This window comes from Podarcis muralis, chromosome 14, assembly GCF_964188315.1.
Source record: "Podarcis muralis chromosome 14, rPodMur119.hap1.1, whole genome shotgun sequence".
NCBI classification, from domain to species: Eukaryota; Metazoa; Chordata; class Lepidosauria; order Squamata; family Lacertidae; genus Podarcis; species Podarcis muralis.
Genome location: NC_135668.1, coordinates 17,413,977 through 17,555,651, shown reverse-complemented (window position 1 = coordinate 17,555,651; position 141,675 = coordinate 17,413,977). Strand labels below are relative to the sequence as shown.

General features: G+C 45.7%; 2 protein-coding genes across 5 annotated transcripts; one reads left to right on the top strand and one right to left on the bottom strand.

The window, feature by feature from the left end:
- Positions 1-33,279: 33,279 nt before the first annotated feature.
- HDGFL3 (HDGF like 3) lies at positions 33,280-85,971 on the top strand. The gene is made up of 6 exons (XM_028705879.2): positions 33,280-34,093; positions 76,297-76,373; positions 80,101-80,239; positions 81,880-82,038; positions 83,638-83,784; positions 85,883-85,971. Exons 1-6 carry the CDS (start codon positions 34,010-34,012, stop codon positions 85,886-85,888), a joined length of 612 nt encoding a protein of 203 aa, XP_028561712.1. The 5' UTR covers positions 33,280-34,009; the 3' UTR covers positions 85,889-85,971.
- An 8,937-nt stretch (positions 85,972-94,908) lies between these two features.
- TM6SF1 (transmembrane 6 superfamily member 1) lies at positions 94,909-120,545 on the bottom strand. Of its 4 annotated transcripts, XM_077918847.1 has the most exons (10): positions 120,122-120,536; positions 114,144-114,247; positions 112,260-112,357; positions 109,362-109,465; positions 108,810-108,892; positions 107,365-107,486; positions 103,254-103,358; positions 101,748-101,840; positions 100,472-100,591; positions 94,909-95,449 (listed from the first exon to the last, which is right to left on the bottom strand). In XM_077918847.1, the coding sequence occupies exons 1-10, from the start codon at positions 120,211-120,213 to the stop codon at positions 95,258-95,260; spliced, it is 1,113 nt and encodes a 370-aa protein (XP_077774973.1). In that variant the 5' UTR covers positions 120,214-120,536; the 3' UTR covers positions 94,909-95,257. The 4 variants fall into 4 exon arrangements, with proteins under 4 accessions (XP_077774973.1, XP_077774974.1, XP_077774975.1 ...); XM_077918848.1 differs by lacking the exon at positions 100,472-100,591 and having other exon boundaries at positions 120,122-120,540; XM_077918849.1 differs by lacking the exon at positions 114,144-114,247 and having other exon boundaries at positions 120,122-120,535.
- Between the last annotated feature and the right edge of the window lie 21,130 nt (positions 120,546-141,675).

Genomic DNA, 141,675 nt, shown 5'->3' with positions numbered 1-141,675 from the left:
AGATGATAGATAGATAGATGATAGATAGATAGATAGATAGATAGATAGATAGATAGAAAGATAGATAGATAGATAGATAGATAGATGATAGATAGATAGATAGATGATAGATAGATAGATAGATAGATGATAGATAGATATCTCACTCACCATATAAGCTTAGTGGGCATCGCCAACTTTTGAGATCAAGAATTCTAGAAGTTGCCTAGATGACAGTGTGGTAGAATCATGATCCCAGAAAAGAGCAGTAACTCAGTCAAAGACTTGAAGGCCAGTGGTGACAACAGAGATGTTTCTGGGCCTGAGCATCACTATTGATCCCTGGCAGGGTTTCCCAAACTTGGGTCTCCAGCTGTTTTTGGACTACAGCTCCCATCATCCCTGAGCACTGGTCCTGCAAGCAAGGGATGATGGGCGTTGTAGTTCAAAAACACTGTGATCCAGAGATTCCCGGAGCCCAAGATACCAAGGCTGGACTGCAGTGTTTGGTTTGGATATGGGAATCTTAGATTTATGTCTTCTCTCAGTCTCCATCTGCACCATACATTTAAAGTCCTGTTGTACCACTTCAACAGTCATGGCTTCCCCCAAAGAATCCTGGGAACTGTAGTTCATTAAAGCTGCTGAGAGTTGTTAGGAGATCTTGGATTTTCCTCCTGGAGCTGCAGTTCCTAGTGGTGAGGGACACGGGTTGCGCTGTGGTCTAAACCACTGAGCCTCTTGGGCTTGCCGATCGGAAGGTTGGCGGTTCGAATCCCCACGATGGAGTGAGCTCCCATTGCTCTGTCCCAGCTCCTGCCAACCTAGCAGTTCGAAAGCACACCAGTGTGAGTAGATAAAGAGGTACCTCTGTGGCAGGAAGGTAAACGGCGTTTCTGTGTGCTCTGACTTCCATCATGGTGTCACGTTTTGCCAGAAGCGGTTTAGTCCTGCTGGCCACATGACCCAGAAAGCTGTTTGCGGACAAACACCGGCTCCCTTGGCCTGAAGCGGGATGAGCGCCGCTCCCCATAGTCACCTTTGACTGGACTCAACCGTCCAGGGGTCCTTTACCTTTACCTTACCCTAGAGTGGTTTTGACAGTCAACCCCTCTTGCCAGGAGACTCTGGGAACTGTAGCTCTGTGAGGGGAATAGAGGCCTCTTAGCCACTCTCAGCACTCTTGTGGAAAGAGTTTAATAAAATTATTCAAGCTTTCGTTGCTTCTGCTGCAGCAGACCAATGCACCTCTAACCTCTGTAATTTAATAGCTGCTTCTCCTTCCAATCTTCCAAGCAGTGATCTGTTTGCTTATTTCTTTTACATAACCCCACACTCCCTAGCAATCATAATAGCTAACCCACAGGTATTTCACACATGGAAGTGAGAGGCTTAACTGATGCACAAAGAGAAGGGCCGCCCTGGTTTCTGCCTCCACATCAAAGGAAGAATCCCAAGGCAGACAGATAAAAGAGTTTAGCTCAAGATATGAAAAGTCTCTCCAAGTGAAGCTATGCCAAAAAGAGAGAAACTTTCCCATTTTTATTTGAAGACTGCCATTCTCTCAGGTGCTAGAATATGGAGCCTGGAGGGACCCAATAGAATCTGGAGGATCATCCATGCTGTTTTCCTTTCATTGTCCAATCTTATGGCATCTGATTATGAGGGAAGCTTCTTGAATTCAGCCTACTCACAGGTAGGATTTGGAGAATCTGTCAATTTAAGGTTCTCTTTGTTTATGATGTTTCCAATCTTAAATTCAGTTATCCCCATTTCTGCCTCAGTCTGAGAATTTTAAAGGAAAAATAATCCTAATGAAAATCTGCATTTCAGAGCTAATTTCTCCAAATATACAGACGTTTGTATGCAATTTTGCCTCATATACACATTTTTTTTGCAACACAATTTCCCCTTAATGAAATGCATTTTTAATGCTATTTTCAACGATGCATGCATTTTTACTCACATTTTACACCAGTATGTGTATTTTTGGACACATTGCTTTTCTGGAGATCTGCACTACAAAATTCTGAGAAGTGAATTTCAAAGGATGGCTTTGTTTCATTTTAATTATGGTTTCGAAAAGTGTAGGTTTGGTAAGTTTGCCTTTGAATGCAAACTGAATCAACTTGCTCCTTGAATCCTAATTATAAGAAAAGATTACTTTGTTGCAAAAGATAAACAAATATAGGCAGTTAATCAAGTTAAGCCAGGGGTTGCCAATCCATGAAGGCTTTCAGACTCGAGTTTTCATTTTATTTTATTTTAAAATGTAAGTCTCTAGCCCTCCAAGAAAAATGGTTATGGGCCAAAATGTATAAGTGCCTTCTAAGCGATTTATGTGAAATGGAGAGTGAGTGCGGGTTTTCCCTAGTACAGTCAAACCTAGGTTTACAAACACCTCCATTTTGGAATGTTTTGGCTCCCGAATGCCGAAAACCTGGAAGTGTTCTGGTTTTTGAACGTTTTTTGGAAGCCAAACATCCGACGCGGCTTCCACCTGAGCCAATCAGAAGCTCCTGCAGCCAATCAGAAGCTGCCCCTTGGTTGTCGAACATTTTGGAAGCCGAACAGGCTTCCAGAATGGATTACGTTTGACAACCGAGGTTTGACTGTACTGAGGAATGCTCTCTGTTGCTATTAGACAGCAACAGCATAAGTGTGTGTGTGTGTGTGTGTGTGTGTGTGTGTGTAAGCAATATTGTGCCATCTCCACAGTCAGAATCACCAGGACATAGCTGACTTCCCATGGCAAGTATAATGTGGTCTGGGTGGCTATCTCTTTCATTTTGTGTTATGCCACACACCCCACCCATAGCTGCTATTTTGTAACTCCCAAAATTCGTTGCGTGGCTCTCCCAGGGCTAGCGAAGCGCCGCGCTAATCCCGAAGCTTGGGGCGCGCGGAGCTCAGCGCGCCCCAAGCTTCTGGGTGCGGGCAAGGTCTCGCTAGCCCTGGGAGAGCCCCGCGACGTTGCGTGGCTCTCCCAGGGCTAGCGAAGCGCCGCGCTAATCCCGAAGCTTGGGGCTTCGGGATTAGCGCTCCGCTAGCCGTGTCTAGGCTGCGGATAGCAGCCTACTTCCCGGAGCGCCGGGCGCCCTGAAAGCAGAGCTCCAGGCGCTTCGGGAACACATCCGCAGCGTGGGGAGCCTTACAGGAATTCCCCACAGGGCTCCCCACGCTGCCGATAGCAGCCTGCTGCCTGGCGGGTGGGGCGCCCTGAAGCAGAGCGCCCCTCGCGCCAGGCAGACATCCGCAGAGTGGGGAGGCTTGCAGGAGTTCCCCACAGGGCTCCCCACGCTGCGGATAGCAGCCTGCTGCCTGGCGGGTGGGGCGCCCTGAAGCAGAGCGCCCCTCGCGCCAGGCATACATCTGCAGAGTGGGGAGGCTTGCAGGAGTTCCCCACAGGGCTCCCCACGCTGCCGATAGCAGCCTGCTGCCTGGCGGGTGGGGCGCCCTGAAGCAGAGCGCCCCTCGCGCCAGGCATACATCCGCAGAGTGGGGAGCCTTGCAGGAGTTCCCCACAAGGCTCCCCACGCTGCGGATAGCAGCCTGCTGCCTGGCGGGTGGGGCGCCCTGAAGCAGAGCGCCCCTCGCGCCAGGCATACATCCGCAGAGTGGGGAGGCTTGCAGGAGTTCCCCACAGGGCTCCCCACGCTGCGGATAGCAGCCTGCTGCCTGGCGGGTGGGGCGCCCTGAAGCAGAGCTCCCCGCCCGCCGGACAGACATCGGCCAGCCCCACAAGCTTGGGGGACAGCAGGGAGGCGCAGCGCCACTATCCCGCTGTTCCTCGACCTGGTTCGGTTTCCCTGACCTGCTTTTGGGGGGGAAATAAAGGGGAATTTTTTTCCCTTTATTTCCCCCCCAAAAAACTAGGTGCGTCCTATGGTCCGGTGCATCCAATCGTGCGAAAAATACGGTATACAGTGGTACCTCACAAGACGAATGCGGTTTTTGGTTTTTTGAGTTGCTTCGCAAGACGTATTTCCCTATGGGCTTGCTTCGCAAGACGAAAACGTCTTGCAAGTTTGTTTCCTTTTTCTTAAAACCGTTAATACAGTTGTGACTTGACTTTGAGGAGCAACTCATAGCACGCGGTGTGGTAGCCTATTTTGAGGTTTTTGAAGACTTTGGTATTTTTGAAGCTTTTCCAAAACTTTTCCGAAACCGTGCTTCGCAAGACGAAAAAATCGCAAGATGAAAAACTCGCGGAACGAATTAATTTCGTCTTGCGAGGCACCACTCTGTGTGTGTGTGTGTGTGTGTGTGTATCCAAGACCTTCAGAGGCAGCTGTAGCTCGGAAAAGATCGCACTGCACCCTGATTCATCCCCTGTGGGTCTGTGTCCCCCACCCCTCCTCCGAACCCTGAGTCACTTCAGCTGTCAGACTCAGATGGCTGGTCCACAGACTCCTCAGAGACTCAAGAGGGCCTTGAGGAGAGAGAAAGAGCCACACCTAGAAACCTCATTAACTCGAAGGAGCCAGCAGCTGCCAAAAAGCTGGCCAGGAGGCAGCACTCAGAGAATGGAGCCATGAGTCCCTGACAGCCTAGGCCTGCTACAATACTCAGCCATTTGCTCCTCACTGAGACAACTTTAATGCCTGGACTCAGGAGCAGAAGCGCTCTCCATGGTGCTGAACCCACACCTTGCTCTCCTTCTGAGGTGCTGGCTTTGTCTGGTCTGGCCACCTGGGGAACCAGAAACTACTGAGCCACCCTTCCTTGAGCCGTCCCCTCTCCCAGTGCTTGATGGGACCGGTAAAATGGAAAGGCCAGCAGTGGCAGAGCCAATGACAGGCAGTGCCCACTAATTCTAGTTTTGTCTTCCTTACAGGATGCTGACTGATTCCAGTTCAGATGCTTGGTCCACCTAGTTCAGTATTGTCTATATGGATTGACTCTTTAGTGTTTAGCAGGCATAGGCAAACTTGGCCCTCCAGCTGTTTTGGGACTACAACTCCCATCATCCCTAGCTAACAGGACCAGTGGTCAGGGATGATGGGAGTTGTAGTCCCAAAAACATCTGGAGGGCCGAGTTTGCCTATGCCTGGTTTAAGGCAGGGGACCACCCAATGCTGGGGCTTGAACCTGGGACCTCCTGAATGGAAAGCAGCTGCTCTACCACTGAGCTATGGCCCCGCCCCTCCTCAATGTCGAGTTCTACAAGGGCAATACCAAGACAAAGGAAGAAGGAACTGACCCTGACTCTAGATGGGTTGTAAGCAGAAATGCAGACAGGTGGAGGTTGGCTGAGGGTAGATTGAGGTTGGTGAGGCAGTGCTTCAAATGGACCAGCCTGCATTGTGAGCATTCCTATGCAACAAGACACAGCAGACAGTGGCTTTCAACCTCTCTGACTCTCAGTCACCTTGACTCATCAGGCAGGGAGATGCTGGCGCTGGCAGTAAGGTAAAGGGACCCCTGACCATTAGGTCCAGTTGTGACCGACTCTGGGGTTGCGGCACTCATCTCGATTTATTGGCTGAAGGAGCCAGTGTACAGCTTCCGGGTCATGTGGCCAGCATGACTAAGCGGCTTCTGGCAAACCAGAGCAGCACACAGAAACACTATTTACCTTCCCGCTGGAGTGGTACCTATTTATCTACTTGCACTTTGATGTGTTTTCGAACTGCTAGGTTGGCAGGAGCAGGGACCAAGCAACGGAAGCTCACCCCGTCACGGGGATTCAAACCGCCGACCTTCTGATCAGCAAGCCCTAGGTTCTGTGGTTTAACTCACAGTGCCACCCTTCGGTGCTGGCAGTAGGTCCAACCAAAATGCTACAGCGCAGCCAGGTGGTTGCATTTAGGCTCTCCTCCCTCTCCTCCACCTTCTCTCACGACAGGTCCACACGGAGCGTATGTGGGGAAACACCTTTATAAATGCCCATGGATTAACATGGGCCACAAACAAATGTTTTGGGGTTGTTTCGTTTTTGTTGTTTTCTTTTTTAAAAAAACCTACTATTAGACAAAATTGTTTACTAGATATCTTCTTTGTCCTAACACCACAACCTCTTCCCCAAAAGACACAGTACAAATGGGGAGATCTTTCCGGAAAAACCACGTAAGCAAAGCCTATGGAAGAAAAATGCAGATTGCCTGTTAGCATCACAAAGTCACGCATCAAATATTCAAGTTGTTCAGGACAAGCCATTTTTCTTCTTCTGTCTACCCCAGCTTTGGCTCAGGCTGCCCTCAAACATACATCTCACACATGAATTAAAGTTTCAAACCAGCCCGTCCACCTGTTTTTCTAATTGTAAGCCATAGTACCTACGACTTCCCCCTGATTTCTCATTAAAACAGCAAGATGCAGCTCAGCTGAAACACCCTTAACAAGGGCAATGACTGCGGCCATACGGTCATACCTTGGGTTACAGACGCTTCAGGTTGTGTTTTTTTGGGTTACGGACCGCCAAAACCCGGAAGTACTGGAACGGATTACTTCCGGGTTTCAGCAGTCGCACATGCGCAGAAGCGCTAAATCATGCTTTGCGCATGTGCAGAAGTGCCGAATCGCAACCCACGCGTGCGCAAACGTGCCGCTGCAGGTTGCAACTGCTGCGGGTTGCAAACATGCATCCCGCACGGGTCACGTTCGCAACCCAAGCGTCCACTGTATAATTCATCTTATGCATTTATTTGTTTTTATGCATAGTTCTAGCTTGTCTCCCACCCAGTGTTGCCAGACCAGCAACGAAGTGGCAATGCAATTTCCAGAGTGACAACACAATTCTTTCCCCTTAAAACACACTGCTGCTTCCCCCTTTTTATTTTCTTTCTTGAATGTATACAAGAGCAAGCCTTTAAGCCCTCTGCCTACACACTTTCCCGCGCACACAGAGAGCCAGTCATAGCGCATTCCTGGTGAAATTGCAACCCAGGTGTCTTGCTCCATGGATAGACATATGTGATATGGATTCTCCATGTGCATTCAGTAACCGTTCACTCAAGTTATGGTCTATTAAGCTATTCCTGCTGTCATGCTCATACCTCAGATTAACATGCAACCGAATGCTTAAGTGGGAACATTATTTCTCGTTCCTCCCCCACAACTGCTTGTCCATTTCAGTTTCAACAGGATGCTGCTAGATCAGAATGGGAGGGAGGGAAGGAGGGTTATGAGGAAGATTTATAGCACACTCCTTTGCCTGTTTACTCACAAGATGTCCCACTGTGTTCAGTGGTGCTTACTCCCAGGAAAGGGTGCATACGATTGCAGTCTTAAAACTAGTTTAATCACAAAACAGGGTTCGTCTAAGCATGGCAGGCAATTGCACCTAAGTGTTCTGCTTCACGGGGCTTGATTTGTAAGCGCATAAGGACATAAGAAGCACTCTGCTGGCATAGCTATCAACGTTTCCCATTTTTTAAGGGAAATTCCCTTATTCCGAATAGGATTCCTCGCAAGAAAAGGGAAAAGTTGACAGCTATGCCCTGCTGGATTGAGCCAAAGGTCCATCAAGCCCAGTATCTTGTTCACACAGTGACCACAGTGAAGCCCCAAAGCAAGACCAGCGCACAACCACACACTCCCCGCTTGTGGTTCCCAGGAACCATCATTCAGCGCCATACAGCCTCCGACAGTGGAAGGAGAGAGAATATGTTTGGAATTAAAATACTTGCAGCCCTCTCAGTCTATGTAGAATGTGCATTTTAACACAAACGACAAACAGCACAACAAAAATTCTATACTGTAATGAGATTCAGGAAATATTGCCGATGCAGTGTGAATGATTACAATAATATTAAAATTATTGCAGAAGTAAGATTATATATATAATATGCAGCAGAACTGTCTAGCTGTGCCATTTGACCTAGACATGAAATTGACAGTGACTGCTGGTGTATTGTGCCATCAAAACAAGTTGAAAACTATGAAATACACACCTGCAAGCTCCTGAATTAATCATACTCACGCTTTGTATAACAGCTTTGGGGTGGGAAGGTTAAAGGTTAGAGCAGGACTATGACAGGTGGGACGCACATGGACCCCGTACAAGCACTGAAAGAGTGGAAACGGCTCTCAAGTGCGTGACTCCATGAATGGAATTATTTCTCTCTTCCCCCCACCCCCTCTCCTTATGAAATGCTCCTTTCACAGCACATTTCAGCAAAACTCCTGTGGGAAAATTATACTTAGTAGCGTAAAATGTCATGTTGAAACATGATTGTAGCCTGTGTTCAAATATCTCTTCTTGACAAATAATAATAATAATAATAATAATAATAATAAATCCCCATGCCTTTAGTTTTTAATCAGCTGGCTACTGGGAATATATTCTAGCTATTGCTTCAGAGCCAATGAGTTCCTAAAATAAGATACCCACCCACCCTACTCCAGCAATGAACTATGATCCTAACCCTATGCACAAATCCATCTGTTTCAGTTTCTTAGTACTTTGCATTGTTGTAAACAAAATCTGCCCTTTTTCCCTTATGGGGTATCCAAGAGCCCATATAGAGTCCTTACGTAGGTTCCCTATTGGTAGGAGAAAATAACAGAGGCCAACCAGAGAATATTGAGAAGCAAAGCAGCTAGGAAGCCTGAGCTTTATTGATCTGTTGCAACAGGGTCCTCACTCACCACACGCAGGAGGGAGGAGGAACCCAGAACAATGGCATGCAAGGCCTTATATAGACTTTTGAAATTGCCACCCTGTAGATCAAGACCACCCCCAGATACATCATACCTACATCACAGAAAGGGCGGTTTACCGCAGAAATCTGAGTGGTTTGTTTACCTCCTGTCTGCCAGGTTACCTGTTTAATGGTCACTTGATTGGATTGCCTGGGGAGCCTGGCCAGTCTTTTGTAATGATAAATACTTAGTTCCTGAGCCAGGTCGCAGCCTCACACCCTATTCATATCTTAAATGTGCCCTTAAGACAGGATTTGTGAAGGAAAAGACAATGGGGAGGTGATTCCATTTTCCTTTGACCTTGCAGAGAAAACATTTGCTCAGTTTGGGAATCAAAATGGTTTCAGATCGGTCTTCCTGTGCTGATCTATGTACGTGCTTGGTTGGTACACTTATGAACATTTAACATATATCTAAGACCTCAAAATTCCTATCACAGCATTCCCCCCCCATCTTAGATTCAGTTTGCCACATTTCCACATGAGTTGGCTTCCCCCCTTATGATATTTTCCCTGTATTTCTCCCAATACACATCTTTCAAAGGCAACTTGTTGGCATCTGTCTGTCTCAAGAGACAATGGAGTGTGCCTTCAGGGGTGAAGTCAAACCTCTGCATTAGCAGCACTGAAGGCCCCACCTTGGGGCAAACCTGGGCAGCTTGTATCCTGGGCTGCCTCCCTTTCAGCCTCGCTGATGTGGTCCAAGGGAAAGCAGAACAAGACGTTTGGCTGCCGGAGCTGCTGGAAGGTGTACAAGCCATCACCCAACCATCTTAGCCTTGCTAATGTAAGTACAGTGGTACCTCAGGTTACATTCGTTTCAGGTTACATATGCTTCAGGTTACAGACTCCACTAACCCAGAAATAGTACCTCGGGTTAAGAACTTTGCTTCAGGATGAGAACAGAAATGGTGCAGCGGCAGCGCAGCAGCAGCGGGAGGCCCCATTAGCTAAAGTGGTGCTTCAGGTTAAGAACAGTTTCAGGTTAAGAACGGACCTCCAGAACGAATTAAGTACTTAACCCGAGGTACCACTGTAACTTCCCAAAATACAACATTTTGGGGGGAGGGGGGAGTTGCTAATGCAAAAGGGACACGGGTGGCGCTGTGGGTTAAACCTAGGGCTTGCCGATCAGAAGGTCGGCGGTTCGAATCCCCGCGACGGGGTGAGCTCCCATTGTTCTGTCCCTGCTCCTGCCAACCTAGCAGTTCAAAAGCACGTCAAAGTGCAAGTAGATAAATAGGTACTGCTCTGGCGGGAAGGTAAACGGCGTTTCTGTCTGCTGCTCTGGTTCGCCAGAAGCGGCTTAGTCATGCTAGCCACATGACCCGGAAGCTGTATGCCGGCTCCCTTGGCCAACAAAGCGAGATGAGCGCCGCAACCCCAGAGTGGGCCACGACTGGACCTAATGGTCAGGGGTCCCTTTACCTTTACCTTTACCACTGTAACTTCCCAAAATACAACATTGGGGGGTTGCTAATGCAAAAGCTTTAATGCACACTTTTCCCTAATACACTCATTCTTGTGCACTTTTGTTCTTGTTGGGTGGATGTAGAACTGCATCGACAAAAATCAAAAGTGCAAATTTCAGGGGGCAACTGTATTTCAGGAAGTGCAAGTTAACATTAAAATGTGAAGAGCACCAAATTTCTCCCCCCTCCCTGCTCTTCTAAAGCTTGGGGTGAACAAGGCAGACTATGTTGGTGCAGGTAGCTGAAAGCTGCAGAGTTTTCTTTATATTTCTGACGCTCTTATCTAACATATAGACAGACAGCTGGGTGCGAGCCTCTGTTTTACAACAGCTACCTTCGCTCCCAGGTGAGGGCTTTCCTTCTCACTCTGGAAACAAAGAAAGAGGCTTATCGTTCTCCTTTCAACAAAAGCAACTGTTTTGTCTTACACTCACAACCTCCGCAGATCCCAAAACAAGAAGCCCGCAGGAGCCCCAAAGAACCAGCGTGCTTCTATACACCTTTGCTGTGTTGTAAACACAACAGATGGAAACAGATAGGACTTTTTACATTCCCAGGCGTTGATTCAAGGATGCTGGAAAAAACATCCACGCATGCCGTAAACGAGGCACATCAACTACCACTTATGATCAGGGCTGCCAATGGGTTTGCATTTGCAGGAGATATGCATAGATCAGGCCCCACAGGCTTTTAGCTATACATTTTTCTTTAAAAGTAATCTATCGTTGAAAGGCAGGTATTAAATATTATAAATGGATAAATTCATGAGAATAAATTTTTAAAGGTGAAATGACATTTGATGTTTTATTATGTTTTCTATTCTGCTGGAAGCCGCCCAGAGGGGCTGGGGAAACCCAACCAGATGGGTGGAGTATAAATAAAGTTGTTGTTGTGGTGGTGGTGGTTGGGGTATAAATGATGATGTTGTTGTTGTTGTTGTTGTTGTTGTTGTTGTTGTTGTTGTTAGACAGTTCCTGACCACCAGGAAAGCAGGCCCAGCCTCAGCGGCTGGCATTCTCCACTGCAAGTTCCTGCCCCAGGTCACTTGCTTGTCCTGGGCATTTGCCTCAAGGTCCACATGGTGTTAGGACTGGGCTATGGTCTGCAATCAGAAGTGAGCTGAGAGTAGAGACAGGCAAATCTGACAATTTCAGAATCTCAATTTTCCATTTGTATGAGAAATCAGGTTAGCAAAAATGGAACTCCACAGTGCCATCTGGTGTCACAGTGTTAGAATGCATAAACAACACATATACAGTGGTACCTCGGGTTAAGTATTTAATTCGTTCCGGAGGTCCGTACTTAACCTGAAACTGTTCTTAACCTGAAGCACCACTTTAGCTAATGGGGCCTCCCGCTGCTGCCGCCGCACCACCAGAGCACGATTTCTGTTCTCATCCTGAAGCAAAGTTCTTAACCTGAAGCAGTATTTCTGGGTTAGCAGAGTCTGTAACCTGAAGCATATGTAACCTGAAGCATATGTAACCCGAGGTACCACCTTGGAAGTTGAATGGAATCCATTCCGGAAGTCTGTTCGACTTCCAAAACGTTCGGAAACCAAGGTGCGGCTTCTGATTGGCTGCAGGAAGTTCCCAATTTGCTCTTTACAGGTACATTGGGCAGAGTGAGGAGGCTGTTCCCCCTTCACTCCAGTGCCGTGCTAGGTGCTGTACAGAGTGTGCAGTACCTACATCAGGGCTCAGCAAACTTTTCAGCAAGGGGCCGGACCACTGTCCCTCAGACCTTGTGGGGGGCTGTACTATATTTTGATAAAAATATATGAACGAATTCCTATGCCCCACAAATAACCCAGAGGTGCATTTGAAATAAAAGCACACATTCTACTCGTGTAAAAACACCAGGCAGGCCCCACAAATAACCCAGAGATGCATTTTAAATAAAAGGACACATTCTACTCGTGTGAAAACACGCTGATTCTCGGGCCGTCTGCAGGCCGGATTGAGAAGGCGATTGGGCCGGATCCGACCCCGGGCCTTCGTTTGCCTACCCATGCTTTAGATCACGGGTGTCAAACACAAGGCCTGCGGGCCAAGTCCAGCCCGCCAGACCTCGTCATGTGGCCTGTGTAGCCGCCGCCGGCCGCCAGCCTTCACCTTTTATTCTCGCTTTTTTTTTTTTACACAAGAAAGCCGCCTCTTCAGCGCATGCGCGGCAGCCTACAAGCCAGAGAACGTCTGCCTTCTAGCGGCACCGGCCGTTCTACACAAGAAACCTCCACTTTACATGCATTCAGGAAACCTCCACTTGTTTTTATATTGAGCGCATGCCATCCTGTGATGTGACAGATCCAACGGCTGCCTGAACCCTTCTCTCCTGTACTGTAAGTCCTACAGATACAACCGGCCCTTTGAGGGTGACCAAACTGCTGATGCGGCCCCCGATGAATTTGAGTTAGACACCCCTGCTTTAGATAGAGGCATGGAATAGACTGAAGCAGAGATAAGGATCTGGACCTGGTAGGCAGGGCAGATTATTATCTCTCCCCATCCCCATTGGCCAGGACTATTTGTCAATCACCTGGCATCATGATGACATCAGGTGGCCCTTTTTTTGCCCACACAGTTTGAAATCAAACCGTATGGGCAAATGCACAACACACAAAGCACCTTCCAAACAGATTGTTGGGTCTTGTAGAGCGCACTGCGAGGTGTTTTACAACATCACAGGTCTTGCAGTGCCCTCTGCCCATCATTTTGGCTGAGCCAGGTCTTTACCTGTAGGATAGTTGCAGAGGTGCCTATTTGAATAAAATGTTGGGGAGGGCAGGCAACACCCACCCCCGCATAGTTGATCACATGATGCGGTGCATGCACACCATTTGAATGACAATGCCCATTGACTTGGGGGAGGCGTCCCCTTCAAATATTTTATTGCGGGGGCCGAAGACCCCTCAGCCCCTAGGAGCTGACTCCTATGGACAATTGGGCACTGTGTGTGACATCAGATGTAGCACAGGTGGGCATGTTTGATAGGACAGGTGAGAATTGTTTGGCACTAAGATGGGAGACAAGAGAAATGCTGTCTGTTCTTTGACAGTTTACTGTTAGGGTAAAGGTAAAGGGACCCCTGACCATTAGGTCCAGTTGTGGCCGACTCTGGGGTTGCGGCGCTCATCTCGCTTTACTGGCTGAGGGAGCTGGCGTACAGCTTCTGGGTCATGTGGTCAGCATGACTAAGCCGCTTCTGGCGAACCAGAGCAGCACATGGAAACGCTGTTTACCTTCCCGCCGGAGCGGTACCTATTTATCTACTTGCACTTTGATGTGCTTTCCAACTGCTAGGTTGGCAGGAGCTGGGACCGAGCAACAGAAGCTCACCCCGTCGCAGGGAATCAAACCGCTAACCTTCTGATCGGCAAGTCCTAGGCTCTGTGGTTTAACCCACAGCGCCACCCGCAGAAGCTTATCTCCAGGCTCAGCATTGTCCTGCTTAGCACTAAGTTCAGAGATAAGCTTCTGCCTTCTCTAACATCCAACTGTCAAAGACCAGGCAGCATTTCCCTTACATCCAATCTTAGCACAGTGGGACTATGGTGCGAAAGATCAGAGCTAAGTCTCTACTGTTGCTTTTTGCCAACAAAGACGAGGTGGAGTCTTATCTGCTTGCAGTATGGATCAGGCATAGGCAAACTCCGCCCTCCATATGTTTTGGAACTGCAACTCCCATCATCCCTAGCTAACAGGACTAGTGGTCAGGGATGATGGGAGTTGTAGTCCCAAAACATCTGGAGGGCCGAGTTTGCCTATGCCTGGTGTAGATGCTACACTGGCTGGCAGCTGCTTTCTGGGGTGTCAGAAAGAAGTGATTCCCAGCCCTCCTTCAGCAAGGCACATGTTAAACCTGGGATTTCTTGCATCTGAAGAAGCAGTTTGGGGACAAAGCCATGGTGGAATTTCCATCTTTGCTCTCCTGCCAAACCCTCATAGGGTGGAAATTGAAACAGTGGGCTAATTGTCATTAGAATACAACGAGGATTGCCACCTTGTAAATTTAAGAAAATCTGGTTAGCAAGCAGAGCCAGAGATGGTTCAGGAGGTGGAGTCAAGGGCAAATTTTGACCAGTCAGAGGACAGAACTTGGTGGGTTTTTGTAGCAACAAGGTGGAAACTGGAAGTTCAGTGGGGCGGGGTTGTCATTTTGGTGTGTCACGGTGCAGAGCTCTGTGGGTGAGGTGTGGGATTAATAGGGGATGATTTTACAATAAATTGCAAGGCGGGGGACAAAACAAATGAGCAGGTTAAATACATGTGCACTAGAAACTTGGGCAAGATGGGTACTCTAGATCTATATAAGCATTATCTTCACTATTCCCCAGGTTTCCCCCAAAAGGATCTGTAAAGAGTACACATTTATTAAGTTACACATTTTATTTCTCCCCTCCCCCCTTCGGGGCTTAAGTTAACCACTGCCAAAAGGAACTGGAAAAATGACCACTTGGCTTCCTAAGCTGCCATCTGCACAAATATGATGTAATTGTTGGTAGACAGAGTCCTCTGCTGGAAGCACCTGAGTATAACATGGGGGGGGGGGAGGATAAATTTTGCAACCCGCTAAATAATTTAAGTGGATCTTGAAAAAATCCTCTTGGGGGCTTAAGAGAAAGCTAATTGAGAAGCATGGTAGAAAGTCTTCACTTTCCCTTCTCGAACAGTCTGAAACGGATCCTGATTTTCTTCCCAAGTTGCCATGACCTAAAACATGTGGCTCCCCCCCCCCACACACTTTTCTGGCCGAAAGCAACTCAGCAACTACATCATCCCTAAGAGAAGAGAATAAGGAACGCAGGTGGCGCTGTGGGTTAAACCACAAAGCCTAGGACTTGCCGATCAGAAGGTCGGCGGTTCGAATCCCCGCGACGGAGTAAGCTCCCGTTGCTCGGTCCCTGCTCCTGCCAACATAGCAGTTCGAAAGCGTGTCAAAGTGCAAGTAGATAAATAGGTACCACTCCGGCGGGAAGGTAAACGGCATTTCCGTGCGCTGCTCTGGTTCACCAGAAGCGGCTTAGTCATGCTGGCCACATGACCCGGAAGCTGTACGCCGGCTCCCTCGTCCAATAAAGCGAGATGGGTACCGCAACCCCAGAGTCAGTCACAACTGGACCTAATGGTCAGGGGTCCCTTTACCTTTAAGAGAAGAGAGAAGCTTCATGCCCAGATGTGTGATGTGCAGAGTAAAATCAAAGGCCCATGTTTCACATACATACATTTGTACAGATGGAAGGGACCCTGAGGATCATTTAGTCCTGTGGGATGTAACATCAATGATGCAGTAAAATACAACATTTCCTGTGGCCTAGAGTGGACACACAGGGGAATGTTGCTCCAGTCAAGAGAACTTCCTGTCACACCTGGTCTGGCACATCCTCCCCCTGCATGTGACCAGGTGGATGGGTATGACCCTGGCAGACACTATAAAGGGGCTAGTCACACAGCCATCTTCCCTTTCCCCCTTTTCTCCTTTTGCTCACTTTTGCCATGGCTCATCCTTACAGAGGATGGAAGCCACATGGTAGAAAGACTTGAGGCCTAGCTCAGACTTCTTTTCTCTGCAAATGAAACTGTTATAGGAATTCTAAGGTCATATATATATATATATATATATATATATATATATATATATATGCTTTCGTAGATTTTCACGGGTACAGGAATGCAGGTTTTGGTGTCCTCGGGTGTCTTCCCGTGTAAAAGTTGGGGTGTCTAGGCGACGTTTCGACGAGGTCTCACTCGTCATCTTCAGGCTGGTGCTTTCGGCTTCTTGTTACTGGAACAGAGCAGGATCTCAGTGTTTGAGTTCCTATAAATACTGTTGAGGGGTATGTTCTGGGCAGAGAGGAAGTTCCCAGGCTAGTGTGCCTTTTCTTCTTTTGTTCCTTAATTGCTTGAGGGATATCTTGAGTGATTTCTTGAGTGATATCCTGAGTACCACTTAGGTGGGTCATTAGGTGTGGATTAGTTGCTAAAGCCTTTGTGTCTTGACCTCTTGAACTTTGTGAAGAGTTTTTCTGAGAAGATGGCTGTACTGCATTTAGTTGTGCTCTGGCTTGGCTTCGTGTATAGGGGCGAGCTGTGGTTTTGTGGCCTGTGCCAGCCAGATCTGTGTAGGGATTGCAGGGGGGTGCAGCATCCGGAGGTGCCACCATGGTTTGGCTACTGGATGGTGTCTGTAATTTATCTGTGGAGAGGGTCTGGGTTTGGGTCTGGTGTGGTTGATTGGTGATGGCGTTCTGTGTGCCTCTGGATCTGGTGTCAGTTTTTGTGGGGAGGGCTAATTTCCAGATGTCTGGCAAGCGGGATGTGTCGTCACGCTTGTTCATGTTGTGAGGGTGTTTCTCTATCTCGATGGCTTCCATGATTATTCTCTTGTGGTGATGTTCCATGTTAGAGAGCAATTTGGAATCTGCAAAATTAATTTCGTGCCCTGTTTCTTTCATGTGTTGGAAAAGAGAGGAAGTTTTTTCTTCTTTTTTGACGGCATTCTTGTGTTCTGCGATACGTGCATTTATTCGTCTGTTTGTTTGTCCAATGTACGTGGCTGGGCAGACTTTGCAGGGTATTTCATAGACCCCTTGGTTTTCCAACTGGATTTTATCCTTGGGGTTTCTGAGGATATTGGCTATTTTTTGGTTGGCGCAAAAGGCTGTTTTGATATTGTGTTTATGGAGGATTTTGCTAATTTTATCTGTAGTGCCCTTGATATAAGGAAGGAGGGCCATGCCATTGTTTTCTTCTGTGTCTTGGTTTTTGGGGGGTGTTTCTTTTTGGATTAGCTTCGTAACCCTGTTTTGCTGGTATCCATTGGCAATTAACACATTTGAGAGATTCTGTAACTCAGTTGTCAAGTGGTCTTTGTCAGCCAGGCGTTTGGTTCTGGAGATGAGGGTCTTGGCTACGGAGTTTATTTGTGCAGGGTGGTGGTGAGATTGTGCATGTAAGTAGCGGTTGGTGTGTGTTTTTTTCCGGTAGATAGTGTGTCCTAGGGAGCCATCAGGTTTTTTGTAGATTAGGACGTCAAGGAAGGGAAGTTGGTTGTTGGCTTCTATTTCCATAGTGAATTGTATTTTGGGGTGTAGGCTGTTGAGATGTGTGAGGAAGCTGTCCAGTTTTTCCTTCCCGTGTGGCCAAATTACAAAGGTGTCATCAACATATCTGAGCCAAAGTTTGGGTTTGTGTTCTGACTTGTCTAAAGCATTGGTTTCAAAGTGTTCCATGTACAGGTTTGCGATGACCGGTGAGAGGGGAGATCCCATAGGTGCTCCTTCTATCTGTTTGTATCTTTGTCCATTGTGGATGAAGTACGTGTTGGTTAGGCAGTGGTTGGTCAGGTCCAAGATGTATTCGGGGGGATTGTATTTGTTTTGAATGGCTGTCAAGGCTTCATTAATGGGCACTTGTGTGAAGAGAGATACAACATCGAAGCTCACAAGTAGGTCATTGGGATGTAGGTTTTGCTTCTTTATTGTTTCTATGAACTGGAAGGAGTTTGGAACGTGTGAAGAGATGGATTCTGCATAGGGCTGAAGTTGCTTGGCGAGAAATTTAGCGAGATTTTGTAGAGGTGAGCCTATGGAGCTGACTATAGGTCTGAGTGGTGTTCCTTCTTTGTGTATCTTGGGGAGGCCGTAGAGTTTGGGGCATCTGGATGATTTTTCTCTGGGGATGATTCTTAGCTGGATTTCTTCACTGATAGGAGAGGCTTTTATTTTGGATTTGGTGGTTTTTTCCAGATAGGTGGTGGGATCTGTTTTTATAGGTTGGTAGGTAGGATCTTGGAGTAGATTTGATAGTTTTGCTTGGTAGTCCGATGTGTTCATCACAACAGTGGCATTACCTTTGTCTGCTGGGAGAATGATTATGTTGTTGTCTTTCCTCAGGTTGGTGAGTGCTTTCTGTTCTTCTTTGTGTAAATTGCTTCTGGGTGGTTTGCTGGAGCAGAGGATGTTGGTGACTTCAAGTCTGATTTTATTGGCTTCATCTGGGTTGATTTTGGTTAGGCTAGCTTCGACTCCGCATATGATGTTTTCCGTGGGGATGCGTCTCGGGGCGACTGCAAAGTTGAAACCTTTGGAGAGTACTTTGGTTTCAGTTGAGGTGAGGATCCTGTCTGATATGTTATGTACTGTTTGTTTCATGGGTTGTTGTGGAGGGTGGCTGGGCTTCTGGCGTTTCTCTAGTTTGTGGAGTTTGTTGGTGTGTGTGTCTGTCTTATGTGAGGTCTCCGTTTCGGCTCTCCAGACGGCTAGTTGTTTGCATTTGTCCCAGAGTGCAGGGTGGATTTTGTTACAGAGTTTGAGGTGAAGAGTGAGCAGATCTTTGTTGGTTTGGTTTAGTAGGTATCTTTTCTTGTGTAGTTCGTTTCTGATTAGGGATAGTTCAGTTCGTTTCAGGATCCTTTCGGTAGCTGGGGTTTTAGAGTGGAATTTAAGTTGGAAGCATGTGGGAATTAAGTTGTTGTCTCGGCAGTTGCGTAGGAACAAGAGATCACATAAGATGGTGGCTCTTCGGATTTCTAGTTTCTCGTAGGTTCTTGTCAGCTGGAAGGTTTCCTCCCCGTAGAGGTGAGATATTTGCTTTCGTAGATTTTCACGGGTACAGGAATGCAGGTTTTGGTGTCCTCGGGTGTCTTCCCGTGTAAAAGTTGGGGTGTCTAGGCGACGTTTCGACGAGGTCTCACTCGTCATCTTCAGGCTGGTGCTTTCGGCTTCTTGTTACTGGAACAGAGCAGGATCTCAGTGTTTGAGTTCCTATAAATACTGTTGAGGGGTGTGTTCTGGGCAGAGAGGAAGTTCCCAGGCTAGTGTGCCTTTTCTTCTTTTGTTCCTTAATTGCTTGAGGGATATCTTGAGTGATTTCTTGAGTGATATCCTGAGTACCACTTAGGTGGGTCATTAGGTGTGGATTAGTTGCTAAAGCCTTTGTGTCTTGACCTCTTGAACTTTGTGAAGAGTTTTTCTGAGAAGATGGCTGTACTGCATTTAGTTGTGCTCTGGCTTGGCTTCGTGTATAGGGGCGAGCTGTGGTTTTGTGGCCTGTGCCAGCCAGATCTGTGTAGGGATTGCAGGGGGGTGCAGCATCCGGAGGTGCCACCATGGTTTGGCTACTGGATGGTGTCTGTAATTTATCTGTGGAGAGGGTCTGGGTTTGGGTCTGGTGTGGTTGATTGGTGATGGCGTTCTGTGTGCCTCTGGATCTGGTGTCAGTTTTTGTGGGGAGGGCTAATTTCCAGATGTCTGGCAAGCGGGATGTGTCGTCACGCTTGTTCATGTTGTGAGGGTGTTTCTCTATCTCGATGGCTTCCATGATTATTCTCTTGTGGTGATGTTCCATGTTAGAGAGCAATTTGGAATCTGCAAAATTAATTTCGTGCCCTGTTTCTTTCATGTGTTGGAAAAGAGAGGAAGTTTTTTCTTCTTTTTTGACGGCATTCTTGTGTTCTGCGATACGTGCATTTATTCGTCTGTTTGTTTGTCCAATGTACGTGGCTGGGCAGACTTTGCAGGGTATTTCATAGACCCCTTGGTTTTCCAACTGGATTTTATCCTTGGGGTTTCTGAGGATATTGGCTATTTTTTGGTTGGCGCAAAAGGCTGTTTTGATATTGTGTTTATGGAGGATTTTGCTAATTTTATCTGTAGTGCCCTTGATATAAGGAAGGAGGGCCATGCCATTGTTTTCTTCTGTGTCTTGGTTTTTGGGGGGTGTTTCTTTTTGGATTAGCTTCGTAACCCTGTTTTGCTGGTATCCATTGGCAATTAACACATTTGAGAGATTCTGTAACTCAGTTGTCAAGTGGTCTTTGTCAGCCAGGCGTTTGGTTCTGGAGATGAGGGTCTTGGCTACGGAGTTTATTTGTGCAGGGTGGTGGTGAGATTGTGCATGTAAGTAGCGGTTGGTGTGTGTTTTTTTCCGGTAGATAGTGTGTCCTAGGGAGCCATCAGGTTTTTTGTAGATTAGGATGTCAAGGAAGGGAAGTTGGTTGTTGGCTTCTATTTCCATAGTGAATTGTATTTTGGGGTGTAGGCTGTTGAGATGTGTGAGGAAGCTGTCCAGTTTTTCCTTCCCGTGTGGCCAAATTACAAAGGTGTCATCAACATATCTGAGCCAAAGTTTGGGTTTGTGTTCTGACTTGTCTAAAGCATTGGTTTCAAAGTGTTCCATGTACAGGTTTGCGATGACCGGTGAGAGGGGAGATCCCATAGGTGCTCCTTCTATCTGTTTGTATCTTTGTCCATTGTGGATGAAGTACGTGTTGGTTAGGCAGTGGTTGGTCAGGTCCAAGATGTATTCGGGGGGATTGTATTTGTTTTGAATGGCTGTCAAGGCTTCATTAATGGGCACTTGTGTGAAGAGAGATACAACATCGAAGCTCACAAGTAGGTCATTGGGATGTAGGTTTTGCTTCTTTATATATATATATATATATATATATATTAAATGTTCATAAATGTACAAGGCAAACACATACATTAGTATATAAACCACATGTCTGAAATAGCACAGTAGAACAGTCCTAAAGCCATTTTGACTCTTTCAGTGACCTCAAATATTCCTCTGCAGTTTGGATGGAAATGGGAAAAGCCTCCCCTCCTCCTCTGCTTAAAGACCTCCAAAGAAGGAGACTCCACCACACTCCTTGGCAGCAAATTCCACTGTCGAACAGCTCTTACTGTCAGGAAGTTCTTCCTAATGTTTAGGTGGAATCTTCTTTCTTGTAGTTTGGATCCATTGCTCCGTGTCCGCTTCTCTGGAGCAGCAGAAAACAACCTTTCTCCCTCCTCTATATGACATCCTTTTATATATTTGAACATCTTCTTCTTCTTCTTCAACTGAACAAAAAATAGGAGTGCCAAAATACTAGAAATTTCAAAATCTTACTAGGAGCCTGCTTAATTAGAAGAAGAAAGAATTCAACTTTCCCTAAGAGTATATCTGCAACAATCTGTAATGTTTATGTTGGATCCATTCATTCTTCCAAATTCAGTATTTCAAAATGCTCTGACTGGGAAGTCCACCCCTAGACTTGTAGGAAGAGGAAGGAAGAGCTGTAGGCACAGAAGGGACTCTGATAAATTAAAACTTATACATCAACAAAATGCAGTCTGAATCCAGATACTAATTTCTAAGAGTCCCCTGCCTCTGAATACAATACTCTGGTGTTGGCTGGTGTCGATTGGGACTGGAGGGGTGTAAGGCTGGAGGCCAACAGTAGGTGGAGCCAGAACCAATATCAACCAACTAATTCTAGTTTTGTCCCCATCTTACTCCTTGGACTCAGCTTTGTTGTTTAGTTGTTTAGTTGTGCCCGACTCTTCGTGACCCCATGGACCAGAGCACACCAGGCACTCCTGTCTTCCACTGCCTCCCAGAGTTTGGTCAAACTCATGTTGGTAGTTTCGAGAACACTGTCCAACCATCTCGTCCTCTGTTGTCCCCTTCTCCTTGTGCCCTCCATCTTTCCCAACATTAGGGTCTTTTTCCAGGGAGTCTTCTCTTCTCATGAGGTGGCCAAAGTATTGGAGCCTCAGCTTCAGAATCTGTCCTTCCAGTGAGCACTCAGGGCTGATTTCCTTCAGAATGGATAGGTTTGATCTTCTTGCAGTCCATGGGACTCTCAAGAGTCTCCTCCAGCACCATAATTCAAAAGCATCAATTCTTTGGCGATCAGCCTTCTTGATGGTCCAGCTCTCACTTCCATACATCACTACTGGGAAAACCATAGCTTTAACTATACGGACCTTTGTTGGCAAGGTGATGTCTCTGCTTTTTAAGATGCTGTCTAGGTTTTTCATCGCTTTTCTCCCAAGAAGCAGGCGTCTTTTAATTTAACTCTTTAAATTTAACCCATATATCCTAAAGATGCCACAGACTCCATTGACCTTCCTTCCAAGGAAGCTGGACCTTGGGAAGTGAAAATTTCCCTTGATTACTGCAATGGATTATTCGTAGGACTGCCTCTGAAGATGGTTCAGAAACTTCAGCTAGTGCAGAATTCAGCAGGCAGGTTGCTCACCAGAGCAAGACGGTTTGAGCATATTACACCGATCCTGGTCTGACTGCACTGGCTACCAATTAGTTTCCGGGCCCAATTCAAAGTGCTGGTTTTGACCAGTAAAGCCTTAAACGGCTCAGGACCGCAACACCTCAAGGACCGCCTCTTCCGATATGAAGAGGTCCGTGGGGTGGCAACACGAGAACGGGCCTTCTCTGCAGTGGCTCCCCATCTGTGGAATGCTCTCCCCAGGGAAGTTCACCTGGCGCCTTCATTATACACCTTTAGGCACCAGGCAAAAACTTTCCTTTTTAACCAGGCCTTTGGTTGACCTGATCAACATCCATACCCTTTTAAAATGTGGCTATTTTTGGAAGATATTATTGGGTTATTGCTTTTTTTAATTTTGTATACAGTGGTATCTCGGGTTACAGCTTCAGATTACAGACTCCGCTAACCCAGAAATATTACCTCGGGTTAAGAACTTTGCTTCAGGATGAGAACAGAAATTGTGCTCCGGCAGTGCAGCAGGAGGCCCCATTAGCTAAAGTGGTACCTCAGGTTAAGAACAGTTTCAGGTTAAGAACAGACCTCCAGAACGAATTACGTTCTTAACCCGAGGTACCACTGTACAGTGGTGCCTCACAAGACGAAATTAATCCGTTCCGCGAGTCTCTTCGTCTTGCGGTTTTTTCGTCTTGCGAAGCACAGCTATTAGCGGCTTAGCGGCTATTAGCGGCTATTAACGGCTTAGCGGCTTTAAGAAAAAGGAAACAAACTCGCAAGAACTCGCAAGACGTTTCGTCTTGCGAAGCAAGCCCATAGGGAAATTCGTCTTGCGGAACGACTAAAAAAACGGAAAACCCTTTCGTCTAGCGAGTTTTTCATCTTGCGAGGCATTCGTCTTGCGGGGCACCACTGTACTGTGATCTTTTTATGTGAACTGCCCTGAGACCTCCAGGTATAGCACAGTATATAAATTCAATAAAATATCATCATCACCATCATTATCATTATCATCACCATCATCTCTTAGCGCTTGGAAATTGGGGTAGCATGTAACACTCCCCCTCACCTTGGGAGGAAGGTAATCAAGCCTATTCCCCTTCAGTCTACCAGAGAAGCTCAATGTGTGAAAAAGAAATTACCGGTAGCTGGTTCCTTTTTTTGTTACCTATTTTTCTTCCTTATCACCAACAGAACCCAGCTGGATTTAAACATTGGTCAGGTCCACGAATTTATCTGGCCAAGTAAACTTTTAGTATTTGGGGGAATGGTAACATGTGACCTGGGCTCTCCTCATGCGGATATGTATCTCTATAGGCTTGATTCATGAAATTTTCCTCCCTTTGTTTCACTTTCCTTTTCATTTTTTAAAGGTGGAAATTAATTGAGCAATCAGCTGCTCCATATGTACAATCCCTATTTAATGGGGACAGTCCTGATTTTCTGGCATCTCACCCTGATGAATCACATTCATCTTTTGAGAAGATGCCTCGGCATTATTTCTGTTATTCCAGAAATGAAACAAGTAGGTGCCTTCTTCAGAGAATGGAACTCAGGTATGTTGGTGATGGCACCAGCACTGGCCAATATACCCCAACCAACTAGAGCCAGCTTTTCCTTAACAGGCTAGAAACTCAGATACTTAGTCTTCACAGAGCTTGCTCCAGAACATGAAAATGAATTCATTTTCAAGTCAGCAAAGGCAATTTCAAATCACCTACCTGTTTTGTCTGCAAATCCCCATGAGGCTGCAAATCCCCATTCTGAGATAAGTTTGAGCAGAGAAGAACAACAACAAAAAAGATACCGTCAGATTATATGTCCCATTGCCATCCAGCTTGGATGCTGGATCTAGAATATGCTTCTGTTTTGTTTTCAGATATCCAATACTAGTCAGTATATGTATATGTATATGTATATGTATATGTATATGTATATGTATATGTATATGTGTGTGTATACCATATATGTATATACCGTATATGTATATACCGTATATGTATATACCATATATGTATATACCGTATATGTATATACCGTATATGTATATGTATATGTATATGTATATGTATATGTATATATACAGCTCAGCTGCACAAGATACTTTGGATGCAACCGGTGGTGAATGGTGAAGATGAGTTATTTTTGTTGTGATAGCCCTGTAAACTGTGTTATGCAAGGTTGGCGCTATTCATTTTTGATAGGCTGGGATTTATCTGCTTAATTAAATTAGAAGCAAAGAAATAAACAAGTGAGTCACAGGTGAAGATGTGCTTTGTGAATACCAAGCAATAGTGCCCCACATTTTAAGATTAATAAATGGGGCAGATAGCCAGGTTGCACTATATAAAATGCTAAACAGATCTGGGGAAAATTAGGTGCTTTTTCACCAATTGATTGACTTCTGGTGTTTTTTTTCTGCAGGTACTCAAAGATACACATTACAGTGGTACCTCGGGTTACATACACTTCAGGTTACTGACTCCGCTAACCCAGAAAAAGTACCTCGGGTTAAGAACTTTGCTTCAGGATGAGAACAGAAATCGTGGGGGGGCATGGCAGCAGCGGGAGGCCCCATTAGCTAAAGTGGTACCTCAGGTTAAGAACAGTTTCAGGTTAAGAACGGACCTCCAGAACGAATTAAGTACTTAACCCGAGGTACCACTGTACCAGCACCTTCCCGCCCCCCGCCCCCAACATGTTAAAAGTGTGGCACTTACTGTTACAACGTCATGTTGAGTACTGGCACTTTTATCTTAAAAAATCCGAAAAACAAAAGCTGCTTCTGGGCATGATCCCTGCTTATTAATGGTGGTGGTGGTCGTCACTGAGTTATCACCTTCTAAATCACTGTCCCTGGGTGGTTTACGCATAAGCTAATTTAAAACAGTTAAAAACACAAAAGCAACAAATATATTTCAAACAAGACTAAAACCTAATAAGATGACACTCATGGTAAAGACCCATTTATCCAGCTTAAAAGGCCTGTTGGAACAAAAATGTTTCCAGTTGTTTCTGGAAAGTGTGAATAGTGAATGCTTGTTGTATCTCAACAGAAGGGGATGTGGGTGGCGCTGTGGTCTAAACCACTGAGCCTCTTGGGTTAGCAGTTCGAATCCCCACTCCGTTGCTCTATCCCAGCTCCTGTCAACCTAGCAGTTCGAAAGCACACCAGTGCAAGTAGATAAATAGGTACCACCGTGGTGGGAAAGCAAACAGTGTTTCTGTGCACTCTGGTTTCCGTCACAGTGTTCCATTGCACCAAAAGCGGTTTAGTCATGCTGGCCACATGGCCCGGAAAGCTGTCTGTGGACAAATGCTGGCTTCCTCAGCCTGAAAGCAAGAGGAGCGCCACAACACATAGTCGCCTTTGACTGGACTTAACCATCCAGGGGTCCTTTACTTTTAACTTTACTTTTATCTCAGCAGAAACACTATTCCACAGAACAGAGGCGGCAACACTAAAAGTCCTGCTCTGACTTACTGCAGAGCAGGCTTCTGAAAGCATAATTACATATGGCCTTTCCAATCATACTTTGAGGACAAAACACAGGAACAATGATGTTTGCCCCCCCCCCCACAAACTCAGCCACCTCTTTTCATGCAAAGAATGCCATAGATCTGTCTTCCAAAGCCCCAAATATTGTTCAGATACTCATCAACTGGGTTGTAACATTCAGGTGATAAATTGGTTAACTGGCTAGAAACCTTTTGTGTGGATTACAAGTTGCCCCTAATCAATGGCCTAACTGATTTAAAAATACACCAATATCCATGTTCCCACAATGGATGCTTTGCTCCTCAAACCTGGAGCCAGTCTGGACAGTCAATGTCCATTAGAACCTGAACGTTCTGCACGGAGACCCCTTTCAGAAGATTTCCCCTTCAGCCCCCCTGTGCCAGGATGGCAGTGTTAATGGAAGCTAATATCATCTACTATCTCCATCTCTTTGCACAGAAAACCAGCATCTCTAGGTTTGTTTATTTACTTATTTTATTTCTTGTCTGCTGTTTTGTATTTCCACAGAACTCTCTTAAAGCAGTTTACACACCTAAGCAAAAAGTCAATATGAATAATACAAGGCTCGCCAGAGTGGTGCATGCTCTAGTTATCTCCCAGTTGGACTACTGCAATGCGTTCTACGTGGGGCTACATTTGAAGGTGACCCAGAAACTACAACTAATCCAGAATGCGGCAGCTAGACTGGTGACTGGGAGCGGCCGCCGAGACCACATAACGCAGGTCCTGAAAGACCTACATTGGCTCCCAGTACGTTTCCGAGCACAATTCAAAGTGTTGATGCTGACCTTTAAAGCCCTAAATGACCTTGGCCCAGTATACTTGAAGTAGCGTCTCCACCCCTATTGTTCTGCCCGGACACTGAGGTCCAGCGCTGAGGGCCTTCTGGCGGTTCCCTCGCTGCGAGAAGCAAAGCTACAGGAAACCAGGCAGAGGGCCTTCTTGGTTGTGGCGCCCGCCCTGTGGAACGCCCTCCCATCAGATGTCAAAGACATAAACAACTACCTGACATTTAGAAGACATCTGAAGGCAGCCCTGTTTAGGAAAGTTTTTAATGTGTGATATTTCAATGTATCTAGGCAGCATCTTGAGAAGTAGAGACGTCACCTTGCCAACAAAGATCCGTATAGTTAAAGCCATGGTTTTCCCAGTAGTGATGTATGGAAGTGAGAGCTGGACCATAAAGAAGGCTGATCGCCGAAGAATTGATGCTTTTGAATTATGGTGCTGGAGAAGACTCTTGAGAGTCCCTTGGACTGCAAGAAGATCAAACGCATCCATTCTTAAGGAAATCAGCCCTGAGTGCTCACTGGAAGGACAGATCATGAAGCTGAGGCTCCAGTACTTTGGCCACCTCATGAGAAGAGAAGACTCCCTGGAGAAGACACTGATGCTGGGAAAGATGGAGGGCACAAGGAGAAGGGGGCGACAGAGGACGAGATGATTGGATAGTGTTTTTGAGGTTACCAGCATGAGTTTGACCAAACTGCGGGAGGTAGTGGAGGACAGAGGTGCCTGGCGTACTCTGGTCCATGGGGTCACGAAGAGTCGGACACGACTAAACAACAACAATTTCAATGTATTTTAAATCTTTGTTGGAAACCGCCCAGAGTGGCTGGAGAAACCCAGCCAGATGGGTGGGGTACAAATAAATTTATTATTATTATTATTATTATTATTATTATTATTATTATTATTAATTACCACAATCACTACAACTGCTAATAATAAGTAATAGACAATCCCCACACTTAAAGTAGCATAATTAAGCAACCATAAATCTTATTTCGACATATTTCAAGTCTATGCTTATGGCTTTCCTCCCATGGCAAAATATTCATAACATGCCACACCAGAAGCCACAGAGAAATGCTGGGAGAGCTGACAGGAAGGGACCGAAAAATCTGAGGTAGATTGATGACTTCTTCCCTGCCATGATTTTCTTTCATAAATTCTAGATTTCTGTCATATGCCCAGTGGTGCATCCATCAAAATGCCTTTTGAAATAGCATTTAATAAGGTCCAGCACGAGAGAGGACCAAATAGGAAACCTGATAGCTTCTTCCTTATCCAAGTTATAGGGTGCCTCTTATACGGCACCCCAGACGGCTTCAGTAGATAGGTGTGCCTTTTGTTAGCTTTGGCTGATATGGCAGCGATGACTATTCCCAAACATGGATAGCTTAGCCACATCCTGCGCCACATCTGCACTATACACTTAAAGCAGTATCATACCACTTTAAGAAGTCCTGGCTGATCCCTCCCCCAAAAAATTCTGGGTATTGTAGTTTGTTAAGGGTGCTGAGAGTTGTTAGGAGACCCTCATTCCCATCACAAAGCTCCATTTCCCAGAATTCCCTCGGAAGAGAGAGTGATTGTTCAGCCACCAAGATGTTAGTCCCTTAAGGTGGCGCCTGAGCATTCAGCTACATTAGTAAAGAAAAGGCGTTCTAAATGCGTTATAAGACTGTGACACCAGATGGCGCTGTCGAGTTCCATCTTTCGCCAACACAATATTCCATGATGAAGTTTACAGCACGTTTTCCAGAAACATTTTTTTTTTAATGTGTCTAGATCCAACCCTAGTTTCTCTATGATTGCCAAGTCCCAAAATTTGGTATGCCGGTTCTGAATTATGGCGGTGTACACCTGTTTAGTTTTTAGTGCCATTTTTGTTGTTGTATGCGACTAGAACGAGATGAAAAATAAACCATTAAGACAAGGAGTAGTAACTTTTGCTGATTACATTGTTAAATCCACTCAGAGGTGCAGGCAAGATCTGAGTGGCATTCAGCTAAGTTTTACTCAGAGCAGATCCACTGGCATTAATGAACACGACCAAGTTAGGTCCATCAATTTCAAGGGGTCCACATGAAGTAAATATCACTCTTAGATTAATTACAGAGAGGCAGTGTGGTGCAGTGGTTAGAGCAGTGATGGCCAAACTTGGCCCTCCAGCTGTTTTGGGACTACAGTTTCCATCATCCCTGACCACTGGTGCTGTTAGCGAGGAATAATGGGAGTTGTAGTCCAAAAACAGCTGGAGGGCCAAGTTTGGCCATCACTGGGTTAGAGTATCAGACTAGGGCATCAGGGTTCAAATCGCCACTCGACCACTGAGTGGCCTTGGACCAACCAGTGCCTCTCAGGGTTGTTGTGGGGATTAATTGAGAGAGGGGACTACATGGACCACCTTAGATATATGGTAAAGGTCTGTATAGTTAAAGCCATGGTTTTCCCAGTAGTGATGTATGGAAGTGAGAGCTGGACCATAAAGAAGGCTGATCGCCGAAGAATTGATGCTTTTGAATTATGGTGCTGGAGGAGACTCTTGAGAGTCCCATGGACTGCAAGAAGATCAAATGCATCCATTCTTAAGGAAATCAGCCCTGAGTGCTCACTGGAAGGACAGATCCTGAAGCTGAGGCTCCAGTACTTTGGCCACCTCATGAGAAGAGAAGACTCCCTGGAGAAGACACTGATGCTGGGAAAGATGGAGGACACAAGGAGAAGGGGGTGACAGAGGACGAGATGGTTGGATAGTGTTTTCGAGGTTACCAGCATGAGTTTGACCAAACTGCAGGAGGTAGTGGAGGACAGAGGTGCCTGGCGTGCTCTGGCCCATGGGGTCACGAAGAGTTGGACACGACTAAACGACTAAACAACAACAACAACAAAATGCAATAAATACAATTTATGCAATAAATTTTATTTATATTGATATTATATTAATATTTATTATATATATATACACACACATATATATATAATATTATAATTATTATATTATATATATTATATATTTATAAATATAATAAATAATATTTATAAAAAAATAAATATAATAAATGCAATAAATAATTAAAGAATAGTAAATAATCTATAATCCGAGATCTGGAGGATGCCCTCTTCTGTATCAAAGTCCACTTTTCGAGGCTGGGATTTGCATATCCTTTATTTTATTTTATTTGTCCTTAAAGTATCCTGAAGCCCCGAGCTGTTGAGGGCCTTGCAAATTAATACTAGGGAAAGAAATTGCACTTGTCTAGATTTCCTCGCCTTTCTCACTTTCTCTGCTGCTCTCAAGTCTGCTCTGCCTTGAGAGCCTTGAAGGGAACGAGGGATAGAAATGCAATTAATTGATTAATTAGTCTTGAAATCCTTCATATTTTGCATATGCTTTTAAGAAATGACTGGTTGTCTGATAAAACGTTTTAATAGGGAAAACGTCCGGGATTGCAAGTCTGAGAGCATGAAAGATAATCACAAGGCCACTTCATGCCAAAGGGTTGAAAGAAGAGAGACTTTCTTGCCTAGTATTGCAACATGCTTAGAAAAACACCTCTGAACCCTCATTGGCTGCATGTTTATCCTTGCACACAGCATTTTAACAGTAATGGCTTCCCCCCAGAGGATTATGGGAACAGTAGTTTGTTAGGGGGAACGGAGTGTGGTTAGGAGAACTATTTTCCATCCAAAAGCTACAGTTATCAGAGTTTCCAGTAAAGAAGGATTCTTACCCCCCTTTCTGGGAACTGTAGCTCTGGGAGAGGAATAGGGATCTCCTGACAACTTTCAGCACCCTTAAACAAACTACATTTCCCAGGATTATTTGCTGGAAGCCATGAAAGTGGTATGATACTGCTTTTAACATATAGTGCAGATGGAGCCTTAAAGCACATGACTTTTGTATTATTATTATTATTAGTGCTATTTTTCTAGAAAAAGAGGTGCCGGAACTCCCTGTATTTTTCGCTCTATAAGACGCACCAGACTACAAGACGCACCTAGTTTTTGGAGGAGGAAAACAAGAAAAAAAATATTCTGAATCTCAGAAGCCAGAACAGCAAGAGGGATCACTGAGCAGTGAAAGCAGCAATCCCTCCTCTGTTCTGGCTTCTGGGATAGCTGCGCAGCCTGCATTTGCTCCATAAGATGCACACACATTTCCCCTTACTTTTTAGGAGGGAAAAAGTGAGTCTTATAGAGCAAAAAATATGGTACCTCCTTTGTTCTCTTAGAAAGGCACTGGAGAAGTGCAGGAACCCACCTGAGAGGTGCCGGAACTGAAAAAAGCCATTATTATTATTATTATTATTACCCTGCCCAGCTGACTAGGTTGCCCCAGCCACTATGGGGAGTTTCCAACATATATTAAAGCATAATAAAACATCAACATTAAAAACTTCCCTATACAGGGCTGCCTTCAGGTGGCTTCTAAAAGTTGCGTAGTTCTTTATCTCCTTGACATCTGATGGGACTGTAATTTCACTTCTCACAGTGAGGGAACCGCCAGAAGGCGCTCGGAGCTGGACCTTGGTGTCCGGGCTGAATGACAGGGGTGGAGATGCTCCTTCAGGTATACAGGACCGAGGCCGTTGAAGGCTTCAAAGGTCAGCACCAACACTTTGTTGTTGTTTTTTATAATAATATTTTATTAAGTTTAACAGTAAAAAGGAAACAACCAAACATAGAACAGTAAAAACAAAGGAAAAATATAAAACACAACAATACAAGCTTTCACAATACATAAAATACAAACATTTAACCTAACAAGGGAAAAAGAAAAATCAATCAACACACAAAAACAAAATAGGAAAAAACACAAATCACTCTTTTCTAATTGTTCATCTTTGATTAACTTATTTTCCTGACTTCCTCACGCCTCCCTTTTTTGTATCCCTTTTTAACAGTTAGTTCAGCAAATTCGTATCCTACTACTTTGTCCTTATATATTTTACCTCCCAAATTTATAGTTTCAAATTTTTATCTCTTGTTACTAGAACCCCTTCATTTTATTTCAATGTCATCAGCATTCATACATTTTACAGTACTTCTGTAAATAAATTTTAAATTTCCTCCAATCTTCTTCCACCAACTCTTCTCCCTGATCTCGGATTCTGCCAGTCATCTCAGCCATTTCCATATAATCAATTACTTGCATCTGCCATTCTTCCAAGGTGGGTAATTCTTGTGTCTTCCAATGGTTTGCGATGAGTATTCTTGCTGCTGCTGTAGCATACATAAAGAAAGTTCTATCCTTCTTTGGCACCAATTGGCCAACTATGCCCAGGAGAAAGGCCTCTGGTTTCTTCACAAAGGTGTATTTAAGTACCTTTTTCATTTCATTATAAATCATCTCCCAGAAAGCCTTAATCCTCGGGCACGTCCACCAAAGGTGAAAGAATGTGCCTTCAATTTCTTTACATTTCCAACATTTATTATCGGGCAAGTGGTATATTTTTGCAAGCTTGACTGGGGTCATGTACCACCTATACATCATTTTCATAATATTCTCTCTTAGGGCATTACATGCCGTAAATTTAATCCCAGTGGTCCACAACTGCTCCCAGTCAGCAAACATGATATTGTGTCCTATATCTTGTGCCCATTTAATCATAGCAGATTTTACCGTTTCTTCCTCAGTACTCCATTTCAACAGCAAATTATACATTCTTGATAATATCTTAGCATTGGGTTCTAACAATTCTGTTTCCAACTTTGATTTTTTCCACCTGAAAACTAAATTTTTTGTCTTGATTACAAACCTCTTATTTGAAAATAATGTAACCAGTCTCGCACCTTCCCTTTAAGCTTCTCATAACTCTGCAATTTCAGCTTGTCACCTTCCTGTTCCAAAATTTCACAATACTTTGGCCATTTTGCCTCCATACAGCACCAACACTTTGAATTGTACTTGGAAATGTACTGGGAGCCAGTGCAGATCCTTCAGGACAGGTGTTATGTGGTCCCAGCAGCTGCTTCCAGAATCCTGGGAACAGTAATGAACCTTTTGCGGAGCTACAACTCCCAGCACCCTGAACTAGAGTTCCCAGGATTTTTCAGGGGAAGCCGTGACTGTTAAAGTGAGGGAGTGGAAGACGCGCTTTCAGTGTATGGTGCGCAAGTACCCACAATTGTGGAGAAAAGTGTGACCAACATCTTTTTGCTGGTAGGGTGTCTGTGTGACTTTTTATCAACTTTCTCCATCTAGGAGAACTCTGCCCAATACTTTCTCTTTTTCCTTTTTTGCATCACTCTTGTTCAGCAGCTGAGCAGGAGGGACAAAACCCTGTCCAGGCCTAAAAACAAAACACAACCAAACAAAACCCTGTCTGGTGTGTTTGTTGTGTGTTTCATTGACTTCTTCTCCTGCATCCTCAGTTCCACAAGGAGCAATTTTTTTATGGCTGTAGGAAATAATCACGAATTCCGTGTGCGGCCTGCCACTGATCACGCGTGCAAATTCTCCCATTTTGGAAGGAGACAATGACCAATTCCCTGCCAATATTCAGGCAGGCTTCAGTCTGTTTGTTCTGCGCCTCCAGAGCCCTGGTTTGTTTCTTTGTGTACCTAGGCATGAAACGGAGGCACCTCAGTCCGGTCTGCAAACAACAGCAAGAACGCTTCCTATAAAACGGAAGGATTCGACCAAGATCCCGTTTATTCATCTCTTTCTGCAACGTCCAAAGAAATAAAAGGCTCTCCCGCCCATTTCTCTCTCTGTGTGTTTGTGTGTCTCTTTTTCTCTGTGCGAGCTACAAACCTCCTCCTTCCGTGCGCCGTTTCTTGTTTTCATAGAAAACGATCCGTGTACCTAGAAAATAACAGGAAGGGAGAGAAGGCGGCGAGCGGGCGAGCGAGCCATTAGAGAAAGGAAGGAGGGGAGAAAAATCGTGTTTTCGGTCGCTGCCCGAGGAATAATTTTGCAGAAGGGTCCATATTTTTCTCTCTCTGCTGCACCGGCGAGCGATCGGGATGGGAAGCGCAATGTAGGCAGCTCGGCGGCGGCTACATTGCGCCCTTCCTTCCTGGCCACATTGTTCCCAAGCCAGGGCTTGGGGGAGGGGATCTCCGCCTCCCCCCCTGTGGCGCCCCCCCCCCCAGCACTCCTGCCCAGCCCCCGCCAGCTTTTCCTAGCGGAGGAGCCCCGCAAAGCTGCTGGATCCCTCGATTCTTGGGGGCTGGGGGTGCCGAGTCCAGGGCCTCCCCTCCCCCCTTTTGCACACACACACACGCACACGCACACACACCCCAGCCCCCCTCTCCTCCTTCTCCTGCTCCTCCACCGCCTCCTCCAGCCGCCGCTTCTCCTCTGCCCGGGGCCGATCCTTCGCTCTCCGGAAGCCTCCTTCGCTCGATCGGCGCGCAGCAGCCGTCGTGTCCCCATCACCGCCACCCTCCTTATTATTATTACCGATCGTATTGTTGTTGTTGTCAGGAAGGGGGAGCCGAGCGCCTCTTCCCCACCCCCCTCCTCCCCTCTCCCCGAGTTTGTGGAGGGTCAAGGGGGGGCCGCGCAGCTCCGGGAAGGCCTGGGAGCGGGGCTGGGGGTTGCTTCGGAGTTGGCGACGGGCAGGAGGGCAGGGCAGGACCCGATGGCTCGTCCGAGGCCCCGCGAATACAAAGCTGGAGATCTGGTCTTCGCCAAAATGAAAGGCTACCCGCACTGGCCGGCCAGGGTGAGTACGCAGGGATGGCGGGCGTGGAGGTGGGGGGGGGGGGCGTTTAACCGAGGGGTGTGTGCGGGGGAGGGAGAGGTGGCCGAGGACCCTAATCTTAGCCCCCCACTCACCCCCAGGGCCAAGCCTCCCCCGCGCATCCCCTTCTTTTCTCTCCCCCCACCCCGGTGCCGCAAAGGTTGGCCGCCGCCACCGCCGCTGCTTCTCCTTTCTCTTCCTTCTCCAGGGGCGTGATGGAGCCATTGCATTTGCGGAGAGGGAGGGGGGAACACACACACACAGAGCCCCACCTCCCCCCCCAGAACCTCCATCCTTCCATGCTCCACAATGGGATAATCGGTGGGAGGATGCGATTGGGGGGGGCGGGGGGCGCACGACAACCCCAAGATTTCTCCATCTCCATCTCCGGATCCTCGCCCCCTTTCATTATTCTCCGAGCTTCATTTTGATCAGACAACAACACCCTGCCCACCCCCTTTGGCAGCAGAAACGGAATCGGGGGAGGGCGGGGGGAGGTGGACGAGAAGGCGGCCGTACCTGAAGTATTGTTATTGAGGGGGGGGGCAAGGCAGCCTGTGCATGACAATGATGCTGGTTTATTCGACTGCCTCTCGCTGTCCCTTCTTCTTCCCGCCACCCCAAACTCACTACTCAAAGCAGCCACCATCACCCCGCCCCCTTGCTCCTTTGCAGGCGCCAGAAAGGGGGTGGGGGGGCCAGCGAAAGAGAAAGGTGGTTTTCCAATAAATCATATTGTTGGTAAAGAGGCAGAAAGGAGTGCGGGGGGGGGGGGTCGCATCCTGAGTCTCAGAACCTTGAGGATCGAAGTGGTGCAAATGGCCCAGGAAATGATTGCTTGCCACTGGGGCCTAAAGCTCCGAAATGTACCTGCCAGACCCAGGTACAGAGCAATGGATCAGGTGTGCAGGCAGAGGGCAGGATCCTGGCAGTGCTTGAACTGCGAGGGGGTGCAGAGCAGGCCTGGATGCCCTCTTTGCCTTTTGTAACGCCTCCCTGTTTAGAAGACTGCGAGGGGCATGGTTTGATTTGGGGAGGGGGCGGAATCAGGGAGTGGGTCTTTGTGCCGGTTTATTCAGCCTCCCTCTTCTCCCGCTTCCCTTCCCCTCATAACTAGGCCCTGCAATCATTTTCTTCTTCCAAGTTGGGTTTTTCATTAGGCATTTCAGGTTTGCTTCTCTCATGAAAGCAGCAAAGGGGGGTTGCCAACTTTTCCGCCGGGCCCTGTAGCTGTGCCATTTGCAGCCGCTCAACCTCCATGCTTCGGAGCTGATGGTGCTGAGGTTACAAGGGCAGCCTTGTGTGTTGTTTGTTTCCTGGTCAGTTGGCAACCATAGCAGAGACAGCTGAAAGGTGTACCTGCTTAGTCCCTATTTGTGAGAGAATACAAACCATGGCTGCCTATTCAGAATACAGAGTTCACCTTCATGGGGTCACTGTGCTATCGATGAAGACAAGCATGTATTCTACCCGCATACAAAAACCTGCAACTACAGGGAGCCCATATATTTGGGATACTTTTCTATTTCCCCCATACCTTCCCTTCTCCCAAAGTTCCTCTGGGCACAGGCACAACATATCAGCTCTCAGTTTCTGGGAACCTAGGGGGGGGGGCAGTTTCCCTTGCATAAGGAAGTCTGCTTGGTTCTGCCTGTGGAGTCCAGCAGGGGGCACTATCCCAGTTGTGGTTAATGCCCCCCAGAAGCCACCAGTGGAAAGGGTTGACTAACCTTTTTCAGCCTCAGAGCCAGTGGCGTGCAGTGAAATTTTTCGCAGGGGAACAATTAGGACCAGAGATGCCAGCTTGCAAGTGGGACGGGGGTGATGTTGCATGCAAGAGCATCGTGCCTCCCTCCCTAAGCTGGACAGAAGCTTCCCAGGTTTTAGAAAGAAGGCACTAGGCTTTAATACTTACCAGGAACATTTAGGGGGCTGGCCTAGTCCCCCAAGTCCACTGACCACATGCCACTGCTCAGAGCCACATTCAAACTGTCCAAAGGCTGTTCTCATGGTGCAAATGACCGCTTCATGCCCTCACATGCATGTACTGGATCACTACACATATACGTGTGTGCCACACGTGAAAGCACACACAAACTCACAGGATACACACTCTCACACCATGCACACATAGTGCTGGATGTGGTAAGGTAAAGGTAAAGGACGCAGGTGGCGCTGTGGGTTAAACCACAGAGCCTAGGACTTGCTGATCAGAAGGTTGACGGTTCAAATCCCCGCAACGGCGTGAGCTCCCGTTGTTCGGTCCCTGCTCCTGCCAACCTAGCAGTTCAAAAGCTGGATGTGGAGGAGTGCTTTAAACCTCTCTTCTCGGCCCAGTGCTGCAACAGGGTGATTCCCTCTTCACTCAGCCCAGAGTTGCAATGAGCTGGTTCCTCCCATCACAGCACTAGGGATAGGTAAACCTCTCAGTTCAGCACTGTGATGGAGAGGGCAGTTACTGCCTCCTGCTGCTCTGGGAGGGGAGGAACCCCATTTCCTGGTGGGGCCACAATAAAACTGCTAGCATGTTTGCAAAACTAAGCAGGGTCTGGTCTGGTTCCAAATTGGATGGGTGACTATGCGTTGAGATTCCTGCGTTGCAGAGGGGTTGGACTCAAAGACCCTTGGGATCCCTTCCAATTCTATGGTTCTATGATAAATCCAGCCCAGTGCTAAGATGAGGAGAGGGCTTCGTGGGCCTGATCTGTGCTGTAGATTCACCACCACCCAGCATTAAATGAAGAATCAAAACTGATGGTACACTATTCTCCTTAAAATAGGAGCATCATCTGTCTATTTATAAACACTTTTTATAAATAGTGCATGAGTGTTACAAAAAATTTAGAGAAACAACCATTTAAAGAGAGAGGGGCATCCCCTTCTTGGAAGACGCCCAGATCTTTCTTCTTGAGACCATCTTCCTGTTATCTCCAGCAATATTATCAGGAAATCTCATTCATTACATCTTTCTATATATTAGCTCTATTGTAGATCACATGCCCAAATGTCCCAGGTTCAGTCCCTGTTATCTCCAGCTTAAAAAATCAGCTTTCAAGTGATGAGAAAGACCTATTTCTGCCCGAATTCATGGAGAGTTTCTGCCGGTTAGAGTAGACAGTACCAGACTGCATGGACAAATTCTTTGACCTTGCAAGAAATGGCATCCTCAATAGGGGCTGGATTTTATTACATGCATACACACAAATTTCAGTTTCATGCAGCTTGGGATGATGAGTTGGAAATGACTCTTGGGAGCCTGAATCTGTAGCCAGTATCCATCCATCAAGCCTACTGGGAGATGCTTTCATTAGCCCATTGCTATCTATTCAATGTCTAGTATCTTAGTTCAAGCACAGGTAGGTAGCCCTGTTGGTCTGCCAAAGTCGAAACAAACAAAAAATTCCTTCCAGTAGCACCTTAGAAACCAACTAAGTTTGTTATTGGCTCATACCAATAACAAACTTAGTTGGTTTCTAAGGTGCTACTGGAAGGGGGGGGGGAATTATTTAGTTCAAGCACTCAGCTGAGCAGTCAACTTTTATGCCGTAGAGTGGGGGACCTGGGGCCCTCTTGTTAAGGATGAGGTCCAGGAGTTGGGGTCCAAGAATATCCGGAGGTTTATCACCCCTGCCAGGGAGGAAGAAGCAGGGTGAGCACATCTTGACTTGGGAGGATGGGCTTATTCCGATCCCAGCAGACCATTGTGGCTTAAACTCAACATACACTCATAGAATTCAAAATTTCTCATCAACATACAGTGTGGTGTAGTGGTTAGAGTGCCAGACTAAGACCTGGGGGGACCAGGGTTCAAATTCCCCACTTGGCCATGGTGATCACTGGGTGACTTTGGCCCAGTCACTGTTTTTCAGCCTAACTTCACAGGGATTTAGCAACATTTCTCTTCAGACCTACTAAGGTAAAATCCAGTTCACACTGGGGTCATTCATTTCAAGGGCAGAGGCAAGGATGTACAGTCAACAAAGAGCTCAACTGTGCATGGAATATGCCTTTAGTCCCCCAGTCGGCATACAGGGAATGCTCACAACCCAGGACAGACACACCTATGCCCACAGAGATAAATGGGATTATGATGGCATAGCCAATATAGAGTCTTCCAGATGCTGTGGACTACAATACCCATCCTCCCCAGCGAGCACAAGCTGATGATCAGGGATGATGGAAGCTATGATCCAAAACATCTGGAGGGCACATCCAGTGTATATAATGAAGTGTACATAAACTTTGGGCTTTACTAAAGCTGTTAAGTACAATTCTGAGAGCAATCTTTCCCAAACACGGAAGTGAAATTTTGCAAGCACCTCCCAGAAGTTTAGCGGTTGGATTGACAGTACTCAGCAACAGAAGCCAGCAGATACAACAGGGTTTTATTTCCAGATTAAGGGGTCACCAGGTTATCCCTGAGCATAGAAAATCATTTTCTTGCTGCATAGCCTTAGTTAAAAGGAAAGTTCAGAAGCCAGTGTTGTGGGGTTACTCGGCTCGGCAGCTCCACTGCAAATCATTCTGAGATCATCTCCAGCTCTGCATTCCATGCTGACAACCTTTCAATCTACATGCAGTCTGGTTCCTCTTGGGCTCTTCCAAAATTTATAATACTATCAGCCAATGAATCAGATGTATTTGTTTGTGACCAAAGGCCATCACAAAACAAGGCTTTGTTTAGCCCGTGCGGAACATATGTGTTGCATTAAAAAATACAAATCAAATGAATATAGCCGTTCTCTCCTAATACAACGAGCAAAGGGTCATTGTCTAGAACAGGAAGTGATTCTAAGATCCCGTTCTTACACGGCTGCTGAATATGGAAATGAGAGCCATGATAGCTATGTTCTCATAGGCATCTGGTTGGCCAATGTGAGAACATGGTGCTGGACTTGGTGGGCATTGGCTTGATCCAGCAGGGCTATTCTATTATTCTTAGCTCGGCAAACAAGCTTCAGATCTTCAAGCTGTACAGAGTTACACCAGAGTTGACTCTGATGAGATAAATTACAAGCGGTATGGAGTAAAAAAAATCAACTGAAAGCGGACATGTTGGTCAATGTGCAGCCCTGGAGCCAGTTCCACTGAAATTATAGAACATGACTAGGGATGCGGGTGGCGACCATCAGACACTGTGCCCACCTGAGAGGTGCAGGAGCCAATTTTATCTTGTATTTTGAGGCAACTTGCCTTTAACTTGAAAAACAGCTACTGCCTTGAGGCCATTCCTGGGGAAAGGCAGCTATTTAAGCAGGCTACATTTAGTGCTGGGTTGCTTTGCTTTCCTCACACCCTTTTTATGGGACGGCCACATAACAACATCATCCAGTCATTGGCATCCTGTATTTTTATTTTATTTTATTATTATTTTATTATTATTATTATTATTATTATTATTATTTTTCTACCCTGCTCATCTGGCTGGGTTTCCCCAGCCACTCTGGGGGGCTTCCAACAAAAGATTAAAAATACATTAAAACATCAGTCATTAAAAACTTCCCTAAACAGGGCTGCCTTCAGATGTCTTCTAAATGTCAGATAGTTGTTTATTTCTTTGACATCTGGTGGGAGGGCGTTCCACATGGCGGGCGCCACTACCGAGAAGGCCCTCTGCCTGGTTCCCTGTAACTTCGCTTCTCGCAGGGAGGGAACCGCCATTTTCTCTGCAGATCTTTCATCCTTTTCTCAGATCACAGAAAGTCCAACTCCCACACCCATTGTTAGAAACTTGGATATATAAGCTAGGCACCAAATAGCTCCTTGAAGCAAGGTTACAGTCGCCAAAACACAAAGTCTAGTTGCCATTTTGGGGCAAGATGGCAGTTTTCTGCTGCACATTTAAAAATAATAATGATGAGAGGGAGGTATCGTGCTAGAAAACTATAATACTATAGGATCTGGGGTCCCTTTGAACTCTACAATTCTATGATAGTCATATTATAGTATAGTAGCACAAATTAACATTATAACAGTAAGATGTCATAGTTCAATATCTCTCTCTTTCATTTATAAAGCTGACAGAAATATCATACCCTCCAGCATTTCTCCGATGAAAATAGGGACATCCTAAGGAAAAGCAGGACATTCAGGGATCAAATCAGAAACTGGGATGGCTTCTGTAATAAAGGACTGTCCCTGGAAAATAGGGACACTTGGAGGGTCTGAAATATGTTTTATTGATTATTGAAAGATTGTGGGAGGTTTTAAAGTGAAAGCAGTCATAAAATGGTATCCACCACAAGGATTATGAGCAGTGCTGTTTTTCTAGGAAAAGAGGTGCCAGAACTCGCCATGAACGCCACCCTTGCTCTCTTATAATGGCAATGGTGCCGACCTGAGAGGTGCCGGAATCGAGTTCCAGGGGGGGAAACCCCTGTTTAAAAGAATGTGTGCTAAACTTCAACTGGCCCCGCCCACAACAATTATGCCACGCCCCCTTATATGAACAGAACATAGCTGGATGTACATCTAGAAAAAGCAGAATACTCCTAATAGGGAGGAAAGGCAATTGCAATCCCACTTGTAGTTTACAGTGGAAGAGTAATGACTGGGTAGTTCTTGGAGCCTCCAATTTGGGAAGAAGCCCCGTGTTGGCATTCTTACCCATTTTATCCTCTCAACAATCCTGTGAGGTGGGCTAGGCCAAGATGTGATTAGCTCAAGGTCACCCAATGAATTTCATAGCTGAGTGGGGATTCGAGTCCTAATCCATCACTGAACCACTAGCCAGCATGGTGTAGTGGTTAGAGTGTCAGACTAGGAACTGGGAGGCCAGGAGTTTGAATCCCCTCTCAGCTGTGAAGCTCACAGGGTGACCTTGGGCTACCTCACAAGGCTGTTGTGAGAATAAAATGAGGAGAAGAGGACTAGGTGTGCACCTCCTTGGAGGAAACAGGAGTATATAAATGTCAGAAATGTAAAATGTAATTTAAAATGGCCTCACACACTACCTTTAGCTCAACTTTGCAAATAATTTCATGTAGATCACTAAGCGCACACAAGTTTTGCCAGCCCACCTTCCCAGATACACCTGTGTTTGCTGTTTTTGGCACACTTACAACCTGGGGGAAAGGGAATCATGCCTGGAATTTGGCATGTCTTCCCTGGGATGAATGCCTTTAAGCCTGGAATGAGAATGCTGTTAATGAATGACAGACAGGAGGCGATTCTTCAATTAAATTTTCACCCTAGCCAAAATGGGTTTTACTTTTCCATTGCAGACCTGTGCAGAAGGCAGGGGGGACGAGATGCGTAAAATAAAATAAATAAAATCAATTTAAATGTGACTTGTGAGTGCAGCCTTCCTCAATATATGGTGAAAATGATGCGCTGGCATTTCAGACTTCAAGAGGAACAGGAGATTTGAAATAGATTAGGTCACAGCTCTGAAAGGTACAGCTGTTAGCACATAAGATAAGATGGACTGGGAACCCTTACTTTTAATAATGCAGGCCTACTAGATTTCATGAAAGATGCTAACAGACTGTTGTTGTTGTTGCTGCTGCTGCTGCTGCTGCTGTTGTTGTTAGGGCTGGGCTACCAAAGAAGGACAAGAATCTGTGTCACTAAAGACATTATCTGTGCAAGCCTTAGGGAAAGGTTATAGCTCAGGGGCAGATCAGGCATTGCATGCAGAAGTTCCCTGTCTGAAATCCTGGAGAGCTACTGCCAGTTAATGTAGGCAATAGCTAGATGGACCAGTGAGCTGACAGAGCATTAGGCAGCTTCCTAAGCCCTTGAGACCAGTGTTCAAAATCAACCAGGTGCCCACTGATCAGAAGGTCTGCGGTTCGAATCCCCGCAATGGGGTGAGCTCCCGTTGCTCGGTCTCAGCTCCTGCCCACCTAGCAGTTCGAAAGCAAACCAGTTCAAGTAGATAAATAGGTACCACTCCAGCGGGAAGGTAAACGGCATTTCCTTGCACTGCTCTGGTTCACCAGAAGTGGCTTAGTCATGCTGGCCACATGACCCAGAAGCTGTCTGCGGACAAACACCAGTTCCCTCGGCCTATAGAACGAGATGAGCTCAACAACCCCAGAGTCGTCCGCAACTGGACCCAATGGTCAGGGGTACCCTTACCTTTTTATCAACCACTTGTGACCAAGTGAAGGTACCTGGGTGCCAGGACAGCAGCACCCGACATCTCCCCCATCTGGAGGTGCATGCCTGGGGATTACTGGATCTTGACTGTTTTTACACACACTAATACCACACCCTGTAGAATTCTATCGGTTATATTTTATCTGCACCATTGGAATGAATCTCGGGAACCAAAATGCTTTTTTTTTGTGCCGCCTGAGCAGGAGCAGTAAACAACATTATAGTTCATTGTTGTCGCTTGTCTTCACTTAACCCACCCCACTGCCTTGCTCACAGTTGTGAATAATATTCTTAGTTATGAATGGTCTGTGTCCCCATTCAGAAAAAGAGGTCGGAATAGGCCAGGACTCTTCCCTGGATCAAGTGACTCTTCTTCTTTCAGTTCTCAAAGTTCTTCACCCAGCTCAAGGTTGCCATCTGAACTAGCCAGATGTTTAACTGATGATCAATCACAGTCAGTCCATCATTTGAAAAATAAGACTTTAGAGCCCCAAAATGGCAACTATCTATTCTGTTTTGGTGACTGTAACCTTGGTTTAAGGAGCCCTTTGGTGCCTAGCTTATACAGTGGTACCTCGGGTTACATATGCTTCAGGTTACAGACGCTTCAGGTTACAGACTCCGCTAACCTAGAAATATTACCTCGGGCTAAGAACTTTGCTTCAGGATGAGAACAGAAATCGTGCTGTGGCGGTGCGGCGGCAGCAGGAGACCCCATAACTAAAGTGGTGCTTCAGGTTAAGAACAGTTCCAGGTTAAGAACGGACCTCCGGAACGAATTAAGTATGTAATCAGAGGTACCACTGTATATCTCTGAGTTTCTAACACTGCTTGAGACATAGTGTCATTAGCTAAAGTTATACATCTTGCCACAGTTAATAGTGAAATATCCCTCTGAATTTAGCAAAGCAGGCTTACCATGTGAAATAATGCACTTTAGCATCTGTAGACAGACAGACAGAGAGAGAGAGATTTTGAGAGACTGTATGAGTGTAAGGTCATGCAGTCCATAGTCTAAAATTACCTAAGGGCACCAATGTTCATTTTCTGTGTTTGAGCTTCCCTGAATGCCCAGCTATGGACCATTGGTGCAATCTAGTCCGGCTTTTCCTATGTTCTTAATATGTTAAAAGGTAAAGGGACCCCTGACCATTAGGTCCAGTCAGGGCCGACTCTGGGGTTGCGGCACTCATCTCGCTTTATTGGCCAAGGGAGCCGGCGTACAGCTTCCGGGTCATGTGGCCAGCATGACTAAGCCGCTTCTGGTGAACCAGAGCAGCACACGGAAATGCCGTTTACCTTCCTGCCAGAGCAGTACCTATTTATCTACTTGCGTTTTGAGGTGCTTTCGAACTGCTAGGTTGGCAGGAGCAGGGACCGAGCAATGGGAGCTCACCCCGTCACGGGATTCAAACCACTGATCTTCTGATCAGCAAGCCCTAGGCTCTGTGGTTTAACCCACAGCGCCACCCGCGTCCCTCTTAATATGTTATGAGCCACTAAATCCAGCTTCACATCTAAGCTCAGCCTGGAAATCACTCGGAGACCTTAGGGAAGCCACTGCCTCTCAACGTCGCCCCCATTTCACAATATCATTCTGACCTGCTCTTCCCCTGGAAAGGTTCCCAAAGTGGGTGACATCAGATCAATCACAGCTCCCCGCTTCCTGAGAGTTTCCAATCTAAAATAGAGGACACAAAAAGAACTCATCATCAATGCTTTATAGCACTGCAACACTTGAAAGAATGGCCGTAGCCCAGTGGTGTAGCACCTGTTCTTCATCCAGAACAGTGTTTCCCAAGCTTGGGGCTTTCCCAAGCTGTTTTTGGGACTACAACTCCCATCATCCCTAGCTAGCAGGACGAGAGGTCAGGGATGATGGGAATTGTAGTCCCCCCCCAAAAATGGCTGGAGACAGTGGCATAGCGTGGGGGTGCAGGGGGGGCCGGCCGCACCGGGCGCAACATCGGGGGGGGGGGCACGCTCGCACTCGCAGCTCTCTGCCCCCTGCTAAAATCCATGGGTTAGGGGGCGCAAATTACTTGCCTTGCTGACAACCCACGCTACGCCACTGGCTGGAGACCTAAGTTTGGGAAACACTGATCCAGGAGGACTCAGGTTCAATCTGGGGCATCCCTAGTTGGGACTGGGAAAGAATCCCCACCTGAAATCCTAGAGAGTAGCTGCCAGTCAGTGTAAGCAGTACTGAACTAGATAGGCAAATGGACACAGCATAAAGCAGCTTCCTGCCTGTGCTGCAATTTACTGGCGGTTACTAAAGGCCCTTGAAATCAATGTCTGTTAAGTCCACATAATTATGCGCTGCAATTGGGTCTTCCACTGCAGTCCTGGTTACTCGTAGATAGGGATAAAATATCTCTGTGGATGGAAGTGTTTTGAAAGTAGGGTTTGTTGTTTGTTTGTTTGTTCTCTACTGTAGCTGAACAGGCAAACTGCTTTTCCATTTGAAGGCAGCTTTACCTGTGAAGTCAGGTGATCAACTCCAGGAAAAGCTTTCAGAACAGTTTGGGTTGTGCGCACATGTGCCTTGCCCAACATTTAAAGAACCATACATGCAAAGCACATCATTCCTCCCAAAAATATTGGGAACTGTAGTTCCCCCCTTACAGGGCTTTGATTCTCAGCACCTTAACAAACCATAGTTCCCAGCATTCTGGGGTTTTTTTTTGGGGGGGGTGTTAGTTAGGATAGTGGTCCAAGTCTTTTTAACATCCCCATTGCTCCCTGAAATTCAAACCGTTTCCTATCCATTGGGTTTTAAAAGTGAGATTTGCTCCATTATACTGGTCATGATAATTCTGTACCCCACTTTGATGCCTGGGTACTTTACATGAGGTAGATTACATTTCACTGAAATGTCGTTTGAAGCCATAGTGTTTTTTAGGGTAACGTATGGTGGGTTTTTGTGTGGGCAAGCGTGGACCATATTTTCAAATGTTTGTGTGCAACTAGATTTTAAAAGTTGAAGCTTATTTTTATGTTTATTTTGAATGTATCAGGAAATAGCTGCTTTTAAAGAAAGCATTAGATATTTCCTGGCCTGAGTTATAATTATGAGCATTGGCAACTATGCCTTTGAAAATGGTGTCAGCCAGCTATGACTTTGAAAGGGATCCTGGGAGAATAGCAAGCCAATAAAGGTGCTATTGTCATATCCATATTCAATAAACCTGCAATAATGCAGAACAGAGTTCTGTTTTGTTTTCCATAGCAGATCTGATACGATTCTGCAGTCGCGTGTTTCTCTTAACCCTCTTGTGTGCTGAACTGTTCCATTTCTTGTTCTTGTTTAGTGCCATTAAAGCACATGGTTGCTGTGACAAAATAGGTAGGTCCCTGCTCCCAAGGAGCTTACAATCTAAGCTGGGATTTATTTATTTAAAGTTTGTCCCTTTGTTTTTACCCTTCAGCCAAAAAATGCATTTCAGAGCAGCTTACAAATATCAAGAATAAAAACAGTCCCGTCCCCTTGGGCTTACAATTTAAAAGCCACGACACAAAAGGAAACGAGGTTGGGAGGGAGGAGGGAGAAAAGCGAATAAGGAAAATATATTCATTATGTCTTCATAGTGAAGTTTCTCATTTTTCATGCTGGTAGATTAGATATATACCTGATGGTAATGTGGAGCTGTGGCTTCCACGCTGTGACACAAGGAAATTACTCTGCCCTTTTAAACTACTTAAGTGAGAGAGACACTGTGGCTCTTCTTAAGCTTCTGTTTTCTCTCCTCTCCCACCTGCCGTATAGAGTCATAGAATCAAAGAATTGTCAAGTTGGAAGGGTTCCTGAGGGTCATCTAGTCCAGCCCACTGCAAAGCAGGAATCTCAGCTAAAGCATCCATGACAGATGGCCACCCAACCTCTGCTTAAATACCTCCAGCAAAGGAGAGTCCACAACCTTCTCTTGACTGTCCGACTGTCAAACAGCTGTCAGAACATTACAGTGGTACCTCGGGTTACATACGCTTCAGGTTACATACGCTTCAGGTTCCACACTCCGCTAAGACAAAAATAGTGCTTCAGGTTAAGAACTTTGCTTCAGGGTGAGAACAGAAATTGTGCTCCAGCGGCGCGGCGGCAGCAGGAGGCCCCATTAGCTAAAGTGGTGCTTCAGGTTAAGAACAGTTTCAGGTTAAGAACGGACCTCCGGAACGAATTAAGTACTTAACCTGAGGTACCACTGTATTTCTGATGTTTCGTCAGAATCTCCTTTCTTGTAACTTGAATCCATTGGTTTGAGCCCCACCCTCCAGAGCAGGAGAAAACAGTCTTGCTCCCTCTTCCATGTGACAGCCCTTGAGATATGTGAAGATGGCTCTCATATGTCCTCTCAGTCTCCTCTTTCCCAGGCTAAACATACCCAACTCCCTCAACCGTTCCTCATAAGGCTTGGTTTCCCGACCCTTGATCATCTTGGTTGCCCTCCAAGTTCCAGATTGTCAATAGCATCCTTAAATTGTGGTGCCCAGAACTGGACTTCCAGCGTGCTGCACAGCAAGCAGGATGGGGTGGGGTGGGAGACCAAAGGACTGGCAAAGGAGCAGGCAGGCTGAGCTGCGGCCATTGACTCTCCTGCTAAACTGGTTGTTAAAAGTGGGTCTCTGGGTTGCATTCAGTCAGCGCTGGGTCACTATATTCAGTCGTTAAAAGGATAAGCTTTCTGCCAGATCACTTAGGCTTTCTACCTGCGCAAGATTTACATATAAGCTAAACAAGCTATAGCTTAGGGTCCCACTCTCTTGGGGGTTCCAAACAAATTTAAAGGGGGGCGGAACTGGATGCACATTTCCAAAATATGAGATAAAAAACAAATAAAATAAAACGTACATACAGCAACAGTGTTTTGTGTTGTGTAGGCTCCTATTTGTTGGGTGCAAATGGCTTTAGATAGCTATCAGGTCCATAAATTACTATATAACATATATTCAACACAAAAACAAATGTGACAGTTTGTTGTTAATGAAGAACAGTTGGACATATAAAGGGCCCCATTACCTTCAGTAGCTCAGGACCTCATCAAACCTAAATCCGACCCTGCTTTCTACCCTACTTGCAGTCACTAATCATCTACATATTTACTCAGAAGTAAGCCTTCTTGAAAGGGACGCGGGTGGCGCTGTGGGTTAAACCACAGAGCCTAGGACTTGCCGATCAGAAGGTCGGCGGTTCGAATCCCTGTGACGGGGTAAGCTCCCGTTGTTTGGTCCCTGCTCCTGCCAACCTAGCAGTTCGAAAGCACATCAAAGTGCAAGTAGATATACAGGTACCGCTCTGGCGGGAAGGTAAATGGCGTTTCCGTGCGCTGCTCTGGTTCGCCAGAAGTGGCTTAGTCGTGCTGGCCACATGACCCGGAAGCTGTACGCCGGTTCCCTTGGACAGTAAAGCAAGATGAGTGCCACAACCCCAGAGTCGGCCACGACTGGACCTGATGGTCAGGGGTCCCTTTACCTTTTATTTAATCAATAGAACAGATGCTTTCCCAGTGTTTGTTACACAGAGGACACGCCCCCTGTTTCCCCCTTCACAGGCTGGGGACCACCAGCAGGCCTGGAGGGGTTAGCACTGTGGTCAGGTGTACATCTGAGGCACAGATGTGCACCTTATGCATCAGACCAGGATGCCAAACAGGCAATAGCTGCCTTCTCCAACTGACAGCAGCCCTCCAGCAAAAGGACTCTTCCAGCACTGCACCTCTTCTTTTTTCTAGAGATACCGGAGCTTGAAACTGGGGTGTTATGCATGCAGAACATGTGCTCTGCCACTAAGCCGTGGCCTGACTTGTCAGATGCATGCATCAGAGCCTGCAAAAAAACTTGTGCGCCTAGGCTTTGATCATCTGTCTTGCTCCAATTTGATATCATGGCAAAATTCCGCCCTAAGTATTTCACCAAGGCTGCAATCCTATGCATGCTAAACTAGGGGGTGGGTCTAGTTGAATTCAGGGGGATATAATAATGTGCTTCTAAGCAGCCATGTCATGGGATGCCCTGTGAGTAAAACAGAGCCCTTAGTCCAATTCTGGTCCTGTCTGTGTGTGGCTAGCTACAGAATAACTGGCCAGATCCACACCATACATTTAAAGTACAGTGGTACCTCAGGTTACGTACGCTTCAGGTTACATACACTTCAGGTTACATACTCCGCTAACCCAGAAATATTACCTCAGGTTAAGAACTTTGCTTCAGGATGAGAACAGAAATCGCGCTCCGGCGGCACAGTGGCAGCAGGAGGCAGGTTAAGAACAGTTTCAGGTTAAGTACAGACCTCCAGAACGAATTAAGTACTTAACCTGAGGTACCACTTTACTATGTCACTTCAAATAGTCATGGAATTCTGGGTGCTGTAGTTTGTTATGGGAGTTGTCAGGAGACCCCTATTCCGCTCCCAACGCTACAGTTCCCAGAGTTCCCTGTGAAGTGGAATTGACTGATTAAACCACTCCAGGAATTGTAGCTCTGGGAGGGAATTCGGGGGCGTCCCAACAACACTCAGCACCCTTGACAATCTACAGCCCCCAGGATTGTTTGGGGGGAGCCGTGGCTGTTCAAAGTGCCATCATAGTGCTTCAAATATATCTTGTGAATGTGGCCAGTAGGCATGGCATTATATGCTGTTCTCTACTTTTGTCTAGTGATAGTTGGAATTGCACCTGCCTGGGCTGCTTAAATAAAAGCTATGGTTTTTGTTTACTTCAGTTTGTTATAATCCAGGAATTCAGTGCAACTGCTTAAACACGTAAAGTGAACCGTGTGATCTCGAAATGCCTTTCTGGACTGTGGCCCGGGAAGGCAGTGCTCTTTATAATAAGCAGCCAAACAGTCAATCCGCCAACGCAAATCTGGGGAAACCTCCTGCCGCCCTCCAGGAGTTCCTCTAAGGATATTAAAAGCAAGGCCCCCTCCACCTCTTGATATGGAAAGGAAGTTTCTATAGTCAGCATAATCCATCAGTAAGTTGTGTCGCTTCTGGACGATTTTGTACTTTCTCTCTTCCTCGCCCCACATTCAGATGATTGATATTCCGGAAAGTACCAAGTTGATGGTAAGCCGCGAGGTCTATGTGATAGGCCAGAGGAAAGTTGGATTCTTTTCTGTGGCATCTCTTCCTTGTCTTTGTGTTCCTGGTGAATTAGAAATGATTGCAGCATTTTCTCATAGTGTGTGTGTGTGTGTGTGTGTGTGTGTGTGTGTGTGTGTGTAATAAATTATGTGCATTGGGCAAAAACAACAACAACAATGGACAAGCTTCACTCTGTATCCAATTGGTAGTTTCCCAGCTTTGCATTGTAAGATTTCTAACCTGCCCTTCACCATAAAGCCTCAAAGTGGATTACAGCAATAGGAATAATAATTTATTATTATTATTATTATTATTATTTGTACCCCGCCCATCTGGCTGGGTTTCCCCAGCCACTCTGGGCGGCTTCCAACAAAGATTAAAAATACATCAAAATGTCACACATAAAAAACTTCCCTGAACAGGGCTGCCTTCAGATGTCTTCTAAATGTCAGGTAGTTGTTTATCTCTTTGACATCTGATGGGAGGGCGTTCCACAGGGCGGGTGCCACTACCGAGAAGGCCCTCTGCCTGGTTCCCTGTAACTTTGCTTCTCGCAGTGAGGGAACCACCAGAAGGCCCTCGTCGCTGGACCTCAGCGTCCAGGCAGAACAATGGGGGTGGGGATGCTCCTTCAGGTATACTGAGCCGAGTTATAAAATCAATTGCAATTATTAAAAACATGCAAAACATATAGAATAATGGCAACCCCAAAGCAGAGTAGGAGAGATGGAGCCCGCTAAACAAAATGCCTTAAAGAAGTGGGGTTTCAGATTATGGGGAGAGCTATGCAGCAAAGAGGCTGGGGAAATCTGTAAGGAGGGAGTCCCACACTTTTGAAGCTGGTATGCAAACATAGAAAGCTGCCTTTTACAGAGTCACACCTTTGGTCCGTGTGGCTCAGTGCTGACTGCGCTGACTGGCAGAGTTCCAGGCAGGGGACATTTCCCAGGGCTAAATGGCGATGACAGGGATTGAACCAGGCACATTTTGCATGCCAGGCAGACATTTTTGACCGTGAACAGCACAAGCTTTTATCTCTGCCCTCTGAAGTGATTGGAACCTTGCCTCACTCTAAAAGGAACCTCAGTTTTTTAAGGGGGATGAAGGAAAGGCATTTTTAGTAGCTCTACTCTTTCTGCCACTATAGCCTGTAACTGTCCAAGGAGCAGGGAGTTGCTTGTCACCATGATAGCTCAATAGGACCTTTAGGTTCAGAGGCTGTTGGAACGAGGGTGGTGGATCATAAGGGACTTGGACTTAATCCAATAAGGAAGGGAGAACTTCTTGCATCCTTGACATCCTTGTGTGAAGCCTTATTTACCTAGGGATCCATCAGCCACGCCATCCCCGGACCTTGGAGGGAACAAAAGTACCAGGAAAGCAAAATCTTCTTTGGAGAAAAAGTTTATTGAAATCTGTGTACAGAGACATTCTGTACACAGAGACAGCCAGCCAGATAGCTCCTGAAAATAAACTGGCTGTAAAGAAATACGCATCTACAGACTTCTTATACTCTTCTGAACACTCTCCCCCCTCCCATACCTTCTCAAATTATTCCCTTACATAGCACATCTATATTGCTTGCTAAACACATTTTATTGCTTGCTAAACATTCCTTTCTTTCTGCTAGCTAAGCATTTCCTCCCCTTTCCTTCGTACACGTGTCTTCATCTTTGCATTAGTAAGCATAAGGCAGGAAAAGGGGGCCTCTTTAAGCAGCTGGGTAGGAAATGAACTTTTGACCTGCCCGCCAAATTTAGTAGGTCTGGTTAGTTACTGCTAACAGCAGCAGTTTCTTGCTAGCTGACTAGGCAGGAAACGACCTTCTGACCTGTAGCTAACATCAGCAGTTTCAGATAGCTGGTTAGACAGGAAACGGCCTCCTGACCTGTCTGATTTAGACTTTGCAAATAACTGCTGTCTTTGCTAACTGTCTGGCCGAAATTTGCAGAAGTAAGATTAGCTCAGAGATTTACTTAGGAATTTACTTAGGTGCAGATAATATGGTGAACAACTCTTCTTAGGTACAAAGTACAAGGCACAGAAAATATTGAGAGAAACCTTTCCCATCTCCCTTTACTCCCTCCTCTTCTTTTGAACAATCTATTACTTAGATTCGTTCTGGGGTAGGGGTTTATAGTTTCTCATTACAGCAGTCACGTGAGGTCCCATCATGCGAGACATCATCTTTCCCATCATATTCTGCAAGCATTGCATCAAGCAGGGAATACAAAAGCAGAAAAGCAATAGAAGCATTATTGGGCCTATCACCATAGTAAATATCTTCCCCATCCATCCACCTGGGAAGATGCTATCCAACCAAGACATATCCCAGCCCTCCCAAGTTTGTACAGGGACATGTGCTACCTTTTCAATGCTTGCTGCCAGATCACGGATAGCCTCGCCATGGTCTGAAATGTTGAAGCAACATGCTCCATTTCAGCCATTTGTAACCACCTTTTTTAGGGGTTATGGGCACCCCACTCAGTCATCAAACGGGAAATGTCGGCAAGGGAAGTCGGGGGACTTTTACCTTCCTGTGCCAATACACATGTGGGCTCTCCAACTAAAAAAGAAAAGGAGAATCATCAAAGGTATAGATGGATTACGTTTCCTCCCACAAATACGGTACCGTTCATGCCAACAAAAATACAGGAGCATCCAAACAAGCAGGCCGGTACATATCACTCCTACCCACCATCCCCAATATCTCCATGGTTCCTCCCACCAATATTCAGTCATGGTGGGTATCGTGTCAGTCACTCAAGGGTATGTGTGTAACTACCTCTAAGGCCCACTGGGTGTATGGTACTTCGATGAGTGGGAGAAAGAGAAGCACCTCCTGGAGGGGGGTTTGGTGAGAAATAAAAAGCAACACACCCACAAGAATAGACTGCTGCTAAAACTCTAGCCTGGTGAGGAGTCAAATGCCCAATGGGGTGGTCCCCTTCCCAAATTATTGTAAGTCTCGCTCTGTCCCTATATTGTGGTAGGATATTCTCAGGTGGGTGAGTTCGTAGAACAGGTACGTTGGGAGCGCTGCCCGCGGGCGCCCCTCCCATCCAATTCTCCAGCTGTGCATAGAGATATCAGCTCCTGGTGTGATATCAGCAGAGCGGTCGTCAGCGGAGGGTCTGGAGATGGTCAGCCGAAGGGGTTAATCAGGATTTAACTGCACAGTCCAATCTGTAGTGGTCACTCTGGTGTGGTGGACCCAAGGGGTGATGCCGGCGAATTTCACGGCGGTGGGTGTGGAGAGCAGGACGATATAAGGTTCCAGCACGGTTGTAGCTGCGTCCGTGCCTAATCGTTTACCCACACTTCATCACCTGGCTCGAACTGATGCAGCCAACACACAGGGGTTGCGAGCCTGGGTCCACCTGTTGAGACAAAAGAAAACTTGGGAGAGTGACTGTACATAGTTATTCAATTGCACATCTTGGCTAGCATATGGAGTTAACATTCTAACATATGGAACTGGTCTTCCAAACAGAATTTCAAAAGGTGACAGGTGGGTTCGCTTTGACGGGAGACTGCGGACCCTGAGTAATGCCAGAGGTAACAGTGTCACCCAATTAGACCCGATCTCCTGTGTCAGCTTGGACAGCTGATTCTTTAGAGTCCTGTTCATTCTCTCTACCTTTCCAGAACTCTGGGGTCTATAAGCAGTATGCAGCTTCCAGTTGAGCTGGAGCGCTTTTGCCAGTCCCTGTAGGACTGCATGAACAAATGCTGGTCCATTGTCAGATCCTATGGACCTTGGCAATCCATAGCGAGGGATGATTTCCCTAAGCAGGCACCTGGTTACTTCAAATGCCTTTTCAGTCTTTGTTGGCCATGCTTCGGCCCTCCGGTGTAGGTGCACACTGCCACCAGCAGGTAGCGGTGTAGTCCACAACGGGGTAATTCAGTAAAGTCCACGACAAGATCTTCCATAGGTGCAGTTCCACTATGCTGAATCCCTGGGGGAGCCAGTGGTCTGGCTCTGGGATTATTCTTTTGACACAGCAGGCATTTCCTGGAAATCTGGGCTGCCGGTTGATAGAGGTGGGCTATATAGAAGCACTTCTCCAGCTGCTTGGTTGTAGCATCTGGCCCTATGTGGGTTGAATCATGGTATCTCTGAGTAATCTGCCGAGAAAGGACTCTGGAATCCATATCCTGTCATCAGGGGTAAGGTACCATCCTTCTTTGGACAATGTCAACTCCTGGGCATCTGCAGTGTCCTTTTCCTGCTTGGTATAAGCTGGCTTGTCAGCGGTGCTTAAAATCTCTTCTGGGACTAGTGCTCCGATAACCGAGGTGGGGGCTAGTTCCCGAGCTGCTTCTTTGGCCACTTTGTCTGCCAATCGATTTCCTCTGGCCACTTCCCCTGGTCCAGTTGTGTGTCCATAACAATGGATAACCGCTACCGCTTCAGGCTCCCATACAGCATCCAGAAGGTTCAATAAAGCTTGTGGGTGGGCCACCTGGTTTCCTCTGGAGGTAAGCAAACCTCTTTCTTTCCATAAGGCTCCATGGGCATGTAAAGTCAGGAATGCATACTTAGAATCTGTATAAATGTTTATCTTCTGTCCCTTTGCCAGGCTCAGGGCTCTGGTAAGCGCAGTTAGCTCTGCCAGCTGGGCCGATGTTACAGGCAGGAGTGACTTTGCTTCGATCACCTGGTCTTCCAGGGCTACCACTGCATAGCCTGCTTTCCGGTGTCCAACCTCAATGAAGCTGCTTCCATCCATAAACCATGATGGCCACTAGGGGTCTGCTTCATCTTTAAGGTCAGGTCTGCTAGAGTACACCTCATCCATTACTTCAATGCAGTCATGCGTGGGCTCCTCACCTACTCCTACCGGTAATAGGGCAGCTGGGTTGAGGGCTGTGGTAACCTGGAACTTCAAACGCGGGTGCAACAATAGCATCTGGCACTTTCTCATCGTTGCTTGGGAGAGGAAATAGGTACCCTTCATGTCAAGCAGAGCTGGGACTGCATGCGGGGTCACACAAACAGTGTCTTGGCCAAAGGTAAATTTGTCTGCTTTGTTCAGTAGGGTAGCTACTGCCACAACTGCTCTCATGCATGGCGGTGAACCTTGTTCTGTAGGCGTCAGGCGCTCAGATAGGTATGCCACGGGCTGCTGCCAGCTTCCCAATTTTTGGCATAGCACTCCCTTTGCTGTTCCCTGGTCTTCATCCACAAACAGGGAGAAAGGCTTCTCAGGATTTGGGATGCCCAGCGCTGGTGCTTGCTGCAATGCCTTTTTCAAATCCTTGAAGGCATGCTGTTGCTCTTTCCTAAGCGGCCTCGCCCTCCTCTTCTTCTCCTAACGGTGGACTTCCCGTCTTCAGGGCCATCAACTTCTCTGCCTGGTACTTCTCCTTTTTTCTTCTGGGTCTCTTTTTCTCTCTGATTATAAGTGGTTTGAGCCAGTTCTAACATCCACTCAAGGGTGTGGCCCATAAAAACCTTCATTTTTCTTGGTGGATATCGGGCGCCGCTTGGGCTACAAAGGCAGTTTTTATGATAGGGGCATTGGCAGCCTCATCTGGGTCCACAGGGATACACTGGCGGTAGGCTTCCTTCAGCCTCTTTAAGTAGGCTCCAGGGGCCTCCTCTGTCCCTTGTACTATTTCTCTGGCCTTCACAAAGTTGGTGGGTTTTCTGGCTGCCCTCCTCATGCCATTTAAGACATTCTGGCGATAAGTGGTGAGGGTATTTTGCCCTTCAGTGATCTGATAATCCCAATTCAGTGTAGTTTCAGGATATCCTGTTGCAACAGCTTGATCTCCTGCCCCCTGTGCTCTCATGTGTGCTCGGGGCTTCAGCATGAATTCGCCTAGCCTCTTCTGTAGTTAGCAGGGCATCCATCAAATATTGCACATCATAAAAAGTGGGGTTGTATGTTTTAAAAATTCCCTCAAACAGCTTAATTATTTTTGCTGGGTTTTCTTCAAATGAAGGGTTTTGGTTCTTCCAATTACAAACATCTGCACTAAAGAAGGGGACATGTTGAACTGTATGAGTTCTATTGGGCACCACCCCATCAGGTCCCGCGGGGGTCGGAGGGTCATACACTCTATGGAGAGGCATCACTCTGGCCGCGCCCTTCTCCTGTGCTTTATGTGCCCTATGGAGGGTCACTCTTTTCACTGCCTTTCCCCACTTTTTCTGCCACTTTCTTCTCTGTTCCCCTATACATCCCGCTGTTTTTAACATATGGGGACTAACATCCACTTCTCATAAAGTTCCACATACTTTTTCAAACGTTTTGCCTGTTCCTCTGTTCATATCTTTCCATCACTTGTCAACTTAATCAATCTTCCTACAAATGCCTCATCCTCATCATCCTCTTCTCGTTCCTCCCTTTCTCCATCTTCGCCCAGGTCTTAACAATGCATTGTCCACGGGATTGGGGCTGGGCCATCTGTTCCCTGTGGCGGGGGTGGTGCCAGGGCTGTTGCCAGGGCATAAGGCGGTGGGGCATCAAAACTTTATCTTCTTCCCTCTCTGAATCCTGGAGGACTGGGGGGTTGTCCTCCTGTTTTCCTGACTGAGCAGATACTGCTGCCTGAGACTTTTTGGCAGCATGACTTCAGCCAGGAGGGGGGGGGGGTTCTTTTCCACATTGGTCTTCCATGTGGAAATGTAGGGGATTTAATCAGAACGGACATTCAAAATGTTCTGATATAATGGATTAATGAGTTGCAAATCAAGGGTCCTGATGGACGGCCAATTTGTTATTTTGGGGTGGGCCAATCTAATTCACAATGTCCTCATCCTCCCCTCTCATCAGCTTGAATCTCCAAAAGCATTTCAAAGGGGTACTTTTACTTTGGCCAGAACCCATTTCTTCCAGATCCTTCGCTACTATTCACAGTAAAAATTCTCTCACACTTCACACACAACAGACCTACAATTGCTCGGCCAAGGGGACACTAAGCCCTGGCCCACACTTGACAATTCAGTCACTAGAGTATCTTGACATGCAACATACAACATACAAAACACACCAATATAATTTCAACATGTAACACACTAAACACACCAAAATAACTTCAGCATGCAATACACAAAACACACCAAAATAACTTCAGCATGCAATACTCAAAACACACCAAAATAACTTCAGCATGCAATACTCAAAACACACCAAAAAAATCACAATATATATATATCCCTCCCTCTTCTGTTCCAAATTTTTGCTGGTGGCACTCTCCTGCACAACCAGTCCCCTTTTTACCAAACCTTACTGGTGGCATAACACTGCCACGCCCTTTTTTCCCTTCCTGGTGGCCCTCTGCACAACCAGGTGAGGCTTGATCAGACCTCGCCCCCCTTTTCCTTGGGGGCCCACGCCCTTTCCCTTGGGCTTACCGTTTTCCGCTGCGGACCTGTCCCCTCGGCGCCGTCCTCTTTGTTTTTCTCCCTCAACAAGATGTCTCCACTGCAGGACAGTGTGGCCGGCTTCCCCCACAAAACAGGCGGGGTGCGCGCTGAAGCCTGCAAACGCTGCTGAGCTGTTCACCTTGGTTGAGCCTGGCCCTCCGGTCCGTATTGGGGAGAGGGCTGATCCCGGCACGAGCCCCCAAAGAAATGAAGCCTTATTTACCTAGGGATCCATCAGCCACGCCATCCCCGGACCTTGGAGGGAACAAAAGTACCAGGAAAGCAAAATCTTCTTTGGAGAAAAAGTTTATTGAAATCTGTGTACAGAGACATTCTGTACACAGAGACAGCCAGCCAGATAGCTCCTGAAAATAAACTGGCTGTAAAGAAATACGCATCTACAGACTTCTTATACTCTTCTGAACACTCTCCCCCCTCCCATACCTTCTCAAATTATTCCCTTACATAGCACATCTATATTGCTTGCTAAACACATTTTATTGCTTGCTAAACATTCCTTTCTTTCTGCTAGCTAAGCATTTCCTCCCCTTTCCTTCGTACACGTGTCTTCATCTTTGCATTAGTAAGCATAAGGCAGGAAAAGGGGGCCTCTTTAAGCAGCTGGGTAGGAAATGAACTTTTGACCTGCCCGCCAAATTTAGTAGGTCTGGTTAGTTACTGCTAACAGCAGCAGTTTCTTGCTAGCTGACTAGGCAGGAAACGACCTTCTGACCTGTAGCTAACATCAGCAGTTTCAGATAGCTGGTTAGACAGGAAACGGCCTCCTGACCTGTCTGATTTAGACTTTGCAAATAACTGCTGTCTTTGCTAACTGTCTGGCCGAAATTTGCAGAAGTAAGATTAGCTCAGAGATTTACTTAGGAATTTACTTAGGTGCAGATAATATGGTGAACAACTCTTCTTAGGTACAAAGTACAAGGCACAGAAAATATTGAGAGAAACCTTTCCCATCTCCCTTTATGTGGAGTTAGGGTTGAGCGAGGATTTCATTTGGTCTGTACGTTCTAGGCAAACTGACCTGATTTATGCTGACCTGGTTAAAATTGTTCTGATTCCTAGGCTAACGTATGGGTTGGAATGCAGTTCTGTTTTGCTTTTAAACCTCTCCAAATTTTGCAATAATGGGTTTTTAAAATATACTACTAAAATGCATGTTTAACTGAAAATGCGTACAATATGGATGTTTCAGGGTCGATTGCATTTAAAAAATGTGCATTTAGTGAAAAAAACATAGAAAAACTGAGTGAGTTTTCAATTGGTTTTTTAAAAATGCAGAACAGACAGAACAGACTCATGAATGAGCAGATGCAAAACAGACGCAGACCAGGAATAGAGGTTATGTTTCATTCTGTCCTACAAATGTTGATAGTGTGCTTTGTTTGTTTTTAAATATTCCCTTCTCTCTGGAATGGGAATGGCATGAAGACTCCAAAAAGAGAGCTTTACTCTCATTGTGGTATGGCTGTGCTAGCTGTCTGCACACATGGACTTGTTATTTGATTAGTTTTGTGTCTAACACAATGGGAAAGAGAGAGAGAGAAAGAGAAGATAGCTTTTCTGAAGACTTGAAGGCACCAGAAAAGCCAGGCGTGCAGATAATGCACAAGTAGGTGGCACGATGCCCTCCAGATGTTGTTGAACTACACCTCCCATCATCCCTGACGACTGGCCATGCTGACTGAGGCTGATGGGAGTTGGAGTCCAACAATATCTGAAAGACGCCATGTTGGCTACCCTTGAAATAATGAATCAAATCAAAACAGAAGGCAGGGGAAGGAGACTGCCAGTGTCTCTAGGTAGGGGACTTGTGGCCCTCCAGATGTTGTTGGACTCCATATCCCAGCAGTCCAAACCAGTATGGCCAGTGATCAGGGATGGTGGGAGTTGTAATCAGTAGTGTAGCAGCAAATTCAGAAGTGCCTAGTCCCTTTGTGATAGTCCCAGCTACACCCCCTCACAGCCAAATCCCCTTCTAAGATTATACAACCTTCTAAGGTTATGCGGTTATTTTTCGTGGGAGAAAAGCAATGACAAACCTAGACAGCATCTTAAAAAGCAGAGACATCACCTTGCCAACAAAGGTCCGTATAGTAAAAGCTATGGTTTTCCCAGTAGTGATGTATGGAAGTGAGAGCTGGACCATCAAGAAGGCTGATCGCTGAAGAATTGTTGCTTTTGAATTGTGGTGCTGGAGGAGACTCTTGAGAGTCCCATGGACTTCAAGAAGATCAAACCTCTCCATTCTGAAGGAAATTAGCCCTGAGTGCTCACTGGAAGGACAGATCCTGAAGCTGAGGCTCCAAGACTTTGGCCACCTCATGAGAAGAGAAGACTCCCTGGAAAAGACCCTGATGTTGGGAAAGATTGAGGGCACAAGGAGAAGGGGACAACAGAGGATGAGATGGTTGGACAGTGTTCTTGAAGCTACCAGCATGAGTTTGACCAAACTGCAGGAGGCAGTGGAAGACAGGAGTGCCTGACTGAGAAAGTGTGATCCTAGCCAGTCCTCCATGCAAACCTTTGCTTTCCTTGAGTCACGTTTACTATGCCAAAAGCTGTTTGTGATCCACTCTTGTTAATTTCATTGCTCAGGGGGGATGGGGAGAAATCGTTTTGAGCTCACTGCATCCTTTTCGCCTCCCAAGTCAAGAGCAGCAAGTCTCTCCTTGCTTCAGAAGTGCAAGATGTTGGCAGCACACATAACGAAGGAAATAAGGCATTTAGCAGTGCGCTCCAGAAAGTATCTACATCCGTACAGAAGACTCCAGGAGCTGAGCTAATACATCTTGGGAGCGGCTAGGATAAACATGGCTGAAAAGCACTTGGAGCAGTAGTAGCAAGAGGTCGATTACATAAAGAGGGGAGTGTAGTTGCAAACTTAGTTTGCTTGCAAGGTCTGCTTTCTGTGCTGCTGGATATGTTAAATTTTGAATGAGTCAGATCAGAGAGAAGCGGGAGATCTAGAAAATACTGGTTTCCAGTTTTGCAGCACTGTCAGTGCTACGCCATACATTTAAAGCACATTACTTCCCTCAATGAATCCTGGGAAATTTACTCTGTTCAGGGTTCTGGGAACTGCAGTTCTTTGGGGAAACTGCAGTGCCTGGGATTCTTTGCGGGAAGATGTGTGCTTTAAGTGTGAGCTTCGAATGTACGATGTGGATCTGCCCAAACTTCAGCGCTCTGTATGTGGTCAGAGATAGCTAGCCTAGTGACCTAAGGCTGAGAATCGTAGCTTTCAATTTTTTAAAGAAAGGTTAATATTATTACTTACATGAGTGCCAAAATCAGTTGGTCCCTTACCTTTCTCGCGCTGATCTGGCAACAGTGATCCATGCGATGGTCACCTCCAGGCTTGATTATTATAACTCGCTCTACTTGGGGCTGCCCTTGAAGCTAACCCAGAAACTCCAGCAGGTGCAGAATGCCGCGGTAAGGCTCCTTACGGGGTCCTTGCCACGAGGTCACATTCATCCAGTGCTTTACCAGCTGCACTGGCTCCTGTTGGAGTACAGGGTCAGGTTTAAGGTGCTGGTTTTGACCTTTAAAGCCCTATGTGGCCTAGGACCCTCGTACCTACGGGACCACCTCTCCTGGCAGAGGACCTTAAGCTCCACAAATAACAACACTTTGGAGGTCCCAAGCCGCAAGGTGGTTAGATTGGTCTCAACTAGGATCAGGGCCTTTTCAGCACTGGCCCCGACTTGGTGGAACACTCTGTCAAAAAGAGACTAGGGCCCTGCGGGACTTGACATTTTCCACAGGGCCTACAAGACAGAGCTGTTCCGCCTGGCTTTTGGTTTGGACTCAGTCTGACCCTTATGTTTCCCTCCCCTTATGGTTTTGATTTATGGGCTACTATTAAAATGAGGCTGCATTTTAAATTGTATTTTAACCTGTATTTTAATAAATAGGTTTTGTTTTTGTTTTATTGTAATTTTATTGGTGTTAGCCGCCCTGAGCCCGGCTCTGGCCAGGGAGTGAGGGGTATAAAATAAAAATTTGTTGTTGTTGTTGTTAAAATCAAATAGAATCTGGCATAGAAAAAGTGAATGAACGTTGTTCTCTAGAGTAAGTTAGGCTCGCCTCTTGTGTGCTAAAATGGGCATAGCTAAATGGAAGCTGCTCATGGGTAGTTTCCACCTGGCAATATGATTTAAGGCATGATTGCCCAGACAGTGAGCAGAGTAATAAGAGCCACCCAGATCAAAGGAAAGAGACAAGATAAAGTAAGCAAGGGAGAGCAATTTTAATGAACTCCCCCCACCCCTGGCTTCCGCCAATCCAAGTGGATGTCTGCCACCCTTCCAGGTTTAAGAAATTTCCCATCCATGTTATAAAATGCGCTTTAAGGTTTGCAAGGCGTACCTAGGCTCCCTTGTGACCTTCGTAATGAGATATATCAGCAGCCCCCCCCCCCCCCGTTCCTTGTCCCCTTGGCCAGGTGTGCCCAGAGGAGTCTGTGCACCTTGCCTGGTTGCTCAGAGCAGAGAAGGAGCAGGCCGGCCGTTGGGCCGGCTCCCAGCCACTCTGAGCTGGAGTGGAGAGGTGTAATTTTTGCAGCCCGCCCGCTGGGCCTGAGCCCGTGGCTGGACCGACCTAGCCAACCCCTAGGTACAAGCCTGAAGTCACCATCCCTGCCACCATTTCCCAACAAAAAAAGAAAAGGAAAAAATAGCACAGGGTGCAATTGTAATGCTGCTTATGTGGAAGAAAACAGGTGAGGGCCGGGGGGAAATGGAAAATTTCTTCTTCTTCTTTTTTACTTTTTTTTAAAATAATTTTTATTAATTTTAACATATAAATTATAATACATACCACAAAACTTCATCCTTTATACAATCTTTTTTGGACTTCCCTCAGCACCTCTGATGATCCACCGTTTTAACCACTTCTTATGCATTTCTTAAATTCTTATTACCTTTAATTGTCTTAACTAACCCTCCTCCCCCTTCTTTTTTTGCAATAATTCCAATAATATCCCTCACAAAACTTCTTGCAAACCTACAAACGTAGTCTGATCATCACAAATACTTTTCAAATAATCTGTAAATTTACTCCAGTCTTCTGTGAATTTCTGGTCCCGCCGATTTCGGATCTTTTCTGTTAGTTTATCCAGTTCTGCATAGTCCCATTAATTTCATCCTCCATTCTTATTTCGTCAGTAATTCTTCTTGCTTCCATTTTTGGGCCAATAACATTCTTGCTGCGGGAAATGGAAAATTTCATTCCCTCCCGCATTTCCTTACAAAAACTGAAAACAATTTTTTTCTATCCCCCCACCCCAGGTCTTCACCTGTTTAAGCCCCATTGCCTTCAGCAGAACTTACTTGTGAGTCACGGCCAGCCTGGAACTTTTTGCCACATGAGGCAAAACTCCTGGCATACAACCCGCAACTGGGCACTGGCTTCTGCCAGGCACCCACTGCCTAGTGCCTGCCTCTATCAGGAGCCGGTCAGCTATTTTTAAAACACAAGTGTCAGATAAGTTAACTGGTTCATGGAAACCAAAACAATGCAGTCTTAGTCATCGTGGCAACTCCTCCCGGTAGCTCTTGCCACAATGAGGCAGTTCTGAAGACTGAAGGTTCCTGCCTTCCCACTGCTCTCTAAGTCTCCTCCCACAGCAGCCTAAGGCTCCTTCGTCTTTCCTCTCATTGCTCCGACCTCTTCATTCCTCTGCAAGTTCTGGGAGACCGGGGGTGGTGGTGGAGGGGAGCTGGTCACACCAGGAGGGGGAGCTTCCCTGGCTTCTTCAAGAACTGGCCTCTGCTTCTGCCTCTGAGTCTGGACTGCTCTCCTGCACAGCCTCTTCCTGCTCACTAAACCCTGTTAACTCTTCAGCTTCCGATACCTCCTCCTCCCAGTCCGCTCCTTCTTCTCCCTCGGACCGCTCATGGTCATCCCTCCACCAATCCCCTGGCTCTGAACCTTCTTCCGCTGGGGGTTCCCTTGGGGGTTCCCCAGCTGGGGCCTCCCACCCCTCCTCTGCATACAGCCACTCACCTCAATATGTTACTCTGCTGCTGTGACCACACCTCTTCCCTGTGGCCAAGCCCTGGCAAGCCCTCTTGCCGCCAAGCCAGTGTGCTGGGGCTTCCCTGGGCTGCCTCCAGGCGGGGCAGGAGGCGCAGTGGCTGGCGAGCTGCGGCAGCAGGAAAGGCATGGCTGCAGGAGGCGCAGTCGCAGTGGTGGAGAAGCTGGAGGTGGCGGCATGCACCCGGCAGCGGTGGGCAACCAACACTAGTGATTGGAGGATGCCAGGTGCTGTAGAATCACCCCCAGGAGCCTGCCACCTTGAGGCAACCACTTCAGCTCCTGTTCTGAGTAGACAAGATTGTGATCATCGTGCTATAAATGGGAAAGCTTACAATCAGCAGTGTTCCTGCTGTTTCTGTTTATTCCATTCCAAAGATCTCCAGCTTGAGAATCAACCCAGAAGTTACCATTATCATTTACTGCTGTTTCTCTCTGCAAATACTGTGGTTTTTTAAAAAAATAGAGCATCACTTAGCTCTGGAAACGCTTACAGTAGTTAAGAGGGCAGCGGGTGGCACTGTGGTGTAAGCCACTGAGCCTCTTGGGCTTGCCGATCGGAAGGTCGGCGGTTCAAATCCCCGCGACGGAGTGAGCTCCCGTTGCTCTGTCCCAGCTCCTGCCAGCCTAGCAATTTGAAAGCACACCAGTGCAAGTAGATAAATAGGTACCGCTGTGGTGGGAAGGTAGATGGCATTTCCGTACGCTCTGGTTTCCGTCATGGTGGTGCCAGAAGCGGTTTAGTCATGCTGACCACATGACCCGGAAAACTGTCTGTGGACAAACACTAGTTCCCTTGGCCTGAAAAGCGAGATGAGCACCACAACCTCATAGTCACCTTTGACTGGTGACTTTAACCGTCCAGGGGTCCTTTACCTTTTACCTTTTACAGTAGTTAGTAAAAAATGGGCTGACATACACGAGAGCCCATTCCAGTTAACCAATGGGTTTTATGTTGGATTATATTGGATGTTACCCATTGTGTGTTATGTTGGACTTCTGAATGATTATCTCGTGTGAAGTGCTCCCTGCTGCCTTTTAAATTAAAGACAGGATTTGTTCTAGGCTCTATTCTTCCATAGGGTTGTTGCCAGTCTTTCACAATTGCCCTGGGTAGTTTAGCAATTGCATCACATTGGTCAGGAAACATTTGAACTAATTTGTGGGTGTTCAGCATCTACCATTGCTATGGATCATTAAGATAAGAAGTATGTATTCTTTTCCTAGGGATATCAATCAGCTATGGAATTTGTAATTGACTAAAGATGTGGTTTTTAAATCAGTTAAATTTCAATAAGAATCCACGCTGCTCAGTGCAGAAGGTACACTGAGAGGAGAGTAACTTGCAATTTAATAAACAAAAAATGATACTGTGCTTAAAAGAAAATGCCTTCTTTCTTTTTCCAAACCTTTATTAGGCATTGCAGATATAGGCCATCTTAAAACATCCATATACTAAATTTTAAAATATACACAAAGAGAAGTCCCAGCAAAGGAAGAATGGAAATAAAAACTTATGGAATATGCAGAAATGGCAAATCTTACTGGAGAATAATAAATCAAGAATACAAACTTTTTATATAAAAAATGGAAATGGTTTCCTGAATATTTACAGATAAATTATAAACAGAAAAGAACACATTGGCAGGATTATTGTAATAACCTGCAGTTTTATAAGAGTATATATTTAAAGGAGATGAATAATTGAGCAAATTGAGTTAATTTGGATATGCAGAAGATATTTAAAATAAATTTAACGAATCGCAGAAAGAGAGGGAAGGAAGTCAAATTTTGAAATGTTAAAATGATGGTAAAATCAGTGAAATGTATAAACCTGAAAGGCATAAATAAAATAGAATACATACAAAGAAACAGCCATATAAGATGTATAGCAACAGAAATGTAGGAAAGCATGTAGGATAACACTGCAGCTTGCTGCATCCTGGTTATAAAATAACATGCTTGAACCATGTAACACAACAGCTGGATAAGCACACTCCTAGAGAACATTAGAAGAGCTTGCTGGATCAGGCCCATGTCCCATCTAGTTCAGCATCCTTTTCTCGCAGTGGCCAACCAGATGCCCATGGGAAACCCGCAAAACACCCACGCACCCCCCACAGCTTTCTAAACATCCACATTTACTTGTATGTGGCAGAATTGGTTTAAGAAAGGGGTCCATGCCTCGGAAGGCAGGAAAGATCAACCTTCCTGGTGTAATTTTGCTGGCGAGTAGACAGGGAGGGAAAGCTAGCAGAATTAGGCACAGAACAGTTAGGAATAGGTTAGCCGAATTTTTTAGAGAGAGAGAGTTTCTTGGGAGTTTGCGTCTTGGTGCTATTTTTGGAGACGGTTCTGTTCAGTCTCCAGGGTGCCAGCTAGGAGGGTTCTGAAGGAATCTAGTGAAGGTTGCCATGATGCTTAAAGACCTGGATGTTTGCCAGGTCTGAAGCAATCCACCCTCTGCCCAGCTACTGTGCTTTGTGGCCTGGATTCTTAGACTGGCAAAAAAACAACAACCCCATCTTACTGTGGTTCTTATTATTTCCGTTCCCTGTTGAGTGCTCTTGAGTAGGGCTGGGACATATCTGGTTTTCAATATCGCGATACAGTGGTACCTCGGGTTAAGTACTTAATTCGTTCCGGAGGTCCGTTCTTAACCTGAAACTGTTCTTAACCTGAAGCACCACCTTAGCTAATGGAGCCTCCTGCTGTGGCGCCGCTGCATGATTTCTGTTCTCATCCTGAAGCAAAGTTCTTAACCTGAGGTACTATTTCTGGGTTAGCGGAGTCTGTAACCTAAAGCGTATGTAACCCGAGGTACCACTGTATATCACCAGCTAAATATAACGATGTCTCAGTATATCATGGTATATATCTGCGGCAGTGGAGGGCCTTAAAATGTAAGGAAGTAGTAGATTGAATTATTTTTATTTTTTAAAAAACAGCTTCTATATAATATATTTAATATATTTTCAACTTATTTATGAGTAGTTTAAGCAATTTTAAATGTAAGAAAGTAGTCGATTGAATTATTTTTATTTTTAAAAAACAGCTTCTATATATTTTCAACTTACTTACAAGTAGTTTAAGCGATTTACTAGTCAAGTTGCATCTGCTTCCCCACTCAGGGGTCTAAGTGGAATACTCTGGTTTCTCTTCAGATCGTATAAATCTTTCGCCTTTTACTAAGTGGAATCTATAAGCCCTGCTGACTTCAACTAAACTTACTTTTATTTTCCTGGGAGTAAGTTTCGTTGAATTCAGTAGGACTTGCTTGTGAGTAGCCACACATTTACTTGCACTGCTTACCAAAAAACACACTCCCCACCATTCTCACATAATACCCAACCTTCCATTTCAGCATATGGCAGCCAGCTAAATTTTCTTCCCCTCCCTACATACAGAAGGGCCCCCCCAAAAGCCAATCAATCATCCCACCAATTTCTCCCTTTTTATCAAAGGGAGGGAGGGAGGGCAAGCAAGCAAAAAGATAGTCTCTTTTAATTATTATTATTATTATTATTATTATTAACCCTTCATTTTTAATATGGAGGAAAGCTATTTAGGGGAAACCAACAACATAAACACCACCAGAAAATAAAAATTCTCCCCCTCTTTTTTCCCCACTGGTGGGAGTAAGTGTGAGGGAAGAAAGAAGAGCTTTTCAGTTCTTTGTTTATATTCTTTGTTTACTTTGCCATATCTGTTCAGCTGAGCTACCCCCTGGGAAGCTGTTAAGTCTCCACCTTTTGTTCACTGGTATATTGTCTTGTTGAAACACTTATCACAATGCTATTTCAACACCGGTATTCAAGGATATGGCGATTTATTCCACAGCCCTACTCTTGAGGATGCCTCAAAAGATGGGCATAGTGATTCCCCTGGGCATGAGGCTAGCTCAGGTGCCAGGATTCGAACCTGGAGCTACCAGCGGCAACTCTTAACATGCTGGTGGCTACACCAGAGTGCCTGCCTTCTTCATGGAGAATAATTTGTTTTATAGAGCAGCACTATCTCCATAGATCCTATCGCCGTTCAAATGATCAAATAAACTTTGTCGCAAATATATTCAGTTTGGAATGGGGCTTGGAGAGGTAAATAATGATCTGTTGAGATTTAGAGGGCCACTTATAGGCAGCTAATCAGCCTGGCACAGGTTGCTGTATGCAGAGAGGAGAACAGGATCTTCAAGTAGGAATCAATATGGTTAATAATAATAATAATAATAATAATAATAATAATAATAATATTTGTACCCCGCCCATCTGGCTGGGTTTCCCCAGCCACTCTGGGCAGCTTCCACAGAAACCAAAAATACACTAAAATATCACACATAAAAAGCTTCCCTGAATAGGGCTGCCTTAAGATGTCTTCTGAATGTCAGGTAGTTGTTTATCGCTTTGACATCTGATGGGAGGGCGTTCCACAGGGTGGGCGCCACTACCGAGAAGGCCCTCTGCCGGGTTCCCTGTAGCTTTGCTTCTTGCAATGAGGGAACCGCCAGAAGGCCCTCGGCGCTGGACCTCAGCGTTCGGGCAGAACGATGGGGGTGGAGATGCTCCTTCAGGTAACATGACCCAACAACCCTCCACACCAGGCATGGGCAAACTCGGCCCTCCAGATGTTTTGGGACTACAACTCCCATCACCCCTGTTAGCTAGGGATGATGGGAGGTGTAGTCCCAAAACATCTGGAAGGCCGAGTTTGCCTATGCCTGCTCCACACAGACACGCAAACAACTCACCGCAGTCATCTGAAGGCAACCAACCTCTCAATGCCAATGAAAATGAATAGATGAACAGAAAGAGAACCTACCCACGTGACGTTGACACAAAAACCTCGCCCGTACACTATATAAAAGAATGGGTTCAAATCCTGCCCCCAACAATAAAGCTGATGGGATAACCTTAGAGCAGTCAGCAGCATTTCTGAGCCTGACCCACCTCACAGGATCGGTTGTGACGAAGAAACTGGGCATGATGCAAAGAATGTACACCCAGTTTTGAAGGAAGGGCGGTTCATAAATCCAATTATTATTGGGTGGTCCACTGCCCAAAGTGCAGCCCTTACTCTCATCCCCCTTGAAAAGACTGCAGGCTTTTCAACTGTCTTAAAAAGCAGAAAGCAATGAACTAGTTCAAGCTTCCTCAGCCTTGGCCCCCCAGATGTTTTGAGACTACAATTCCCATCATCCCTGACCACTTGTCCTGCTAGCTAGGCATCATGGGAGTTGTGGGCCAAAAACATCTGGAGGGCCGAGGTTGAGGAAGCCTGAACTAGTTGCAGCAGCTATGCCTTAGGTGATGGCAGATGGGTAAATAAAGGTTTTAGCCCTAAGAGGTACAGTGGCAGGAAGAGAGAGGCTTTTCTTTGCTATTACTTGCCGCCTTTGGTGATTTTTCTGGTGATTTTCAAATGCACCACTTTTCCGCCTGTTCAAATCGGCCTTGTTTTCTTTTCTTTTTTTGCTGATTCCTCTTTCTTATAGAGAGATGCTCATATATATATATATATATATATTCATCTTTGAAGGCAGAATAATCCCATCTTCTTAAAGAGTGTTATATCTTCCCCGTACTTCTAAACTGAAGGAGCGAAAGAGAAAATGGGGACAACAGCATTCTTAACGGACAGGAACACACCTGAAGAAGCCCTGTGTGTTTCAGATGCAGAAAATAATAGTGCCATTCATATGGGTTTAGGCTAATGTGGGATATCGGGTGCAGTTTGCAGTGCCACGTTGCAAAAAATAAAAGTAACGTTTTAAAATAAAAGGGACGCGGGTGGCGCTGTGGGTAAAACCTCAGCACCTAGGACTTGCCGATCGTCAGGTCGGCGGTTCGAATCCCCGTGGCGGGGTGCGCTCCCGCTGCTCGGTCCCAGCGCCTGCCAACCTAGCAGTTCGAAAGCACCCCCGGGTGCAAGTAGATAAATAGGGACCGCTTACTGGCGGGAAGGTAAACGGCGTTTCCGTGTGCGGCTCTGGCTCGCCAGATGCAGCTTTGTCACGCTGGCCACGTGACCCGGAAGTGTCTGCGGACAGCGCTGGCTCCCGGCCTATAGAGTGAGATGAGCGCACAACCCTAGAGTCTGGCAAGACTGGCCCGTACGGGCAGGGGTACCTTTACCTTTACCTTTAACGTTTGGCCAGAAAAGGAAACACAACAATTAAGACGGAAGAAATGGGAAGTGGCTGAAGGAATGGGTACATTTTGCTCTAAAAAGAAGAATCCTTTTCCAGTGCAGGGAAAATTCAAGAGATGTGGTCAGCCAAACATTTAGCATTCCCTCCCTACGTATGAAGGTGGTCTGACAGTTTATGATTGCACAAAAGAACTCTGGTTTAACGTAGCTTTGTTTGGGTGCTAAGAATTCCAGGCTGCCCCTTCATAGAACTATCGAGGAGAGGGGCAAATTGATGGAATCGTAGAATCGTAAGGTTGGAAGGGACCACGAGAGTCATCTAGTCCAACACCCTGCAATGCAGGAATATTTTGCCCAGCATGGGGCTTGAACCCACAATCCTGAGATTAAGAGTCTCACGCTCCATGGTCAGCACTGTGCCAAGGAGACCCTTAAAGGTAAAGGGACCCCTGACCGTTAGGTCCAGTCGTGGCCGACTCTGGGGTTGCGGCACTCATCTCACTTTATTGGCTGAGGGAACTGGCGTACAGCTTCCGGGTCATGTGGCCAGCATGACTAAGCCGCTTCTGGTGAACCAAAGCAGCGCATGGAAATGCCGTTTACCTTCCCGCCGGAGCGGTACCTATTTATCTCCTTGCACTTTGACGTGCTTTCGAACTGCTAGGTTGGCAGGAGCAGGGACCGAGCAACAAGAGCTCGCCCTGTCGCGGGGATTCGAACCACCGACCTTCTGATCGGCAAGTCCTAGGCTCTGTGGTTTAACTCACAGCGCCACCTGCATCCCAAGGAGACCCTTAGGATAATCTTACTTAACCTTTTGGCAGCCTGCATAGACTCTCTGATGCAATTCCCTTCCTCCTTCTTTTCTTTGATTTTATTTTTCTGCCGTTCAGGGGTTGGGGGAACCGGTGTTCCTCCAGAAGTTGTCGAACTACAACTCCCATCATCCCTGGCCGTTGGCTCTGGTGGCAACAGCTCATGGGGGTTGGAGTCTGTAGTTTGTTAAGAGTACTGAGAGATGTTAGGAGACCCACCCTCCCAGAGCTACAATTCCTGGGGAGGTTTGATCAATCCCTCGTCCTGGGGAACTCCGGGAATTGTAGCTCTCTGAGGGCAATGTTAGGTGTAATAACTCTCAGCACCCTTAAACTATACTTCCCAGGAGTCTTTGGGGGGGGACTGTTAAGTTGTGGGTGAACATATCAGACGACACAGCGATTCTTCAGACAGCTCTTGTTTATTCACAGGCCAGAATAGAACTGGGCTGAAAGGTTCAGCCAGACTGCTTATATAGAGCTCAACTATAAGGCAACAGTAACAACTTTCTGTAACTATCCAATCACTGAACGTCACTTTCAATTCCTTATTTGCATATGTGGACCTGAGTGAAAACTATCTACAGTATTCCCCTGCTGGCCCAGGGTGAGAACTTTAGTACATAACAGAAACCATCGCTGTTTAAAGTGGCATGATGCTCCTTTAAATATAAAATGCAGATGGGGCCTTACACTACATTCTGGGTGGGTTCCTGGGACCTTTGATTCACTTCTGCTGACCCATTAACTGCACCAGAATTGTATAATACTTACAGACAATGCTATTGTCATCCCATTAATAACAACAACAACAACAATAATAATAATAATAATAATAATAATAATTATTATTATTATTATTATTATTATTATTATTTGAAACTTACCTGTGAGGTCGGGCATGCATGCATTTCTGTCCAAGGTCTTCTAGAAAGCCTTGTGGTAGCCACTTATCTCAGGTTGGTCTGACTGCCACTCAACCCATCTCACCAGGCTTCATGTAACTTCCACCAGGATTTGCATCCAAGATGGATTCTTGGGATTTAAACCAGCCAATCAGGGCAAAGCACCAGTGGTCTACATCTAGTGACCTTGGTTCATTCCGAAAAGACTATAAACGCGGTCGCCTCCATCCATTAAGTCTACTCATGAAGGTGGGGGAGGGCATGTCTACTGCATGAAGGCAATTTGAGTATATCGTTCTAATGTCTTCATAATCTGACTCTTGGACATTTTAGGTAGTGTGGTCATTTAATGTCAGAATTGGTGGCCTGCAGATTATACAAACAGATCCGACGACAACAAAAAATAGTCATTTAATTGCAAACCTTCCAGGAAGACCTACACAATTTTATGTTAGGTACCTATTGGAGGACAGGATTCCCAGCATATCTTTGGTAGCTGCCAAGTTTCTTTCTGAGGTGGTCAGAATCAGAGAGCACTTTGTATTAGCTAAAGGTCTGAAACTAACTTAGTTTAGTCCAATGTCCAAGTAGTATGTATGTTTTCTGTATTTTTATGTACTATAATCTACTTATGCGTCTTTGGACTTCAATAAAGAATTGATTGATTGATTGATTGATTGATTAAATCCAGAAGCAAGAGGGGGAGCCTCACTGTCAAGTTTTTATTGTTATGCACAGAATATGAAATTGAGATATGTACGCCATTATCATTAGGTACATGGGGAAGCATTAGTTAGATATCAGCCTATGTTAACATAGTTCTCAAAGTATTTTTTGTTCAAGATTATTTCCGAGATCTGGAACACCTTGGGTCATGAATGTTGTTGATTTGTGAATAATACGTTTTCACCTATCTTTTTAGTTTATCTGGTTTTGGTGGACCTTTGATCAGCTTTTGCCCTCTTAAAGTTTCCTGGCTGCTGTTCCTGCATTCCCAGGGTGCTCATAGGAAACCACCTTATACCATGTCCAACCCTTGATTCATCTAGCTCAGTAGTATCCACACTGGCAGGCAGCTGCTCTCCAGCATCTTTCTGAGCCCTGCCTGGAGACTCCAGGGATTGAATCTTGGCCATTTGCTCCTGAGCTGTAGCCCTTCCAGTGTACTAGTTTTGCGTTGCTGCTCTGCTGTTTTCTGTGCAGCTAAGGGGAAGTGAAAGGGGGGGGGGGGGAAATCTGATCTCTCATCTTGGTTGGGTTTTTCCCCCTCCTAAAAAGAGGAAAAGGGATGCGGGTGGCACTGTGGGTTAAACCACAGCGCCTAGGACTTGCCGATCAGAGGTTCGGCGGTTTGAATCCCCGCAACGGGGTAAGCTCCCGTTGCTCGGTCCCTGCTCCTGCCAACCTAGCAGTTCGAAAGCACGTCAAAGTGCAAGTAGATAAATAGGTACCACTCTGGCAGGAAGGTAAACGGCGTTTCCGTGCACTGCTCTGGTTTGCCAGAAGCGGCTTAGTCATGCTGGCCACATGACTCAGAAACTGTACGCCGGCTCCCTTGGCCAATAAAGCGAGATGAGTGCCGCAACCCCAGAGTCGGCCACGACTGGACCTAATGCTCAGGGGTCCCTTTACCTTTAAAAAGAGGAAACAGAAGCCAGCCAGGCAAAGTGAGGTGGACCACTTCAGGTAGAATAGCCTTGGATCTTTGGGTGAAGGGCGGTATGCAAATTAAATTAATTACAATTACAATAGTGCTATTTTTCTAGAAAAAGAGGTTCCCATAACCCACCAGGAACGCCTCCTTTGTTCTCTTATAATAGCAATGGCGCCCACCTGAGAGGTGCCGGAATTGAGTTCCATCGAGTTCCGGCTGCGGAGTGGGGAAGCCCTGGACACGACTAACTTAGGTGGATTAATTTCACGAGGTCTACTCTGAGTATAGCCAAAGTAGGATGCCACTCCCTGTATATATCAATATGGGGGAAGACATTGTTTGTATTTGTATTTGTATACAATGGTACCTTGGTTCTCAAACTTAATCCATTCTGGGAGTCTGTTTGACTCCCAAAACAGTTCAAAAACCAAGGCTCAGCTTCCGATTGCCTGCAGGAGCTTCCTGCGCTCAATCGGAAGCCATGTTGGACATTCAGCTTCTGAAAAACATTCGCAAACCAGAGCACTCATTTCCAGGTTTGCGGCGTTCGGGAGCCAATTTGTTCGGGAGCCAAGCCGTTTGAATACCAAGGTACCACTGTACTTTGGGCTTTCAAACAGCAGCAGGTAGGAGCTGAATTCTGACCCTACTGAGGATTCAAGGGGGATGGAGCATCTCCCTGCCCCCCTCCCTAAAAATCCCCACGGGTTCCTTTCTTCTCCAGCAATGAGGGAGGCTGCTGAACAGCTGTGTTCTGTTTCTGAAAAGCTTTCTGTATCTGGTTAGGCAGACCTGATGGAAATGGCCGCACGCTCTGCTGCCAGCATGGATCTTGTATTCTTGCACAGTGGGCAGGGGGAGCGAAAGGAGTCGATTTTGCTGCTTCAGACCAAACCTGCACTCTGGTTGTGGGTGGTGATTATTATAGCCGGCACTTCAGAATTTGCATTATTTCCCTCGGTGGAATGGGGGCCGCCTCTCCTGTCGACTTGACTAACAGAGGCTGCTGCTCTCATCTGCCTTTTGTTCTGTAGCTCCAAGCATTGAGGGGGTTTCTTTCTTTCTACACCCCCCCCTCACTATAGGGTCTCCGCCAACACTGCGAGAAGCAGCCAATCCTGCTCAGGGAAGGCGTTCGCCATAACAAAAGCTTTGGGGAGTGAACAGGGCTAGTCTGAGGGATGGAAGGAGGGGGAGTTTCTGCAATCATGGCTGCTGTCCTCCTCACTGTTCTCTGAGTAGGAAAATAGCAGCAGCTTTCCTCTGGCGCTGAGGCAATCCAGCTAGCGAAATGGCAGGGAGTTGTCGTAGCCAATGGGGACTGCATGTGTTACAGCACATTCTTGTGTGTGGGTGTTTTTTGGGGTTTGCCCCCCCCCCCAATTTTTAGCCGTATGGCTCTCTCAGGGAGAAAACAGACCGTAAGCATTCAAAGGCGGCATGTAGAGCCTTTTCAGACGTTCCCTCACAAAATTAATGATCATGTCTCACTGGTCCTGCGGTTGTGTCTCTGATGGCTCAGCTCCCCAAACCCCAATTTTTATATTGGGGGCACAGCCGTAGAGGGGATCCAGCTCTCGGCATTTAGGCTCCCCTCCTGTAGTTAACAACCCTGCCTGATCAAGCCCACCTCACAGGGTTGCTGTGTCTTGAGTTCCCTGGAGAAAGGCACAAATACAAATGTGAGCAATATTTTTAAGCACATATTTTTGGCTTGTAAATAATTGCCCACCTCATTTCCACTAAGGCGACCAGACAGGGAATTGTTTTTAACTTGGAAGAGATGAGTGCCTTTTCTTTTCCCTTGAAGGCCATCAATTGGCTAAAACTAACGTGCAAAAGAAAAAAATTGTAAAGAAGGGGATTTTAAGGACAGGGATCTAGAATTTGTGGGTGACCCTTGCTTGCCATGCCCAAAATTGTGGTCTCCACTTTCCTGCTCATCCCTTTCCCCCCATCTCATAGTTCTGAGGGGCCTTTCAAGGCATCTAGTCCACCTCCTTGCAGAATGAAGGGATCTTGGAACAAGATCGACCTTGACAGATTTTGCTTGTTCCCAATTTCCACAACATAGGAAGCTGTAGTTAACTAATAGCAGAAGTGAAAGTCTCAGAACTCTGTGCAGGAGAGGATGGAAGTATGTGTGATCCCTGGAGAGAGCTCATTCCCGTTGCACAAAACTATGATTTATTGCAGCATCCACATGCAGTCACTGCATTTGAGCCTTGTTTGCAAAAAGATATACCCCTAGATATTTATAGATGGCCACTTGATCAATTTTCTGACACTGGTAATGCTGTTTTATCTTAAATAAAACTGACTATTCATACTCAATTTATGCTGGACAGGGTTTTGTCCTAGTACAGGAATGTCCAACAGGTCTATCGCGATCTACTGGTCGATCCCTGCGAGGTTTTGGTCGATTGTGGTGGACCGCTGGCCCCCTTCCGGCCCCAGCCCCTCGACCCTCCATTGTTGGAGAACGGAAGCTGGAGTTTAGAAACTGAGGCTGTTTCCCCCCCAGCGATCCTTCAGCGAGTTTCTCTTTGACCCCAAAAGAATGTAAAAACATTGTGCCCCCCCCAAAAGCTAAGCGACTTATGCCTCCCGAACCCCCTAAAAACGGGGCTTTTCCCCTCCCTAAATAAAAATGGGGCTTTTCCCCTCCCTAAGAAAGCTCAACAACTTTGACCTGAACCCCCCAAAAACGGGGGTAGATCACTGTCAGTTTTTAATTCCACTAGTAGATCGCATTCTCTTGGAAGCTGGCCACCCCTGTCCTAGTACATTTCCACAGTCAGTTTCTCATGCGAGCAAATATTTGCAGATGTTCACATTTCCCCCTGAAATGAAAGCGGGGGTTCCACCAAGTGCCAGTCACATCGATGTGTGTTTGTACACAGCTACCCCATTTTAAGAACATGAGAAGAACCTGTTGGATCAGACCAAAGTCCCATCTAGTCCAATTCCCTGCTCCGGCCAACCTAGCAGTTCAAAAGCACGTCAAAGTGCAAGTAGATAAAAAGGTACCACTCTGGCGGGAAGGTAAACAGTGTTTCCGTGCGCTGCTCTGGTTCGCCAGAAGCGGCTTAGTCATGCTGGCCACATGACCCAGAAGCTGTACGCTGGCTCCCTCAGCCAATAAAGCGAGATGAGCGCCGCAACCCGAGTCGGTCACGACTGGACCTAATGGTCAGGGGTCCCTTTACCTTTACCTAGGTACCGTATTTTTCTGTGTATTAGACAATTTTTTAATATAAAAACGAAATGCTAAAAATTGGGGGTCGTCTTATACACAGATAGTGCGGGGGGGGGGCGGTCGATTGGTGGAAGCCGCGAGCAGCAGATTGTCAGCTGCGATTGGGTGGTTGATTGGTGGCTGCGGCAAGGCCGCTGCTGATTGGCTGCTGCTCCATCAATTGGATGTGTGATTGGCGGCTGCTTTTGACAATTTCCTTCTTCTGCAAGGCGTGTGATTGGCAGTGGCGGTCCTGCGGGTGAGCGATTGTCGGCAATACCCCCCCCAAAAAAGCTCAACAACTCTGTGCAATCCTTCCCAAATAAGCTCAACAACTCAGGGCAATCCCCCCCCCCCAAAAAAAAATAGGGGTCGTCTTATACACGGGGGAGTGTTATACACAGAAAAATATGGTACTTATCTCCTTGGCTCAGGGGATCACATAACTCATGGGTAGGCAAACTAAGGCCCAGAGGCCGGATCCAGCCCACAAGGTCTGAGGGACAGTGGACTGGCCCCTTGCTGAAAAAGTTTGCTGACCTCTGACATAACTCCATACTCTGATGAAAATAGGGACTTCCTCAGGGATCAAATCAGAAATCCAGGACTGTCCCTGGAAAATAGGGACACCTGGAGGGTCTGAACTGGCTCATGTACCAGCCATATGCATGTATAAGGAATCCCTGAATTGGTCAGCTGCATTGTCCATTATGCTGTGTTCTTTGAAATTTGCAGCCAGTCCTCCCTTACCATCCGACTCATTGGACATTTGCTAATGAGCCCACATCTGTTTCTTTCCAACAGATTGACGAACTCCCCGAGGGAGCCGTGAAGCCTCCTGCAAATAAGTACCCTATCTTCTTTTTCGGGACTCATGAAACGTAAGTGAACAAACGTACACGCTTTTAAAAATATGCTTTTAAACCATTTGAGCCCGGTGCTTCTCTTCAAATATGATCTTGCTTTGAAATTGGTAGGAGACTGAAGTTTTCTGTATTCATTGAGGCTGCAAACAGCCTGTATACTTCTAAAGCACATTCACAGCATGTTAGGTGCCTCAAAGAATTCTGGGCTCTGTAGTTTCTGGAAACTGTAACTCTGTGTGCGATAAACCACAGTGTCCAGAATTCTTTAAGGGAAAGAATGTGCTTTTATAGGGTAAACTCTGCCTAAGACTTTTCCCTCACTATGGCCTAGACCAGTGTTTCCCAACCTTGGGCCACTAGCTGTTTTTGGACTACAACTCCCATCATCCCTAGCTAGCAAGACCAGTGGTCAGGTATGATGGGAATTGTAGTTCAAAAACAGCTGGAGGCCCAAGGTTGGGAAACACTGGCTAGACTCAGCCTCGGCCCTCCAGATGTTTTGAGACTACAATTCCCATCATCCCTCACCACTGGTCCTGCTAGCTAGGGATCATGGGAGTTGTAGGCCAAAAACATCTGCAGGGCTGAGGTTGAGGAAGCCTGGCTTAGACTAATCCACTTAACAAGACAACAAATGTACTGTAATTTTATTTTATTTTTTAAAAATACATATGCAATGAGCAATTAAGTAGCAATTCATCACTATATAGAAACAATATTTTAATTGTATTTTTTTTTACTGCTTGGCTGTTGGCCACCTTATGTTTCTTGGGAGGGAGGGAGGGCATGACAGAAATGGAACAGATATATCTAAGGACCACAATACCTCAAGGTTTGAGCATTTATTGTTTCCAATCCTAACCCTGCAGAAAGCCATCTATAGCTTGCTTTGTGGGGAAAACCCTTTGGCAGCAAGAGCTGGCCAGACCCTGACTGAGCCAGTGTGGTGTAGTGGTTAAGAGCAGTGGACTTGTAATCAGGTGAACTGGGTTCGATTCCCTGCTCCTCCACATGCAGCTGCTGGGTGACCTTGGGCCAGTCACACTTCTCTGAAGTCTCTCAGCCCCACTCACCTCACAGAGTGTTTGTTGTGGGGGAGGAAGGGAAAGGAGAATGTTAGCTGCTTTGAGACTCCTTAGGGTAGTGATAAAGCGGGATAGCAAATCCAAACTCTTCTCTTCTTCATTTGCTATCTGTTGGCAGACCACAATAAAACCATTACAAAAACAGGTTGCCACCTTTGCAGCTCAAAAAGATGGCCATATTGCTCTAAAGATGTCTGTTGCGGCCTGCAAAGAGGACCATCCGCAATAGTATTTTGATGCTGTTGTTAATCTCGGTTTGTACTGATAATTATTAGTGCTATCTACCATCTATCTATTTATCATCTATCATCATCTATCTATCTATCTATCTATCTATCTATCTAATCTATCTATATATTGTTAGCGTTATTATGAATGCTGTGTTTTGCCCCTGCTCCCGTGGTGTTCGTTCAAGCAGGCGTTTAAATTTGCTACCAGTTTGTGACTGTAGGTGATTCCCTTACATTTGTTATCCCGAATCGCATTTTAGAAACAAGCTAAAAATATACGTCTTGATCTCGTTTGTTTGTGGGGCCACCATCCTGCGTACCAGAGAGGGAAATTTCTGCAACGGATTGTATTTTGCTCCCCACTAAGCAACCACAGGACGAGCTCAAAGGTCTTTCTGAATGCCAAGGAAATCGGCAACATTTATGTGGCTAAAAGATTTTATAAATGCTACCCCAATATGGACAGGCAGCAAATTGCAGGCAGCTGGAAGTGGCAATTTGTAGTTTCACCACAGGAGGGCAGGTTCACCTAACATTTAACTGCAATAGCACTGCAGAGTGTCCGAATCATAGAGTTAGGAAGCAGTGCAGAGTTAACATACACCCACTGGTATCGTTTGGCATCTCCATCCATTTCTGCTAGGGTGATAAGAGTACAATGTGTCTGCATGTGTAATGTGTTCCAGGTTTGCAGTAACATTGACACATCGTGTGTGTGTGTGTGTGTGAAATTAAATTTTCTGTTTTACCATTTAGAATACTCATTTAAACATCCTTAAAATATAAATGACTTCCCTTCTTCTCTTTCCAAGGTTCATTTTGCATATCATAAATCCCTGCATATTTTACATAAACTCAACCATTCAGTGTTCCATTATTGCATCCATCAAAACTTATTTACACTGTTGAATATATCTTGATGTTGCCAACTGTTTAGGGAAGTTCTTAATGTTTGATCTTTTATTGTGTTTTTAATATCCTGTTGGAAGCCGCCCAGAGTGGCTGGGGAGGCCCAGCCAGATGGGCGGGGTATTATTATTATTATTATTATTATTATTATTATTATTATTATTATTACGTTTTCAACTGTACACAATTTCCCCCTATATATTCAATAAACCAATACCACCAGTGGGAACACACTGGAGCCCGAGTAAATAATAATGTTGTACACAGCCATAGTGTTATGCCTGAGCATAACAGGGTTGTTTCTCTCCAGACCACGATCTGAAGCCAAGGTTTCTTCTTGGCTTACCAATACATACACAATGCATAAATACTATAATCAGCTCTGAGATCTTCAGATGTTGAGAGGGATAAAACTGGAGTCTGAAATAAGTGGCTAGATAATTTACTTAATCTTGGCTGATGGCCAGCATTCTGTCCAAATGTAACCACTGGGACTGGAACCAGGAAGCAGGATTATAAAGCAAAATAAAAAGTAGGAAGAACGAACCAACATTGTAAAGTGCCCTTATTTAGATTAGCCACGCTTAAACGCTATTGATATTAATGAGGCTGTGGTTATGCTCTATTGAGACATCAGGTCAAGCCATGGTTAAGGAAACTGCATGGTATGTTGTATGAATTGACAAACCCATATTTTCTCCTTGGTTACAAAAACAGAATCAGCAGTTTAAAGCGAGGCTCGCAAACCATAGTGTCAGGGAACTGACATCAGAGCGAGAGGCGAAGGGGAGGCTGCCAGATTCTGCTGGCGAAGGACCAAGCACCAGGGGGAGAAGCAGCTCGGTAGAGGGGGAAGGAAATCAGCGCAACACCAGGGATAAAGGGGGGCAGATGGGGGAAGCGGAGAGAGAGCTCCGGGACTCTTCACTGGACATCAGTGAGGAGAGCAAGAGCACAGGTCCCCCACTACCCACGTCCTCCCTGCGCAGAAGACTCCCGCGCAGTGAGAGGAGGAAGAGACTGGGAGTCAAACGGCTTTTATGCTGGAAGAGGTTTAAGAAACGCCCACAGACAGATTCTGCTAGCGACTGAGACAGCCAGCCGGAGCTGGGCTGTGCAGTCAAAACGGTTTAACAAGGCAATTTAGCCTAGAGAGGCGGCAGTTTACACACGAGTAACTCATACCCATTACACATAGTCTGTGCTAACTATGGTTTGTTGTGATGCCTGAATTGACAAACCATAGCAAAAGTTGCTGTTCCTCCTCCAGAGGCTGCAGCATCTGAAGACTACATTGCTGAGCAGACAGAAAACGGAAAGCAGGCATGCAGCTCCAAACTATGTTTTGTCTGACCGCAAGCCATGGTTTGGTATTGTGATCTCTGAACAAAGCCACAATCAGGACTAACTAGTTCCACTTTTCATGGGACCAATTTCTCCGTACAATGACTATCATATTACTGTACCTAATATAGCATATGGAACTACCATTTGACTGTCATTTTCATTAAACCACAGTGCATTTCTGGGGCCTAAAGATCTCTTCCCATACAAAGAATATAAAGACAAGTTTGGGAAATCGAACAAACGAAAAGGATTTAACGAAGGCCTGTGGGAAATCGAAAACAACCCCGGTGTCAAGTTTACTGGATACCAGGTAAGAATGGTTTCTTTTCTCTTTTAGCTTTTCTCAGCTAAGCCTCTCCCAGGGCACACTTACCAAAGTACAGACAATTTTGGGCCTCAGAGGTGTCTAGAGTTAGCAGGAAGCATCTTACAGCAACAGTGCCTCTGGGCATTGAGTTATAATATGCCAAGTCCATCATGATAATAAGACCAGGTCTTATTGAGAATCATCATGTTTTCTGTTTGGGGTTTAGAACTAGCAGTGTTGGCTCCAAATGTTTGTTTGTTTGTTTGTTTGTTTGTTTGTTTGTTTGTAAAGGCTGTACTTTCCTTTCTCCCTCTCTCTGGGCCCAGTCTGAGGAAAGACAAGTTAGAAATACAATAAATATTAAAAATGCCTCAAACCCATGAGAAAGGGGGCAAACCACAGGATTTGATAGTGAGCAGAGATCTCAAGTTCTGGAGAAGCAGAGCTTTCACTTCTGAATTTTTTTAAAAGGAAGAATAAGTGTCTGGCCCCTGTGGTTGAGAAGCTATGCCAGGAAGTGTGGCGGCAATTCCTGCTGAAATCTCAGATACCATTGAAGTGTGAAAATAAGATTGCAAATGGTTGGGGGCCCTTTTGGGTCCTTCTCATTGTCTTTCATCCCTCCGCCTGTCAGATCTAGTAAAAAGAGGTTAAATTTTGGAGCAGCAACAACAAAATGTCAGCGGCAGCTTCCACACTGCTTGGTTTAGTGACTTGTTACAAGACACCTGTACAATGCCATTAGCAAAATAGCCAGCCCTTCACATTTTCCCTGTTCATAACTCAGAAAATATTTCATTTCCCTTTTCCTTTTCCCCCCTTTCCCCTTTCTTTCTAATGGTACTTATAAAAAATACCCCTGGTGCAGATGAACATCTCATTGCTATTAGGGTCAGATTATGGCCTATATAGATTGGTCAGCCATTTTCTAGAATCTAGATTGTGGTCTAGCCACTGTCTCCTCTGTAATCTCTCTCTTCTAGGAACCAACTCTATCACTTTAACCTTCCCTTTCCCCAAAACAGCACCACCTTTTAATCTGTTTTAAGTACATGGAGGTTTCGCTATCTGAACACATGCGTTCTCAGGAAATCATTTGTTAGGTGAGCGTTTGCATAGCGAGTTGCTGATTTCCATTGATTCCTATGAAAACATTTCTAATGCGTTCCCAACCATGGAATTTTGACTCCCAAATTAAGAAGAAAAAAACCCAGGGAAATCCACTACAACTTTGCAAAAGACAAGGAAGGAAGGAATGCTCCCTTATTCATCCGATCTCTCCCACCAGAGTTTCTGGCAAAACGGCTGCCGTGGACCAGAAAAATACAAACAAATAATAAGGCTGCTTATTTTCACTACACGCAGCTCCAGCTGTTTGGTTATATGAATCTGTGGTGTGTATAGCAAAATTTGGGTACTAATTCATTGTGTTCAGATGAGTGGATTTTCTTAGAACGAGCATTTGGATAGTGTTAGCACTGAGTACGTGCCGCTCTGTTTAGAAGTAGGCAATCTGTACAGTAGGGCTGTTTCACATCTGGGTAGAATGGTAGAAAGTGCCCAATATCTCTAAATCAGTTTCTCCCTCATATGGGATGTTACAAAGGCCTAAACAAGCTGCAACAATCTGTCTCATTCCAAAGGCAATTCAGCAACAAAGTTCATCAGAAACTGAGGGGGAAGGAGGGAATACGGCAGACGCCAGCAGCGAGGAGGAAGGTGACCGGGTAGAAGAGGACGGGAAAGGCAAAAGAAAGAACGAAAAAGCGGGCTCAAAACGGAAAAAATCCTACACTTCGAAGGTAATTCATGAGGTTTCCTCTTGTTGCTGTTTCCCATATACAGTGCTTTTTTTCCAGCAGTATGGAATAATGACACTGATGATGATGATGATGATGATGATGATGATGCAATGTCACATTCCTGTTATGTATTCAGTGGTCTGTGTTTGCCTGAGCTTGAGTCTGGACCAAGGATTCTGAGCCCCGTGTTCTGATTCGATACATGACATCCAATCACAGAACATTTCAGGATTTGAGCCTCTGCCATTGGCCCTTAAACTCTGAGTCATGATTCGCAGCTTGGAAGTTTAGACAGCCAATCACGTTGGGAGCGGCCCAGGCCTTCATAAATGTATAAAAGTAGTTGCTTTGCCCCTGTTGTCCAGCTCTGTTAGTACAATAAAGGTTCTTGCTGTTATCACTCTGTCTTACCTCATGGGAACCCACTTCAGTTCCCATCTTAACAGGAGAACTTCCAGGGGCTTACTACAATAACCCCTCATCTTATGTGGGTTTGGTTCCAAGGGTTCAACTTACATACACAAAACTTGCATATACCCACCCCTTGGAGCTGCTCTATGGCTAGTGGGTGATCTGAGGAGAGAGGGCATCCTTAACACTCCCAGAGTTGGGGTGCCAAGTAGGCCTTGCAGACAAGGTGAAGAACTTCAAAGCTCTTCTCAATATGGGTCTGCTTGGGCTTGTTGTTGTTGTTTAGTCGTTTAGTTGTGTCCGACTCTTCGTGACCCCATGGACCAGAGCACGCCAGGCACTCCTGTCTTCTACTGCCTCCCGCAGTTTAGTCAAACTCATGCTGGTAGCTTCGAGAACACTATCCAACCATCTCGTCCTCTGTCATCCCCTTCTTCTTGTGCCCTCCACCTTTCCCAACATCAGGGTCTTTTCCAGGGAGTCTTCTCTTCATGAGGTGGCCAAAGTATTGGAGCCTCAGCTTCAGGATCTGTCCTACCAGTGAGCACTCAGGGCTGATTTCCTTAAGAATGGAGAGGTTTGATCTTCTTCTTACCCAGCACAAAAAGAGCATTTAAGCTCTCCATCAGCCTCAATGGATGACCTTAGGCCTGTCGCTACCTCTCAGCCTAAGTTACCACAAAAGGCCATAGTGAGAGTGGTGAGGAAATGGGGAGAATGGTGTTATGTACTGAAGTTCTCACCCTGGGCCAGCAGGGGGATACTGTAGATAGTTCAGGTTCACATATGCAAATAAGGGATCGAAAGTGACATTCAGTGATTGGATAGTTACAGAAAGTAGTTACAGTTACGTTGTACTCTATATAAGCAGGCTGGCTGAACCCTTCAGTTCAGTTCTGTTCTGACCTGTGAATAAACAAGAGCTGTTTGGAGAATCGCTGTGTCGTCTGATATGTTCACCCACAACTTAACAAATAATATCTGTCACCTTCAGCACCTTGGAGGAGAGTTGGGATATAAATGTAATTAACAATATTGCACCCGCTTCAGAACAACAGGGGACAAAAATGGAAATGAAACTGAACCCAGAAACTGCCCCGTCAGAATCTGCTATATTCTCACATCCAAGTAAACGATGCTTAAACACAGGCTGTCTTCTTTTCTTCCCCCCTTGATGGATATACTTAGAAATCTTCCAAGCAGTCACGGAAATCTCCTGCAGATGAAGATGACAAGGATTGCAAAGAGGAAGAAAATAAGAGCAGCTCCGATGCTGGGGAAGCGGGCAACGACACAAGAAACACCTCTTCAGACTCGCAGAAAACTAGTGAAGGGGTAAGGGTTACTTTAACGCAGGCCATGACACCTGAAGCATTCTAATGTCGCTTTCCGCAGCCACGACTTCTCCCAAAGAATGCTGGGAAGTGTGGTTCGTTAAGGGTGCTGAGAATTGTGATTCGCCCTCACAGAGCTGTAATTCCCAAAGTGGTTTAACAATAGGGTTGCCATGCGTCCGGAATTTTCCGGACATAGCTGGAATACGGCAGTCGGAAGCAGTGTCTGGGCGGAAATCGCTGAAATGTCCGGGGAAATCCGAATGTACAGCAACCCATGTCCTAAGGATAGTTTTTGGCGAATTTCCTTTGGGCAAAACTAAAAAATAGCTCAACAACTTTTGTGTCCGGATTTTCACTTTTTGAAATATGGCAACCCTGCTTAACAATCAATTCCTCTTTCCAGGGAACTCGTGAAAGTGTAGCTCTGTGAGGGGAAGTGGGGTCTTACAGCAGCTCTCAGTATGATTAACAAGCTACATTTCCCAGGATTCTTTGGGGGAAGCCAGGGCTCTTTAAAGTGGTATAAAAGTGCTTTAAATGTATTGTGTGGCCATAATCTGGTGTGACTAGATGCAAAGGGATGGTGCTGTATTAAAAGAATAAATAAACCAGCTAGCAGCGGTAGCATGGTCATTCCAGAACTACACATGTGTCACCCCCATGGCACAGAGAAGATGCATCATGATTCGTAATTATCAATGGCATGGGTTTCTTTTTAAAAGCAAATTGCAGGTGGGGGGGGGCCTTAATCTGGATTGTAGCATGTGGTGTAGGGGGCTTTCACCTTTCCTGCCCTTCTACTGTGGTCAGGCTGCATCTGCTATTGCCACTGGAATACAGTCAAACCTCGGTTGTCAAACGTAGTACCCCTAACTGTAGAAATTTAGTACAGTGGTACCTCTGGATACGAACGGGATCCGTTCCGGAGCCCTGTTCGCATCCTGAAGTAAACGTAAGATGCGACTGCACATCTGCACGTGCGCAGGTCGCCGCTTCCGCACATGCGCGTGACATCATTTTGAGCGACTGCGCGAGCGGCGAAACCCAGAAGTAACACGCTCCGTTACTTCCGGGTCACCGCGGAGCACAACCCGAAAATATTCATCCTGAAGCTACTTCAAACCGAGGTATGACTGTATATTGAAGAGAGGCCTAGTTTAAGATTCCTTCACCCTGCCCTTATAAGCTTTCAAGGATATTAATAATATATTATTATTTTATATAATACAGTGGTGCCCCGCAAGACGAATGCCTCGCAAGACGGAAAACCCGCTAGACGAAAGGGTTTTCCGTCGCGGAGGCGCTTCGCAAGACGAAGTTCCCTATGGGCTTGCTTCGCAAGACGAAAACGTCTTGCGAGTCTCGCCATATATTTTTTTTTGCTCCCCCCCCCTTTTTCAAAGCGGCTAAGCTGTTAATAGCCTTTTAACAGCTTAGCCACTAAGCCCGCTAAGCCGCTAATAGCGCTAAATCGCTAATAGCGCTAATCCGCTTAGCCGCTAATGGGGTTGCTTCGCAAGACGAAAAAACCGCTAGAAGAAAAGAATCGCGGAACGGATTCTTTTTGTCTTGCGAGGCACCACTGTATATTATTTATACCCCACCACTGGGCGACTCCCAACAGAATATTAAAAACACGATGATAAAACAACAAACATTAAAAACTTCCCTAAACAGGGCTGCCTTCAGATGTTTGCTAAAAGTCAGATAGTTGTTTATTTCCTTGACATCTGATGGGAGGGCGCCACCACTGAGAAGGCCCTCTGCCTGGTTCCGTGTAACCTCATTTCCTGCAGTAAGGGAACCGCTGGAAGGCCCTCGGAGCTGGACCTTAGTGAACGATGGGGATAGAGACACTCCTTCAGGATCCGGAAGAGGGTTTAGTTAGACATAAACTGCAGATGGAAATGTACATCTTTTTCTATGGCCTCCCAGATGTTCTGGCCGGTGGTCAGGGATGAAGCTCAACACCTGGAGGACCATGCCAAAGGCCTCGCTTTGAAAATGTTATATCCAATTGATAACATAATGCTGATTGAATTGTTTGCATGCGTATTTGTAAAGGCATTCATATATTCTTCCTGTTTCTCCCCCAGACTTAACCAACATATTGACTGCTGCATATTAAGGGAAGACACAAGAAGGTTACATGTTTGGTTGTCTAAAATTCTTGGATTTGATAGAAGTCAGCACATCTGTTCATCAGCAGCATATCTGTTCGTATGCACATTTAGGTCACATTCCTATCCACCCTGTTCTCAGAAACGACTTTCAACTTCATTGTTATCTCCCCAACCCCCAGGGGTTCCCTTTTCTGAACGTCATTTTATTTAATCGCACGCGAAACAATAAAAAATATACGCTCTTTTCCAGCAAATGTGACATGCAAGAACATTGCCAACGCGCCCATCATTGACACCTCCTCCCCCCCCAAAAAAAAACAAAGGGCCAAAACTCCAAACTTTAAACCGTTTTCTGAAATTTCCTTTTCTTTTTTTAAAAAAAGCAGTAACATTAAAAACGTTTGGAAATAAAGTGCCCTCTGGTAAAGAACCGCAAGAATCTTTATTCTGCTTACAAACCATGACTAAAAAAAAAAAAAATCTCTTTATCCATTCTTGGTGTATTATTACTTTTTTTTTACAATTGGTTTGAAAACAGGGGTGGCCAGCAGATGGCGCAGAAGCTAGATTTCGATCCTTAGGCAGTTTCCCGTGCTCCCCTCCCCCGCCAAATTGCAGTCAATATGGGGCAAAATATTTGCTCACAATTTCGTTTGTAAGGAAATTTAAAAGAAGAAGAAAAACTATTTTCAAGTTCTATGAAATAGGAGATATTTCCCCATCTCTCTTTTTTGGATTTTTTGTATGCGACATGTAAATGTACATATTTGTATGTAACGGTATGCCTGATCTCCGTAAAGCCCTTGAGTCGAGATGGCACCATCTTGAATAAGGATCCATGCCCATTCATTCATGAAACAATCAAATTTACCTGCAGAAAAATACCCACGCCCAAAATCACATGCTATATAGCCACTGTCTGGAGAGTAAAAGACTCCCCTCCTAGAAGACGTAAGAGGGCCATCTCTGTTTTAAAACCTGGCAAAATGTACTTGAGTTGCGTTCCTGCTCAAAAAGTCCATATTGTATGAAAATACCTTTCCTTATTAGACATACCTAGCTAGCTATACTCTTTTAATACTTCTCAAGGTCATGGTGTAACGTAAATTTCTCTGACTTAGTTCTTATATGTGGAGTTAGTGAAAGTCTTTTGTGTTTCTTTAGATGAATACAAGGAGCTTTTTTCCCCCAAAGCAAATTTGAGCTTTTTCGGATGCCTTCCATTTTTTTAAACAAAAATAATAATTACCCTATGGGAAAATAAACCAAAACATCAAACTGAAAAGCAGAACCCAACCTGAAAGGCTTAAAAAGGAAAAGAAAGAAAGAAAGAAAAGATCCTGCCATCATTTTTCTGTTTTTTCCCCCTACTTTCAAAACTAGATCTAGACTAGTAAGTAAGCATTCCAAAATCCATTATTCTGTGTACATTATTGTTGCTATTGTGAGAATAGAGAATTTTATTTATTTTTCAATGCCAGCTTTTATTGTGAAAACATATGGGTTTAGTCCAGTTTTTATCAATCCTTGTTATGCTTGTCCTTGGAACATCTTTCGCGTACTCAAGGTTTGTAGTTGAAAAGTTTACTGTACAAAAAAAAATAAAAAATCATGGGGAGGGGGGGGGACACAAGGAAAAAACCACAAAAAACTATTGTTTTTACAGAATAAATTTATTGGAATGTGTATCAGGAGTAAGGTTTGAGGTTGTAAGCAGCTAAGTTAGCGTCGTATTTGGCTTCATACGTGTAATAATGTGAGGTATTCATGTAACTCGAGTATTAAAGCAAAGCATTCTGTTATCGTTGAGTTCGTTCTAATAAGAGCACCAATACAGGGAAAGCTATCTTGTTTCTGTCCCTTTGCTTTTCTTACTTACGAGACTCCGTGTGCATCAAAAGCTCAGAGAATCACGTGCTGTACATATAAAAGAAGTCTCACCTGTCACATAATGGCGGTAGACCAGGGGTCTGCAACCCGCGGCTCCGGAGCCGCATGTGGCTCTTTTACACCTTTGCCGCAGCTCCGGGGCGGATACTAGCGAGGGGAGGAGGCGCATTGTGCGCCCCGACACTCCTCACTGTGGCGGGCGCTGTACTGGCTGTGACGTCGCATGGGGGCGGTGCGTGCGTTAGTCACGCACCGTCCTGATGTCACCTTCCCGCCTGCTGTCAGATCGCGGCTCCGGAGATATATTTGTTTTAAATGTCGCAATGGTTTTGCGGCTCCCAGTTGTTGTTTTTTCTTCAGAAACGGGTCCAAGTGGCTCTTTTTGTCTTAAAGGTTGCAGACCCCTGCGGTAGTCCAACGTTCTATGTCCGCCAGCGCAAAGGGAGAGTTTTAACATTGCACACCTGAGGAATCCAAACTTGTGCAACAGATTGCGCCCTTTGTTGTGCAGCGAAGTCGCCAGCAACCTCCTCCTATATTCCTTTGCACAAGCACACCCCACTAGCACAGAACATTTCTGCAACAGAACAGATAAACCACTACGTGACCTCAACTTAGCGCTTTATTGGATGCATCCCGTAATCCATGGGTAGGCAAACTAGGGGCCGGATCCGGCCCAATCGCCTTCTAAATCTGGCCCATGGACGGTCTGGGAATCAGCGTGTTTTTACATGAGTAGAATGTGTCCTTTTATTTAAAAATGCACCTCTGGGTTATTTGTGGGGCAGAGGAATTTGTTCATCCCCCCCCCAAATATAGTCTGGCCCCCCACAAGGTCTGAGGGACAGTGGACCAGCCCCCTGCTGAAAAAGTTTGCTGACCCCTGCCATAATCACTTGCATGCCTCAATATGCTAAGTGTGGTAAATGAGCAGTCCAGGGAATGGGGGCTAGTAAAAACTAAAGATGAAGGACCCCTGGACTGCTAAGTCCAGTCAAAGGCGACTATGGGGTTGTGGCACTCATCTCGCTTTCAGGCTGAGGGAGCCAGCGTTTGTCCACAGAAAGCTTTCCAGGTCATGTGGCCAGCATGACTAAACCCCTTCTGGCGCAATGGGACGCCTTGAGGGAAGCCATAGCGCACAGAAAGGCCGTTTACCTTCCTGCCAAAGCGGTACCTATTTATCTACTTGCACTGGTGTGCTTTCGAACTGCTAGGTTGGCAGGAGCTGGGAAAGAGCAACGGGAGCTCACCCCATCGTGGGGATTCAAACCGCCGACCTTCTGATCGGCAAGCCCAAGAGGCTCAGTGGTTTAGACCACAGCACCACCCGTTGTCCAGAGAATGGGAGCTAGTCCAGGTACAGGTACTCGCACACAGTTGATTTTAAAGTTTGATGCCTGGTGCCAGAGGATTCACGTTCTACCACAAGTGGAAAACCTGCACACTATGGCCATGTAGGAACCTGACATCGGGAACTGCAACTTCAGAAATAAAAGAACAACTTCTGGCAATCCCTCAGATAATGATGGAGAGAAAAGAGCATTAGCAAAGCCCTTCTAGAGCAGACCAGAGACCCCACAGCAGCCAACAAGAGACCTATGGAAAGCCCATAGGCAGGACAAGGCACCCCATTTCGACTCCCCAGCAACTGGCAATCAGAGCCATACAGCTTCTAATACAGTGGTACCTCGGGTTAAGTACTTAATTCGTTCCGGAGGTCCGTACTTAACCTGAAACTGTTCTTAACCTGAAGCACCATTTTAGCTAATGGGGCCTGCTGCTGCTGCGCCACCAGAGCCCGATTTCTGTTCTTATCCTAAAGCAAAGTTCTTAACCTGAAGCACTATTTCTGGTGTAGTGGAGTGTGTAACCTGAAGCGTATGTAACCCAAGGTACCACTGTACTGGAGGAGGTAGAACGTTGCCTTCATGCCTAGTAACCTTTCAAAGCCTGGTTACTTATCCTCCAACAATATGTCCGAGCCTCTCTTAAATGGTGTAACCTTTACTCGGGGATAAGTTTGCTTGCCCTTTTCTGAAGTTTTCCCAGCTCTATAGTATTCTTTTTGAGCTGCGGAAACCAGAGTTGAACCCAGTACTGTACTCCAGATATGGTCGCACCATAGATTTGTTCAATCTCGTTTCAGTCGCAACCCCTTTCCTAATGATCCTTGTTGTGGAATTTGCCTTAAACCTCCAAATGCAAAGTTGACATTTTCTTTGAGCTACTCACCATGACTCCAAGGTCCTTTTCGTGGTCAGTCACCGCCAGCTCAAACCTCATCAGTGTACATGCGAAATAAGGGTGGTTGGGGTTTTTTTTGCACCAATGTGCATCGCTTGCTTACGCAGAATGACATTTGCCATTTTATTGCCCGTTGTTCACCCAGTTTGGGCACATCCTTCTGAAACTATCCCTTTTCGTTTAAAGCGCCTTGAACAATCTGGCATCATCGGCCAACTTGGCCAACTCACTGCTTGCCTCAAATTCAATGTCATTCATAAATGACTTCCTAAATAACAAGGAGCCGGAAATGGTGGAAGGGAGCTGATGACGAGACTAAGGGAAAAGGAAACTGCAGTTCTGTAATACAATCTGGCTGGGGTGAAACTGAAGGCCTGCCACTATAAACCCTACAGAGTTTTTTCTTCCTGTGTAAGGTAATTTACAAACTTCACCAAAACAGGCATCTTCCTCAATCAGCGCTGGGCATGTAGCAGGATGGAATCATGGCATGGGGTGAGAGACGTACAGTGGTACCTCGGGTTAAGTACTTAATTCATTCCGGAGGTCCGTTCTTAACCTGAAACTGTTCTTAACCTGAAGCACCACTTTAGCCTATGGGGCCTCCTGCTGCCGCCGTGCCACCGGAGCACAATTTCTGTTCTCATCCTGAAGCAAAGTTCTTAACCTGAAGCAATATTTCTGGGTTAGCGGAGTCTGTAACCTGAAACGTCTGTAACCTGAAGCGTATGTAACCCAAGGTACCACTGTACTTAGTAGGAAAGGGCTCAAGACAGATGCTGCTTTCAACATAGGGATGGAGAAATCCAGTGCAGTTTAGATTTTAAGGGAAGCCCACTGAATTCTTGCTTTCCACATGTGAAGCGAAAAACACAGCTTATGCTTCAAAATTTGCACTTCTCCGAATTTTGTGATGCAGTTCTCCTGCCAAAAATGAGGAAAGTGTGTGTAAAAACACGCATGTTTCTGAAAACAACATACAAAATGAATTGCAATAGGAAAATTGTGAAAATCAGGCAAAATCAAATACAACAGTGTGTGTATATGTATCTGGAGAGACTTGCACTACCATGTTGGCGAATCTTAATGAAGACTTTTTAAAAAGCATGCGGAAAAGTGGTGATCTGAGCCCAAGTCTGAAAAAAATGATAAACGACAGAAACCAAAGGTTTGTCCATCCCTATTTCAGCAGCTGCTTGTGAGTGGCATAAGGTGTATCCTGGAAACAGCAACAAAGTGACAATTGAACACATAAAAACACACAGTCCGTTGCCTTCATTTCACTAAGTGCTGAGCTTACAATTCTGGAGGCGCAAGCAGAGGGATTCGTAGCTGATTTGTGAGCAGCAACTTTAAAGCTTTACACTGCCAGTCATTTCCTTGTTCCAGCAGTTCTTTAGCCCTCTGCAAGAACTGTCAAAACTTGTGCTTGCCAAATCCAGGGCTTATGAGGCCTTTGCAGCAACTCTTAGATCTGCTGCCCATTTGTAAGCGAGCCCTGCATTTACATAGTTGCAAGCACCTTATTAAGAACTGCAAAAGCTTGCAAAGAAGCGCTGCAGCTGAGAACTGAATGCATCCTCTGACTAAACCACGACTTGCTACTCTCTCTGTCCACTGCTCCCAACCCAGTTCTTTTGCTCCCTCATTTGCAAGTTGCATTCAGTGTCAGGTGCATTTGTTCAAGAACCACTGCCGTGCCGTCCCACTTCCATCATGCCGCTCAGTGCAGCACCTGTCGCTGCTCGTTTTATTATCCTTTCACATCGCGGCATCTTTTTTACACAGCGCTTTGTAGCGGCGCGTATCAACAACGAGGGGGGAAACAGGTCCCTGATCAGGTTGCAAATCTGTTTGTGACAGTGGAGAAGAAGAGAACAAAGGTAAGGAAGGAGCAACTTAAGGGAGCGAGTGGCGGCTATCAGCAGAGGCAGCCAAACACATATTCAGGTTTCATTTCAGCCAGCGGGGTGGACTGAGGTTTAAAGCAAACGTGATGGTATCTGCAAGAGTCCATGGATTGCTGGAAAACTCATGGGAAGGCTGGGGACATGTAGGACCATTTAAAGTGGGGAGATGACTTTGAGACGAGGGATCAAATGCAGGCCTCCAGGTCATACCCTCCTCTAATGCTTCTACCTGGCTGGAATATATCCTTGGAGAGACATGCGTATGTATAAAGCTAACCCATGTGTCGTGGACAAGCTGGACACAAAGGAACAGGGGAGGAACCAGCAAGGTAGCTCCCAAGGGAAGAAGGCTCAGAGCCCTGGGGTTGGTGGTGGGACCACAATGAGTGGTCAGAGGGAGAAGAGGGGGAAGAGGAGGTGTCAAAAGCTGAAGAGGTAACAGTGTTTAGTGGGCAAAAAGCAGAGATGAATCAGGCTGGTGAAGAGGCATGGGTGTCTCCCTGTCCTGCTGTCACAAGCTCCCTTCCCCACTGGTCTCCCAGAACCAGGAGAGGCATGAAGCAAGAGGAGCAAAGGCAGGCACGCCAGCATAGTCTCAGATTGCTCGGGGGCAACCCTGGAGAGGAGACTTAGGCAGCTGTGGGAAGGTGGGGACCTTCAGTCTCCACAACTGCCTCACAGGGGCAAGACCTACCAATTAGTTACTGTGTGTGATTTATTGCTGGCTCGCTCCTGGCACTATGGCACAAATGTGGCATTTACCGTATTTTTCGCCCTATAAGACGCACTTTTTCCCCTCCAAAAATGAAGGGGAAATGTGTGTGCGTCCTATGGGGCGAATGCAGGCTTTCGCTGAAGCCTGGAGAGCGAGGGGGATCGGTGCGCACCGACCCCTCTCGCTCTCCAGGATTCAGGAAGCTATCCGCTAGCCGTGGGAGACCCAGCTCTCCCACGGCTAGCGGAGAGCTTGCCTGCACCCAGAAGCTTGGGGCGCGCTGAGCTCCACACGCCCCAAGCTTCGGGATTAGCGCAGCGCAGCGCTCCGCTAGCCCTGGGAGAGCCGCGCAAAGTCGCGAGGCCCTCCCACGGCTAGCGGAGACCTTGCCAGCACCCAGAAGCTTGGGGCACGCTGAGCTCAGCACGCCCCAAGCTTCGGGCTTAGCGCAGCGCACCTGGGGGGGAAATACCCCCCCAAAAAAACCTAGGTGCGTCCTATGGGCCGGTGCATCCTATGGGGCGAAAAATACGGTAGATCCCTTTCCCTGCCTGCTTTTGCCTCTGTCCCCACCCGCACTGGAATGTGGCCCCTGGAAGGTTGCCCACAAGGGAATACAACCCTGAATCTGAAAAAGATTGCCCACCCCAATTTAAAGTTTGGCATGCTTCAACACCTATGCTTTGCTATTCTCCAAGGAGAATAGTTTTTCTCCCACCAGGAGAGGGGGAAAAAGTTTCTGAAGTAGAGGAAGGTTTAGTACCTTCTCCTAACCACCCAAAGCAGCCTCAGCTAGATGATGCATTTAATCGGACTGTAACAGTTTAAAGCCAAAGTTTTTGTGGGGGGTGGCAGGGTGGAGATGTGTTTTGAGGACTTTGAAAAAGCAGAGAGAGGCAATACCCTGCAGGCACTCTGAGAGAAGTCCAAAGAACCGGGACAGCAAAGAAAAACGGGTGTCGTGGTTTAATGGAGAAGACTAGGGCAGCCATCTGGAGGAATCCATGGCGATCTCTTCTGGGGACTGAATTGTAAACAAGTATTAAATAAAAGGGGGACACGGGTGGCGCTGTGGGTAAAAGCCTCAGCGCCTAGGGCTTGCCGATCGAAAGGTCGGCGGTTCGAATCCCCGCGGCGGGGTGCGCTCCCGTTGCTCGGTCCCAGCGCCTGCCAACCTAGCAGTTCGAAAGCACCCCTGGGTGCAAGTAGATAAATAGGGACCGCTTACTGGCGGGAAGGTAAACGGCGTTTCCGTGTGCTGCGCTGGCTCTCCAGATGCAGCTTTGTCATGCTGGCCACGTGACCCGGAAGTGTCTCCGGACAGCGCTGGCCCCTGGCCTCTTAAGTGAGATGGGCGCACAACCCTAGAGTCTGTCAAGACTGGCCCGTACGGGCAGGGGTACCTTTACCTTTACCTTTATTAAATAAAAGCCACTTTGGTCTTTTACAAGAGTGGAGGGCAACAGGCAACTATTAATATAGGATTTGTAGAATTTCTGGCAGCAGTTTTTTTTTACCTTCACTATACTGAAGCAGAGATATATGAACTTCTGCAACCTGGTACAATTTGCACTGCAACAATCAGCTCCAGCTCCACCATTGTGCAGAAGAGCCCGAGACGTGTTAAAAAGTTACCAAAGGGGCCAGAGATTTCCATGCCAAATAAGTTTCAGTTCCCCAATTACTCGTGTTAAATTGAACAGTGAATAAAAAAATGTCCAAGAACAGAAACGGAAGCAAAAATTGCCAACGTTTGCTCATGTATTCGTGTGCAAACTGGAAATCAGTCCAGCAAATGTGATCAGTAGTCACTGCTGTTGATGCTGCAAAACTATTCATAGTTGATTATCCCCCCCCCCCCCCCCGAAATAAAACCTGCACTGCGATTCCTTCACTTTGAAATGAATGGGGTGGAATAATGTAATGATGATATAACTTATGTCAGTTACATGACTTTGCCACAGTGGAAATCAAGACGAACAACAGAGCTGTTGGCATAAGATGAACTGCAGTGGAACAGAAACTGTGCTGCACAGGAGGATGAAACAGTGGAACTACAGACAATGCCTTCTTACATCCCTTGTGGTGAACTATCTTGATTTTAACTTCTAACTCCTATCCAGACAGTGTCCTTATGGTGTAAGCCGCTTTGAGAGAGTTCTGCTCTTAAAGGCAGCCTATAGATATTTGTAAATAAATAAAAATGCCATGAAAGCAAGCTTTCAAGAAGCGCTACGAAAGACAGAAGTAGTCTTTTATTTCCCGCAACAGTACACAACACCGAGCAGACGTGTCTTTGCAGACAAATATTGTAGAGTTGCAAAGGAGTAGCTGTATCCAGTCTTTTTGCACCAAAAACAGCGAAGAGTCGTGTGGCACCTTAAAGACTTCACAGATTTATTATGGCATAAGCTTTTGATGACTGCAGTCAACCTGGTCAGATGTAAAATGGACTACGGCTGAAATGGACTGTGGTCCATGAAAACCTCTACCTTAATAAATGTGTTAAGCCTTCCAGGTATTGCAAGACCCTTCCTTGTAACAGCAGTCCAGTTTCACAAAACTGAAGACGTCGCTCCAGTCTTCCTACTCAGTCTTGTCTTCTGGCTTGGCCTTTAAGAAAAATTCTGGACTGTGGACGCACCTATAAGCCAACAGCTGAGGAATGACTCCATATGTTACATTGAGTAGCAGAAACCACATATTTCCTTCTTCGGGGACTCTGTAGATGTAAGGTGTTCTAGCATGTAGAGAAGCCCCAATGTGTGAAAACTGAGCCTGTGGATATAGAGAGAAGAGTAAGGATGAGGCATAGCTTTGAATGGGCATATCAATGGTATTATCTTCAGAGTATTTAGAAGGCAACTGCTGGGAAGAGAGAAACCACAGAAAATTGCCTTCCTTTGCCCTTTAACAACAGACGTTTCTGCTTGATCAAAAGCCATTCTGTGACCAAATCGGCGTGCATTGGATTGTACCTCTATAAGCCAATTCCTGAAGAGCCAGTTCCTGTAAAATAAGCCAGTTCCTGTAAAAAGTCTGGCTTGCTTCCTTTTTCAGCTAACGCACACACAGCTTCCCCTATTAGAAGAGGGAAAGAGGGAACACCCCTTTCTAAGATGTAATTCCCCACCTATGGTTTTTGCATGTACAGTACAGTGGTACCTCGGGTTAAGAACTTAATTTGTTCCGGAAGTCTGTTCTTCACCTGAAACTGTTCTTAACCTGAAGCACCACTTTAGCTAATGGGGCCTCCCGCTGCCGCCGCGTGATTTCTGTTCTCATCCTGAAGTAAAGTTCTTAACCTGAGGTACTATTTCTGGGTTAGTGGAGTCTGTAGCCTGAAGCATCTGTAACCCGAGGTACCACTGTAGTACCTCACATTACATAACCCTCTGGTTACGTAAATTTCAGGATGCGAACGCAGCAAACCTGAAAGCATTTTTTTTGGGTTTCGCCATGCGCACATGCGCAGAAGCGCTCTACCGCACCGCGTGCATGCGCAGAACAAGCACCTCCAATAGCGAAAACCTCAGGATCCGACTGGAGCTCTGGAACGGATCCCATTCGCAACTGGAAATACCACTGTACTTGTATTAAGACTAATTAGAAACTTTTTAAAAATAGCTGCTGCACAGTTAATCACAGCTACTTTTTATTTGGTTAGTAAGGCTTCAAACTGATTCATCTGCCTGATTAACTGATTCAATATTGCAGCCGTAAATTGAACATCTTAGTTTCCCCCCCCCCAAACCTCTACTATCTCTACTTAGGGGGACGTGAACAGTTCCCCCACACTGGGTACCAAGCTGATGGGGGTGCCACAAGATGCCGTAGCTATGATGTAGCAGAACAGAAGGCGAGAGGTGGAGGGACACCAAATTTTGGTCTCGCACAGGGCACCGCTGAAATTTGAAAGACCGAAATCTGCCGCTGCTCCACTATTAAAGAATAGAGAATCCCCTAGTTTCTTCTGTCTTGTATACAACAGACTTGAGATTTAGAATAGGGTACTGAGAGATGATAAGGGACGCGGGTGGCGCTGCGGTTAAACCACAGAGCCTAGGACTTGCCAATCAGAAGGTCAGTGGTTCGAATCCCCGCGACAGAGTGAGCTCTCGTTGCTCGGTCCCTGCTCCTGCCAACCTAGCAGTTCGAAAGCACGTCAAAGTGCAAGTAGATAAATAGGTACCACTCCAGCGGGAAAGTAAATGGTGTTTCAGTGCGCTGCTCTGGTTCACCAGAAGCGGCTTAGTCATGCTGGCCACATGACCCGGAAGCTGTATGCTGCCTCCCTTGGCCAATAAAGCGAGATGAGCGCCGCAACCCCAGAGTCAGCCACGACTGGACCTAATGGTCAGGGGTCCCTTTACCTTTTTTACTGAGAGATTATAAAATAAATTTTAATGTCAAAGGTCAAGGCGCTACCTTGCCAGAGTATCTGACACAGGATAAAGTACTCAGTATTTTGACAACTCTCAATAACCACTTCCAAAAGGTTTCTAGTTCTCAAGAAAGGTATGCATGACTGGTGATTGGGTGTGTGTGTGTGTGTGTGTGTGTGTGTGTGTGTGTGTGCGGTATTCAACTAAAGTTTACCCAGAGTAGACCCATTGAAATATGGACCTAAGTTAGTCATGTTTCTTAATCTCTCCGAGTAGGGCTAGCATACAATCTAGAGAGAGGTCACATAAGGTTTACATAGGCAGGGGAAAAGGCTTTAGCATTACATAGCTTCCTGCTCAGCTTTCATCGCTAGCAGAAACAGAATGTTGCATGGATATGTAGATATGCACAAAATTGCTACTCTATTTAAGCCACAGAATTTGGCTTTTCTTCTTGTTTTTTGATTTAAAAAACAACAACACCAAACCACAGCCAAAATCAAGGTCTACGCACAATGGGCACTTGAAACGCCATTTGGGTAATCAGAAACTTGGAGACATTCCACTTTCCTGACTTTTCCCTTCCTGACTTAACAATTAGGGTTCACAGGCTTCCTGCTTTCAGCCTCAGCCCAAATCCTGTATAATGTCACCAGGATCTGGCCCACCCTACTTTAAATGTCAGGGCAGACAGGAAAAGAGTGGTTTGTTTTTCTTTTCTAGGGACTGAGCAGCAGGTTTTTGCTCCCTTGTCTGCATAGTAGGTGGGTGGGAGCTTTTGGGTAGACTCCCCTGGGACTGTTCTGGAGTGCAGAACAAATTTACATCTAAGGTTATGTACAGAGAAGAGATTGCTGAGCCAACGAATATTTTTAGCATAAACAAACATTTAAAGATAGAAGCAATAGTGGCGCACTCGGAATTGTGGCTTGTCTTTTGTCTCCCATCTGTTATCCCCTTTTGCAAGTGACAGCTCATTTGCGTTTTAAAAACCCCCATTGCCAAATTTATGAGCTTTTTGTTTTCTGCTTTTGCAAGAGGGAGAGAGATATGGGGTTCAGGCTGCACCAGAAGCTTAACATTTAAGGAAGAGATGAGCCAGTTCTGTTTACTGGGTGTTGCCAAGCATTGGTCTGTGTCGTGTGAAGTCATAGGGAGAAAGGTCAGAGGAGGACAGTGCAGCTGGGAAAGACGCTTAAACGCTCTGTACCTTTTGAGAAAATGTGTGTCTGCTGTCAATAACATGTGGCCTTCTGCAGCCTCCCTGCCTGTCTGGCCCTTCTACATCTGAAAAAGCCCCATGGGAAGACTTCTCTATTTATCTCCCCCTCGGCTTTTATTGAAAGGAAGGCTGTCCACCAAGCACCCAAGACCTGCATGCTACCGTATTTTTCGCTCCATAAGACGCACTTTTTTCCTCTTAAAATCTAAGGGGAAATATCTGTGCGTCTTATGGAGCAAATGTGTGGTCCCTGGGGCTGGGGGGGAACCCGGGCTTCCACCGCCAGCCCCGACAAGCTCTGGGAGCAGCAGGAAGGCTGTGCGCTGCCTTTCCTCTGCTCCCCGACCTGCTTTTTGGGGGTGGGGGTGGGGGAAAGCCGGGCTTCCCTCACCAGCCCCACAAGCCCTGGAGAGGCTCCGTGCAGCTATCCCTGGCTTTTGCGGGAGGTGGGGGAAGCGACAGAGCAAAGCTCTCTCACTTTACCCACCTCCCGCAAAAGCCCCCAAGAGCCTTTAAAGAGCTGCGCGGAGTGTGTGTGTAGCTCTTGGGGGCTTTTCCCCGAGGAGGGAGAAGGGCAGCCCATCACTCCTTGGGGAAAAGCCTGCAAGCGCCGCACATACGCTCCACGCGGCTCATGAAAGGGAGCGCTGAGCAGAGCCTGGGATGGATACAGGCTCTGCTCAGCGCTCCCTTTAAAGTATTTTTTTTTTCTTGAATACCCCCCCCAAAAAAAGTAGGTGCGCCTTATGGTCAAGTGCGCCTTATGGAGCGAAAAATACAGTAACTGTTTTCATTTTTAAGGGAAGTTCTTCTTCTTGCTTTTTTTTTTAAACCCTCACTCATCTATTAAGAGAGAATTTGAAAAAAAGGAAGCATTTAAGAACTGTCAGGAGCATGGGAGAAAGCTTGAGACCAACAGGCTGTTGCTATAAAACAGCTATATTTTAATTCCTTTGATTTTTTGGAGTCTTTTTCTAAATTATGTTTTAGAAAAACTGAAAAAAAGGAAAAGCCATGCTCAGGGTTATAGAACAAGGGATGTTTTCTTTTCTATTTACTTCAATGAATCAGCAGAGACTATGGGCCACAATGTCACCGAGCTCAGAACATAATGTCCTTTGCAACAAGTGCACGATGTAGAGGTTTTAATGTGCATAATACCGAGAGGAGAAATTAATATATTTGTGTGAACGATGATGGGAGGGGGAAAGTAAGCTTTGAAGTTCTAGTCGGAAAGGTTTGGGCAAAGTTCGCTGATCAAACAGGGATGAGCAACGTGATATTAATTTTGTGCTTCTGGCTATTATTCTGAGAATTCTGGTTTCCATTTTAAGAAGAAGAAAATTCTAGTCTTCCTGATGACTGCAGATTCGGTTTGAAAACAGGACTGCAAATATGGTGAAAATGATTGGAAGGAAGGGATTAGAAGTTCACATTCGGTATGGCTTTCCAACTCTCCAAAGCCTTCGGGGCAGCAATTGTCTGGCTGCGCAGTGGCTCTCAGAGTTGGTCATCCACTATATCAGGGGTCGGCAACCTAAGGCCCATAGGCCACAAGCAGCCCATGGGGGTTGTTTACCTGGCCCATGGATCCCCGCTGCCCACTTGGGGACTCCCACCACCGGCTCAGTCAGCTCCCGTGTGCAGCACTAAACCGGCGTGCAGTAGAGCAGGGACCGCCTTCTGCAATGCTGGCCAGCTTCCCATTGGCTGCAGGAAGCTCCTGCTGTCAATGGGAAGCTGCGCACACCTCCTCCATGCTGGAAGGAGCGCCGGAAATAGCGTTTGCGCATGCATGCGCACGCACTCCAGTCCACCGCGGCGTCTGCAGGACTGTGAACTGGCCCAAGCCACAAAACTGAGCCCTGCACTATATAATATTTAAATTCTGCTTTACAGAAGAAGAGTAGAAGAAGAGTTTGGATTTGATACCCCGCTTTATCACTACCCGAAGGAGTCTCAAAGCGGCTAACATTCTCCTTTCCCTTCCTCCCCCACAACAAACACTCTGAGGTGAGTGGGGCTGAGAGACTTCAGAGAAGTGTGACTAGCCCAAGGTCACCCAGCAGCTGCATGTGGAGGAGCGGGGAATCGAACCCGGTTCACCAGATTACGAGTCCACCGCTCTTAACCACTACACCACGCTGGCTCTCTACAGTAGTAATGAGAAATCCAGATCTGTAAGAAATATACCTGGGCTAGTCCTCCAGCATGTATAAGGGTTAAATCAGGCATCCAGGTACATCCAGGAACGAGCAAACCATACAGTGAGATTATATAGTATGGTACAGAGTAGAACAGGTATGCCAGCATCTGTGCATTAGAAGAAAAGGCAACAATAGTTCCATTTATTTAGCAAGATCTCTAAAGCTTACTGCTTAGTCATAAAACCCTAAACAGCGTACACAAGAAATGAACAACAAATCACCGTTAAAATCCACAAAAGGAATTAAAAAAGTAAGTGTATGTAAGAACACTTGAAACGGATAAAAATCTGTACAACTTTTAAAACAAACATAGATAACGACATTGCATGTCCAGGTAGGCTTGCCAAAATAAAAAAAGCTTTCAGCAGGCATCTAAAACATTATTACAATGATGATGAAGAAGAAGAATATCCCAATCTTCCTTCTCACAGGAGCCCAGGCTGACAGATGCACTTTTGTATGGTATTTTCATTTATATATATGCACTTTTGTATGGTATTTTCATTTATATATGCATTGTATACACGCTTTGTTCTGGTATATGCAATTGTTCTACACATTACTTGGCTGGAGAACTGCACTGCAAATTCAGAGAAGTGCAAATTTCGGGATTCGTGTGCTGTTTCAAAAAGTCCAGGTTTCGTAGCCTCACCTTAAACTGAATCAAAGTCTCCCCAATTCCTACATGCCCCCAAGTTATTATGAGAAAGTAAGAAAAACTTCACACCATGCATAATTTTACACCCATCTATCTTGTCTCCACTTATTCGCCTTCTCTCTAAACTGAAAAGTTCAGAAGTGAGGATTAGCTTCCACGGAGAGAGGCAGCCTGCCTCTTTGAGTACTAGATGCTGGAAACAAGAGGGGATGACTACTTCATCCTGTCTCATTTGTTAGCTTCTCTTATGTTGAAAACAGAAAGCTGGACTAGCCTGAGTCAGCAAAGTGGTTCTTAAGAACTTAAATCTCCTTCAGTTCAGCACTAACCAAAGGAAACAAGCAGGCCCAACCTCTGACTATAAGGGGCTAATCTCCCTGAAACCAGTAAAGACTTTTCAAAAGGGAAAAGGTCATAAATTTAACTAGAAAAATAAAGGTAGGTGCCAGAAAGTGAGTCTTAATTACAAGCACCTTCTCCCTCCCTCCCTCCCTCCCTCCCTCTCTCTCTCTCTCTCTCTCTCTCTCTCTCTCTCACACACACACACACACACACCAAGAGTGGCCCAGTCAGTGAGCATAGTTTCTTATTTTGGAATGTCTACCTGAAGTTTTGGATAGGCAACAGGATCCTTGATATATGGCTCATGAAGTTGGCTGTACAGTCGGCAAAGTTCGGCTGGGCAATCCAAGGCAACCTAAAGAGAAATCCCATTGACATTAGGTAAAAAAGGTAAAAGGTAAAGGACCCAGCGTGACTAAACCACTTCTGGTGCAATGGAACACCATGAGGGAAGCCAGAGTGCATAGAAACACCGTTTACCTTCCTGCCGCAGTGGTACCTATTTACATCATCATCATCATCATCATAATATAATACTGCCCTATACCCGGGGGTCTCAAGGCAGTTCACAGAATAAAATCAAGATATAAAATCACAAAATACCTAATAAAAATAAAAACAGCAACCCAATGCCCCTCCCCCAAAAAAACACATTTTAAAAGGGCATAGGCGTGCACTGGCGTGCTTTCGAACTGCTAAGTTGGCAGGAGCTGGGACAACAGAGTTACAGGAGCTCACCCCGTCGCAGGGATTTGAACAGCCGACCTTCTGATCAGCAAGCCCAAGAGGCTCAGTGGTTTAGACCACAGCGCTACCCGCAAAGTTAGGCCGGGCAATCCAAGGCAACCTAAAGAGAAATCCCACTGACATTACGCTAGTGCAGCTGAGTGGATAGAGAGACTTGGCTATGACTCATAGAAACATAAGGAAACCGCCTTACGTGAAGCCCCATCTAGCATACTGCTGACTGCACTGGTTGGCAGCGACTCTCCAGGGTTTCAGGCAAGTGTTGTACGTGGGCCGACCTGGAGATGCTGGGGACTGAACCAGGGACCTTCCAGATAGAAAGGAGGTGCTCTACCACTGAAATACAGCCCTTTCCCAAAACTGCTTGCAGGCCAAATCTAACCTCTGCCATGAACTCAGTAGGTGGCCTGAGGGTCAGCCTTGGTGCCTCCGTCTGCAACATGGAGGATGATGTGCAGGACCAAAATGTTGCACAATAATGAGCAAGCTTTTGAGTTCTCCAGGACCCTTCACTAGGCTGGGTGTTAAGCAAAGAAGGCAGGGCAGGCAGGGAGATGGATAGGTGGTGATGCCATAAAGTCAGCAATGGTATCAGTCCTAAGATTACTGTGTGAGAAGAGGGGAGAGACTTAACAGATCAGGCCAGGCGCTGCCAAGCTTTTTGAAACAATGGGCACATTTGCAAACTGAATAAACTGTTCTTGTGGGCACCACACACACAAAGCTATGTATACATTGAGGCATGCACAACCATACATGGGCACACAATCTCCCCCTCCACCATTAGGCTGGAAAAGGGGGTTTGGGGTTTTTCCCCAAGCCTAGTTACTGTGGGGTAGGGGACTTACCTTCCAGATTTTGAGGGTAAAGAAATGGGGTGGGGTGTAGACTCTCACTCCTTGGTTTCCATGACTGTATAGCATCCCCCTTTTCCATATTCTTTATATGTATATTTTCTAAACTAAACAGGTGACATCAAAAAGCTTTCTTTCACACACCCACACCAAACCAACCAACTTACCAGGCCCCTAAAAAGGCAAAATCCAGTTGCAAAGATGAAATATACAGCCAACAGGAAATCTAGAGGTCTTCTCAGAAGTCTCTTCTGCTGAACTTCCCGAATCACCTGCAATATGATTTCCAGAGGGGTCACTACAATTCTATGATTCTATGAAACAATATGCAAAAATTTTGAAGTCATATAAACTGGCCCGATAAACACCTTAAGACTTCTGTCCCGAGGTAAACAAGAGAACTACAAGGACAGAACTTGAAATTTCTAATTTAATCAGATGCAAGGTAAAGACACACACACACACACACACACACACACACACACACGAGGAACTGAGTAAACTGCCAATGGCCTTAGCCACAGTCCCCTCCCCACACATAGGGGGGTTTGTATCCAATATAGATACCAACTGGAATAATGGTGGTAGCATCACAATTTCTGGAGTGTTTCATTATGTATTTATTTATTTATTTAATCAATCAATCTTTTTTTATTATCTTGCCCTTCCTGCTGAAGGAGCTCAGAGCAGCAAACATCAAAGCGCTAAAGCAATAAAATTTAGAAAACAACTGCATATATTTAAAACTATTTAAAAATAATCTAACAACATCTAAAAACAACCACACACCCTCCCAAACAGCTACTAATCTCAAGCTTATTTTGGCCAGTATCTACCAAATGTCTGACTGTGGAACTGCAAGATTCCTCGTGCGATTCCCCAGATGAGTGGGGTATAAATAATAATATATTATTATTATTATTATTATTATTATTATTATTATTGGTCAGGGGGGTTGAGAGAGGAGAGACGAGGCTCTTTCGAAAGAAAAGTCATTTGAAAATGAGAGAAATGCAGCCTGGCAGGGACAATTATACCAGCAAAGACTGAGGAAAACCGTTTTCATGTTGAGCAGCATGTTGCTGTGTAAACAAAGAGTTTGCTTATAACTTGGCAGCAAGTTATCCAGGGCCCAATGAAAAAAAGCCCTCACTGAAATACGTTTGTAGCATAAACACAGAGGAAGAACGCAAGATTTATGAGGGGGGAAGTTGGCTACCGGTGACCAGTTCCTTATTTGCACAAAAGGGCTGAGAGACAACTCACATCTGAGAGCTGAAAAAAGAGCCGACCTTTGTATGTTACCAATCCCCAAAATGAGCTACGGTCTACCTCATTATCATCTATCTCCAAGGCCAGGGAACTGTTCCCTTCGAGATCCATAACAGGACCCTCGAATCCAAACCAAACCGCCATGTTCATGCAAAGCTCATAAATGCAGGAGCAAGGAAGCTTTTGCCATCAGCTCTCAGTTGGTCTGAGAGGAACACTGTCACTGCATTTTCCCGTATATCGTTCATTGGTTTAAGTATTTTAAAACTGCAAACCGCCTAGGGCGCCTTGACGGCATGGAAATGCAACCAAGAAATATGAACAAAACGTACCAGGTCCGCCATCCCTACTATGTGAAATCGGATAAGCTTGCCTAATTCCAGTCTTAGTTTCCCTGATTTGCACTGACAAAATTTATCTGGGGACTATGCATTGCTAGCACACTTCGGCTGATTTCACTTTCCTGGCAGTTTTAACAGCCGCTATCACTACTCTCTTGGCTATTCTTGTCTTGTACAGAAGTCATAATTCATAGCGATGAATAAAGCATTCGGCTTTCCCACAGGAAAAGCAATTTCACTGTTGGGTTAAAAAAAAGTTGCTCAGAATCAATGATGGGATTCTATATTTAGAGCCCTCCTGTGGACATGACTCTGAACTTTTGCTGATAATTGGCTAAAAAAGTTCAATTTAATGCAGAGCGAAAACACATCCATCAAATCTGTTGAGAGAGCACATCTAGCAAGCCAGCTTCCCAGGAGCAGTTTTAAAATCCACAATTCAGACCAGTGTCACTAGTCTTACTGTGGTGATGGAACAATGAAGGTATTCACAGAGTGTTTATCTGAGAGACAAGGAAATAAATGTGTGGTAGATTATGCTGCCTGATCGTGAGGCAATAGACAAGAGGGGACCTGCCTCACCACCCTGTTCCGTGTACAGGGCCAACCAAACAGAAAGATTATGGTGTATTCATTGCTTTCTACCAAAAAAAAATGTCTCCAACAGACTGATAAATATATAAAACTAGCAAACTCAAAGGAATTCTAAAACCCCCCACAAAATCTGTAGTTTTAAGCACAGTTTTGAAAGGTTCAGTCTGCCATCTTGATTCAAAATGGCATCTGATTGTATCCACAGAGACACAAACCTGCACATTTTAAGTGTGTTTTAAAGTGCATGAAGCACAAATACAAGATGGGGGACACCTGGCTTGAGAGCAGTACATGTGAAAAGGATCTAGGAGTCTTGGTTGACCACAAACTTGACATGAGCCAACAATGTGACGCGGCAGCTAAAAAAGCCAATGCAATTCTGGGCTGCATCAATAGGAGTATAGCATCTAGATCAAGGGAAGTAATAGTGCCACTGTATTCTGCTCTGGTCAGACCTCACCTGGAGTACTGTGTCCAGTTCTGGGCACCACAGTTCAAGAAGGACACTGACAAACTGGAACGTGTCCAGAGGAGGGCAACCAAAATGGCCAAAGGCCTGGAAACGATGCCTTATGAGGAACGGCTAAGGGAGCTGGGCATGTTTAGCCTGGAGAAGAGGAGGTTAAGGGGTGATATGATAGCCATGTTCAAATATATAAAAGATGTCACATAGAGGAGGGAGAAAGGTTGTTTTCTGCTGCTCCAGAGAAGCGGACACGGAGCAACGGATCCAAACTACAAGAAAGAAGATTCCACCTAAACATTAGGAAGAACTTCCTGACAATAAGAGCTGTTCGACAGTGGAATTTGCTGCCAAGGAGTGTGGTGGAGTCTCCGTCTTTGGAGGTCTTTAAGCAGAGGCTTGACAACCATATGTCAGGAGTGCTCTGATGGTGTTTCCTGCTTGGCAGGGGGTTGGACTCGATGGCCCTTGTGGTCTCTTCCAACTCTATGATTCTATGATTCTATGTGACACTAGATGGCGATGGTGAGTTATGGCAAACTCAATATATATATTTCAAACTTTTTTTAAAAAGCAATTTCACAACGTTTTTTATATGTGTCTAGATTCCACCCAAGTGACACCCTCTCCCTCCAAATATGGACCCCAAATGTGGTTCATTTGAGTGACGTCTGGCTGGTGCATGGTCAAATGGGACTCACCTGATGTCATTAAAAGAAGGATTTTCAGATGCAAAGGTTCACATGGCAAGGTTAAATTAAACCCTTCCTAGCCCTTAGGCCTCTACCCCAGCCGTGCCTCATCCCTAAAACAAGACCCATCAATAGCACTGTTCCTTGCCCCTTTCAAGTGCTCTGGCCTATATCTTGAGCTGTGATCATCAGTGGCATAGCGAGGGTTGCCAGCACCCAGGACGACGCAGAGAGCGGGTGGGAGGAAGAAAAACAGTTGGAGTATGTATGAGTATCGCAGCCGCAGAGATAATAAAAAAAAGAGTTATTCCATTGTCTGTAAGGTCACTTCCTGGTTTGCACAGAGAACCTGTTTTCAACAGAGCCCAGCAACAGAAGCGTGTAGCTGTATTGAGGCAGCACCGGATGTTGAAATTTTGTGACCCTAACAATTTTGTGCCTGGGGCAACTGCCCCTGTGCACACACCCCAACAATATGTCACTGGTGAAAATGCCTTTTGCTTGCCTGGAGAAATGCGTCTATAGAAACCCTTGATTTTTGCAGGGTTGGAGTGCGGCCTTCAGTACAATAGTGAAAAGTCACATCAGTAGTTTCCCCACTTTCTGCCTCTGGCCTGACCCTCTGACAGCACGTAGCCCCTGAAAAGTTGTATGTTGCCCTCAGGCTGGAAAAGGTTCCTCACCCTTGATTTTAAGTATAGTACAGGGGGAGGGATTCATCTTCACTCCAGGGCAAGTACAAAATATGGAACACAAAGGCCAGCGAAAGGGAGCCATGTCAAATATTGCTTTTGCAACCTAGGCGGGATAAACTGTTTGTCAGCCCTACGTCAGATATCATTTTGACATTCAGCAGATTTTGCCTCAGCATGTTCTTATCATTGAAACGACAAACACATTCATACATAAATATTACCTTGGCTGGACAGTCACCAATCACGGGAGGCTGATTATAGATTTTGAAACCAGCCCATATTGGGAGACAGATAAATGGGATACTTAATAAAGATGCAGGGCAGATTTTGGTTCCAAACTTGCCTGCAAGTAACAACACAAAAAACATTAAAAATTATGACCTTCAATAAAGCATTTTACACCATGAGCCTAGGCATGTCCACCAAGAAATATACCCCACATGTGCAATCCTGTGCACATGTACCTGGAGGTAAATCTCATTCAAGAACCTCTTGCACATTAGATGTTGTTGGGACTCCAAATCCCATCAACTCTAGCCAGCATGGCCAGTGGTCAGGAATGGTGGGAATTGGAGTTCAGCACCACAGCTTCCCATTACCCCGTTAAATCTCTTCCATGGAATGCTTGCACCAACGCAGACCAAACAAAGTGCCAAGCCTACAAGGCTTTCTTTCTGCACCTTGTTGACCTCTGAGCTTTGATCATAACAGACCAACGTTTTCTTCCATGCTCAATTAACATTGCACCTAATGCTTGATCGACCTGTTCGGCATGTAGCTCACGCCTTCGCTGAAGCACCTCATCATCTTTGCCTGCAAGTTTACACACATCTCTCTCGATACCATCTTCTACACTGCAGCATTTTCTGCTGTCACACATACAAATGACTTGCTGCTGGGAAACAGAGGTTATATCTTTAAATGATCTTGAGCAAGCATTACTTTTTCCCAGGAGCTGTGTTCCCAGGAGTGCAAAGGCTGCTCTGTGTAGAGCAGTTTGAAAACATCTGAACAACCCTAAGTGAATTTTGTTTCAAGGCTGAAGTGCTAATGGAAAAAGAAAGGTAAGATTCCCACCATGAATGCGCAAAATAAAATGCCAAGTGTTGTGTAAAAAAGGTAAAGGGACCCCTGACCATTAGGTCCAGTCGTGACCAACTATGGGGTTGCGGTGTTCATCTTGCTTTATTGGCCGAGGGAGCCAGCATACAGCTTCCGGGTCATGTGGCCAGCATGACTAAGCTGCTTCTGGAGAAACAGAGCAGTGCACGGAAACGCTGTTTACCTTCCCACCGGAGCGGTACCTATTTATCTACTTGCACTCTGACGTGCTTTCGAACTGCTAGGTGGGCAGGAGCAGGGAACGAGCAACGGGAGCTCACGCCGTTGTGGGGATTCAAACCGCCAACCTTCTGATTGGCAAGTCCTAGGCTCTGTGGTTTAACCCACAGCGCCACCCGTGTCCCTAAGGGTTGTAGGCACAAATAAATGGTATGGGTTTGAGTTTGGCTTCTGTTGACCGTGTCCAGTTTTCCAGTTATTGCAACAGTACAGATATTCAACCAGAGACATTTTGGCTCTTGCATCTATTGCAAGATCAAAATTCTGACAGCAGGCCAACTGTGGCTCTTCACAAAGCAAAATGGACTAAGTGACATGCCCTTACCCACAATGTTTCCAGGCACAAAGACAATGACGCTCATCATGATGGACCCCAGCCAATATAAGCCAATTGTCCGATAACTTTCCCTGCAACAGAAATACCCGGTTTTCATACACCATCTTCACAACTGGAGGCACACGTTATTGTGACAATATGGTGGAGTGGTTAGACAGTCAGACAAGGACAGGGTTCAAATCCCCACTCAGCCGTGAAGCTTCCTGGGTGACCTTGGGCCAGTCACACTCTCTCTCTCAGCCTAAACTACCTCACAGGGTCGTTGTGAAGATAAAATGGCAAGGGGAGACATATGTATGCCACCTTGAGCTCTTTGGAGGAAAAGTGGGATAGAAATTTAAAAATATATAAATAAACAGGTGCCAAGATTAGAATTTTCAGGTTAAGGTTAAACTACTGCTAAAAAAACCCCCAAAAAGGCAAGGTCATTTTATGCCCAGTTTGCAGGTAAAGCTAAGCATACTGTGAGGTGATTTTGAAAAGAGCCGTGAAAGGTAAATTGTGCCAATCCTGCTGCCCACAACCATTAAATCAACTTACTCCCATGCAATAGCTGCCACCATCAAGAGATACATCAGATAATGAACAGAGCCATCCCAATAGCAAATCACGTGGCCGTAGGCCGTGTTCAGATAAGGTTCACCCTAAGGAAAACAAAAACACAGTGACAAATAGGATTAGACAGCATTTCTGAGGCAGCACAAATAAAAAACAGCTTTGGAAAGGAACAAAGCTGGTAACATTAATCCAATCCTGATATGAGCATTCTTTCTAGAGGTCACATTTCAAGCGTCAGCGTAAGAAACCTGCTATCCAAGATCAACCATCACGAAAAATGTGCCGCGTGAGGATCAAATCCAAATATACCAGACCAATCTGCAGGAAATGCATTGCCCAACAGCACAATTCAAAGTACTGTATTTTTCCGTGTATAACACACCCTCGGGTATAAGATGCCCCCTTTTTGGGGGGACTCCAAATTGAGAAAATGGGGGGATACACTATATGTGTATAAGATGACCCCCAATTTTTAACATACCGTATTTTTTGCTCTATAAGACTCACTTTTTCCCTCCTAAAAAGTAAGGGGAAATGTGTGTGCGTCTTATGGAGCGAATGCAGGCTGCGCAGGTATCACAGAAGCCAGAACAGCAAGAGGGATTGCTGCTTTCACTGCGCAGCGATCCCTCTTGCTGTTCTGGCTTCTGAGATTCAGAATATATTTTTTTCTTGTTTTCCTCCTCCAAAAACTAGGTGCGTCTTGTGGTCTGGTGCGTCTTATAGAGTGAAAAATATGGTAACGTTTAAAGGAAAAATCCTAGTCTTATACACGGAAATTACGGTATATTTATTCTAAAGAGTTCTGCTAGTAATAAACCAGCAGGGTGTGATATGGGAAATCTACAACTGGAATCACCTGTGTGTGTTTAAGAAGTGAGGATTAGGGAGAGGCCAAGGTGACACTGGATGGGGGATTAACTATTCTCCCCCAACACCCCCATGCCATTTTTGTAATTACCGTATTTTTCGCTCTATAAGACGCAGCAGACCACAAGACGCACCTAGTTTTTGGAGGAGGAAAACAAGAAAAAAAATATTCTGAATCTCAGAAGCCAGAACAGCAAGAGGGATCGCTGCGCAGTGAAAGCAGCAATCCCTCTTGCTGTTCTGGCTTCTGTGATACCTGCGCAGCCTGCATTCGCTCCATAAGACGCACACACATTTCCCCTTACTTTTTAGGAGGGAAAAAGTGAGTCTTATAGAGCAAAAAATACGGTACTGTCCTGCCCAAAATAACCCTAGCCCAATTATACCACTAAGCTTTCTGCTGGAAGGCAAATAACTTTTGAGCAGAGGCAATCTCAATCAGGGAAAAGTGTCTCTGATCTTTGTGGGTGCGGCAAGTTTTGTTTTTCTAGAGTTTCATGCCTTTGTGTCATAATTTGTATTTAAATTGGTTTTTAGTTATTTATCATGGGCTGCCCAGAGAACTTTGTGTGGCAGCAAACAAATGCCACAAACAAATTAATAGCTGTAAATGGCATAAAGTGGTACAGAAAGGGAAATGGTTTGCCCATCCCGCATAGCGGTCGTGATACAAGTTCACACATTGTGTGTTTGCGTGTTTTTCTAAACTGCTGACACTCCTAAGCGTGGCTGCTCACACCACATCTCGCATGGCTCTAAGGCTGCAATCCTGAACCTGCTTCTGAGCCTGAAGTAGACGAGAAACAAGACAATTGTTTTAAAAAAATAAAAGTAGCCATGCTGATCCTTGAGGAAAACAAAACCCAGAAGCCAAAATAGGGCAATATCTCTAAAAGGACCGATGCAGCCGCGTTGTGGCAACATGAGGCCGGATTTTAGTGTGTTGTGATATAAATGATTCATTATTTGTACTTGCGGTTCACCGCCTCTGGAATCTGCTGAAGGGCAACCGGCAATTCTTTGAAATCCATAAATAAATATATCAGGATGAAGCTTCCTTCAGCAATCTGGAATAGGGGGCTAGGGGAGCCTTTTCAGGTCAAGGACCACATTCCCTTTGGTATAGCAGGGTACATTCCAGCCATGCGAAATAATCAAGACAAGCGAGAGATATTTTCTGCTTTTCATCATGCAATGGCTTTTTCCACCTGCCTTGCCCTATCCTCCAGCCTTTCCCAGACCATGATTTTTTTTTTAAAAAAATAATGTTATAAGTTGTGTGTCCTTGTTTCTCGATTTGATCCTTTTACATGGGTTTTTGTATGTCTTGCGGCAATTTATGCATTGTGACTTGCCGTTATTTTTATTGATTGACAGTTTAGTAATTCTTTGCGGTAATTTATATGTATAAGCTGTTTATTATTTGTTGATATTTAATTTTACTGTTTACTATTATATTCTAACGGGTGATTGAAAATTGCTTTATTTGATATAAGTTGTTTATTTTTAAGTTACTGCGGCTTTTTGTATCAGATCAGATTGTTACGTGGGTGATCTTTGCCATCTATTTTGGTGTGTACTGTAGTACAGAAAGGTGGTACACAAATTAAAAGTGAGATGAAATGGAATGGAAGGGGAAATTCTAGCCAAGCAGACGCACTTGAGGAGGGTGCAGAGCAGGAGCCAGGGAGGACTGTGGGCTGGGGAGATCCCTGAGGGCCAGACAGGGATGCCACATCTGGCCTGAGGTTCCCCACCTCTGCTCTGGAGCCTTGCAAGTAAAAAAAGAAAAGTCTTGGTTGTTGTGGAGGAACAGCACCCAAGCGCTGCCGAGAATAAAAATATCACAAAAGAAGAAGCAAGCTTTTAAGTTCTCCAGAACTCAGGGAGGATGTGGAGATTTTAGGAGGAACTAAAAGCGGCCTTTGTTGGCGTCCATAAAGGCTCATGCAGCCTTCACTATCCTCCAGTCATCCGCCAATCGGCTCCTACCTTGAGATCATCACCTACCTCTTTCAAGTAATGGGTCATGAATCCATCGATGATTCCGTCATGCTCAAGCCCAATGATCAAGTTCACAATGCTGGTGAAAGCAAACACGGCATAGACTGCGGCAGTTCAAGAGGAGGAGGAGGAATATAAACACATTAATAACTTGTAAGAGTGTCTTTTTCCTAATGTCAAGCTCAGCTAGACAGCCAGGGTGGCATAAGCCAGGCTGGCCTTCCCCACCGTGAGCCTAGGACCCATGCCCTAATAATAATAATAATAATAATAATAATAATAATAATAATAATAATAACAATAATAATAATAATAATAATAATTTATTTATACCCCACCCATCTGGCTGGGTTTCCCCAGCCACTCTGGGCAGCTTCCAACAAAACACTAAAATACAATAACCTTTTAAACATTAAAAGCTTCCCTAAACAGGGCTGCCTTCAGATGTCTTCTAAAAGTTTGGCAGTTATTTTTCTCTTTGACATCTGGTGGGAGGGCGTTCCACAGGGCGGGTGCCACTACCGAGAAGGCCCTCTGCCTGGTTCCCTGTAATTTGTAATAATAATAATAATAATAATAATAATAATAATTAATAATAATAATAATAATTTATTTATACCCCGCCCATCTGGCTGGGTTTCCCCAGCCACTCTTAAAGTCAGAGAAGCTTTTGATCTTAAACTAACCACAGTTCCCTGTGATCAGGACTCAGGGAATGTTTGTTTGTTTGTTTAAAGCACAGATGGAAAACCCGTGGTCTTCCCGATGTCGCAGACTACAGCTCTCATAATCCCTAACCACTGGCCATGTTGGCTGGGGCTGGTGGGAGTTGGAGTCCACCAAAAACATCTGAAGGGCCGCAAGTTCCCATCCTTGCAACTATCTAAACCAGAGGTTTTCAACCTTTTTGAGTCCACAAAACTACATTATTTCTGTGGCAGCCCTGTGGGGCTCAGGAGCCCAGTTATGTCACTCCTTGCCTGCAGAACTGGCGGCCCCCACCCCTTTTCAAACACCCTCCCTTGTGGAGGGTTCCCTCAGCCTCCCCTACCCTCTCCTTGGTAGTCCTCCCGGCAGCCGCCGCTGCCATGCCTGGTCTCTGAGCTGCCCCCCAAGCCCCAAAGAGAGGTGTCCGCTCACACTGCCCCACAGAGGCCTAGGACTTGTCTGTCCATTCCCAACAGCAAGCGTTGGTGGACTGGCTGGCTGGCTGGGCTCCCTCACCTACTTGCTTGCTTACTCCAAGGCTGCCTCAGTTCCTGGCAACCAACACCCCTGGCCAGCCCCAGAGGCACCATTCACCTGTGGAGCTTATAGCCATGGCACACTGGTTGAAAACCACTGATCTAAACAATCCAGGTCTTGAAACCACAGCCGGATTCTGCCTTAACCTCACATCACAATTCCCCAACTTCAGACATCACAGGCTAGTGTGGTTAGCTTTAAAATCAAAACCAGAAGTTTTCATTCTCCTTCTTGTGGGCACAAAAAGAGAATGGAAGGGAGCACATAACCCCAAGGCTCAAGGCAATTTGTTCTTACAGTGGGAAACCATAATTTCTCATTAAACCAGGGGTCAGCAACCTTTTTCAGCCGTGGGCCAGTCCACCATCCCTCAGACCATGTGGTGGGCTGGACTATATTTTGGGGAAAAAAATATGATCGAATTCCTATGCCCCACAAATAACCCAGAGGTGCATTTTAAATAAAAGCACACATTCTACTGATGTAAAAATACGCTGATTCCCAGACCATTGGCGGGACGGATTGAGAAGGCTAATGGGCCACATACGGCCCCCGGGCCTTAGGTTGCCTACCCCTGCATTAAACCTTAGTAAAAGCCACACTCTACCCTTAGAGATACGCCTGTTGCAGGGTACCGATACGTACCATAGAACAGTGGGTCTCGGGGCGGTTTTCGTTTCACCAGGAATCGGGCTGCTAGACCCACTAGGAACAGAATCAACAATCCAACTGCAACAGTGACCCAGGAGCTGCAGAGATTAAAACCAGGGGAGAAGTCTATCATCTCAATGGTTCCTCAACGATCTCTGAGCATCAACTACCGAAGCCAGATCATCCTTGTCTAAAAGGGGCATTGGTGGATGACTAGCTGGTCGAAGGCATTCCACCTGTGCCTCCCTATCCAGAACTGGTTTGGCACCATTTTTCCAGGCGGAGGAACCACCTACTAACAGTGTCTGTCTTCTCTGGGTTGAGTTTCAGTTTATTGGCCCTCATCCAGTCCAATACCATAAACAGGCAATAGCGAATAAACATCCCTGCAAGGCAGCTTAAGCATTGCTACTGATCTTCCCCAGCACAAAATGCAAACACAACGAGCCCATGTTTGTCTTTTAAGCCCTAGAAACGAGGGCATTCTCTCCATTGTCAAGATTCAATCATATTGCAGCTTTAACACGTAATAATAAAGTAAGAAACTGCTTGGAAGGTTTGCTTGATGTTGCATTCTTCCTTTCTGCAAATGCAGGTTAGCATTCTGTGGTTAAGAATTTCTCAGACCTCATTTGGAAATTCACTTTGTATCTCACTTCCTTTTTTTTTTTTAAATCACACAAGCAATCATGTCTTCAGAAAGGAGGGAGCAGGCTTATTCTGTTCGATTTAGTTGTTCCATTTCACTGGCTTGGTCAAAAGCAAACATTTTGCTACATAATTACATAAACTATAGTTTGTCAGCAGTGCACCAAACCATCATTAGAGCAAACCAAGCTCATCGCAAGAAGTCGTTTGCAAATGGCAGATCCTTATGTACAGAACACTGTTTCAAAAGCGGATAGTTACGCAAAAACAAAACCCTTTCCGCTTTGAAGGAACGCTTTGCACATATCAAGGAAATACGAGTATCTACCACAATCCGTCATAATAACAGTGTGTGAGCACTGCTACTTGACCCCATAGTCTTTAGCAAGAGAAACTATAACAACATCTGCCTTTGCTTACATTACTAGTCTTAGTCATGCGTCAAAGTTCAGCAAGGAGGTAAAGGTAAATGTTCCCCTGACCATTAGGTCCAGTCATGGCTGACTCTGGGGTTGCAGCGCTCATCTCGCTTTACTGGCCGAGGGAGCCGGTGTACAGCTTCCGGGTCATGTGGCCAGCATGACTAAGCCGCTTCTGGCGAACCAGAGCAGCACACGGAAACGCCGTTTACCTTCCTGCCGGAGCGGTACCTATTGATCTACTTGCACTTTGACATGCTTTCAAACTGCTAGGTTGGCAGGAACAGGGACCGAGCAACGGGAGCTCACCCCATCGTGGGGATTCGAACCGCCGACCTTCTGATCGGCAAAGTCCTAGGCTCTGTGGTTTAACCCACAGCGCCACCCGCATCCCATCCTCAACAAGGAGGGTGTCTGTCTAATCTCAGTTTGGGAGCGGGGTCCCACAGGCTCAGATCCACTACAATGAATGTGTGGCTTCTGGTAGTTACGAGCTGTACATCGGAAGGACAAATGACCACCTACAGAGACTCTCCCAAAGGTCTTGGTGATCAGGCAGGGATATAAAGGATTAGGCTGAGGTTATCTGAGGTTAAAGAACATAGGAAGCTGCCTTATGCCAAAAGCAGACCATTAGTCCACCCAGCTCAATACTGCCCACACTGGCTGGCAGCAGCTCTGCAAACTTTCAAGCAAGGGTCGGTCCTAGCCTTACCTGGCGATGCCAGGGATTAAACCTTGAACCTTTTGCATGCAAAGAATGGGCTCTGCCACTGAGCTGTTGTCCTTTTCTAAATATAAAGAAAGATTCACATTCTCGTGGCACGGAACATAGGGCTGATTTCAGTTAAATATTGGAACCTGCCTTATAGCATGTCAGACCATTGATTCCTCTAGCTCAGCATTGTCTACCCTGACCTGACTGGCAACGACTCTCCATATTTTTAGACAGAGGGCCTTTCACAGGCCTGCCTGGAGATGCCAGGATTTGAACCTGCGACCTCCTGCATGCGAAGCAGATTCTCTACCACTTAGCTACAGCCCTTCTCCCATAGCTTTCCAGCTCGGAAGGCCTTTGCCCTCAAAACATGCCATGGCACTGGCAGTTTTCTTTTGATAAATGAAACCCCTGGCTCTTCCTTTTGAGAAGGCAGCTGGTAGCTATTGTTGTTCCTCTCTCTCTACACACAATGTCCCTTGCAGGCAGCGGAGCGCAGCTTCTAAAAATACCAGCACAGATTATGCAAGCAGCCAATGGATCTCTCCGCCGCTTGCCCACTCGGCCCTCCTCTGACGGCTCCACTGAAACTGATGTCTCTAATGCAAATGAATCTGTAATATCTAGGAAGGCTGAAAACATACAGTCAAGATGTTTTCTCACAGAGAGGAAGCAGGCAAGAGGGATCAAATAGCTGGGCAGGAAAATAAACTGTGGAAGGAGGAAAAGGAGGGTTATTTTCCCCTAGAGGGTCTGAACACATTGCATGCCTTTATGCCACAACCCTATGCATATTTACTCAGCAGAGTTTAATGGGGCTCATTGCCAAGTAAGGCTGCAATATTTCACCCACTTTCCCGGGAATACTCCCCACTTATGATCCGCAGTAAGTGGTGGCAGAACTTAGACCCACTGAATTCAATAGGTGCTACTTCTGAGTGTGTGTGTTCAATAGATATGCACAGTGCTTTTTTTCTAAAATAAAAGTTATGGGGTACTCTCACTTTGGCTCAAGAAAATCACCACTTTATAGTTCAAATTGGGAAAAATACATACAGTAAATGGACAAAAGTACAAAGATTCACAAAATGATTAGGGGTATGCGTCCTGGATACACATGTCTCTATTTTATACATGTCTACTCAGAAGTAATTCCCACTGAATTCAGATGAACTTATTCCCAGGGAAGTGTATATAGAATTTCAGACTTGCAGCAGCATTCTAAACATATCTACTCAGAAGTAAGCCCTACACAATTTGATGAGACTCACTCCCAGGTAAGTGGGGTTAGGACTGCCGCCTCCGTCATAATTTTGAAGTGGGCCTACCAGAATTACACACCAGTAAGAAAGGATGTTTTCCAGCTGGCTACTGAGAAGATCAGCTTCAGCTTCTTCTTCTCTAGGTTCAGAGAAGATATTGCTTCCACATTTTAATTGTTAAAAAACATAATGCTCGAGAGCATTTCTCAATATGCGTGGGCAATAAAGGATATCCCTTTTTTTAAAACGCAGGCCTCGTGACATTAGCGCACATCTGAATTCCGTTAATGGGAGATCAAAAGCAGGAAAGTACTTTCAAACTTCCAACACAGGACTTTATGAGTTCACAGCCATTTCTACCAAAGACTATGGAGGGCCTTCAGTTAATGGCCAGGAATCATAGATTACCTATAGTAGCTGGTACGACAGCTACGAACACAGGCCTGTGCACATTCAGGCAGAAGTAGGTCTCATTCCATTCCATGGGGCCAACTCTTGGCTATGTTTGCAACAAAAGCCAAGGAAATCACTGGCTCAGGTTGCACATAGCGATAGTCCAAGTTATGCCACCATCACTCAGCCTCTCATCTGCAATACAGTGGAACCTCAGGTTGCGGACGTAATCCGTGACGGAGGCACGTCCGCAACCCGCAGTGTTCGTAACCTGCAGTGCTGTGTCTGTGCATGCGCGTGATGTGATTTGGCTCTTCTGCACATGCTCGAAGCGTGATTTAGCGCTTCTGCACATACGGCGAAACCCAGAAGTAACTCTTTCTGGTACTTCCGGGTTTCCCGTGGTCCGCAACCTGAAAACATGTAACCCGAAGCGTTTGTAACCCAACCCGAGGTACCACTGTATGGGGTAGTAATGAATGGCTTCCATTTTGCAGACAGGAGGTCCTGGTTTCAGACTCGCACATCTCCAGGCAGAGCTGTCTGAAACCCCAGAGAGCCATTGCCATTTAGCATGGAGATCTAGATGCACCAATGGTTTTGATTCCCTATGTTCTATGGCAATAATAATAATAATAATAATAATAATAATAATAATAATAATTTATTTTCCCCAGCCACTCTGGGCAGCTCCCAACAGAATATCAAAAACACGATAAAAGATCAAACATTAAAACTTCCCTAAACAGGGCTGCCTTCAGATGTCTTCTAAAAGTCAGATAGTTGTTTGTTTCCTTGACATCTGGTGGGAGGGCGTTTCACAGGGCGGGCGCCACTACTGAGAAGGCCCTCTGCCTGGTTCCCTGTAACCTCACTTCTCACGGGGAGGGAACTGCCAGAAGGCTCTCGGCGCTGGACCTCAGTGTCCAGGCTGGACGATGGGGGTGTAGATGCTCCTTCAGGTATACTGGGCTGAGGCCGTTTAGGGCTTTAAAGGTCAGCACCAACACATTGAATTGTGCTCGGAAACGTACTGGGAGCCAATATAGCTCTTTCAGGACTGGTGCTATGTGGTGTCCATTTGTTAGCTAAGCATGGAGGGCAATAGGTCAGCAGCGGAGCATCATCTTCTTTGCACATGGAAGGTCCTGGGTTCAATCTCTAGGTAGGGCTGGGAATGTCCTCTGGCTTAAGCCTTGGAGAGCTGTCAGTGAGGACAGTCCTGAGCTAGAGGGACCAGCAGTCTGATTCAGTATAAGGCAGCTTTCTCCCTTCCAACGGCTGTCCTCCCTTACAGCTTCATTAACATCCAAAAAGTTCTGAACACTCAAAAAGCAGGTTAGGTATGTGTAGGACTTCACTGGGAGAAGCTGTTAAGGCTGCAACACTCCAGTTAATGCAAAGTTCTGTGCACTTTCACCACACTGGTACAGACACCAGTATAATATAATAATAATAATAACAATAATAATAACAATAATAATAATAATAATAATAATAATAATAATAATAATAATAATAATAATAATAATAATATAATAATATAATAATAATAATGTGTTCCAAACTGCATTAAGTGCAAACAGCAAAAAAAGAACGAAAGGCATTTTACTGCGATACTCTCACGCACGTGGAATATGACCTCTTCACTCAATACATATATATTTTAGATGTACACACATAAGCTATTTTCGTGTACACCTAAACAGGTAAATGTGTGTACACCACACACATCGTATCATGCTGCTATGGTAATCAGGGAGCCAGGATTTGGCTGGTTCACAGTGCAACCCTAGCCACATCTGCTAAGCCCTACAGAATTCCATGGGACTTACTCCCAAGCCAAGGGAGTTGGAACTGCAGCCTTAATGACATTCTCAGTACGTCCTGCTTGTTGTGCAAATGGGGACCTTAAAGGCACCAGCGATTCCTCTGTCATGCCACTCAATCTCTGACTCATGAATACAATGGGTGCTCGAAAAAACCTCAACTTACAATTGAAGCTGATGGAAGTTCTACATTTAAGTTATACACTGATATAAGCTGGGCAAGCCCATTCAGCCCGATCCCCTGCACGCATTTACTCATAAGCAGGCGCTATCTGTTTGGGACAGAAAGCATGCAGCTGGATCGCTCAAGACATCCCAGCAAGTCACAATACAGTTTCTCTATAACAGGCAGAGGCCCTCAGCTTCCATTGCTTCTACAGATGGCAACTTGGGTGGGTCGAGAGGGGGAAATGCCCCCCCCCCCAAAAAAACAAGCAGTTTTCTCCCCCCCCCCCCTACCTCCCCCCACCACAATATATTCCTTTCTTTTCCGGAACTTTAGCCTGTGTGGAACAAAGTTCGCCTCCTCCCCCTGCCATGAATAGGCTTCACCGCCCCTGCTCTGCCCGCGCCCACCATTCCCGGAGCTCTCTCCCGCTCCTCTGCCTCCCAGACCGCGTTCACACGTGCACGCAAACCCGCCACCAGAACGCGGGCGGCGGCGCACGTGGGAACGCGACCCCCCCCCCCCGCTCTCGCTCACCCGCCACTGGCAGCCAAGGCGTTGAAGAGGTAAGTGACGGGAATGGCCGAGAGGGACAACACGAAGACGCCCGTGGCAGCCGAGGCGCTCATCCCGGGGCTGGCTCGCTCCTTTTCCTGCCTCTCCCGGGGCGCCGCGCGGGGGACTCAGCGAGGCTCCGCGCCCGGCATCGCGCCCTGCTTCGGTGGGCTCCTCCGCGGCGCGCCGGGAAGCGCCATATGCGCCGGAGAGCTGCTGCCCAGGCGAAGGCGGTGCCCGGCCAGCCGAGCCTAAGAGCGCCGCTGCTGCAGAAAAGGACTCCGCCCGCCGCGCAGCGCCGCCGAACGAGTGCCCAGCGAACCTGCCCTCCAGCCCGCTTGCGCGCCGCTCATTCTGCGCAGCCCGCCCGCCGCCTTGGCGCTCGCCTCTTGTACTGCGCCGGGGCTGGGCTGCCGTCGGAGGGATCAGCCCGCGGCCGCCGCTCCGCCTCCTCCTCCTCCCGCTCCTCTGCACGCTTCGGCGGAGGCAAAAGCGGATCGTCACTTGGCGCATGCATAGGAGCGGTGCCAGATTTACAGCTAAACAAGCTATAGCTTAGGGCCCCACTCTTTTGGGGGCCCCAAAAAAATTTAAAGGGGGGGGGACTGGATGTACATTTCCAATATTAATATACTTCTTAATTGTATTTCAGTTCAACAATTGCTTTGATAAAATACATAATTATTTATGTGCAAATGGCTTAAGATACCTATTAGGTCCATAAATTGCCATATAGCATATATTCAACACAAAAAATAGGGACGATTTGTTGTTGACAAAGGACAGCTGGACATATAAAGGGCCCCATTACCTACAGTAGCTTAGGGCCTCATCAAACCTAAATCCGGCCCTGCATAGGAGCCAACTCCTATCCCTTCTCCCAATGAAATGTTTGAAGAGATACCCCCCCCCCCCAGCTTCTTAAAAAGCAGAGACATCACCTTGCCAACCAAGGTCCGTATAGTTAAAACTATGGTTTTCCCAGTAGTGATGTATGGAAGTGAGAGCTGGACCATAAAGAAGGCTGATCGCCGAAGAATTGATGCTTTTGAATTATGGTGCTGGAGGAGACTCTTGAGAGTCCCATGGACTGCAAGAAGATCAAACCTCTCCATTCTTAAGGAAATCAGCCCTGAGTGCTCACTGGAAGGACAGATCGTGAAGCTGAGGCTCCAATACTTTGGCCACCTCAGGAGAAGAGAAGACTCCCTGGGAAAGACGTTGTTGGGATGATGTTGGGAAAGATGGAGGGCACAAGGAGAAGGGGACGACAGAGGACGAGATGGTTGGACAGTGTTCTCGAAGCTACCAGCATGAGTTTGACCAAACTGCGGGAGGCAGTGGAAGACAGGAGGGCCTGGCGTGCTCTGGTCCATGGGGTACGAAGAGTCGGACATGATTAAATGACTAAACAACAACAACAACAACACCACCCCAAAAGGTGATAAGGATCATGGGTGCCAACTTGAATAAAATATGGGGGGGCTGCATAATCAATCACATGATGCAGTGTTTGAATGGCAATGCCCATCAACATTGGGGGGGGGGGCTCAAATGTTTTATTGGGGGCTGAAGAGACCTCAGCCCCTAGGAGTTGGCTCCTATGATGGGCACTGCCATTCCAATGGTGTCTTGTGATCGATTATGCAGGGGCTGGTTTACCTGGCCTCCCCCAATATTTTATTCAAGTTTGCACCCAGTGGTGAAAGTGTGTGTTGGTGGCTTCTAGCTGGCTGCCTGTGACGCTGCCTTGCCCCATTCCGGGTCTCTAGGGGAGCACAGAATTTATTGTTGTTTTGCCTAGGGGCAACCAGATGCCTCTCCTGCCCCCCCCCCCAGGGGTGCCAACTTGAATAAAATAATTGATCGCAAGATGCAGCACGCACACCCCATCTGAATGGCAATGCCCAACAACTGGGGAGGAGCCCCCTCACATATTTTATTGGGGGGCTAAGGGACTTCGGCCCCTAGGCGTTGGCACCAATGTCCCCACCTGCAGTAGCACCTTGGAGACTAAAAGTTCTGCAGGGTCAAATCCTAAATGCCCGTCTTACTCAGAAGGAGGTCATTGCATGCAATGGGGCTTCTTCTCAGGTAGCAGGTGTCAGCAGGCAGGCACACTGCAAGAATAAATATAAGCCTGCAGCTCTAGAGGCTGCGTTGCTATTCTTGCGGTCAGAGGCAGTACAGTGGTACCTCGGGTTAAGAACTTAATTCATTCTGGAGGTCCGTTCTTAACCTGAAACTGTTCTTAACCTGAGGTACTACTTTAGCTAATGGGGCCTCCTGCTGCTGTTGCGCGACCGCCAAACGATTTCTGTTCTCATCCTGAAGCAAAGTTCTTAACCCAAGGTACTATTTCTGGGTTAGTGGAGTCTGTAACCTGAAGCGTCTGTAACATGAAGCGTCTGTAACCCGAGGTACCACTGTATACCAGTTTCTGGGAATCACAAGAGGGGAGAATCCTGTTGCACCCAGGTCCTGCTTGCAGGCTGGCCACTGTGCGAGCAGGATGCTTGACCAGATGGGCAACTGGCCTGATCCTGCCAGGGCACCTCTTACATTCATTTTTTTATATATCTATTTTTCCTTACTGTTACCACAATCTCCTGGTGACTTGATTTGGCTAAGTCAGGGGGTGGGGCTCATTTTACAATGGTCCGTCTAGTCCCCCCACCCCCTTTCTTTCTTTCTTTCTTTCTTTCTTTCTTTCTTTCTTTTCACCCCTATTATTTATGTACTGGTGTGTGTGTGATTCCCAGGCTGACTTCCCCCTTTGTGCTTCACCTGCTGTCATCTACACTTGTCGAGATTAATTTGCTTGTGTGACATGAGTCCAAATAGGATGTGGACTTAACTTGTATCCATGGCTGCTTATGCCACAGTGGACCAATTGCAGGACAATGCTGTGCGTTATTGACTCTGCATTCATGGAACTACTTCTGCAGAAAGTGCACAGGATTGCAAGCTCCATCGAACAGAGTAAAGCTGCAAGCCTGTACAATGAACTCTGTGTGGCTTTCTTCTGGGTATGCATATAGGATTGGACCATTGCAGTGCATTGCAGACCATTGCAGGGGATAAAAGGTAAAGGTAAAGGTACCCCTGCCCGTACGGGCCAGTCTTGACAGACTCTAGGGTTGTGCGCCCATCTCACTTAGGAGGCCGGGGGCCAGCGCTGTCCAGAGACACTTCCGGGTCACGTGGCCAGCGTGACAAAGCTGCATCTGGTGAGCCAGTGCAGCATACGGAAACGCCGTTTACCTTCCCGCCAGTAAGCGGTCCCTATTTGTCTACTTGCACTCGGGGGTGCTTTCGAACTGCTAGGTTGGCAGGCGCTGGGACCGAGCAACGGGAGCGCACCCCGCCGCGGGGATTCGAACCGCTGACCTTTCAATCGGCAAGCCCTAGGTGCTGAGGCTTTTACCCACAGCGCCACCCGCGTCCCTTAAAGGGGATGCGTACCCCTAAACATTTTTTGAATCTTTGTACTTTTGTCCATTTACTCTATTTATTTTTCCTGATGTGAACTATAGAATGGTGATTTTCTGGAGTCAAAATGAGAGTACCCCTAAACATTTTTAAAGAAAGAAAGAAAAGCACTGGACCATTGTTCTTGAATAAACATACAAACACATTGTTATAGGAGGATTTTTGGTTTGTTTGTTTTTTTGCTACCACACCGCCCTCTGCTGGTTTTGGTTAGACTAACCCAGCTACCGTTGTGGAATACAGTTTTGGTTAGGTAAGCTTGAGTTGAAACTTGATCCAAAAAATGGATGGGAGGCTTGTATGTACAGTATGATCGCAACCTACCCACCTGTAACATGTGCAATTTCAGCTTTATGCAAGCCGTTCAGTTGGAACAGCAGAAATTAAATGCATGGAAGGTGGAGAGCTTTAAAAGCTCAGGCTGGGATTGCTCTATTGGTAGAGTAAAGACTCTTAATCTCAAGGTCATGGGTTTGAGCGCCACATTGGGCCAAAGATTCCTGCATTGCAGCGGGTTGGACTAGACAGTCCTCAGGGTCCCTTCCCACCCAACAATTCTATGATTCTATGATTCAGTGTTTTTCCTGGCACAGAAAGAGCTTTTAGGCTCTCCCATCTTGTTTACGAGGTTCTGGGGTGCTCTCATGAGTTCTCATGGGAACTTGGGCAGCCATGATGGCCACTGCTGAGCAACCAATTTACCCACCGCAGCATTCTAGTCCCCAGCATTCTTTCGTTCCAGGAGAAGTCTAGAAAGCCATAGAAACAGGCAAGAAAGTGAACAGTGTGTCTATATGAGAGCTTGCCCTCTATAAAAGGTAAAGGTACCCCTGCCCGTACGGGCCAGTCTTGACAGACTCTGGGGTTGTGCACCCATCTCACTCAAGAGGCCGGGGGCCAGCGCTGTCCGGAGACACTTCCGGGTCACGTGGCCAGCGTGACATTGCTGCTCTGGCGAGCCAGCGCAGCACACGGAAACGCCGTTTACCTTCCCGCTAGTAAGCGGTCCCTATTTATCTACTTGCACCCGGGGGTGCTTTCGAACTGCTAGGTTGGCAGGCGCTGGGACCGAACAACGGGAGCGCACCCCTCCGTGGGGATTCGAACTGCCGACCTTTCGATCGGCAAGCCCTAGGCGCTGAGGCTTTTACCCACAGTGCCACCCGCGTCCCCTTTCCCTCTATAGGCATAGCTATAAGAAAGGGGGGCATACATTTGGCCAGAAAAATCTTTCTTACCGAATAAGCCTCTTTTCTGTCTCCTGCCCCTCGGCAGCACAAATTTACATTGAGGAAAATGGGTCTCTCATCAGAAGACTGTGTTCTAGCCTAGGCGATGCATGTGGTGCTACTTTGGTTTGGTCAGAACATCATCAGCAAAATCACCATCACATTTATCATCCACATTTCATCAGCTTGTCCCAGGGCAGGCTGCAACAATTTAAAATCCAAAATTAAAAACAGTTAAGACATATTACAGTCACAATAATACAGTGGGTCCTGAATACACATATCCCGGGTACCAAAGGCCCGGGTAAAGTGGTACATATTGGCAGAAACAACTTTCTCCAACAATGGATTGCATTATATGCTGCTTTTAAAAGCAAGGGAGGAACAGCCCAGGCATGTATTCCATACACCAGAGCTCTCCAGACTTTTCACATTGGTGACACACTTTTTAGACACGCATCATTTCGTGACACAGTAATTCAGTTTTACTAGCAAACTGGAGGTTAAACTAACCTCTTTCCAGCCGCAGGAGGAGCGTGGGGAGCGTTCACACGACACACCTACACACTGCAGCCGACACACTAACGTGTCGCGACACACAGTTTGGAAAGCCCTGCCATAAAAACACACTTCGCTGGTAACCCTGCAAAGAAGCAGCAGTAAAATTATGCTGCTCTTTGAAGATTATTTGCTGCTACAAGTGTCACCCAGGGGCTTCATGCAGCTCAGCCCTAAGCACCGTTACTCATAAGTAATTCCTGCTGAATTTACTGGGAACTTGTGCTGTGGGTTAAACCACAGAGCCTAGGACTTGCCAATCAGAAGGTCGGCGGTTTGAATCCCCGCGACGGGGTGAGCTCCCGTGGCTCGGTCCCTGCTCCTGCCCACCTAGCAATTCGAAAGCATGTCAAAGTGCAAGTAGATAAATAGGTACCGCTCCGGCGGGAAGATAAATGGCATTTCTGTGCACTGCTCTGGTTCGCCAGAAGCGGCTTAGTCATGCTGGCCACGTGACACCGGCTCCCTCAGCCAATAAAGCTAGATGAGCACCGCAACCCCAGAGTCGGCCACGACTGGACCTAATGGTCAGGGGTCCCTTTACCTTTACTGCCCTCAAGTTTTGTTATGGTTACTATTACATTCTCATCCTGCTTCCCCCCCGGAGCCAAAGGTGGCATACTTCTCAGACCCTCCAAGTGTCCCTATTTTTCAGGGATGTCTTTGATTTAGAGAAGCCATCCCAGTTTCTGATTTGATCCCGGAATGTCCCGCTTTTCCTTAGGATGCCCCTATATTTATTGGATAGTTGAAGGGTATGGGGTTATCCAATCCCCAAGGTGTCTGAAGGCAATCCTGTAAAGTTTAAAAAAAAATGTTTAATGTTTTATTATGTTTTTATATAGGTTGGAAGCTGCCCAGAGTGGCTGTGGCAACCCAGTAAGATGTGTGGGGTATAAATAGTAACATTATCATTATGGAACGGGACGTCCCTATTTTCATCGGAGAAATGTTGGAGGGTATGACTTCTCCTCCCCCAGTTTGTCATTACAACAACCCTATAAGGTAGGTTAGGCTGAGAAAAAGCGAAGGGCCCAGGGATACCGAGGTGCTTCATTCCTGAGGTTTGCCCTGCCAGCTTTATATCAGGAGTTTTCTTTTTTTTTTATGCATAATTTTTATTAATTTGCAACAAAACAAATAAAAATTGGACAATCCACATCTTGTATTCAACAAATTCGTTCTATAAGACTTCCTTCAGCCTCTCCCCAAATCCTCCGTTGTCTATCAACACATACTTTCGCATCTCCTACTATCTATTGACATTATTAAAATCCTTTCCACCCTTTTTCTTTAGACAATATTCTTACTAACATCACAGAGTTCTTTTAAACCCTACTAGCGTTATTTGTCCCTCACTTAGATTATCCAGATATTCCACGAATTTTCCCCATTCCTCTATAAACCTTTGATCTCTTAAATATCTGATTTTTCCCGTCAGTCTATCTAATTCCGCATAATCTAATAGTTTCTCTCTCCACTCCTCGATTGTCGGTATTTTCTTTATATCAGGAGTTTTCATGTTTGATGTTGTTTCTTGGCATATGAGTCTTTGTGCCAGCTGCTTCCGAGCCTTCGTTGTGTTTTATAATTGCTGCAGATGGGGCTTCAAGCCTACAGTACAATTGCTACTTACTCAGAAAGCAATTGATCGGGGAAAAGTGGTTTTGCCCAGAGGATCTAGTACTGTATATGTTTGGGAAAACAGAGATGATTTTCAATCACTCTCTGCTTCTCAGCCAAGAATTTAGTGCTGCTGCATATTTCAAGATGCATACTGCTCTTCATGCAGGGAAAAAACCCAGGAGAGAACACATGCACTAATACCATCTACTGGGGTAGAATATTTAGTGAGGGGAAAATAGAAATAGGTGCTAGCTGTGTGCTTTATGGCACTAATTTTGAGCCAAGGGAGAAAAGCATCATCATTTGTAAATCCCCTGAATATGAGAGTGAATCTATCACAGTCTTCTAGAGCAAACGCTTGTGGCACAATAGCTAAATGGGGAACCTTTATTTTCAGAAATACTATACCTCTGCGTACTAGATGCTGGGAAGCAGCAGCGCAGGAAGACTATTGGTTTCAATCAATCAATCTCTTTATGACGGTCAATGGCCAGTATTAAACAACAACAACACTTGTACAAATATATAAAGTAGTACCAAACAAAACACAAAACCATAAAAAATAAAATTACTAACAACTGTATAGTACTGTTATTAGTTTGGGTGCCAGAGTTTGTGGGTGCAGGGAACCCATAATTCCTAGATTTGGTAAGTGTTAGAAATTAATCAATGCTTGGAGTATTAAAATAGGCTGACGGACGCTGGATTTAGTAAGTACAGGTCAGACCAGCTTCCTGTGCCAGATAATTGCTTGGGGAGATGGACCATTAAAAGAGGACAAAGGGAAGGGGCAGAGCTATTAAGGAAGCAATTGACAAAGCAAAGACTCTCTGCCCACTGGCGGTTGGGTGGAGCTGTTGTCGGCATGCAGAGGGCCGGTAGGCCAGCTGGCTAGCCCCGGCTGGGCCGTTCCCTTCCAGCCACCCCGTTGCGAAAACCATCACTTCTGCTCCGACGTAAATCAGCGCCCTGGGCTTACTCAGCCAGGGCACACTATCAGCAGATTGAACTGCGCACACAGAATAGGCGTGAGGCTTGTGGAAGCATACTACAACTACAGATTTATTAATCATAAATCAGGACAAAGAAACATCTCATCTCTCTCTCATGTCGTCTCAGAGAGAACAGCTAAAAGCAAAAGCTATACACACAACGGAAGTTCCCAGCATAATGTGCTGGAATGTAAACAGACATGTGACACGCAACAATTCCACACGTCTGCTCCTTAAGGTGGAACTGGATTCTCAACAGGAGCCCCACCCTGAGCTCTGACACAGTGAGTCTGAAGACAATGCCAGTGTATTTTTTAGGAGGAAGTTTTAGGATTTCAGTGGGCTGTGGTGTGATCAAGGGGGAAAGGTGTCAGTCTGTTAAATGCAATTAGCTGTAGAAGGAGGCCAAAGCACAATGCGGGCTGCCTGTTTGAATGGAATGCTGCAGCAATGGGAGAGACTCTTGAAGTGTAATGCTTTGAACCCCTCAATCATAGGCCCAGGTTGTATATATGTGTAAATAAACCATACATCATAAAGACACCACAGTCTCTGCTGTGCCTCATTTCCAAAGGAAACATGAACGCCAGGTAAGTGGCCAGAACCCCTGGAGTCTCACACTACTTGGACATTGGTGTGGCATGTAAAAGTACTATAAAATGCCAAGCATAGAAAACAGTGTCATCAACCAGGTAAATTCAGTCCCTGGTGAGTTGTACATGCAGCAACACAACAGTTTGCCCCCTTGGAATAGAGAGATGTCTCAAAAAACCGAAAATGGCTGAAATGCATTCAATTGTCCTAGTTTTTTTTAAAAAAGAGTTGAATAAAAATCTTACATATATCACAAGAAAATGTGCAACACATAAGAACATGAGTTATCAATTCTACATCTCCAGATTCACAGGGACAGTAGGCGATTTTTTGGAACCTCCCCTCCAGAACTTTTGATGGAAGAACATTTACTAGAGTAAAAGCTCTGTGGTGTTTTAGAACAGGGAACATGCAAAGGTAGTTTGCTGGGTTTATAGGACAGTAGTCCTCCATCAATTTGCATGTTATTTGAGGCTAAGCCTCAATCATATTGGCGTTAAATTTCAGCAGCATGTTGACCAAGTGTTGCTCTGTCCAGTTTGTATCCCATAGGGATAAGGTAACCTATGAAAAGCCCATAACATTGCAGCTTTGCAATCAAATATTTTTTCCAGGCTGACAGAAAATCATTGTGCAAGGTTAAAGGGGCCAGACCCACTAGGAAGAACACTGGCTTCAGACAGAAACTAAAAATAGCAAGCCAAACCCTAGTTTCAATCCTAGTGTCAACCTTCTAAACTCCCTGCGCTCACGCCACCCAATTTCTCTCTCTCTTTTCCCTCTTGATTTGGATTTTCTTCTTCTCCCCCCCCCCACCTATTGTCATTTTTTTTTGTTTTCTTTAGTTCCTTTACCACTCTTTTCTTCTTTCACTCTCTTCCAGATTGTGCAAAGTTTCCTCTTTCCTTCTTTCCTGTGGTATGTCACAAATGGGACCTGCAACCAAATGTTGCAGTGCGTTCTGCTGCTTCTGTTTAGAGTTCCAGCCAGCTCTTCCCTCCAAGTGCATTAAACACAAACACACACACACACACAGCGGGTCGCCCCATTCCATAATGATAATTTTATTCTTTATACCCCACGCAACGGACTGGGTTGCCCCAGCCACGCTGGGCGGCATCCATCATGTGTAAAAACATAATAAAACACTAGACGTTTTAAACAAAACCCTTCACTGTACAGGATTGCCTTCAGACGGCTCGGGAGTCGGAGAACTCCATACCCCCCAACATTTCTCCATTGAACATAGGGACACCCTAAGGAAAAGAGATTAACAGTAATCCTTCAAGTGGGTTGATTGGATTGCCTAGATGTTAGTTCATGGGTTAATTGGTGAGCTATGAGGTGAAGGGGAGGGACAGATGCCTTGTCAATCAAAGAATGCCTTGTTAACCAACCAGAGGCAGCTTTGTAAATCCCAGCAGCCTTGTCAACCAATCAGAGGCAGCTTTCTCAATCCCAGCAGCAGGTATAAAACCAGCAGGCCATGGGCCTGCGCTCTGGCCATGGGCCTGCGCTCTCTCTCTTTTCCCTCTTGATTTAGATTTTCTTCTTCTCCCCCCCCCCCACCTATTGTCATTTTTTTTTGTTTTCTTTAGTTCCTTTACCACTCTTTTCTTTCACTCTCTACCAGATTGTGCAAAGTTTCCTCTTTCCTTCCCGCTCCTTTTGTCTCATGCTTTTACACCTGTGAGTCCTAAAGGAGTGGGGGGGATTTCTATATGGTAAATGCTTCAAAGTAGGGACTTCATCTGTGGTATGTCACAAATGGGACCTGCAACCAAATGTTGCAGTGCGTTCTGCTGCTTCTGTTTAGAGTTCCAGCCAGCTCTTCCCTCCAAGTGCATTAAACACCAACACACACACACACACAGCGGGTCGCCCCATTCCATAATGATAATTTTATTCTTTATACCCCACGCAACGGACTGGGTTGCCCCAGCCACGCTGGGCGGCATCCAACATGTATAGAAACATAATAAAACACTAGACGTTTTAAACAAAACCCTTCACTGTACAGGATTGCCTTCAGACGGCTCGGGAGTCGGAGAACTCCATACCCCCCAACATTTCTCCATTGAACATAGGGACACCCTAAGGAAAAGAGATTAGCAGTAATCCTTCAAGTGGGTTGATTGGTTTGCCTAGATGTTAGTTCATGGGTTAATTGGTGAGCTATGAGGTGAAGGGGAGGGACAGATGCCTTGTCAATCAAAGAATGCCTTGTTAACCAACCAGAGGCAGCTTTGTAAATCCCAGCAGCCTTGTCAACCAATCAGAGGCAGCTTTCTCAATCCCAGCAGCAGGTATAAAACCAGCAGGCCATTGGCCTGCGCTCAGGCCACCCAATTTCTCTCTCTCTTTTCCCTCTTGATTTGGATTTTCTTCTTCTCCCCCCCCACCTATTGTCATTTTCTTTTCTTTTTTTTTGCAAAGGCTCCCCTGAAAGCTTTGGCAATGGAAACAGAAGGCTTTTTATCACAGGACAAGAAATCAGCCCTCGAAAACCTAACCGGCGGAAAATATTTTTTTGAAAAAATCCCTAAGCCCCGGGGTCACAATTTCAGCAAAAATCTGACTTTTGGCAATTCACTCAAAAATGGTGCCAGCACGTTGCAAATGCTCCCCTGAAAGGTTTGGCAGTCGAAACAGAAGGCTTTTTATCACAGGACAAGAAATCAGCACTCAACAACTTAACCGGCGGAAAATATTTTTTTGAAAAAATCCCTAAGCCCCGGGGTCACAATTTCAGCAAAAATCTGACTTTTGGCAATTCACTCAAAAATTGTGCCAGCAGGTTGCAAAGGCTCCCCTGAAAGCTTTGGCGATGGAAACAGAAGGCTTTTTATCACAGGACAAGAAATCAGCCCTCGAACACCTAACCTGCGGAAAATATTTTTTTGAAAAAATCCCTAAGCCCCGGGGTCACAATTTCAGCAAAAATCTGACTTTTGGCAATTCACTCAAAAATGGTGCCAGCACGTTGCAAATGCTCCCCTGAAAGGTTTGGCAGTCGAAACAGAAGGCTTTTTATCACAGGACAAGAAATCAGCCCTCAACAACTTAACCGGCGGAAAATATTTTTTTGAAAAAATCCCTAAGCCCCGGGGTCACAATTTCAGCAAAAATCTGACTTTTGGCAATTCATTCAAAAATGGTGCCAGCAGGTTGCAAAGGCTCCCCTGAAAGCTTTGGCGATGGAAACAGAAGGCTTTTTATCACAGGACAAGAAATCAGCCCGCGAAAACCTAACCTGCGGAAAATATTTTTTTGAAAAAATCCCTAAGCCCCGGGGTCACAATTTCAGCAAAAATCTGACTTTTGGCAATTCACTCAAAAATGGTGCCAGCACGTTGCAAATGCTCCCCTGAAAGGTTTAGCAGTCGAAACAGAAGGCTTTTTATCACAGGACAAGAAATCAGCCCTCAACAACTTAACCGGCGGAAAATATTTTTTTGAAAAAATCCCTAAGCCCCGGGGTCACAATTTCAGCAAAAATCTGACTTTTGGCAATTCATTCAAAAATGGTGCCAGCAGGTTGCAAAGGCTCCCCTGAAAGCTTTGGCGATGGAAACAGAAGGCTTTTTATCACAGGACAAGAAATCAGCCCTCGAAAACCTAACCTGCGGAAAATATTTTTTTGAAAAAATCCCTAAGCCCCGGGGTCACAATTTCAGCAAAAATCTGACTTTTGGCAATTCACTCAAAAATGGTGCTAGCAGGTTGCAAATGCTCCCCTGAAAGCTTTCGCGATGGAAACAGAAGGCTTTTTATCACAGGACAAGAAATCAGCCCTCAACAACTTAACCGGCGGAAAATATTTTTTTGAAAAAATCCCTAAGCCCCGGGGTCACAATTTCAGCAAAAATCTGACTTTTGGCAATTCACTCAAAAATGGTGCCAACCAGTTGCTAATGCTCCCCTGAAAGCTTTGGTGATGGAAACAGAAGGCTTTTTATCACAGGACAAGAATTCAACCCTCAACAACTTAACCGGCGGAAAATATTTTTTTGAAAAAATCCCCAAGCGGGGTTCACAATTTCAGCAAAAATCTGACTTTTGGCAATTCACTCAAAAATGGTGCCAGCACGTTGGAAATGCTCCCCTGAAAGGTTTGGCAGTCGAAACAGAAGGCTTTTTATCACAGGACAAGAAATCAGCCCTCAACAACTTAACCGGCGGAAAATATTATTTTGAAAAAATCCCTAAGCCCCGGGGTCACAATTTCAGCAAAAATCTGACTTTTGGCAATTCATTCAAAAATGGTGCCAACCGGTTGCAAAGGCTCCCCTGAAAGCTTTGGCGATGGAAACAGAAGGCTTTTTATCACAGGACAAGAAATCAGCCCTCGAAAACCTAACCTGCGGAAAATATTTTTTTGAAAAAATCCCTAAGCACAATTTCAGCAAAAATCTGACTTTTGGCAATTCACTCAAAAATGGTGCCAGCACGTTGCAAATGCTCCTCTGAAAGGTTTGGCGATGGAAACAGAAGGCTTTTTATTACAGGACAAGAAATCAGCCCTCAACAACTTAACCGGCGGAAAATATTTTTTTGAAAAAATCCCTAAGCCCCGGGGTCACAATTTCAGCAAAAATCTGACTTTTGGCAATTCACTCAAAAATGGTGGTAGCAGGTTGCAAAGGCTCCCCTGAAAGCTTTGGCGATGGAAACAGAAGGCTTTTTATCACAGGACAAGAAATCCGCCCTCGAAAACCTAACCTGCGGAAAGTATTTTTTTGAAAAAATCCCTAAGCCCCGGGGTCACAATTTCAGCAAAAATCTGACTTTTGGCAATTCACTCAAAAATGGTGCCAGCACGTTGCAAATGCTCCCCTGAAAGGTTTGGCAGTCGAAACAGAAGGCTTTTTATCACAGGACAAGAAATCAGCCCTCAACAACTTAACCGGCGGAAAATATTTTTTTGAAAAAATCCCTAAGCCCCGGGGTCACAATTTCAGCAAAAATCTGACTTTTGGCAATTCATTCAAAAATGGTGCCAGCAGGTTGCAAAGGCTCCCCTGAAAGCTTTGGCGATGGAAACAGAAGGCTTTTTATCACAGGACAAGAAATCAGCCCGCGAAAACCTAACCTGCGGAAAATATTTTTTTGAAAAAATCCCTAAGCCCCGGGGTCACAATTTCAGCAAAAATCTGACTTTTGGCAATTCACTCAAAAATGGTGCTAGCAGGTTGCAAAGGCTCCCCTGAAAGCTTTGGCGATGGAAACAGAAGGCTTTTTATCATAGGACAAGAAATCCGCCCTCGGAAACCTAACCTGCGGAAAATATTTTTTTGAAAACATCCCTAAGCCCCGGGGTCACAATTTCAGCAAAAATCTGACTTTTGGCAATTCACTCAAAAATGGTGCCAGCACGTTGCAAATGCTCCCCTGAAAGGTTTGGCAGTCGAAACAGAAGGCTTTTTATCACAGGACAAGAAATCAGCCCTCAACAACTTAACCGGCGGAAAATATTTTTTTGAAAAAATCCCTAAGCCCCGGGGTCACAATTTCAGCAAAAATCTGACTTTTGGCAATTCACTCAAAAATTGTGCCAGCAGGTTGCAAAGGCTCCCCTGAAAGCTTTGGCGATGGAAACAGAAGGCTTTTTATCACAGGACAAGAAATCCGCCCTCGAAAACCTAACCTGCGGAAAATATTTTTTTGAAAAAATCCCTAAGCCCCGGGGTCACAATTTCAGCAAAAATCTGACTTTTGGCAATTCACTCAAAAATGGTGCCAGCACGTTGCAAATGCTCCCCTGAAAGGTTTGGCAGTCGAAACAGAAGGCTTTTTATCACAGGACAAGAAATCAGCCCTCAACAACTTAACCGGCGGAAAATATTTTTTTGAAAAAATCCCTAAGCCCCGGGGTCACAATTTCAGCAAAAATCTGACTTTTGGCAATTCACTCAAAAATGGTGCCAACCAGTTGCAAATGCTCCCCTGAAAGCTTTGGCGATGGAAACAGAAGGCTTTTTATTACAGGACAAGAAATCAGCCCTCAAAAACTTAACCGGCGGAAAATATTTTTTTGAAAAAATCCTTAAGCCCCGGGGTCACAATTTCAGCAAAAATCTGACTTTTGGCAATTCACTCAAAAATGGTGCCAACCGGTTGCAAATGCTCCTCTGAAAGGTTTGGCGATGGAAACAGAAGGCTTTTTATTACAGGACAAGAAATCAGCCCTCAACAACTTAACCGGCGGAAAATATTTTTTTGAAAAAATCCCTAAGCCCCGGGGTCACAATTTCAGCAAAAATCTGACTTTTGGCAATTCACTCAAAAATTGTGCCAGCAGGTTGCAAAGGCTCCCCTGAAAGCTTTGGCGATGGAAACAGAAGGCTTTTTATCACAGGACAAGAAATCAGCCCTCGAAAACCTAACCTGCGGAAAATATTTTTTTGAAAAAATCCCTAAGCACAATTTCAGCAAAAATCTGACTTTTGGCAATTCACTCAAAAATGGTGCCAGCACGTTGCAAATGCTCCCCTGAAAGGTTTGGCAGTCGAAACAGAAGGCTTTTTATCACAGGACCAGAAATCAGCCCTCAACAACTTAACCGGCGGAAAATATTTTTTTGAAAAAATCCCTAAGCCCCGGGGTCACAATTTCAGGAAAAATCTGACTTTTTGCAATTCACTCAAAAATGGTGCTAGCAGGTTGCAAATGCTCCCCTGAAAGGTTTGGCGATGGAAACAGAAGGCTTTTTATCACAGGACAAGAAATCAGCCCTCAACAACTTAACCGGCGGAAAATATTTTTTTGAAAAAATCCCTAAGCCCCGGGGTCACAATTTCAGCAAAAATCTGACTTTTGGCAATTCACTCAAAAATGGTGCCAGCACGTTGGAAATGCTCCCCTGAAAGGTTTGGCAGTCGAAACAGAAGGCTTTTTATCACAGGACAAGAAATCAGCCCTCAACAACTTAACCGGCGGAAAATATTTTTTTGAAAAAATCCCCAAGCCCCGGGGTCACAATTTCAGCAAAAATCTGACTTTTGGCAATTCATTCAAAAATGGTGCCAACCGGTTGCAAAGGCTCCCCTGAAAGCTTTGGCGATGGAAACAGAAGGCTTTTTATCACAGGACAAGAAATCAGCCCTCGAAAACCTAACCTGCGGAAAATATTTTTTTGAAAAAATCCCTAAGCCCCGGGGTCACAATTTCAGCAAAAATCTGACTTTTGGCAATTCACTCAAAAATGGTGCCAGCACGTTGCAAATGCTCCCCTGAATGGTTTGGCAGTCGAAACAGAAGGCTTTTTATCACAGGACAAGAAATCAGCCCTCAACAACTTAACCGGCGGAAAATATTTTTTTGAAAAAATCCCTAAGCCCCGGGGTCACAATTTCAGCAAAAATCTGACTTTTGGCAATTCACTCAAAAATTGTGCCAGCAGGTTGCAAAGGCTCCCCTGAAAGCTTTGGCGATGGAAACAGAAGGCTTTTTATCATAGGACAAGAAATCAGCCCTCGAAAACCTAACCTGCGGAAAATATTTTTTTGAAAAAATCCCTAAGCCCCGGGGTCACAATTTCAGCAAAAATCTGACTTTTGGCAATTCACTCAAAAATGGTGCCAGCACGTTGCAAATGCTCCCCTGAAAGGTTTGGCGATGGAAACAGAAGGCTTTTTATCACAGGACAAGAAATCAGCCCTCAACAACTTAACCGGCGGAAAATATTTTTTTGAAAAAATCCCTAAGCCCCGGGGTCACAATTTCAGGAAAAATCTGACTTTTGGCAATTCACTCAAAAATGGTGCTAGCAGGTTGCAAATGCTCCCCTGAAAGGTTTGGCGATGGAAACAGAAGGCTTTTTATCACAGGACAAGAAATCAGCCCTCAACAACTTAACCGGCGGAAAATATTTTTTTGAAAAAATCCCTAAGCCCCGGGGTCACAATTTCAGCAAAAATCTGACTTTTGGCAATTCACTCAAAAATGGTGCCAACCAGTTGCAAATGCTCCCCTGAAAGCTTTGGCGATGGAAACAGAAGGCTTTTTATTACAGGACAAGAAATCAGCCCTCAAAAACTTAACCGGCGGAAAATATTTTTTTGAAAAAATCCTTAAGCCCCGGGGTCACAATTTCAGCAAAAATCTGACTTTTGGCAATTCACTCAAAAATGGTGCCAACCGGTTGCAAATGCTCCTCTGAAAGGTTTGGCGATGGAAACAGAAGGCTTTTTATTACAGGACAAGAAATCAGCCCTCAACAACTTAACCGGCGGAAAATATTTTTTTGAAAAAATCCCTAAGCCCCGGGGTCACAATTTCAGCAAAAATCTGACTTTTGGCAATTCACTCAAAAATTGTGCCAGCAGGTTGCAAAGGCTCCCCTGAAAACTTTGGCGATGGAAACAGAAGGCTTTTTATCACAGGACAAGAAATCAGCCCTCGAAAACCTAACCTGCGGAAAATATTTTTTTGAAAAAATCCCTAAGCACAATTTCAGCAAAAATCTGACTTTTGGCAATTCACTCAAAAATGGTGCCAGCACGTTGCAAATGCTCCCCTTAAAGGTTTGGCAGTCGAAACAGAAGGCTTTTTATCACAGGACAAGAAATCAGCCCTCAACAACTTAACCGGCGGAAAATATTTTTTTGAAAAAATCCCTAAGCCCCGGGGTCACAATTTCAGCAAAAATCTGACTTTTGGCAATTCACTCAAAAATGGTGGTAGCAGGTTGCAAAGGCTCCCCTGAAAGCTTTGGCGATGGAAACAGAAGGCTTTTTATCATAGGACAAGAAATCCGCCCTCGAAAACCTAACCTGCGGAAAATATTTTTTTGAAAACATCCCTAAGCCCCGGGGTCACAATTTCAGCAAAAATCTTACTTTTGGCAATTCACTCAAAAATGGTGATAGCAGGTTGCAAAGGCTCCCCTGAAAGCTTTGGCGATGGAAACAGAAGGCTTTTTATCACAGGATAAGAAATCAGCCCTCGAAAACCTAACCTGCGGAAAATATTTTTTTGAAAAAATCCCTAAGCCCCGGGGTCACAATTTCAGCAAAAATCTGACTTTTGGCAATTCACTCAAAAATGGTGCCAACAAGTTGCAAATGCTCACCTGAAACCTTTGGCGATGGAAACAGAAGGCTTTTTATCACAGGACAAGAAATCAGCCCTCGAAAACCTAAGCTGCAGAAAATATTTTTTTGAAAAAATCACAATTTCAGCAAAAATCTGACTTTTGGCAATTCACTCAAAAATGGTGCCAACCGGTTGCAAATGCTCCCCTGAAAGCTTTGACGATGGAAAAAGAAGGCTTTTTATCATAGGACAAGAAATCAGCCCTCAACAACTTAACCGGCTGAAAATATTTTTTTGAAAAAATCCCTAAGCCCCGGGGTCACAATTTCAGCAAAAATCTGACTTTTGGCAATTCACTCAAAAATGGTGCCAACCGGTTGGAAATGCTCCCCTGAAAGGTTTGGCGATGGAAACAGAAGGCTTTTTATCACAGGACAAGAAATCAGCCCTCAACAACTTAACCGGCGGAAAATATTTTTTTGAAAAAATCCCTAAGCCCCGGGGTCACAATTTCAGCAAAAATCTGACTTTTGGCAATTCATTCAAAAATGGTGCCAGCAGGTTGCAAAGGCTCCCCTGAAAGCTTTGGCGATGGAAACAGAAGGCTTTTTATCATAGGACAAGAAATCAGCCCTCGAAAACCTAACCTGTGGAAAATATTTTTTTGAAAAAATCCCTAAGCCCCGGGGTCACAATTTCAGCAAAAATCTGACTTTTGGCAATTCACTCAAAAAATGGTGCCAGCAGGTTGCAAATGCTCCCCTGAAAGGTTTGGCGATGGAAACAGAACGCTCTTTATCACAGGACAAGAAATCAGCCCTCGAAAACCTAACCTGCGGAAAATATTTTTTTGAAAAAATCCCTAAGGCCCAGGGTCACAATTTCAGCAAAAATCTGACTTGTGGCAATTCACTCAAAAATTGTGCCAACCGGTTGCAAAGGCTCCCCTGAAAGATTTGGCGATGGAAACAGAAGGCTTTTTATCACAGGACAAGAAATCAGCCCTCAACAACTTAACCGGCGGAAAATATTTTTTTGAAAAAATCCCTAAGCCCCGGGGTCACAATTTCAGCAAAAATCTGACTTTTGGCAATTCACTCAAAAATGGTGCCAGCAGGTTGCAAATGCTCCCCTGAAAGGTTTGGCGATGGAAACAGAACGCTCTTTATCACAGGACAAGAAATCAGCCCTCGAAAAATTATCCTACGGAAAATATTTTTTTGAAAAAATCCCTAAGCCCCGGGGTCACAATTTCAGCAAAAATCTGACTTTTGGCAATTCACTCAAAAATGGTGCCAACCGGTTGCAAATGCTCCCCTGAAAGGTTTGGCAGTCGAAACAGAAGGCTTTTTATCACAGGACAAGAAATCAGCCCTCAACAACTTAACCGGTGGAAAATATTTTTTTGAAAAAATCCCTAAGCCCCGGGGTCACAGTTTCAGCAAAAATCTGACTTTTGGCAATTCACTCAAAAATGGTGCCAACCACTTGCAAATGCTCCCCTGAAAGGTTTGGCAGTCGAAACAGAAGGCTTTTTATCACAGGACAAGAAATCAGCCCTCAACAACTTAACCGGCGGAAAATATTTTTTTGAAAAAATCCCTAAGCCCCGGGGTCACAATTTCAGCAAAAATCTGACTTTTGGCAATTCACTCAAAAATGGTGCCAGCAGGTTGCAAAGGCTCCCCTGAAAGCTTTGGCAATGGAAACAGAAGGCTTTTTATCACAGGACAAGAAATCAGCCCTCAACAACTTAACCGGCGGAAAATATTTTTTTGAAAAAATCCCTAAGCCCCGGGGTCACAATTTCAGCAAAAATCTGACTTTTGGCAATTCACTCAAAAATGGTGCCAACCGGTTGCAAATGCTCCCCTGAAATGTTTGGCAGTCGAAGCAGAAGGCTTTTTATCACAGGACAAGAAATCAGCCCTCGAAAACCTAACCGGCGGAAAATATTTTTTTGAAAAAATCCCTAAGCCCCGGGGTCACAATTTCAGCCAAAATCTGACTTTTGGCAATTCACTCAAAAATGGTGCCAACCGGTTGCAAATGCTCCCCTGAAAGGTTTGGCAGTCAAAACAGAAGGCTTTTTATCACAGGACAAGAAATCAGCCCTCAACAACTTAACCGGCGGAAAATATTTTTTTGAAAAAATCCCTAAGCCCCGGGGTCACAGTTTCAGCAAAAATCTGACTTTTGGCAATTCACTCAAAAATGGTGCCAACCACTTGCAAATGCTCCCCTGAAAGGTTTGGCAGTCGAAACAGAAGGCTTTTTAACACAGGACAAGAAATCAGCCCTCGAAAACCTAACGGGCGGAAAGTATTTTTTTGAAAAAATCCCTAAGCCCCGGGGTCACAATTTCAGCAAAAATCTGACTTTTGTCCATTCACTCAAAAATGGTGCCAACCGGTTGCAAATGCTCCCCTGAAAGGTTTGGCGATGGAAACAGAATGCTTTTTATCACAGGACAAGAAATCAGCCCTCAACAACTTAACCGGCGGAAAATATTTTTTTGAAAAACGCCCTAAGCCCCGGGGTCACAATTTCAGCAAAAATCTGACTTTTGGCAATTCACTCAAAAATGGTGCCAACACGTTGCAAATGCTCCCCTGAAAGGTTTGGCAGTCGAAACAGAAGGCTTTTTATCACAGGACAAGAAATCAGCCCTCAACAACTTAACCGGCGGAAAATATTTTTTTGAAAAAATCCCTAAGCCCCGGGGTCACAATTTCAGCAAAAATCTGACTTTTGGCAATTCACTCAAAAATGGTGCCAACCGGTTGCAAATGCTCCCCTGAAAGGTCTGGCGATGGAAACAGAAGGCTTTTTATCACAGGACAAAAAATCAGCCCTCAACAACTTAACCGGCGGAAAATATTTTTTTGAAAAAATCCCTAAGCCCCGGGGTCACAATTTCAGCAAAAATCTGACTTTTGGCAATTCACTCAAAAATGGTGTCAGCAGGTTGCAAAGATTCCCCTGAAAGCTTTGGCAGTCGAAACAGAAGGCTTTTTATCACAGGACAAGAAATCAGCCCTCAACAACTTAACCGGCGGAAAATATTTTTTTGAAAAAATCCCTAAGCCCCGGGGTCACAATTTCAGCAAAAATCTGACTTTTGGCAATTCACTCAAAAATGGTGCCAACCGGTTGCAAATGCTCCCCTGAAAGGTTTGGCAGTCGAAGCAGAAGGCTTTTTATCACAGGACAAGAAATCAGCCCTCGAAAACCTAACCGGCGGAAAATATTTTTTTGAAAAAATCCCTAAGCCCCGGGGTCACAATTTCTGCAAAAATCTGACTTTTGGCAATTCACTCAAAAATGGTGCCAGCAGGTTGCAAAGGCTCCCCTGAAAGCTTTGGCGATGGAAACAGAAGACTTTTTATCATAGGACAAGAAATCAGCCCTCGAAAACCTAACCGGCGGAAAATATTTTTTTGAAAAAATCCCTAAGCCCCGGGGTCACAATTTCAGCAAAAATCTGACTTTTGGCAATTCACTCAAAAATGGTGCCAACCGGTTGCAAATGCTCCCCTGAAAGGTCTGGCGATGGAAACAGAAGGCTTTTTATCACAGGACAAGAAATCATCCCTCGAAAACCTAACCTGCGGAAAATATTTTTTTTGAAAAAATCCCTAAGCCCCGGGGTCACAATTTCAGCAAAAATCTGACTTTTGGCAATTCACTCAAAAATGGTGCCAACCGGTTGCAAATGCTCCCCTGAAAGGTTTGGCAGTCGAAACAGAAGGCTTTTTATCACAGGACAAGAAATCAGCCCTTAACAACTTAACCGGTGGAAAATATTTTTTTGAAAAAATCCCTAAGCCCCGGGGTCACAATTTCAGCAAAAATCTGACTTTTGGCAATTCACTCAAAAATGGTGCCAGCACGTTGGAAATGCTCCCCTGAAAGGTTTGGCAGTCGAAACAGAAGGCTTTTTATCACAGGACAAGAAATCAGCCCTCGAAAGCCTAACGGGCGGAAAGTATTTTCTTGAAAAAATCCC

Coding starts and splice junctions, on each gene's coding strand:
- HDGFL3 (XM_028705879.2), top strand. CDS start 34,010: ATGGCTCGTCCGAGGCCCCGCGAATACAAAGCTGGAGATCTGGTCTTC. Junction 34,094..76,296: donor ACCCGCACTGGCCGGCCAGG/GTGAGTACGCAG, acceptor TCTTTCCAACAG/ATTGACGAACTCCCCGAGGG. Junction 76,374..80,100: donor TTTTTCGGGACTCATGAAAC/GTAAGTGAACAA, acceptor ATTAAACCACAG/TGCATTTCTGGGGCCTAAAG.
- TM6SF1 (XM_077918847.1), bottom strand. CDS start 120,213: ATGAGCGCCTCGGCTGCCACGGGCGTCTTCGTGTTGTCCCTCTCGGCC. Junction 112,358..114,143: donor CCGAGACCCACTGTTCTATG/GTACGTATCGGT, acceptor GAACTGCCGCAG/TCTATGCCGTGTTTGCTTTC. Junction 103,359..107,364: donor TTGGTGACTGTCCAGCCAAG/GTAATATTTATG, acceptor ATCATATTGCAG/GTGATTCGGGAAGTTCAGCA.